At 35.4% G+C, this 120,962-nt stretch overlaps 8 protein-coding genes and 1 long non-coding RNA gene across 16 annotated transcripts; 3 read left to right on the top strand and 6 right to left on the bottom strand.

Annotated features, from left to right (window-relative positions):
* Positions 1-2,154: 2,154 nt before the first annotated feature.
* LOC131801475 (uncharacterized) lies at positions 2,155-2,499 on the bottom strand. The gene is made up of 2 exons (XR_009341846.1): positions 2,330-2,499; positions 2,155-2,262 (listed from the first exon to the last, which is right to left on the bottom strand). It is a non-coding gene; the product is annotated as an uncharacterized LOC131801475 (long non-coding RNA).
* Positions 2,500-12,254: 9,755 nt separating this feature from the next.
* Positions 12,255-13,937, bottom strand: LOC131801471 (MAU2 chromatid cohesion factor homolog). Of its 3 annotated transcripts, none has more exons than XM_059120220.1 (2): positions 12,996-13,937; positions 12,255-12,920 (listed from the first exon to the last, which is right to left on the bottom strand). In XM_059120220.1, exons 1-2 carry the CDS (start codon positions 13,801-13,803, stop codon positions 12,736-12,738), a joined length of 993 nt encoding a protein of 330 aa, XP_058976203.1. In that variant the 5' UTR covers positions 13,804-13,937; the 3' UTR covers positions 12,255-12,735. The 3 variants fall into 3 exon arrangements, with proteins under 3 accessions (XP_058976203.1, XP_058976204.1, XP_058976206.1); XM_059120221.1 differs by having other exon boundaries at positions 12,593-12,908; XM_059120223.1 differs by having other exon boundaries at positions 12,883-12,934; positions 12,996-13,935.
* Positions 13,938-17,749: 3,812 nt separating this feature from the next.
* LOC131801470 (zinc finger protein 510-like) lies at positions 17,750-19,407 on the bottom strand. Its single transcript, XM_059120219.1, has 3 exons — positions 18,483-19,407; positions 17,976-18,423; positions 17,750-17,909 (listed from the first exon to the last, which is right to left on the bottom strand). The coding sequence occupies exons 1-3, from the start codon at positions 19,405-19,407 to the stop codon at positions 17,804-17,806; spliced, it is 1,479 nt and encodes a 492-aa protein (XP_058976202.1). The 3' UTR covers positions 17,750-17,803.
* A 135-nt stretch (positions 19,408-19,542) lies between these two features.
* On the bottom strand, positions 19,543-20,944 carry LOC131801472 (MAU2 chromatid cohesion factor homolog). Of its 4 annotated transcripts, none has more exons than XM_059120226.1 (2): positions 20,022-20,943; positions 19,543-19,685 (listed from the first exon to the last, which is right to left on the bottom strand). In XM_059120226.1, the coding sequence occupies exons 1-2, from the start codon at positions 20,818-20,820 to the stop codon at positions 19,549-19,551; spliced, it is 936 nt and encodes a 311-aa protein (XP_058976209.1). In that variant the 5' UTR covers positions 20,821-20,943; the 3' UTR covers positions 19,543-19,548. The 4 variants fall into 4 exon arrangements, with proteins under 4 accessions (XP_058976209.1, XP_058976207.1, XP_058976208.1 ...); XM_059120224.1 differs by having other exon boundaries at positions 19,636-19,947; positions 20,022-20,944; XM_059120225.1 differs by having other exon boundaries at positions 19,636-19,935.
* A 1,247-nt stretch (positions 20,945-22,191) lies between these two features.
* LOC131801469 (zinc finger protein 28 homolog) lies at positions 22,192-24,161 on the top strand. The gene is made up of 3 exons (XM_059120218.1): positions 22,192-23,434; positions 23,494-23,941; positions 24,009-24,161. The coding sequence occupies exons 1-3, from the start codon at positions 22,510-22,512 to the stop codon at positions 24,103-24,105; spliced, it is 1,470 nt and encodes a 489-aa protein (XP_058976201.1). The 5' UTR covers positions 22,192-22,509; the 3' UTR covers positions 24,106-24,161.
* Positions 24,162-27,985: 3,824 nt separating this feature from the next.
* LOC101888334 (MAU2 chromatid cohesion factor homolog) lies at positions 27,986-30,534 on the top strand. Its single transcript, XM_005192209.4, is given in 4 exon segments — positions 27,986-28,909; positions 28,975-29,605; positions 29,668-29,816; positions 29,819-30,534. Coding segments are annotated over 4 exon segments (2,175 nt in total). The 5' UTR covers positions 27,986-28,110; the 3' UTR covers positions 30,415-30,534.
* A 685-nt stretch (positions 30,535-31,219) lies between these two features.
* On the bottom strand, positions 31,220-43,798 carry LOC101888684 (putative ATP-dependent RNA helicase TDRD12). Of its 2 annotated transcripts, none has more exons than XM_059120216.1 (10): positions 43,646-43,798; positions 41,123-42,798; positions 39,407-39,520; positions 39,211-39,339; positions 39,054-39,152; positions 38,501-38,991; positions 35,864-37,343; positions 34,156-34,677; positions 33,061-34,080; positions 31,220-32,998 (listed from the first exon to the last, which is right to left on the bottom strand). In XM_059120216.1, exons 2-10 carry the CDS (start codon positions 42,752-42,754, stop codon positions 31,295-31,297), a joined length of 7,191 nt encoding a protein of 2,396 aa, XP_058976199.1. In that variant the 5' UTR covers positions 42,755-42,798; positions 43,646-43,798; the 3' UTR covers positions 31,220-31,294. The 2 variants fall into 2 exon arrangements, with proteins under 2 accessions (XP_058976199.1, XP_058976200.1); XM_059120217.1 differs by lacking the exon at positions 43,646-43,798 and adding an exon at positions 43,477-43,606.
* Positions 43,799-46,140: 2,342 nt separating this feature from the next.
* Positions 46,141-103,624, top strand: LOC101888859 (E3 ubiquitin-protein ligase HECW2-like). 2 transcript variants are annotated; one of them, XM_059120214.1, is made up of 6 exons: positions 46,141-47,733; positions 49,640-52,446; positions 52,516-52,682; positions 92,264-92,452; positions 94,372-94,509; positions 94,580-103,624. In XM_059120214.1, the coding sequence occupies exons 1-6, from the start codon at positions 46,905-46,907 to the stop codon at positions 95,514-95,516; spliced, it is 5,067 nt and encodes a 1,688-aa protein (XP_058976197.1). In that variant the 5' UTR covers positions 46,141-46,904; the 3' UTR covers positions 95,517-103,624. The 2 variants fall into 2 exon arrangements, with proteins under 2 accessions (XP_058976197.1, XP_058976198.1); XM_059120215.1 differs by lacking the exons at positions 46,141-47,733; positions 49,640-52,446; positions 52,516-52,682 and adding exons at positions 78,110-78,269; positions 82,170-82,596.
* Positions 103,625-113,053: 9,429 nt separating this feature from the next.
* LOC131801468 (death-associated protein kinase related-like) lies at positions 113,054-120,442 on the bottom strand (the record flags this gene model as incomplete). The annotated part of the gene is given in 6 exon segments (XM_059120213.1): positions 113,054-119,176; positions 119,178-119,496; positions 119,575-119,816; positions 119,818-119,894; positions 119,970-120,145; positions 120,230-120,442. Coding segments are annotated over 6 exon segments (2,860 nt in total), but the record flags the coding sequence as incomplete, so codon positions are not given.
* Positions 120,443-120,962: the final 520 nt, after the last annotated feature.

Below are 120,962 nucleotides of genomic sequence, written 5' to 3'. Positions count from 1 at the left end.
TTCTCAACATGTTTTACAAATTTAAAGAATTTTCATGCAAAAATTTCAATAACAAAATTGTTTTGACAGTTCATTGTCTCAGCAGCTGTGTCAATGTGTCATCTGTGTTCTTCTACCATGCTGTGTTTCCATACATTTTTAAATGGAAAATGCTTTGCTCGGAAAGTTGGAGGGTAAACACTAATGCTCTGTTCCAGAACCTGCAAGAATCAACCAGTTTTTTTAATATCACAAAGATAACAGAGATAAATCGATGTGAAAACTTCAAAATTCTTGTTGTTCTGGACAGTGCATAAGGTGCAGATGTAATTATGCGCTGTTCCAGAATTACAAGAATGTAAATAATTTTACTGCGATAACCGATTTTCCCATTTGTAATATTGAAACAAAATGGCAAAAACTAGTAGATTCCTGCAGGTTCTGGAACAGAGCATTACGTTTCAAAACTGAACTTTCCGGGCAATGTCTTTTCCATTTAAAAATATATGGGTACACAGCATATTTCGATGACTTAAGCCAAAAAAGACTGGCTAAAATTGAATTTGCACCCAACTGGCGCGTATTGTCACAACCGACTGGAACAGACCAAATATTTTGTTCCAGTGACCCTGTTCGCCGGTCAATGGCTTACTTTTCATGTTCCCAAATTTCGGAATCAACATCAATGCAAATGTTAAATATTCAAAAAAGCAGAAAAATTCACAAATGAATATTGCATCCTTTGAAGATTATTCTACATTCCGATGATGATGTTAAAAAGGACCCGCGTGCATATTCCCGATTTTAGAAACCAACAGCAAAGCATATTGTAAAATCTTCTCTGAATTTAATTTAATAACCAAACCAAAAAAAAAAAATAAAATTTGTCGCCGTTGAAAAAAATTGAAAATTGACATCGACGTTTATAAAATTAAAAAAAAATGCCGGCTTTGTTGTTTATTTGAAATTCAAACATTTTTCAATTTCTTTAGATTTGAATCAGACCTATAATTTTCGATTATTTATTGTGGTTTAAATAGAATCGTTATCCGGGGATAAAAATGCTATAGTATAACAAGCATTGGATAGAAAATAATGAAAATTATGGAAAACATTTGAAACTGTCACTAACATCGCTGTTTGAAGAATGTCGAATGTCATATCGAAAGAAAAGAAAGAATTTTTTCAAAAAGGGGAACAATGTGAAATTGAATTATAATATAATCCCATCATGTTTTTACGAGGCGGAAACAGGTTAGAGCCTATTTAACGGTTCAGAGCAAATCCATGTAATGCATTTAATTTAACATGGGTATAAATAAATGTCCAATTTGAGAAAAAAAAAATGAAAAAATCTATTTAGGACCAAAGAAAGTTTTTCAAACAATATGTTGAATTGAAAGAGGCTTTTTGAGTTGTGAAACGTATTGTCCAGAATATGAGAAAGTTATGTTGAATAACGGCTGACATTGGTGAAAAAATTGGTTTGCTATTACGGCAACGTGCATGGAAGGACACCGATGCTGTTAAACCAAGCTAGGATTGCAACTCAACTTTACTAAAAGATGTTGATTTTAAGCGAATTTCGTGAGGAATTGGAATTCTCAAAATATCTTCTCCAAGCTTGACGAAAAAATACAGAATGTTGGTATGAAAGACTCTCCTATTATGCGTTCAAAATATTTAAAATTTGACACCGATAATCAATATAATTGGAGAAACACGATTTAGTTATAGTTTCTGTATGTTTTCCTCTATTTGTTCTCCTGGGTGTCCTACAATATCAAGATAGCAAGGATGCCCAGCTAATTTGCATCTACTGTAATGCTACTGTCAATTTCAATTTGACCTGTTGTGTTTTATTTCCCATTTTTAATGTAATTTGGGACTTTTGTCCTCACAATTGAAAACTTACGTTGTCCTACTTCAGAGAATGCCGTTGGTGCGAAAAGAAGCGGCTGCAAACTCAAAACGGCCAAAATTAATTACTTCACTTGTCTCATTTACTGGACCTTTGGGTTATCGAAAAAAATTTTGTAATTACATCTAATTTGTACAAAGTACAACCAACTCTTGCGTTATCCTACATACCTAATGATATAAATTATTGAAGACATTCGCATGATAGTATTTATTGATATGCCGTATTTATCTTAGGTAAATACGCAATGAACGTTTAAAAACATTTATTTTTCTATCGCTTTATTTTGATCTATTTTCATTTTTAAATGTGAGACATCATCATAGGCCACTTTGTGTGCAGAAAAGAGATGAATTTTTAGTCTGAAATTAACAAGGCAAATATTTATAATTTATGGCAGGTACAAGACAAAAATTTTAAATAACTTACAGGTGTGGTTTCAGGAATGTCTTTTCACACATGTAACAACTATACCGATGACCAGAATGTACCTTGTACAAATGATCCTGTAAACGTTTACGTGTCTGGAATGCTTTCGAACAGGTGGAACATTCGAATTGTTTCTCGCCAGTGTGAATAAATGTATGATCGACTAGATGCTGTCGTGTCGGAAGGCAGCTTACAGTCTTCATACTCGCATACAAATGGTTTTCTCATCGCGATGCATACGAGAATGTAGAATAAGCTGCGATCGTCGAGCAAATTTTTTATCACATTGCGGGCATTCGACTTCTTGCCGAAATGCAATGTCTGGTGGGTGGTAAGAATATTTTTCTGTCGAAAACATTTTCCGCAAACCTCACACTTAAAGGGTTTTACATCACAGTGGATATTGTAGTGTGATTCAATATCATAGATGCGATCAAAGGCTCGATCTAAAAAGTAAAATAGACAACATCAGTTCAGATTTAAATGTAATTCTCCCATACATACCACAGTGATGACATTGATATGACTTTTTCACTTTTCCATTTTCATCTAGCACGGTTGTAACAACATAAGTATTAGTGGATGGGCCAGAATTTTGGGTATTGGAACGCATTTTTGGCTCAGAAGTTGTAGCATGCAACTCTTGTTTAAGGTTTGTTGTATAAGTTGTAAATATCTTCATCCTCATTCCCATTGTCGTCTCCATTGTCTTCCTGATAGACGTATGTATTATTTTCGTTCTCTACTTCTTTTGCCGTGCTTGATTCTGATTGCGAATCATCTTGCTCACCATCGTTTCCTTCATATTCAAAATTTATTATTTCTTGTTCATCGTTATATTTATCCTTGTTGTTGTTGTTGTAGCAGTAGTACATGTGTGTGTTTGTGTTCTGCTAATCTGGTTCCAGCTCCAGGTTTAGAAATTCGGCTACTTTAACGGGCTGTAGCCAGAGATCCTCTGGAGTGAGTTGGGTAGGTTTGGCTGAGCAATTAAAAAGGTGTAGCGTATTGTGCGGGCCTGTATCACACGCCGGGCAGGCGTCACGCACATCTTCATCAATTCGTGCCCAATACGAATTGAGGCGACTACACCATCCTGAACGTAATTGCGCCAAAACTACCCTGGTTTGTCTAGGCAGCTGACGTTCTTCGGCTGCAATGGATGGGGGGTGGACTCCGAGGACGGCATTCACTTTATAACTGCTAATAGCATCCGCGACTGCATCGGTGTGAATGCCACTCAGACCTGCCTGATAGGCTTCTTGATCTAGAGGCTCTCTTTTGTAGCGCTGGACCTCCCTCTCTAGATCATGTATGTCCTTCCTGACACGCCTGGGTGGGGGAAAGTTATCCACCATATGATGGTTGGGATGGCTCTCACGGTAACACCCAAGCAGGTACTGCAACGAAAGCATATGATTATGCTGACGTAAGGGAAGGACTTTCGCCTCCTCATGTAGATGGTCCACTGGTGTCATGAGGAGGCACCCTGTCGCAGTTCTCAGGGCAGCGTTCTGGCAGGTCTGGATATTCTTCCACTGCGTAGCACTAGTATTCGCAGACCACACTGGAGCCGCATAGTTGACCACAGACCGACCTATCGCGTTATAAGAGGTCAACAAGGTTTCTTTGTCCGCACCCCAAGAGCTGCCGGCTAGCGCCTTGAGGACCTTGTTCCTACTTTTCATCTTATCGCAGATAGCTGTGGCTTGCGCGGACGACTTGAACATGCTGTCGAACGTTACCCCAAGAATCTTGGGGTAGTTCGTGGTCGGTATTAAATTCCCCTCGACCTGAACATTCAGCTGTGTTCTCATCTCCGCAGACCATGTGGTAAAGAGTGTGGCCGTTGATTTCGTGGCGGATATTTTCATATTCCTCGCGTGGAAGTATGCGGCAAGCTCCGCGAGATAGGGGTTCAACCTTTCGCATATGTCATCGACCACTGGACCCGACGCCATGATCGTACAATCATCCGCATACGTTACGATCTCAATGCCGTCTGGAGGGCGAGGAATTCCGGAAAGGTAGAGGTTAAACAGTTCCGGAGATATCACCCAGCCTTGGGGAACTCCCTGTTTCACTCTACGGGCTTTGGACTTCTTGTTCCGGAATTCCACGTACGACTGGCGTCCACACATATAGTTGATTATCCAACGTTTCAAACTTGGCCGGAGGGTAGTTCTCTGTACGTCCTCAAAGAGTGTGGCATGATTGACCGTATCAAATGCCTTTGATAGGTCAAGGGCTACCAACACTGTTCTGTCACACGGCCTGTTCTGGTTTAGTCCTCTACTAATGTCAAGTTAAAAGTAGTAGTAGATACCTTTTGTTGCATACATGTGAAAATATACGATTACATGCAACCCGGATACAACCCTGAATTTTTAAAAATGTAACGAAGTTGAAGATACGAAGCCAACCTGACAAGGCGTACTAGTTTAAGCTCGTATAATTGATTTTAATAAACGTTTGTGAATTCTTAATTTAATATAAAAACGGTCGTTGTATTTCATTTGAGTATACGGAAACCAACAGACTTCAATCGATCACTTGACATTTTTCTCAGAAGTGGGATACGACAAGTCTTATTGGAAGAAGCGTCTACCAACAAGAAATATGGAGAATTTGCACAAATGCACGGTTAAGCAGTTGCAAGCGAAATGCAGAGAAATTGGTGTTTCTCAAAGTGGTAACAAAAAGCAATTGATCGAACGACTTGAAGTCAACAACGAAAGCGAGCTGCACGGATTCGCATCTCCTCATGATATGCAGGAGCGAATTTCGCATTTGGAAGATATGGTAACTGAATTACGTTCATCTATGGAGCAACGTGGACAATCAGAATTTGAGCCGAACAACGCATCATCCCCTTTGAACACGTTTTCGACACCGGATGGTAATATGTCCCTGCAAGGCACACGGCCTAGCTTGCCAAACGTGGCAAACGTTGTGACAATATTACCGGAATCACGTTCGATTCCATCGTATGTTCAAACGAATACTTCTTTTGGTGCATTTCAGACTACGTCAACAATTCCAACGGTCCACACGTGTGCTTCTGCTGGTTTACCAACGTTTACACCTTCATTGCACGGACATGCTCAACTTCCACGAAATACAACGCAAAATGTAGCGACGTCATGCTACAACGTACCAACACATATAACGACACATTCGAATTTTACAACAGCAACACCGACAGGAGTGTTCACGCAGCCGAACAATGGATATGTTCAATCAACGCAGCCCTACAACGCATATCTACAACCGCCGATATTTGCAACAAGTGTCTATTCAGCGCCGCCGCAGTCAGAAATAGTTATGCAGCCTTCACAACGTTATGTTCAGCACAACCCCTTTGGGAACGTTAAGGAAATAATTCAACTTTTGCCAGAGTTTAATCCGTCATCTGAAGAATCGATTAATCCTTCACAATTCGTGCGACGTGTGGAATTATTGAAGACAGCTTATAACTGGGACGACGCATCAGTTATATTTGCAGTGCAACAGAAAATGGCTGGCCCAGCCAAGTATTGGGTTGACTCACTGCAAGAGGTATTTCTGTCTTGGCCTCAGTTTGTTAACAAATTTCTTTTAGATTTCCCTCAAAATGTAAATGCAGCCGATGTACACATTAGAATGGCACAGACAAAACGGCAGTTCGACGAAACGCCGCAGGAATATTATTACAGAATGTATGCTATTGGAAAACGGGGCAATATAAATGAATCATCCATAGCACGGCATATAGTCAACGGAATTAATGATCAAGGATTGAAGCAGAAAATATCTAACGAGTATATTACCTGTAATCAACTTTTGAGTGACATCAACGCATACTGTAGTTATAACGAGGTAAGAAGAGTGCTGAACCCGATATCGAATAAGACGAAACGTAGCAATGAAAATAGAACTGCCCCAGAAAGGAAAAGCGATGAAAGAGTGAATAAATTCAAATGTTTTAATTGTGGTATACTGGTCACAAAGCCGTAGACTGCCCAGATCCACAGAAGAAGAATAGATGTACGATATGCAAACGGACTTCACACGGTGCAAGTGAATGTCCAACAAAAACCCTGAACACAAATGTCAACAATATAAGGGACAGCGTAAAGTCCAACGAAATACTATGTAAACGTGTCAAAGTAAAGGACAAGGAGTTTGAGGCATTTATTGATTCGGGAAGTGATCGGAGTCTGATCAGACGAAGTTTTGCAATGATAATTGGCGAAACGGAAAATTGCAGTATGGTTTTAAATGGCTTTGCTGGTGGCAAATACGAGTGCACAAAGGTGGTTAAAGTGCCAATTGACATTGATGAGACGAGTTACGACGTGAACCTTTATGTTGTGGAAAATTCTATGATCCCGAATGATGTTCTTTTAGGTCGAGATGTTTTATGCCAAAAAGGTCGACGCACCATTATTGAAGGAGATGAGTGTTGGATGCAAAACGTAAATGCGATTAGTATCAACGAAGGCTTAACATCTGAAGAGCATAAGAAGTTGCAGTTGAACATTCAAGAAAACCGACAATGTTTTTCAGAAAAGTCAAGCGAATTGGGTAAGTGTAACTTAGTGAAGATGGAAATCGAAGTTACTACTCCAGAACCAATACGATGCAAGCCATATCGACTAGCATTTGCCAAACGTCCTATTGTGGCAAATATTGTGAAAGACTTACTGGATAACGAAATCATAAGGAAATCGAATTCTCCGTATGCATCGGGAATTGTTTTGGTCGAGAAGAGAAATGGTGAACACCGTTTATGTATAGATTATAGACAGTTGAATCGAATAACCGTACGTATAGCGCATCCTATGCCTGTACTGGATGAACAGATTGCACAACTCGCCGGAAATCGTTATTTCACCACACTCGACTTACGTATGGGTTACCACCAAATTGAAGTAGAGGAAGAATCGAAAAAGTTCACAGCTTTCGTGACTTCAGATGGTCATTATGAATTCAACCGGATGCCATTTGGTTTGGTAAACGCACCTGCAGTTTTTCAGGCAACGATGAACCGAGTTATAAGCTTTATGAAACCAGGAGAAGTTTTAGCGTATCTGGATGACGTCATAATTCCCAGTAAAACAGTCGATGAAGGTCTGGACCGAATAAAAAGATTTTTGGATATCCTTAAGAAATGTGGTCTCACGTTACGATTGGCGAAATGTTCGTTCCTAGCCGAAAAGATTTCTTATTTGGGACACATAGTTACACGTGACGGAATTTTACCTGGAGAAGAAAAAGTAAAAGCGATTAGAAATTTTAAGGTACCAACGAATGTAACAGAAGTACGACGATTCCTTGGCCTAACTAACTTCTTCCGAAAATTTGTAAAGGATTATGCAGCCATTACGAAACCTCTTGCGATGTTGACACGAAAGAGCGAAGAGAATAAATTTCGTTGGGACGTACACCATGAAAACGCATTCAGAAGTTTAATCCAAATTTTGTGTAGTGAACCAGTTTTAGCAATCTACGATATGAAAGCAGATCACGAGGTGCACACGGACGCTAGCAGTCTCGGATTAGCAGGAGTGTTATTACAGTCCGATGGTAATGGTAATTGGCAACCAGTGTTTTATTTTAGCCGCCACTGTTCTGAAACGGAATCGAAATATCACAGTTACGAGCTGGAAGTTTTAGCTGTGGTTGAAACGGTGCAGCGTTTCCGTATATATTTACTTGGAAAGCCATTCCGAATCGTCACTGATTGTGCCGCAATTACTAATGTGAAGACAACGAAGGAATTACAACCTCGAGTAGCACGATGGCTGATGAAATTACTTGAATTTGATTGTGAGTATGTACACCGACAAGGGTCACGTATGGCTCACGTTGATGCTCTCAGCCGTTCACCGGATCAGCCACAGACGGAGATTGAACCAGCAGGGTTCATAATGAATATTGATAGCGATGATTGGATTCTCACGATGCAGCTAAACGACGACCACATAAAGAATATTATGAGAGTACTGCGAAATGAATTGAAATCTGAGCAAGAGAAACAGATAAAATCTGAATACTTATTGGAAAAACATCGACTATACCGGAAAACGAAAAATGGACTACGATTGGTCATACCGAAGGCTATACGATGGCGCATAGCTAAATACTGTCATGATGATATTGGCCATTACGGGTTGGAGAAAAGCCTCTCACGAGTCGAACAAACGTTTTGGTTCCCCCGCATGAGGAAATATATGAAGGAGTACATTGCAGCGTGTGTAGAGTGTTGCTACAACAAGGCAAAAGGTGGTAAACACGAAGGAGCTCTACATTTTAGTAATGTCGAACCGCTACCATTTAGGCAAGTACATATTGATCACTTGGGACCGATTATAAGAAGCAAGCATGGTCATACACATATAGTGGCAATCGCCGATTCCTTTACGAAATTTGTGGTTATTAAAGCTGTAAGGAATACGAAGACATTGCCCGTCATCAACGTTTTAAATGAGGTTAGTGGATACTTTGGTTTACCTCGAAGAATAATTTCGGACCGTGGGACAGCTTTTACGTCAAAAATGTTTGAGGAATATTGCGATCGAAACAATATTCAACACATTAAGAATGCCGTTCGTACACCAAGAGCCAATGGACAAGTTGAGAGGGTCAATCAACTTATCCTGTCTTATTTACGAACTACCACTGAAGAACCGAAGGATTGGGACTCGGCACTTCACGTTTTACAATGGTCAATCAATTCAACAAAAAATTCGACAACAGGTTACAGTCCGAATGAGTTGATTTTCGATTACAAGCCCACCGACTTAATACAAAACCGATTGTTAGCAGCTGTACAAGATGATGTACAAAACGAAGAAATTTCCATCAACGAAAAACGTATCATGGCCGCAGAAAACATCAAAAGCGAACGAGAACGATGGAAGAAAAGATTTGACAGCAAGCATTCGAATCCGAAATTGTATGTGGAAGGTGACTTGATCCTTATACAGAATGAACCACCAGCGACAGGTGAATCCCGGAAGTTAGAACCTAAATACAAAGGTCCATACATAATAGCACGAGTATTGGGCAACGACAGGTACCTGATAGAGGACATTCCTGGAATAAACATCACGAATAGGAAATTCTGTTCCGTATTCAGTTCCGACAAGTTGAAGAAATGGTGTGAATGTTCCCCCGAATTGGATGTTTCAAGCGAAGATGAAGCCGAGGACGACTTCAGGTCAGGAAAGGCCGAGTTGTCAAGTTAAAAGTAGTAGTAGATACCTTTTGTTGCATACATGTGAAATATACGATTACATGCAACCCGGATACAACCCTGAATTTTTAAAAATGTAACGAAGTTGAAGATACGAAGCCAACCTGACAAGGCGTACTAGTTTAAGCTCGTATAATTGATTTTAATAAACGTTTGTGAATTCTTAATTTAATATAAAAACGGTCGTTGTATTTCATTTGAGTATACGGAAACCAACAGACTTCAATCGATCACTTGACACTAATATGTGTGGAAATGGCGTGTAATGCTGTTGTGGTACTATGTTGTGGACGGAATCCATGCTGGTGGTTGGCAACTGCATAGCTTCCTCTAATGCTGGGGAGGAGTAAAGCCTCAAGAGTCTTTGCTACTGGCGACAAAAGCGAAATCGGCCTGTACGATTCGCCTTTACTGGCATCCTTGCCTGGCTTCAGTAGCGGGACCACCCGGCCCATTTTCCAGGTTTCGGGCACTATGTGGGTGGCTAGCGACAAATTGAGAACTTTCGTTAAGTACTCGACTCCCGGCGTATCCAGCTGCTTCAACATTACCATTGAGATTCCGTCCGGGCCCAACGCTTTGGATGACTTAGCGTTACGGATGACATTTGCAACATCACCCATCGTAAACTGTGGTGGTTCCTCCTCGGCGGGAAGAGATCTGATACGACGTAGTACTCTTCGCTTCGCCCTATCACTCTCGGGTGCTCGACAAATTGTCGGTTAAAATATTCCGCGCACCTCTTCGGATCAGTCACCGTTACGTCGTTAAAAGTGACTGAGGTCCTATCATCCTTTTTTCCAGGGTTCGAGAGTGACTTAACCGTTACCCACAGCTTACTCATATCGGTTCCAATGTTGCAGCACTTCAGATGGTCTAGCCACTTTTTCCTCTTATGCTCCTGTACCAACCGGTTGACTTCCACTGTCAAATCACTGATTCTAGGATCAGTAGGGTTGGTACGACGGAGATCATCACGCTCGTTTGCTAATCCCGCTGCCTCTGCTGGGAAGTTTGGTCTTATCTCGGGTATTCGACCAGCAGGTATATAGCGAGCGGCTGCAGCTCTGATGATGTTTCGGAAAATCCTTTCTGCTACCCGAACATCAGAAGGGTTGGGCAGTTCTCTGAAGCGGCGGTTGGTGAATTCTCTGAACTCTGGCCAGTGAGCTTTCCCATGGTTAAGGAAAGTGCGGCGTTCAGAGGTTATGAAATCGGGCGATCTGCTGATGGAGACGATTATCGGGAGATGGTCTGAGCCAAGAGAAATGACGGGTTGCCAAGTCACGTCATTTATCAGACCGGGTGACACGATGGTTAAGTCTGGCGAACTGTGACACTCTCCTCTTATTCGGGTGGGGGCATCCTCGTTTACCGTGCAAAATGTGGAGCAGTCAATCTGCTCTGCCAACGCTGATCCCCTCTGGTCATTACCTAGGACGGAATGCCACAACTCATGGTGGGCATTGAAGTCCCCTAGTACCAGGCGGTTATTGCCTTCCAAAAGTGGGCTTATATTAGGCAAGTAACGCGGTTCACAGCTATTAACCGGCGGGATATACACATTAAGCACCTCTACCTCGGCAGTACCACACTTGACTGCTACCCCCATACACTCCATGTACGGGTCACTAGAGACTAGCTCAAGCGAGATAGGTCTGTATTGAACAGAATGGTGTATCAGGAACGCTAATCCCCCACCTCCACTTCTGGTGCGATCTTTCCTCAATACGTTGTAACCATTGCAACGTTGTAAGCTACAATTTTCATTGAGCTTGGTTTCCTGCACCGCTGCGATCTTGATATTCCTCCGATTCATAAAATCCACTATCTCATCAATTTTACCTCGGAGTCCGTTGCAATTGAACTGCAAGAACGATGCATTGTCCGGAATTGGAACAGCAACATGTGGCGTTAAGTGCTGCGGTAAAGGTTGCTGTTCTGGAGACTGCGGGGGAGTTCCATACTCCGACGACGACTCGGAAGTTGACGACGAGGTCGTGGACTCACTGGGGACTACGTTGGTGCAGCACGAAGCAACATAGTCCCTATCGCTATAGTCTCGCAACCGGGTTAAACCGGAACAATTTCTAAAATGCACCCATCCTCTGCATCCATTACATCGCACCGAGACTGATCTATGGTGGATGGTGTTTTGGCAAACCGTACAGAACCATGGTCCGGGGTTTTCCTCAAGCCCGGCACGGACCAATAAAATCCGGATATTTATCCTTGTTTTCCATCGGTAACGATTTATCATCATCCTCCTGTGACCACGTTTCTGTAACGTCCATATGTGCGTTGTATTCATCTTCTTCTATAACATTATCCACTGAATTGTTTTCATGGTGATCGGTGCCTTCATTGGATTCCGTTGCATAACCATTTTCATTTATTGGTAATGTCAGTAGCAGCTCATCTTCTTCTTCCTGTTTGGGTTCCTGATTCAATTGCATATCTGCAGATTCCTTAGTTGACGATACTACTGCAACGTATATGTTGTTTCTGGCATCTTTAGTCACACTCGGTAGGTTATTGCTCTCGAGAACTGGCTTTGGGTTATCACATTCTGTGGGAAATTGGGTCCTCCAATACTCATCGGCTTCCTTGCACTGTTCATGGAAATCCTGAAATTCGGCTAATTTATTAAAGCATGCCGCACAGAGATTGTTGGATCTGTGGACTTTTGTTTGCGAATAAGATTCTTCAATTGTAATTCTTGTTCCACATATTTCAGGATTGCCCGTGTCATTTTTATTGGTTCGTGACCAATACTTTGCAAGCAAATTCGGCAATTATTAAAAAGATCCATGCTGCTCTGGATTTATTTAAACAACCGCTATAAAATGTTTTGTTATTTGTTTCCTGATGTAATTTCGCCCACTTGTGCTTTGCAGGTTTACACGGCATCTACATTAGGGTTATGTAGGTCGAGTTCAGTTCTAGTCGACGGCTAGTGAATAATCGATGTATGTGCAGTCGGCACCGTAAGCGGTATGCTATGTTCCCACGACATCTGCTGATCAGATTTTTTTCGATGATAAGCGGTGAGCGCTTTCCTTCGTCTATATGTTCGTTAGTCTGTGCCACTGTAACGGGAAATTGCATATGTAGTTTCTCATATTGATGCAGTCCACAAATATCGGTACCGTCCCCTTTAAGGTATTTAAGGCACGAATCCCCATACATTTATTTTTAAGGGTTTTTTAAAGGTTTTCGTTACCTCGAGTTGGAGGCTTTTTAAAGTTTGGCCTGACATTTTTCTTTTTTTTAATATTGTAGGACATTTGAATACGGTCACCCAGGAGGCAAATTTATAGCTGATCGTTCTATATTTAGCTAAAGGTTTTTCTAGCAAAAAAAATCTAATTTAATATAAAAAACGAAGTATACCTTTTAAGCACTAAAAAGAAAGGTATAAATTACCTTCATCTGCAGGCCAATTTGGCGCCATTATTGTTTGTATAGACATTTGTAATTGCTCTAAACTGGGCTTTACCGTCTTCACCTGACCCAGGGCCAAATAATAGCACACCTGTAGCACCAAAAAGAACACCTTCAAATACTCTTTCTGATGTGGATTCGCAATACTATTGTCAATTATGGCCCCAGCCGAATTGAGCAGTGCCAGTACATCGTTGGTTTTACGTTCTATCATTAGGATCATTGCCTGTGACAGCAGAAAGAGCACCTTTAAATATGTGGCACTTGACTCATCGGCTGATTCTGCACCAACCGCAAGCAGCTCTGAAGCTAGAGTGTATTCCTTGTCATTTGCATGTAGTTGGGACAATTGCAGCAGCAGTTTACAATGCCAATAGACATTGTTTTGTGACAATTCGATTGCCTTTCGCAGCATAGCCTTGGCCAGGGGAACCTGATCGATTTGTTTGTACAGTTCGGCCAGCATTGATGCGGTATCAAATTTAACATCGTCAAAATTTAAAAAATTTAATAATGACTCGGACAATTTCCACGCCTTTTCCAAGTGTTCCCGGGCCTTGTCGATGTTATGGGTGTACGTCATAAGTATCTGGCCCATTTGCAGATGGGTGCGTGCCTCTACTTTCGATGGTGGATTGAACGTAAACAAAGCTTGTAGACATTGTATACACCTCTTGATGTTCGGTGGCTGTGACGTGCGAAAATATTCCGCCAGGCCCAGTAATGAAATATAACAAGCGTCCTGTGATGTCGTTGCTGTCTGTGAAGTGCTAGCCGGTTGCAAGCTCATCTTATTTAACAAATATCCTTAAATTTACGATTTGTGATCTCCTGATGTAAACAAGTTTTCTTTTGGCCTAGAGTAGAGTTGTGTCGTTCCGGAACAAACTAGTTCAAGGGAACTATTCGGCTAGAGGAACTATCGGGACTAGGTACGGCTGTTTTTCTTTCATTCAATTCTGTTGGGGTTTCTTGTGTTTTAGTTCCATTGCCTTATTTTTAAATTCTTATTCTGTTTCAGAACTGCAAAAGTGTACAACTTTTACTAAGATACCCGTCGACGAAATGTTTTTTACATATGTGGTGTCAAATTTTCTACATGTTGAAGTTACACATATCGTGTGATATATGGTCGTCATTTCAGTTGTGAAATTCATGAGTGAAACTCATGACTTTTTTCGATCACTGTGTGCCCTATTTTCATCGGAAAATAGATGATCTGTTCCAGAAACTGCAAGAATCTATTAAATTTGCAATTTTTCGATATCATAAAGGAAGAATCGGTTAGCGTAGTAAAAATGTTTGCATTGGAGCAGTTCTGGAACAAAAAAAAAAAAAAAAAAAAAAAAAATATATATATATATATATATATATATATATATATATATATATATATATATATATATATATATATATCTGTTTCAGAACTACAAAGAATGTTTACTACGATAACCGAGGTTCCGGATCTGGATACCAGTACCTTGGTTATCGTAGTAAACATGTAGTTCTGGAACAGATCTATTGTAATCAATGGGAATAAAAACAAGTATGAGTGATAACAAAACACACGGATAATATGTGCTCGGTTTCAAAGAAAACCGAATTTTTTTTCGATATCAAGGAGGTAAAATTGTTTATTATAACAGTCTTGCAGTTGTCAAACGGACCAACAATTGACTGCAAAGATGTAAAAACATTCCGTCTGATATTGCCTTAATAAACGGGAATTGAACGAGATTTTCCAACACTGTCAACTGAGTATAGGTTTATATAAATCGAGTTTTAAAATGCATAAAAACGAAGTAATCGATTATATGCAGTCATTATACCGCCAAAAAGGGCTGCTAAAGTAATACCAATTTATACCTTTCTTTTTAGTGCTTAAAAGGTATACTTCGTTTTTTATATTAAATTAGATTTTTTTTGCTAGAAAAACCTTTAGCTAAATATAGAACGATCAGCTATAAATTTGCCTCCTGGGTGACCGTATTCAAATGTCCTACAATATTAAAAAAAGAAAAAGGTCAGGCCAAACTTTAAAAAGCCTCCAACTCGAGGTAACGAAAACCTTTAAAAAACCCTTAAAAATAAATGTATGGGGATTCGTGCCTTAAATACCTTAAAGGGGACGGTACCGATATTTGTGGACTGCATCAATATGAGAAACTACATATGCAATTTCCCGTTACAGTGGCACAGACTAACGAATATATGGACGAAGGAAAGCGCTCACCGCTTATCATCGAAAAAATGTGATCAGCAGATGTCCATTTCGTTTCAGAGTTATGAGTAAAAATATTGAAGTCACTCAATTCTAAAATGTTAAAAATATCAACATGTCGAGGATATGTGACACTTCAAAACTATTGCATAATAAGATTTAGGTGTACATGACCTGATGACAACGAAAAATACGGAAATTAACAAATGGAGTTTTTGAAAAACGGTGAAATGTGTTTTCGAAGTCGAAGAGTAGATCCACTGCTAAAAATCAGAATATCCATAGGAAAGAAAGGAGCTAGAATTTGAAACAATAGCCTTCTATCTCAATTTGTTCGAAAGATAGCAATTTGTTCGAAATATAGCGTGATTACAACAAACAGGAGGACGGACAAATACACCTACAGACAGACAGATGAACGTATCTAAATCGACTTATAATTTTACACTTATTAATACTTATTTGGAGGGTATAAAAACTAAAAGAACCACACTTATCCATCAATCAGTAGTGAAACGACAAAAGTGGCGCGGCACAGAATATATGATGATCAGATAAAAAAGGAATTTTGTATCTGTACTTGGACTGGCCTTAACCTGCAAATTCCAAAAATATATCTATAATCCCTCGAAGATATGTGTTAACCAACATTGACAGCTACTCCAAATAGAAGACCAATATTTAAAAGACAAGTTACAGGATGATCAAATATCTAAAATGGGATGTTTACGGATGTTCGCCCAGGAAGTTTTGCTTCGAATCCACTGCAATCAAAAACCATAATTTCAAAGCGAAAATGTATTTTTGTTCCGGTCCCTTGGCAATAATAATGGAGAAAATAAAAAAATTAAAATTTTTCTCGTCGAAAAAGTTTTTGACATAGACGATGATAAACACGGACCCTTTTTTCCAGTGTACCCGTTCGAGGTCAACTTTTGGCCAATGGCTTATTTTCCACGTTTCCAAATTTCGGAATCAACATCAATGCAAATGTTAAATATTCAAAAATGCACAAATAAATATTGTATCCGTTGAATCGCCGATGATGATGTTAGAAAAGGTCTCACTGGTTTTACATATTCCCGATTTCCGATTTTAGAAACCAACAGCAAAGCAAATTGTAAAATCTTCTCTCAATTTAATTTTACAACCAAACAGAAAAAAAATCAAAAATAAAAATTAGTCGCCGTTAAAAAAAATTGAAAATTGACATCGACGTTGATAAAAATTAAAAAAAATGCCGGCTTTGTTGTTTATTTGAAATTTAAACATTTTTCAATTTCTTTAGATTTGAATCAGACCTATAATTTTCGATCTTTTATTGTGGTTTAAAAAATCGTTTTTTCGGGGATAAAAATACTATAGTACGACAAGCATTGGAAAGAAAACAATGAGAATTATGGAAAACATTTAAAACTGTCACTAACATCGCTGTTTGAAGAATGTCATATCGAAAGAGAAGAATGACAGAAATAAATTTGAAAATTTTCAAAAAGGGGAACAATTGTGAAATCGTCTTAAAATATAATCCCATCATTTTTTACAAGCGGAAACAGGTTAGAGCCTATTTAACGGTTCAGAGCAAATCCATGTAATGCATTTAATTTAACATGGGTATAAATAAATGTCCAATTTTAGAAAAAAATGAAAAAATATATTTGGGACCAAAGAAAGTTTTTCAAACAATATGTTGAATTGAAAGAGGCTTTTTGAGTTGTGAAACGTATTGTCCAGAAATATGAGAAAGTTTATGTTGATTAACGGCTGACATTGGTGAAAAAATTGGTTTGCTATTACGGCAACGTGCATGGAAGGACACCGATGCTGTTAAACCAAGCTAGGGATTGCAACTCAACTTTACTAAAAGATGTTGATTTTAAGCGAATTTCGTGAGGAATTGGAATTCTCAAAATATCTTCTCCAAGCTTGACGAAAAAATACAGAATGTTTGTATGAAAGACTCTCTTATTATGCGTTCAAAATGTTTAAAATTTGACACCGATAATCAATATAATTGGAGAAACACGATTTAGTTATAGTTTCTGTATGTTTTCCTCTATTTGTTCTCCTGGGTGTCCTACAATATCAAGATAGCAAGGATGCCCAGCTAATTTGCATATACTGTAATGGTACTGTCAATTTCAATTTGACGTGTTGTGTTTTATTTCCCATTTTTAATGTAATTTGGGAATTTTGTCCTCACAATTGAAAAACTTAAGTTGTCCTACTTCAGAGAACGCCGTTGGTTTTATTTCCCATTTTTAATGTAATTTGGGAATTTTGTCCTCACAATTGAAAAACTTAAGTTGTCCTACTTCAGAGAACGCCGTTGGTGCGAAAAGAAGCGGCTGCAAAACTCAAAACGGCCAAAATTAATTACTTCACTCGTCCTCATTTACTGGACATTTGGGTTATCGAACAAAATTTTGTAATCACATCTAATTTGTACAAAGTACAACCAACTCTTGCGTTATCCTACATACCTAATGATATAAATTATTGAAGAACATTCGCATGATAGTATTTATGGATATGCCGTATTTATCTTAGGTAAATACGCAATGAACGTTTAAAAACATTTATTTTCTATCGCTTTATTTTGATCTATTTTCATTTTTAAATGTGAGACATCATCATAGGCCACTTTGTGTGCAGAAAAGAGATGATTTTTTAGTCTGAAATTAACAAGGCAAATATTTATAATTTATGGCAGGTACAAGACAAAATTTTAAATAACTTACAGGTGTGGTTTCAGGAATGTCTTTTCACACATGTAACAACTATACCGATGACCAGAATGTACCTTGTACAAATGATCCTGTAAACGTTTACGTGTCTGGAATGCTTTCGAACAGGTGGAACATTCGAATTGTTTCTCGCCAGTGTGAATAAATGTATGATCGACTAGATGCTGTCGTTGTCGGAAGGCAGCTTTACAGTCTTCATACTCGCATACAAATGGTTTTTCATCGCGATGCATACGAGAATGTAGAATAAGCTGCGATCGTCGAGCAAATTTTTTATCACATTGCGGGCATTCGACTTTCTTGCCGAAATGCAATGTCTGGTGGGTGGTAAGAATATTTTTCTGTCGAAAACATTTTCCGCAAACCTCACACTTAAAGGGTTTTACATCACAGTGGATATTGTAGTGTGATTCAATATCATAGATGCGATCAAAGGCTCGATCTAAAAAGTAAAATAAGACAACATCAGTTCAGATTTAAATGTAATTCTCCCATACATACCACAGTGCTGACATTGATATGACTTTTTCACTTTTCCATTTTCATCTAGCACGGTTGTAACAACATAAGTATTAGTGGATGGGCCAGAATTTTGGGTATTGGAACGCATTTTTGGCTCAGAAGTTGTAGCATGCAACTCTTTGTTTAAGGTTTGTTGTATAAGTTTGTAAATATCTTCATCCTCATTCCCATTGTCGTCTCCATTGTCTTCCTGATAGACGTATGTATTATTTTCGTTCTCTACTTCTTTTGCCGTGCTTGATTCTGATTGCGAATCATCTTGCTCACCATCGTCTCCTTCATATTCAAAATTTATTATTTCTTGTTCATCGTTATATTTATCCTTGTTTTCCATCGGTAACGATGTATCATCATCCTCCTGTGACCACGTTTCTGTAACGTCCATATGTGCGTTGTATTCATCTTCTTCTATAACATTATCCACTGAATTGTTTTCATGGTGATCGGTGCCTTCATTGGATTCCGTTGCATAACCATTTTCATTTATTGGTAATGTCAGTAGCAGCTCATCTTCTTCTTCCTGTTTGGGTTCCTGATTCAATTGCATATCTGCAGATTCCTTAGTTGACGATACTACTGCAACGTATACGTTGTTTCTGACATCTTTAGTCACACTCGGTAGGTTATTGCTCTCGAGAACTGGCTTTGGGTTATCACATTCTGTGGGGAATTGGGTCTTCCAATACTCATCGGCATCCTTGCACTGTTCATGGAAATCTTGAAATTCGGCTAATTTATTAAAGCATGCCGCACAGAGATTTGTTGGATCTGTGGACTTTTGTTTGCGAATAAGATTCTTCAATTGTAATTCTTGTTCCACATATTTCAGGATTGCCCGTGTCATTTTTATTGGTTCGTGACCAATACTTTGCAAGCAAATTCGGCAATTATTAAAAAGATCCATGCTGCTCTGGATTTATTTAAACAACCGCTATAAAATGTTTTGTTATTTGTTTCCTGATGTAATTTCGCCCACTTGTGCTTTGCAGGTTTACACGGCATCTACATTAGGGTTATGTAGGTCGAGTTCAGTTCTAGTCGACGGCTAGTGAATAATCGATGTATGTGCAGTCGGCACCGTAAGCGGTATGCTATGTTCCCACGACATCTGCTGATCAGATTTTTTTTCGATGATAAGCGGTGAGCGCTTTCCTTCGTCTATATATTCGTTAGTCTGTGCCACTGTAACGGGAAATTGCATATGTAGTTTCTCATATTGATGCAGTCCACAAATATCGGTACCGTCCCCTTTAAGGTATTTAAGGCACGAATCCCCATACATTTATTTTTAAGGGTTTTTTAAAGGTTTTCGTTACCTCGAGTTGGAGGCTTTTTAAAGTTTGGCCTGATCTTTTTCTTTTTTTTAATATTGTAGGACATTTGAATACGGTCACCCAGGAGTCAAATTTATAGCTGATCGTTCTATATTTAGCTAAAGGTTTTTCTTGCAAAAAAAATTTAATTTAAATAAAAAACGAAGTATACCTTTTAAGCACTAAAAAGAAAGGTATAAATTACCTTCATCTGCAGGCCAATTTGGCGCCATTATTGTTTGTATAGACATTTGTAATTGCTTTAAACTGGGCTTTACCGTCTTCACCTGACCCAGGGCCAAATAATAGCACACCTGTAGCACCAAAAAGAACACCTTCAAATACTCTTTCTGATGTGGATTCGCAATACTATTGTCAATTATGGCCCCAGCCGAATTGAGCAGTGCCAGTACATCGTTGGTTTTACGTTCTATCATTAGGATCATTGCCCGTGACAGCAGAAAGAGCACCTTTAAATATGTGGCACTTGACTCATCGGCTGATTCTGCACCAACCGCAAGCAGCTCTGAAGCTAGAGTGTATTCCTTGTCATTTGCATGTAGTTGGGACAATTGCAGCAGCAGTTTACAATGCCAATAGACATTGTTTTGTGACAATTCGATTGCCTTTCGCAGCATAGCCTTGGCCAGGGGAACCTGATCGATTTGTTTGTACAGTTCGGCCAGCATTGATGCGGTATCAAATTTAACATCGTCAAAATTTAATAATGACTCGGACAATTTCCACGCCTTTTCCAAGTGTTCCCGGGCCTTGTCGATGTTATGGGTGTACGTCATAAGTATCTGGCCCATTTGCAGATGGGTGCGTGCCTCTACTTTCGATGGTGGATTGAACGTAAACAAAGCTTGTAGACATTGTATACACCTCTTGATGTTCGGTGGCTGTGACGTGCGAAAATATTCCGCCAGGCCCAGTAATGAAATATAACAAGCGTCCTGTGATGTCGTTGCTGTCTGTGAAGTGCTAGCCGGTTGCAAGCTCATCTTATTTAACAAATATCCTTAAATTTACGATTTGTGATCTCCTGATGTAAACAAGTTTTCTTTTGGCCTAGAGTAGAGTTGTGTCGTTCCGGAACAAACTAGTTCAAGGGAACTATTCGGCTAGAGGAACTATCGGGACTAGGTACGGCTGTTTTTCTTTCATTCAATTCTGTTGGGGTTTCTTGTGTTTTAGTTCCATTGCCTTATTTTTAAATTCTTATTCTGTTTCAGAACTGCAAAAGTGTACAACTTTTACTAAGATACCCGTCGACGAAATGTTTTTTACATATGTGGTGTCAAATTTTCTACATGTTGAAGTTACACATATCGTGTGATATATGGTCGTCATTTCAGTTGTGAAATTCATGAGTGAAACTCATGACTTTTTCGATCACTGTGTGCCCTATTTTCATCGGAAAATAGATGATCTGTTCCAGAAACTGCAAGAATCTATTAAATTTGCAATTTTTCGATATCATAAAGGAAGAATCGGTTAGCGTAGTAAAATGTTTGCATTGGAGCAGTTCTGGAACAAAAAAAAAAAAAAAAAATATATATATATATATATATATATATATATATATATATATATATATATATATATATATATATATATATATATATATATATATCTGTTTCAGAACTACAAAGAATGTTTACTACGATAACCGAGGTTCCGGATCTGGATACCAGTACCTTGGTTATCGTAGTAAACATGTAGTTCTGGAACAGATCTATTGTAATCAATGGGAATAAAAACAAGTATGAGTGATAACAAAACACACGGATAATATGTGCTCGGTTTCAAAGAAAACCGAATTTTTTTTCGATATCAAGGAGGTAAAATTGTTTATTATAACAGTCTTGCAGTTGTCAAACGGACCAACAATTGACTGCAAAGATGTAAAAACATTCCGTCTGATATTGCCTTAATAAACGGGAATTGAACGAGATTTTCCAACACTGTCAACTGAGTATAGGTTTATATAAATCGAGTTTTAAAATGCATAAAAACGAAGTAATCGATTATATGCAGTCATTATACCGCCAAAAAGGGCTGCTAAAGTAATACCAATTTATACCTTTCTTTTTAGTGCTTAAAAGGTATACTTCGTTTTTTATATTAAATTAGATTTTTTTTGCTAGAAAAACCTTTAGCTAAATATAGAACGATCAGCTATAAATTTGCCTCCTGGGTGACCGTATTCAAATGTCCTACAATATTAAAAAAAAGAAAAATGTCAGGCCAAACTTTAAAAAGCCTCCAACTCGAGGTAACGAAAACCTTTAAAAAACCCTTAAAAATAAATGTATGGGATTCGTGCCTTAAATACCTTAAAGGGGACGGTACCGATATTTGTGGACTGCATCAATATGAGAAACTACATATGCAATTTCCCGTTACAGTGGCACAGACTAACGAACATATAGACGAAGGAAAGCGCTCACCGCTTATCATCGAAAAAAATCTGATCAGCAGATGTCGTGGGAACATAGCATACCGCTTACGGTGCCGACTGCACATACATCGATTATTCACTAGCCGTCGACTAGAACTGAACTCGACCTACATAACCCTAATGTAGATGCCGTGTAAACCTGCAAAGCACAAGTGGGCGAAATTACATTACATCAGGAAACAAATAACAAAACATTTTATAGCGGTTGTTTAAATAAATCCAGAGCAGCATGGATCTTTTTAATAATTGCCGAATTTGCTTGCAAAGTATTGGTCACGAACCAATAAAAATGACACGGGCAATCCTGAAATATGTGGAACAAGAATTACAATTGAAGAATCTTATTCGCAAACAAAAGTCCACAGATCCAACAAATCTCTGTGCGGCATGCTTTAATAAATTAGCCGAATTTCAGGATTTCCATGAACAGTGCAAGGAAGCCGATGAGTATTGGAAGACCCAATTTCCCACAGAATGTGATAACCCAAAGCCAGTTCTCGAGAGCAATAACCTACCGAGTGTGACTAAAGATGCCAGAAACAACATATACGTTGCAGTAGTATCGTCAACTAAGGAATCTGCAGATATGCAATTGAATCAGGAACCCAAACAGGAAGAAGAAGATGAGCTGCTACTGACATTACCAATAAATGAAAATGGTTATGCAACGGAATCCAATGAAGGCACCGATCACCATGAAAACAATTCAGTGGATAATGTTATAGAAGAAGATGAATACAACGCACATATGGACGTTACAGAAACGTGGTCACAGGAGGATGATGATACATCGTTACCGATGGAAAACAAGGATAAATATAACGATGAACAAGAAATAATAAATTTTGAATATGAAGGAAACGATGGTGAGCAAGATGATTCGCAATCAGAATCAAGCACGGCAAAAGAAGTAGAGAACGAAAATAATACATACGTCTATCAGGAAGACAATGGAGACGACAATGGGAATGAGGATGAAGATATTTACAAACTTATACAACAAACCTTAAACAAAGAGTTGCATGCTACAACTTCTGAGCCAAAAATGCGTTCCAATACCCAAAATTCTGGCCCATCCACTAATACTTATGTTGTTACAACCGTGCTAGATGAAAATGGAAAAGTGAAAAAGTCATATCAATGTCAGCACTGTGGTATGTATGGGAGAATTACATTTAAATCTGAACTGATGTTGTCTTATTTTACTTTTTAGATCGAGCCTTTGATCGCATCTATGATATTGAATCACACTACAATATCCACAGTGATGTAAAACCCTTTAAGTGTGAGGTTTGCGGAAAATGTTTTCGACAGAAAAATATTCTTACCACCCACCAGACATTGCATTTCGGCAAGAAAGTCGAATGCCCGCAATGTGATAAAAAATTTGCTCGACGATCGCAGCTTATTCTACATTCTCGTATGCATCGCGATGAAAAACCATTTGTATGCGAGTATGAAGACTGTAAAGCTGCCTTCCGACAACGACAGCATCTAGTCGATCATACATTTATTCACACTGGCGAGAAACAATTCGAATGTTCCACCTGTTCGAAAGCATTCCAGACACGTAAACGTTTACAGGATCATTTGTACAAGGTACATTCTGGTCATCGGTATAGTTGTTACATGTGTGAAAAGACATTCCTGAAACCACACCTGTAAGTTATTTAAAATTTTTGTCTTGTACCTGCCATAAATTATAAATATTTGCCTTGTTAATTTCAGACTAAAAATTCATCTCTTTTCTGCACACAAAGTGGCCTATGATGATGTCTCACATTTAAAAATGAAAATAGATCAAAATAAAGCGATAGAAAAATAAATGTTTTTAAACGTTCATTGCGTATTTACCTAAGATAAATACGGCATATCCATAAATACTATCATGCGAATGTTCTTCAATAATTTATATCATTAGGTATGTAGGATAACGCAAGAGTTGGTTGTACTTTGTACAAATTAGATGTGATTACAAAATTTTGTTCGATAACCCAAATGTCCAGTAAATGAGGACGAGTGAAGTAATTAATTTTGGCCGTTTTGAGTTTTGCAGCCGCTTCTTTTCGCACCAACGGCGTTCTCTGAAGTAGGACAACTTAAGTTTTTCAATTGTGAGGACAAAATTCCCAAATTACATTAAAAATGGGAAATAAAACCAACGGCGTTCTCTGAAGTAGGACAACTTAAGTTTTTCAATTGTGAGGACAAAATTCCCAAATTACATTAAAAATGGGAAATAAAACACAACACGTCAAATTGAAATTGACAGTACCATTACAGTATATGCAAATTAGCTGGGCATCCTTGCTATCTTGATATTGTAGGACACCCAGGAGAACAAATAGAGGAAAACATACAGAAACTATAACTAAATCGTGTTTCTCCAATTATATTGATTATCGGTGTCAAATTTTAAACATTTTGAACGCATAATAAGAGAGTCTTTCATACAAACATTCTGTATTTTTTCGTCAAGCTTGGAGAAGATATTTTGAGAATTCCAATTCCTCACGAAATTCGCTTAAAATCAACATCTTTTAGTAAAGTTGAGTTGCAATCCCTAGCTTGGTTTAACAGCATCGGTGTCCTTCCATGCACGTTGCCGTAATAGCAAACCAATTTTTTCACCAATGTCAGCCGTTAATCAACATAAACTTTCTCATATTTCTGGACAATACGTTTCACAACTCAAAAAGCCTCTTTCAATTCAACATATTGTTTGAAAAACTTTCTTTGGTCCCAAATATATTTTTTCATTTTTTTCTAAAATTGGACATTTATTTATACCCATGTTAAATTAAATGCATTACATGGATTTGCTCTGAACCGTTAAATAGGCTCTAACCTGTTTCCGCTTGTAAAAAATGATGGGATTATATTTTAAGACGATTTCACAATTGTTCCCCTTTTTGAAAATTTTCAAATTTATTTCTGTCATTCTTCTCTTTCGATATGACATTCTTCAAACAGCGATGTTAGTGACAGTTTTAAATGTTTTCCATAATTCTCATTGTTTTCTTTCCAATGCTTGTCGTACTATAGTATTTTTATCCCCGAAAAACGATTTTTTAAACCACAATAAAAGATCGAAAATTATAGGTCTGATTCAAATCTAAAGAAATTGAAAAATGTTTAAATTTCAAATAAACAACAAAGCCGGCATTTTTTTTAATTTTTATCAACGTCGATGTCAATTTTCAATTTTTTTTAACGGCGACTAATTTTTATTTTTGATTTTTTTTCTGTTTGGTTGTAAAATTAAATTGAGAGAAGATTTTACAATTTGCTTTGCTGTTGGTTTCTAAAATCGGAAATCGGGAATATGTAAAACCAGTGAGACCTTTTCTAACATCATCATCGGCGATTCAACGGATACAATATTTATTTGTGCATTTTTGAATATTTAACATTTGCATTGATGTTGATTCCGAAATTTGGAAACGTGGAAAATAAGCCATTGGCCAAAAGTTGACCTCGAACGGGTACACTGGAAAAAAGGGTCCGTGTTTATCATCGTCTATGTCAAAAACTTTTTTCGACGAGAAAAATTTTAATTTTTTTATTTTCTCCATTATTATTGCCAAGGGACCGGAACAAAAATACATTTTCGCTTTGAAATTATGGTTTTTGATTGCAGTGGATTCGAAGCAAAACTTCCTGGGCGAACATCCGTAAACATCCCATTTTAGATATTTGATCATCCTGTAACTTGTCTTTTAAATATTGGTCTTCTATTTGGAGTAGCTGTCAATGTTGGTTAACACATATCTTCGAGGGATTATAGATATATTTTTGGAATTTGCAGGTTAAGGCCAGTCCAAGTACAGATACAAAATTCCTTTTTTATCTGATCATCATATATTCTGTGCCGCGCCACTTTTGTCGTTTCACTACTGATTGATGGATAAGTGTGGTTCTTTTTAGTTTTTATACCCTCCAAATAAGTATTAATAAGTGTAAAATTATAAGTCGATTTAGATACGTTCATCTGTCTGTCTGTAGGTGTATTTGTCCGTCCTCCTGTTTGTTGTAATCACGCTATATTTCGAACAAATTGCTATCTTTCGAACAAATTGAGATAGAAGGCTATTGTTTCAAATTCTAGCTCCTTTCTTTCCTATGGATATTCTGATTTTTAGCAGTGGATCTACTCTTCGACTTCGAAAACACATTTCACCGTTTTTCAAAAACTCCATTTGTTAATTTCCGTATTTTTCGTTGTCATCAGGTCATGTACACCTAAATCTTATTATGCAATAGTTTTGAAGTGTCACATATCCTCGACATGTTGATATTTTTAACATTTTAGAATTGAGTGACTTCAATATTTTTACTCATAACTCTGAAACGAAATGGACATCTGCTGATCACATTTTTTCGATGATAAGCGGTGAGCGCTTTCCTTCGTCCATATATTCGTTAGTCTGTGCCACTGTAACGGGAAATTGCATATGTAGTTTCTCATATTGATGCAGTCCACAAATATCGGTACCGTCCCCTTTAAGGTATTTAAGGCACGAATCCCCATACATTTATTTTTAAGGGTTTTTTAAAGGTTTTCGTTACCTCGAGTTGGAGGCTTTTTAAAGTTTGGCCTGACCTTTTTCTTTTTTTTAATATTGTAGGACATTTGAATACGGTCACCCAGGAGGCAAATTTATAGCTGATCGTTCTATATTTAGCTAAAGGTTTTTCTAGCAAAAAAAATCTAATTTAATATAAAAAACGAAGTATACCTTTTAAGCACTAAAAAGAAAGGTATAAATTGGTATTACTTTAGCAGCCCTTTTTGGCGGTATAATGACTGCATATAATCGATTACTTCGTTTTTATGCATTTTAAAACTCGATTTATATAAACCTATACTCAGTTGACAGTGTTGGAAAATCTCGTTCAATTCCCGTTTATTAAGGCAATATCAGACGGAATGTTTTTACATCTTTGCAGTCAATTGTTGGTCCGTTTGACAACTGCAAGACTGTTATAATAAACAATTTTACCTCCTTGATATCGAAAAAAAATTCGGTTTTCTTTGAAACCGAGCACATATTATCCGTGTGTTTTGTTATCACTCATACTTGTTTTTATTCCCATTGATTACAATAGATCTGTTCCAGAACTACATGTTTACTACGATAACCAAGGTACTGGTATCCAGATCCGGAACCTCGGTTATCGTAGTAAACATTCTTTGTAGTTCTGAAACAGATATATATATATATATATATATATATATATATATATATATATATATATATATATATTTTTTTTTTTTTTTTTTTTTTTTTTTTTGTTCCAGAACTGCTCCAATGCAAACATTTTTACTACGCTAACCGATTCTTCCTTTATGATATCGAAAAATTGCAAATTTAATAGATTCTTGCAGTTTCTGGAACAGATCATCTATTTTCCGATGAAAATAGGGCACACAGTGATCGAAAAAGTCATGAGTTTCACTCATGAATTTCACAACTGAAATGACGACCATATATCACACGATATGTGTAACTTCAACATGTAGAAAATTTGACACCACATATGTAAAAAACATTTCGTCGACGGGTATCTTAGTAAAAAGTTGTACACTTTTGCAGTTCTGAAACAGAATAAGAATTTAAAAATAAGGCAATGGAACTAAAACACAAGAAACCCCAACAGAATTGAATGAAAGAAAAACAGCCGTACCTAGTCCCGATAGTTCCTCTAGCCGAATAGTTCCCTTGAACTAGTTTGTTCCGGAACGACACAACTCTACTCTAGGCCAAAAGAAAACTTGTTTACATCAGGAGATCACAAATCGTAAATTTAAGGATATTTGTTAAATAAGATGAGCTTGCAACCGGCTAGCACTTCACAGACAGCAACGACATCACAGGACGCTTGTTATATTTCATTACTGGGCCTGGCGGAATATTTTCGCACGTCACAGCCACCGAACATCAAGAGGTGTATACAATGTCTACAAGCTTTGTTTACGTTCAATCCACCATCGAAAGTAGAGGCACGCACCCATCTGCAAATGGGCCAGATACTTATGACGTACACCCATAACATCGACAAGGCCCGGGAACACTTGGAAAAAGCGTGGAAATTGTCCGAGTCATTATTAAATTTTGACGATGTTAAATTTGATACCGCATCAATGCTGGCCGAACTGTACAAACAAATCGATCAGGTTCCCCTGGCCAAGGCTATGCTGCGAAAGGCAATCGAATTGTCACAAAACAATGTCTATTGGCATTGTAAACTGCTGCTGCAATTGTCCCAACTACATGCAAATGACAAGGAATACACTCTAGCTTCAGAGCTGCTTGCGGTTGGTGCAGAATCAGCCGATGAGTCAAGTGCCACATATTTAAAGGTGCTCTTTCTGCTGTCACGGGCAATGATCCTAATGATAGAACGTAAAACCAACGATGTACTGGCACTGCTCAATTCGGCTGGGGCCATAATTGACAATAGTATTGCGAATCCACATCAGAAAGAGTATTTGAAGGTGTTCTTTTTGGTGCTACAGGTGTGCTATTATTTGGCCCTGGGTCAGGTGAAGACGGTAAAGCCCAGTTTAAAGCAATTACAAATGTCTATACAAACAATAATGGCGCCAAATTGGCCTGCAGATGAAGGTAATACAAATGGCACCTCTTTTTAATTTTCAAAGCAAATAATGCATTTTCACATAATTTTTTAGTTATTTTCGGACAAAATCCCTTGGACATGTTCGTATGGCTGCCCAAGGAACAGCTTTACGTTCTGGTTTATTTGGTAACCGTGTCACACTCAATGATGGCTGGCTACATGGATAAAGCCCAAAAGTACACCGAAAAAGCACTAACACAAATCGAAAAGCTAAAAAGCCAAGACGACAAACCAATATTATCGGTCTTCAAAGTCATCTTACTGGAACACATTGTAATGTGCCGACTAGTTATGGGAAATCGTGAGTTGGCCATACGTGAAATAGCCATATGCCGAGACGTGTGTATGTCTTCCGGTCCCAAAGGTCAATTAATGCGTAGACATTCGGCCCAGCTGCACTGTCTGGTGGGTCTCTATGCCATGTCCACAAGTTTCTTTGAACATGCCGAGCGACAATTTCTTACCTGTGTAACAGAAACGAGTGAGAGAGATTTGAAATTATTTGCAAATCTAAATTTGGCTATTATATATTTACGAACGAAGCGCGACAAAGATTTGAAACAGATATTAGATGCCGTCTCAACGGAAAATACTCATACGTATAGCTCGCAGGCGTTAATGGGAGGATTTTATTATGTACAGGGTCTACATGCTTTTCACAAAGCCAGTTTTCATGAGGCCAAGTAAGTGGAGTGCTTTCTCTAATCGAGTTTAAATGAGGCATTTGATTTTTTTCTATTTACAGGCGATTTCTACGTGAAACATTAAAAATGGCAAATGCTGAAGACTTAAATCGTCTGACGTCCTGCTCTTTGGTATTGTTGTCCCATGTTTTTCTCAGTATTGGCAATTCGAAAGAAAGTATGAACATGGTTACGCCGGCCATGCAGTTGGCTTCAAAATTCCCGACATCCACGTCCAGCTATGGGGATCGGCCATACTCAAAGATTTGCATCGAATGTCAAAGGATGCCATACACGAAAAGGAGGCATATGCCAATCATGTCAAATATTCAGAAAATCTTATTGCCGATCAATTGCGATGTGTTCAAAGTCCACATCATGCATTGATCGATTGGTTGGATGGTCCGCCCAATACAATGTTGGCCATTACCGCACCTGAAAAGGATCAACAAATGCCTACCAATGCATTGCCATTGCCACCTGCGGATGCAAAAACAACAATGCCAGTGCAACAACCGCCTATGAATATACAAAAACAACAGCAAGCACCAGCGCAAAATATGCAATTACCCATTGCATCGACATCAACAGCTATACAATACGCAGCTACGCCTAGTGTACCACAACCAGCATCAGCGCCACCACTACATCAACCGCATATGCAATCAGTAATTGTTCCAAGCATTGCTGCAGCCCATCCCATTCCGTCGACATCGAACCAAATTCCACAAAACTTCCATAACATACAACAGGCAGTGGGGCCACAAGTCCATCAGCTACAACCGCAACAATATGGCCAATACTATTAGGATATGTAGTCATCATAGGATTAAACTGTTTTATTTTCTTTTTAAATACAGGTTATTTTTTCGTTTAGATTCTAATAAAACAAAAAATCACTCCTCTTTTTTTAAAATTACACAAATAAAGTGGAGTTATTTCTTTTGGGGAGTTATGAAAAGCGGGTAAATTTTGATCCAAACCGGAAGCCTATTTGCCTTTTATCAGCGTTTGGTTATTCAAAATGTTGTCCACCTGTGGTTGAGGTACCAGAAGGAGTGGGCCGATGAATCCCATCTTCACACCAGATCTTGTTTTGGCAGAAATATTGAGATGTGTAGAATTTGAAAGGAATCGGGGACTTTTTCACCTTTTATGAGCGTTTTTATACCTTCCACCATACATAGTATGGAGGGTATATTAAGTTCGTCATTCCATTTGTAACACCTTGAAATATAAATTCTAGACCCCAAAAATTATATATATTTTTGATCAGCGTAAAATTCTATGTCAATTTAGCGATGTCCTTCCCATATAACGGTACCTCCCGATATTCGGTATTTTGATGATTTTAGCGACATTATTCACCGGAATTGTTTTAAATTTGGTATTTGAAGTTCGTAATGAGTGCTCGCATTTATGTTTTGGCCTTTGGTTTTTCCATATTTTGATCAGATGCTTATTTCGCATTCAATTTCCATCACTGGGGTACATCTTAAAAACCTTACAAAAACTGAATTTTTTTTGTTACAAAATTCAAATGAATATTTTTATTCTAAAAAAAATATCAATCAATAAAAAACAAAAACAAATAATCCATATTCTTTGTTAAAATATCATAAAAGTAAGATAATATTCTTTACATTTACAAGGAACTTAAAACAATGGTTCTTCAATAAAATTAGTATTCTATATTGAAAAGGGATCGTAATCGTCAGCGTTAGTTTCGATGGGATTAAACGTTTGAAATCGATCCTTTTCGCTGTCGTCCGAATCCAGTTCATCGTAAATACGCGATTCATCAATGTTGGGTGTATTCTCTAGAATTGCTTGCAAACGCTGCTGCGGCATAATGTATTCCAATTCCGAGGAAGCTATTGCATTGTAATTGAATTTCAACCAGGAATATTTTGTCGATTCCTGTAGAAGGCGGGGCCATGGTACAAATACGTTTTTTACCAAACGTATTATGACATTTAAACCTTTGATTTCATGTGAAACCTGTTGCGGATCAATGGATCCTAGTAAATGGAGGAAGACTACATATTCTTCGCCTTGAATTGACGTATGCAAATAGACGGTTTTTTGTGTAACTTCTAGATTATAATCTACAATATCAGGTGCATATATTGATATGAAAATTAAACAATCTGTTTCGTACCATGTGGTCATGGGACGTTTATATAAGGCTTTTAATATTGGTGGTGGGGTTTTTATGTAAGAATCATCATTTGAGGAGGTAATGGAAGCTGATGATTTCTTGTTATCCGAGTCATCTTCTGTGGTGCAATGATCCTCCTCATCATCGTCCAATTCGCTGTGGATTTGAGGGGGTTTCTTAGTCGTCAATGGGCTGTCCTGTTTGGATGATATTTTGTTTTTGTCTGCTTCTTCTTTCACTTCTTCTATTGTGCATTCTTTTATTTCTTCCAATACTTGAGAGGTGGTGGCCTCATCCAACAGATTATTATCCAATTTGTCGAGTTCATGGGATTTTTCAATACATTCTATTAATTGTTCAAATGTATAGACCTCACTAATGTCACTGCTACTTGAAGTATTTGCCTGGGATGTGTTAACTTGTTGAGCTTTAATCTCTTCCCCATTGGCATCATTATCATCATCATCGTCTAAACATAATTTGTATTTCAAATAATGTTTGTCATTCTCGTCCACCGAAGTTATGCCCTTGTCGACAAGAGTGCGATTAAACATTTCAGCATTGGAAAAATCACTTGATTTCTCACATTCGTAAAGGAGTATTTTATAGGAATAAATGTTCAGGTTGTTTAAACTCAATGACATTTTTTCCTCCGCTGTTCTCTGCTCCACTGCACAGGCATATAGATATTCTTTCGTCACCTTATACCTCTTGGCAAAACGATCCAGTTGTATGCCAGCCAATGTGCAATGTACCGCTTGATATGGTATAAAGCTGACAATTTCGTCCGTGGTTTCATAGAGAAAATCATTGTACAACTCATTTGATTTGGCATTGGTAAAACATGCATAGTCACAGAGGAAGAATCGGTATAGACGTTTCTTAACACTGGTGCCAAATACACCATGCACCTTGGCTCTTAGATACATATTATCGTATTTGACAATACAATTATGAAGCGGCTCAAAATCATAAATTCGTTTAGGTGGCTCTTTCTCAGCTTGGGCTTTTAAGTTTGACACATGTCGGTTGATTAGCTCGACAAGATCATCAAACATGGCCATGTGTTTCTTATCGATGATTTGAAGAAAAATATTTTCCCAATTGCCATTTTCACCCTCATCTCCAATTTCGACTTTGGTTAAATCATTTAATGGCAACTGTGACCATGATTCTTGTTTGGTTTCAGGTTTTCCACTAGTTGGTGATGCCGTTGTTAGGGGCAAATAAATCTGAACAAAAACAATAAACTTAAATTACATTTGAAAATAAATAAAAGAACAATCAAATTTACCTCTCCTCTTTCTTTACCCTCAACTGGATCATCACATTGTAATTCATCCCAATTTTCCTCATTGCCATTAGATTTGGTTGCATCCGATGGGTTTATTTCCTTTTCAGAGGCACTTTTGTCTTGTTTCTGTTTTTCCTCAGGTACTGATTGCTCCCCCTTCTCCGACACCTCTAACGAATTATTTTTAAAAGACTCCATACTGGTATTTGTTAAAGCATCACCATTCGATGAGGAAAACTTTATCAAATCACTTTGACACGATTCATAGTCCTCCAAAGATGTGTCAATAATATTGGATGTTTCACAACTCACACCATTGCTGCTGGGCTTCAGTAGGCCATACTCCAGGGCAATATCACGCACATGTTTCCTTTCACCCTTGCTGGGAGGGGCAAAGTTTCTCTTTATCAGCGACAATTTCAAATTAACGTAAGGCCTATAAGTGCCCAGGGTAGATAGTTTTTCCATTACCACCAAATTGTTAACCCATATTGTTTGGGCCAGGGCAAATGTAATGCCCACCTGGACAACATGATCTGCTTTGATTTCATCCATTATCCAATTTTGTACTTGTTTTGTTGTCTTCGAATCCCAGGAACGTTCATTGTCGAATGGCACAATATTCATTAGGCGTATATCGATGGCTTGGTGGGGAAACTCCTTGAATTTATCGTCGCAGATAAAAAGTTCACTGCACTTGACAGAATTGATGACTATGCCAACATCGACTAGCTTTAGGGTAACTTTTAGATTAGCTTGTACTATGTTCACATTCCTCCCGACCAAGTCTGGGGCTTCCAGAATGAGAGCCCTACGGAAGTTGTCACCATATTTGTACATACACAAATCATTGATACGCGGTGGCCAATGTAGAGCAAGATTTTCCTCGTTGCGATAATGCTGATCCATTTGTACGGAAAATGTTAAATTTTCACCAGAACGGCGAATTTCTCGCCATTTTGTGGAGTTTGGAGGCTTGTGCAGCAATAGGCGGGCGGCGTAGTGGGTTGGGGAAAATACCTTGGTGTGAAAAAAATAAATTTTATATTATTCAAATGACCAATTGAGACCCTCGGTTTTGTTTGAAATACCTACCTTTAAAATATGTATCCTCATTTCTCCCTCAGTTGGTATATTTTCACTCTCATCAACCACATCGAATCGTGTCAATTCATGACGTTTATCACAGCGTGTGTCATCACATTCGCCAAATTCCAGCAGTTGGGGACACAGCAAAATTCCCTTGCAAAGTCGTGATTCTTCCCGTTCGATGAGGACTCGTTTTGATACAGCCAAAATGTCTGAATGCACCGCCTGATTGTGTTTACGCAAAAAGTCTACCAAGCGCGGCAATTGTAAGCTATTGTCTTCGTCAAGTAAGATCATTGAATGTGCTGACACATCCAATGATCTGGTGGTGTTGCTGGCAGTTGCCACCAGTGGGGCTTCTTCGAATTTTTTCGATACAAAGTTATCATAGGTCTGAGCCAAAGCCGAAAATCTGGTTGTAAATTGTGTCCAAGATGTGGGCATTGAATAATGTATGAGATGGTAGACGTTTTGAATTTTCAGCTCGGGAAAACGGGCATCGGTGCAGACAAGGATTTGTGAAGAAACCTGTGAAAGAAGGATTATAAAGCGAAGAATATAATTAAATTTGTTTCTGAAAATAATAGTAGATTTTGTGATCTGCAAATCTTGTTAGGGAAGATGTATAGATTTTCTTGGAAAAACTGTGAATTTTCTTTTAGATGTCCTGGAGAATTATATTTCATTTATTTATTCAAAATGTTGACCTGTTGGGGAAGATATCAGTAGGAGAGGACCGATATAACCCATTTCCCTTCTAGATCTTGTGTTGGTACAAATATTAGAATCATTTCGCCTTTTATGAGCGTCATGACTATTCAAACCCTTTTTGGAGGAGATATCAGAAGTTTCTTCACACCAGATCTTGTGTTGGAAAAAATATTGGAATGTGTTAAATTTGAATATAATCGGATGCTTATTTCGCCTTCTATGAGTTTTTTGGTTATTCCAAATTTTTGCCCTTTCTGGGGAATGTACCAGAAGGAGAAGGCTGATATATCTCATCGTCACACCAGATTTTGTTTTGGTAGAAAGAAATGGATGTGCAAAACTTTAATGGAATAGAATGCTTATGAGCGTTTTATGAGCGCTTTGGTTATTCAAATTGTTGAACCTTTGTGGGGGAGGTACCAGGAGGAGCGAGCCGGTATATCCAATCTTCACATCAGATCTTGCCTTCTATGAGTTTTTGGTTATTCAAAATGTTGACCCTTTGTGGGGCAGATACGAGAAGGAGTGAGCCGGTATATTCCATTTTCACACCAGATCTTGTTTTGGTAAAAATATTGGAATAGGCGAGATTTTTGAAAAAAAAATTGGAATTCGATTTTTTTCTAGAATTTTATAAGCATTTTGGTTTTTCAAAGATTTGACCCGTTGTGGGACTGGACTGATGTATCCCATCTCCTCACTAGATCTTGTGTTAGTAAAAATATTAGAATGTACCAAGTTTGAAAAGAATCGGATGCTCATTTCGCCTTTTATGGACGTCATGGTTACTCAAAATTTTGACCCGTTGTGGGGAAGGTACAAGAGGGAATATATTATCTTCAACCCAGATCAGTGGACAGAGAGACAAACAAAGAAAAACCTTTATATCGACTTCGAATTTAAAAGAAATTGAGTTTATTGTAATCTGCTATGGAAGATCGGAACTTTTTGGGAGAATTTCTGTTAGATCAGACTTTTTAAAAAATAAAATTTTATAGATTACCTTATTTTTCCATTCATCGACGGTGGCTTGTTCACTATCCGTCGAACGATTGTAGTACGGCAGGCATGGGTAACCACATTCGGTTATGAATTGCACAACTGTTTGCACATCTTCATCGCTATTGCACATGATCAGCATGCGGCCATGTTCCAAATCTCCCTCCAGACTTTCGGTGGTCTTTTTAATAAAGCGGAAAATTGTGTCATTCTTTTCCTGACTAGATTTCAATTTAACCGATAGTCCGGCACGACCATAGACAGCAGCCTCGAGGAAATCGCCGATCAGCAATAAAGGTTGATTTGATTTTCTTATTAAACGTATCATTACACCATCCCAATCGCGTGAGGTAACTATCAGTTGTGGTCTCAGGGTTTTATATTTGGATTTTCTACATAATTTAAAGACAATGCGAACGGCCGATTCAAAATCTTCATGGGAACGTGATAACATTATGTCCATGTCGTCGATTACAATGTGCTCTAAACGTTCGCTGTCGAACAGTGGTTCATTGCTGTTGTCCCGCAGTAGACGCAAAAGTGACGAAGGTGTGGCAATTAAAATGCCACAGCCATTGAGCAGTTGTACTTTAGTGTCGATAAAATTACGCATTCCATAGGATGGTACACAGCTGGGAGCTTCGGATTTTAGACCACTCATCAAACGTCGACAATATCCATTAACAGACTCCACATGTTTGGAGGAGGCCACCAAAATAATGGCCACAGGACCGTATGAATCCTTGATTCTTTGATAACGACCACTTACCACACTGCACAATGCCGGCAGATATGACCATGTTTTGCCACTTCGGGCTGGATTTACCACAAACAAAGAATTACCTCTCAGCACATGGGACCAGGAGTACACTTGAATGCGATAGACCTTGTTGACACGCATATTTCTCATTTCCTCATAGATTTCAGATAAAAACGGAGCTTCGGCCACATTTTCTATTGGCTCCAACGGTACACTGGAATGGGCCAATACCAAATGATCAATAAATTTGGTTTGCATTGCAACTTCTCCCTCAATTATGGGTAAATGTTCGGTACGTTTCACTTCCAGTAGAGTATTATAATTATATATGTTTTTCATGTGTTTATTTTCCGGGGATTTTCCCATCGGCAAGAGATTTTTTTCGCTATTCTTCAGAGAGGAATTGGAGAGGTTCAATTTATCCATGAACGATTCGCTTGACGAGGATGACGTGTGGGTGTTTGAGTGTTTTTCATTTATGTTATCTCTATGTGACATAGACGCCGCAGAGGAGGATATTTGTGATCGTTGTGGACTTGTGATGCTATTCTTTAAATCTAGAATATTCGTATTGCCACGTTCCTTCTCCAAGAAATGCTGTTGCAAAATTTCATCGATTTTGGAAATTTGCGTTTCGGGTGATTTCAATTGGCGATGATGATGAGGTTGCAGTTTACGTTTAAGATGCTTTTCACTGCTGACCGTGGAGTTGATGGTGGAAGAGCTGTTTTTGTAAGTAAAATGGGAAAATCAAAAGAATTAAATTTATCACAAAATTTAACAAAAACAAAAAAAAAACATAAATAAATAAATTAATAAATAAAAGGAAAATGTTGGCTTAGTAAAGCAATCATATTCAAAAAAATGAGAACAAGAAATAAAAGGATTTAAAAAAATTAATTTAAATATTTTTTCACTATTCTTCTAAATGTAACTTTCGTATCTGAAACCCGAAAATAGTTCCAAATACGGGGTAAGATGAAAAACCTGCAACCAACTTCAGACTGCTGTCATTTCTAAGCATCTCGTCCGACAGCTGTTAAAATTATTCCAGTGATAGCTTATTATATTGTTTACAAGCGTACAAAATCATTCTGATGAGAATTTTCCAGAAAAAAATTTATTTGTGATGGAATTCAAGTGTGATAGTGTGATTTCTTTATATTTGGCTGGAAAACCACAAGTGGCTATCGTTAGAGCACTCCAGAATTTAAATGTGAATAAATCTTTTGTGTCTCGTACCATCGCTCGTTACCATGATACTGGTAGCGTAGCCCGACGTCAACGAAGTGGACGGAAGACTACTGTAACATCAGCAGAAATGGTTTGAAAAGTAAAGAAGCGACTTGATCGAAACCCGCGTCGCAGTGGCCGAAAAATGGCTCGTAAGCTGGACATAACGCAATATTCCATTCGGCAAATATTGAAAAATGAACTCGGGGTAAACCCATTGAAATTCCTAAAATTGTTTGGCAAGTACCTTTTATTTTAAAGATGTAAAGTGTTAATAAAAAATTCCCCCAGGCCAAAACAAACTTTTGTAAAAGCAAAAAAGTAAAAAAAAAAAAGAAAATTAATAAAAATACAAAGAACGAAAAATTGTTCGTTCGCTTTGATTTTCACAGCGACAGGCTGCCACTTCATCAACATATTTAAAATAAAAGGCACATTCAACAGATAGCGTTATGAAATTAATTATTTATTCATAAAAAGCAATAAAGAAAAGGAACTTTGGTATTCAATACCATACAAACGAAAATATAAATGCTTTAATTAAAAACCAAAAAAAATCTCAACACAAGAAATCCACTTATCTTTTAAATAAACAAAAATGCAATACTTTGAAATTGAGATGGAGATTTGAAGTAAGATTTGACTTACGTCGATATTTCACTGGCATGAAGGGAATCATAGGCATTATATGTGCCATTAAAGCTGTTCTTTCTTTTCGGTTTTGATTCCAGTTGCTGGGAACATTTCACAGGTTTTATGAGATTCTCGGTGTCGACAATGCTGGGTATAGATTGATCCAGAATATTTGGCTTTTCTTGCTCTTCGTTTGGCTTCTCTCTACGCTGTATACCAGCTACAGGACGTGTTAAACGTTTCGAGTTGTGCGTAGAGTTTTGCTTTACAGCTGGTGGTTTTATTTGAAAGAAATCCGATGAAGAGCCACTTTGATCGAGTCTAGAGTCATTATGGATTAAAAACTCTTCAGAGGATGATACCGTTTGATCGTCATGTGGTATAGTTTCATGGCGTGTGCTCTTCTTGCGATGCCAGTGGTTTTCCTCATCACGATATTTCTGTAAACGGGTTATATCAAAACCGGCTGGGACCAAGGTCAAACCATCATAGGCACTTTGAGATTCCTAAGGGGAAAATTAAAAACATTTAGAAAATCATAAAAAAATGAATTCATGATTAGACTTACCTTATCACTACTAATCCTGGAAGTCTTTGGTTTTGTTTTAGAATCAATTGCTTTGAATATATCAAAAGTGGCTTTATCTTTGGGAACATGTTCTTCAAGCTAAAATATTTAAAGATTGCCTAAATAATTATCAACAATTGAAAATGGGAAAACATACCTTGCAACTGGTCATTGCCTCTATCAAGGAATTGTCGGTGGTGGTATTTACTGATGATGGTAGCAATTTAGCTTCCATTTCACCAAATAGCTTACTGTAAATATTTCCCGCCGAAGAGTCCTGGGTGTCCTTGCAAAGATATAGATATTCATTTATTAGGTTTATATATTAAATTAAAGTCTGTAAGTTAACTTACTTGTGTTTTGTCCAAATTCGAGTCCTCCATGCCGGTTGTAGACTGTTCAAGTAGTTCATACTTGTTTATGGTTGATGGACTTTCAATGGAATGTGCTGAATCATGTAGCTGGTACTGAAAAGTAAAGAAAATTAATATACTTTACAAATGTTACAAACTAAACTAAGAGGAATAAGAGTTAACGAGAACTTCATTTTTAAAAACCTATAGACAAGCAAAACAATTTAAAACCAGTAAAAAAAGGTCACATAACAATTAAACGTTTTTATGGGAGAATTCAATTATACACGCTATAATTATAATCTAAAGTTCAAAGGACAAATTTGCCCAGACTCTTGTATCTTTTAAATTCGGACTTGTATTGCCCATTTGGTGCACAATTAACTTGAAATCGGATAAAGATATATATGGGAGCTAAACCAAATCCGAGATGATCTCGATAAAATTTGGCAAAGACATTTCTAAACTGTACTTGATATATTTCCCTAAATATTGTTGTTGCGGAGTGCATATTACGGCTGTGGGTAACAAAATATAACGTATCTATATCTGAACCGATCTTCACCAAATTTGACATACAAGATTCTAGACTCAATTCGGTCGTAAGTGCCAAATTCCATCCCATTTGGGCAAATATTAGACGTTTGGTAAATCGGACGAAGTTATATATGGGAGCTATATCCAAATCTTACGCGATCCCTATAAAATGTAGCAAATGTATTTCTGAGCTGTATTTGATATATTTCCCAAAATATTGTCGTTACCGAGTGCATATTACAGCTGCGGAGGACAAAAATTTCATATCGGATGAACAATATATGTGGGAGCTATAGCTATATCTGAACCGATTTTCATCAAATTTGACATACTTGTTTCTAGGATCAATTTGGTCGCAAGTGTCAAATTCCATCTCATTTGGGCTAATATTACCCGTTTGGTGGCCAATAAAAGGCAAACCGGACGAAGATATATGTGGGAGCTATATCCAAATCTGAACCGATCTCGATAAATTTTGGGAAAGGTATTTCTGTGCTGGATTTCATATATTTCCCCAAATATCGTTGTTACAGAGTGCATATTACAGCTGCGGAGGACAAAAATAATGAATCGGATAAACAATATATATGGGAGCTATAGCTATATCTGAACCGATTTTGATAAAATTTGGCATACTTTTTTTCAGGCCTAATTTGGTTGTATGTGCAAAATTCCATACTATTCGGGCTGATATTACAATAAAAGGCAAATGGGACGAAGATATATATGGGAGCTGTATCTAAATTTTTACCGATTATCTCCAATTTCAATAGGGTTCGTTCTTGGGCGAAGCAAATGATTTGTGCAAAATTTCATCTGGATGTGCAAATAAATGCGACCTGTACTTTGTTTACAAAAATACATGGATAGACGTACGGACGGACAGACAGACAGACAAATCTTGAAGTAGTGATTGAAATGACTGTAAGGCTCCCATGCTGTCTAAATTGTACTAAATGTATCATTTTTGGGCAAAATATGTCGGCCACGGGTCAAAACATATGAACAGATTTGTTATATTTTCCATTTTTTTGATAAACTTTTGGCAGCAAGAAATGCCTGAATTCGCCTCCTGGGCGATCTTATTAAATAGACATTATTAAGCGACCTTATTAAGTTTCATCGAATTTCCATGAATATGTACATTAGAATATCTCATTAAAATCATTTAAACCTTACCTTCTGGCGCATGCCAAGTAAACGCTGTGTCCGAGAACTGATTGTGCGAACACCAGATGCTGAACTTGACGCTGGAGGTGCAGGTGCAGTTGGCGATGTAATATTTTTCTCACATAAAGACATCGGTTTGGTTTCTTCTTCCCGCTGAGAATATTTTTTACGTAAATCAACAAGTCTTTGTTGACGTATTGAGACCACACTATCACCACCATCATCAGTGCTAACGCCACCTGATGCTACAGAATTGGGAGGATTCTGATTTACAAAATCGGAGGCAGCTGGCTTATGTCTCTGTTGTTGTCTTTTGGCTTCACGTGCTTGTTCCATGCGGACATCAGCCAATCGACGCATACGAGTAGAGGCATTTGTGGAACCTGATGCCGAGGAGATTATTGTTGGAGCCGAAACGGCGGGTTTAGGAGCTTTCAAATTAAATGTTTCATTAAATTCGATTTCATCACGATCTCGTATATTCATAGCAAATGCCTGGGATTCGGCTTGCGGTGGTAAATTATGTTTGGAGTATTTTTGCTGCTTCAGCTTGGTAAGTTTGCCCGCTTTGCCTAAAAAGTTAATGGCTTGCTCGTCGCCAGTATTGTTTCGTTTGTGTTCATGATGATGATTGGCAATTTTGGCCGCATATTTTGCATCTTTTCTGTTCTTTTCATGTATCACCGATACGGAATCATCAAATGTTATATCATCAATGTTATGATCATGCCCACTTTCAGCTCCCGATGACTCCAAGTGTTCCGTGGAGGAACTCACATCACTTGCCACTTGAACCAGGGCATTTCTGGCACACCAATCCTCGACTTTACGTTTGGCACATTCATCAATAATGGCCGAATTCATTTTATTACTATGTTCGGCCATGTTATGTTTTATGGAATTGATTTTAAATTTAGAGTTACGATTGTTTGAAAGCCAGGGTGCAATACTGGTCGTTTTGAGCTTAACACACATTTTAGGAAACAATTGTGGATCCACATCAATGGCAAATTTGGCCGCTTGTAAATAGGTGTGAGCATTAAATTTGTTTCCCTTATGATTCGAGATAATTAATTCGCCCCAATGATGATCATTGGCCGTCTGAAATTTTTCGACAAAAACAATACATGAGGCATCGGACAACAGTTTTTCAAACATATCACAGGATCTTTGCAACCATTCATCCTGCTTTGCCATAACCAGATTACTTTCGATGTGATCATAATCTAGAACTGCTGGCTGAATGTTGGCCACGCCACCACGATATATGTGACCGATTCGATTGGCCAGTGCTTCTGGCAGATAACGTAAATGCTCCCTTTTGCTTAGTAATGGAAAGCCATAATCTATGGCCCAAACAATGTACTCTTCCTGTTGCAGTTCTCCTTTTTGCAATATTTCAGCTCTAATATATTTATTCCAAACTACAAAATTAACAGCAACTATGTCACCCACATCAAGGCGACACCGATCAATGGCCGGTTTACATCTGTACAGAGTTTGTAAACGCTCTTCCAGTAATGTGAGTATGTGAAAATTGTCATCTGGACCACCAATTTTACGATACCAGAAAAGATGGGGATTTATAAAGTGTGTCACTGCAACCGTATGTTCACTATTTTCCATGTTCATTGTGTCCATTGTCAATTGGGATGTGTTAGAATTGGTTCACTTCCAAGAGAAGGCTGTTTGGAAAAAATGAAATAAGTTTTTAACAGGTTTGGATAGTTTGAAGACTAGTCTAGGGAAATTTGGTAATGTTTTCCTGAGCTTATTTTTTGTCAAGGTTTCCGAAATAAGGTTCTTTCCCTACCTTATTAAAAAATAGTATGTTTTTATAATGAGGCTCGGCTTGGACGTACTATCTGAAATAGCATGCCCATGCAAACGAAGCGTGGAAATGTACATTTGGAAAAATTAAAGCAAAATTTTTTGATATGGTCATGTTTGGTTGGGCTTCTCCCAGGCAAGGTGTGTTGCTTTTTTGTTAATATAAGTATGATTGACAGCATTCATGGAACATTGGGAACGCTTTCTTATATACTAAGAAACCAAACATGTAAGAGACATGAATATATCCACCAAGAGAAGAGATTATACCCACCTTGCCGCTCTGGAGTATTTTGTTCAATATACCTTATGCTATTTGTTTATAGCCTGTGATTTTTCTTGAGTGGGCCACAACTGACATTATAACTGTACACTTCACACGTGATATTTATATTTCCAGCATCCTGACAAAATAACCTATTTGGAAGCAATAGGTGTTTTTCTTAACAAAAAAAAGCCGGTAGAAGAAAATGACCGTGGTCATGGAATGTAACCTAACACCATAAATCTCTACAATTTCACTTTAGGGGTACCTTATGATGATGTCTCCAAGAAAATTTGGCCAAGGATACCATCTAAACAGATCACTCGAATCACAACCGCCAAAAACCTTTGGTTTGTAAAAGAGTGCCTGTAGAGGTATATGTTCATTTTATAATGTTTTCTAGATGGATTTTCTAATAAAATATATCTTTTGTTTACCTTTCTTCTTATTGGAGAATATTCAAAGGCATTTTCATCATAAAACCACTCTTTAGGCAGGTCCTCCTTGAGTTGCTGCGCCACTTGCTATGATGCTTATTCTCTTTTTGGTAATGATGAAATGAAAAACGTCCCAAGAGAAAGCAGAGACTCCGGGACGCGTTAGGGATAGGTAAGTCGATTTCAGATTAATCAAATAATCGACCTTTAGTACTCAAAGTTCTGAAACTCGAAGTCGACTATGGACTTATAGCATGTTTCCATTGGAAACCGAACAACGTTGTTCGCTCTCAGAATTAGGTACACGAATTAACCCGTTCATACGGCACGATTCGTAATTCATAGTAAAACAATTCCCTTGTTTCTTGATTTTAATGGGAATTTATACGAAAATACATGAAATTCTCACTAATAAGAATAGAAGAAATTATTGCTTTCCTCCCAAAAAATTTTTATATCAATAATTTTACAATTTTCATTCACGTTTTCAACTTTTTATGTAAATGTTGACATTTTGAACATATTTTTGTGTTTTTCCATTTTTTTTAAATTCTGCTGGAGAGACATTTGTCAAACATTTTTTCTGCCGATGGAAATATTTTGAAAATATTGCCTCTTTTGTTTGCAGTTTTCGGTGGGAATTTCAACTCGTGGACCAAATGCGTACCTCGAATGTGAGAGAAAACAAAATTTACTTTTGTTTGAATGTACATACGCCATTCAACATTGTAGTTTTCATTCATAATTTTCAGTCTTCTCAAAAATTTTTAAAATTTCATTAAATTTTTCTATTTTTAATTTTTAAATGTCATAATTTATTTTTTCGATAAATGCTCTCATTTGTTAGGGATGGGACATATTTTTTTCGTTGTTCTGAGAGTGATTTGATTTGAACAACGTAAAAATATGAGTGTTCGCTCAGGAAATTTTGTGTGAAGAATTAAGTAGTTTTTTTATAGTTAAGGATCAAACAACGAATAGAGAGCGAATCAAGTGCAGTGCAGGAAACGCCACATTAGGTGAAAACCGAGTACTCAAATTGCTGTTCAACTAATGTGCCCAGTTCAAGTTATGGTCTCTTCCAGAACTGCAAGAATTTAAAAGTTTTAGTATGATAACCGATTTTCCTCTTTATGATGTCAGATTCTGGAACAGCCCTTTGATGAGGGATGAGTTGGTTGTTATTTTTCTTGAGTTGTTTTGTTGCAGAATAGAACGAAAGCGCGCGTGGGAAACCAAAATGAAAGTCGTTCCCAACGAAACGGATATAAATGCGTAAAAGGAGTATAAATGACAAATAGGAAGGAATTAAAATATTGTGATGTTTGCAATTTGAAAACAATCGCACTCTTACATTACATTTTATAAGAGTTATAATTATTCCAAATTTTGACCCTCTATGGGGGAGGTACTTGATGAAGTGAACTGATATTATTTGCACGTGACCTAGCACTGATGGAAATAGTAGGACATGCAAAGTTGGAGCAAAATTGGATTATCCTTTCCCTTTCTGTGCAGTAAATTATTTTCTTTGAAAATGTTGTCATTTTGTGGGGGAGGTACCAGAAGGAGTCGACCGATATTGCCCATCTCCGAACTCGATTTAAGTTTGACAATAATATTACGATGTACCAAGTTTTGATCAAATCGGATACTCCCTTCAACAGTTATCGTGCGCACTAGCCAGACGGACAGACATCGCTAGATCGACTCCAAATGTCCTGAAAAGGATTTGACCCAAAGAGACTTAGGTCTAAAACCGTTATTTCTACTAGGCACGCTTTGACCGTATCAGCTATATGGCTGAGGGTATAAAAATATTGCGGCAGAAATTAACCCTATATCAGAGAACTGAACTTATTTAAATTAGATTTATGTATTCTATAGAAATAACTGACAGAATCAGCCCGGTGGAAACATTTATACAGAAAAACAATTTTATTTAGACGGTTCCTTTGTTCTTTCTCCCGTAATTGTGCCATGTACATTAAGGTGGAATTACATAAAGCGATTGTTTGTCTGCCTTAAGTCATCGGCTGTCTTCTTCGTAGATGAACAAAGGTGTTTTAGGTTGACTTAGTTCGATTTTGCACCTAGGCTCCTTTGCCAGCCAAATAAGCCGTTTATGTATTCCCACCTTTAGTACAACACTATGATCACTTTTCCTTAGAATTTTTTTAAAGTGATATGGAATAAGATGTCCTATATATCTTATACATTTGTTCTTTTTAAGCTAGAAAATTAAAAGCGGAAATATAATAAAAAATCGTATCGTGGCATGGTTTCTATGACTTAAGTTTGTTTTAGATCTAGCTTACGCATTTTACCAAGCTACGTTATTTATCTGACCTATAATCAAAGAAATTGGCATCTTAAATAATACGTTTTCTGATAATATTTTGGTGTTTCGACCACAAACAATTTTTAGTGCGACGGCAACTCTGTTCAATGACACATAACTGTACGACACGTTCTCTAGTAATTCCACCGAATGAGACTTTTTTTGCAATATCTCGCTAATTGAAAGGGCAAAAGCTGAGTGCGTTCGTGAAAATTGTGAAAAAATGCAAAAATCTAGCTTAAATTACAAGCAATTCCTATAAATTCTGTATAAAAATGTGGATAACATAGCATACAACGGGATTGTGAAGAAAAATTGTCGGAAATTTATGGGTTTCTTTGTAAAATTGTGCTTTAAGTTTTCAACTCTTATGACGGCAACTAAATATTTGTCGACGTATTCGAATGAATGTTAATTGAAATAATAACCACTGAGAATTATGCAAATATCAATGGAAATAATGTGAATTTCATTGTTAAATAATATATTTTTCGAAGATTGCCCATTCCGTCGTTTGAAGTTTGATTTGAAAAAGAAGTATGAGGTTTTGTGGGACCAATAAAAGTGTCAGCGAAAAAATCTATAAATTAAAATTGGAGCAGAGCAGAGACAAGCAAGTGAAAAATTGAGACCCCCACACACACGCAAGTGAGAGTGATACACACAGGAATTATGGTAGCAAAACAAAAACGGAAATTTAGAATATAAACAAAAAACAAAATATAAAGTAAAGGAAAAATAATGACCGGCAAAAAAATGTGTGATTTGTGTACAACTGTCTACACAATTTTTAAATAATGATTTAGTTTTTTTTTCTGTTATTGATGTGTGGAGATTTTAATAAAGAATGGAAATAAATGGATAAAGAACCCCTGGGTAATTGTGTGTATGGACTGTTGCTGAGAAATCTTCGTAAAAATGGCTGAGGGTGGTGGTGGCGGTTGTGCTGCTGTTGGCGGCGACCAACAACATTCGCTACCGGCAACAAGTGTCGATGACGAATCTCAAGACAACAACACAGAAGCCAATGAAAACACACAAAAAGAACAACAAAGCAATGTAAACAAAGAAATGACAACACATTCAAAAAGCTCTTCACCACCCCCCGTGAAAACAGATAACGTGGATAGTTTGTTTTATGCGGCAACCGGAACACATAAAGAAAAGGATGTAATTCAAAATAAAAATGAAGAACGGATTTATTTGGATGCCGATGCCAATAATGATGTTGTAGCTCATGACGATGACGATGATGAAGATGGAGAAGATGAAAGTAATCAAACATTTTACGAAGCTACTGGCGGTGAAACGGAACTTGTTTTGACATTTGGCAATACACTGAAAATAGTTAATGATGTCATCAAAGAATCAGAAGCCAGCATGGCTTTGCTACCACCAGCATCACAACAAGAAACCCATTATGTTGATGCTGCCACCGCTACAATTGATAATGCCGAGAATAAGGAAACCAAGCAATTGCCTTATAATAATGAAATGAATAACCTGAACATCACCAATAGTTTGTCGTCCACACGAGCTAATAACATTCTTCTGGATGAGGATGAGTGTGAAGGTGCTGTCGGCCTAGCAACTGATATTTTGAATGATGTGAATGTCTATGCTCCATCTTTGTTGGACAATGATCTCATTAGGGCTCAACAGCAACAACCACAACACGATGAGCGGGATTTACACATTGAGGGTGAAGCGGAGCTGATTGTGGTGTTGCGCAAAAAGAGAGGAAGAAGTAAGTATTTTTGAATCGAAATATAGGCTTTTAGTAAGCTAGTTATGCAGGCTTTTTGTTATGTGCCAAATCAAAAATAGTTTTTAAGGGCAGGTAATCTCGCCACAGGTTCTAGCAGATACCCTCTTAGGCCTGAATATCAAGGCGGGTTGTGCGCATTGGACACATGGATTTTTAACTTTACATGGAGGTTTATCCCCTATTTATAAAAAAAAACCTTTGAGACATGAATTTTCACACCCTACCATAAGAAGGTCATTTACGGACAACGTCTTATTATACCTTCCAACATATTATGGAGAGTATATTAAGCTTGTCATTCCGTTTGTAACAACTCGAAATATACATTTTAGACCCCACAAAGTATTTATTATATTCTTGATCAGCACAAAATTCTGTGTCGATTTGGCGATATCACTGTAGCTTCCTCTACAAAATGAAGTAGCTCCATTAAATTTTACTCAAATGTATATTCTGTCTGCAGGACATTTGGTATTGAAAATAGACCATGTAGTTCCGCGTTTTGATATATCCCCCATATAATGGTATCTCCCTTTTTCGGTATTTTGGTGATTTAAGCGACATTATTCACCGGAATTTTTTCAAATTTGGCATTTGAAGTTCGTAATGGATACTGCAGCATATGGCAGAAAATTGTCTGTGCAGGTCCATGTTTTGGTGTAGCCCCCATATAATGCTACCTCCCTATATTCGGTATTTTGATATCTACATTGTTCATCAATTTTCTTCAAGTTAAGCATTTTAATATTGTAATGGCTTATGGCTAAGATGCCTATTCAGGTTCACGTCATCGTATATACCCTAATATAACGGCTAGATTTGGTATTTTTAAGATTTTAACAGAATTTTAACGGATTTTATTTTTTTCATTTGGCAAATTAGTTCCAAATGGTGAAGGGTATTCAAAGTTCGGCCCGCCCGAACTTATAGCTTTTAAACTATTTTCAAAGCCAAGGAATCTAAGCATGTGTTACCTTACGAAATTCTTACTCATCATTTGAAATACCTGCGACGTCGCATGGTTTGCAATCTGCAATCTCCATAAGAACCTCCACATTTAACTTCAAGACGATTTTTTTTACAGCACACAGCCTTTTTGTTCGCTATTCACAATTTGGTGATCCAAACGAAACTGTGAGTAGAAATCTGCTTGCATTTTTGCAAAACCATTACTCTTATCTATCTCTGCATAGCCAAGTTCGATTCCTTAATATTTCTTAGCTACTTTGGTTTCAAATAGGACTCCTTTTCAGCTTTCTTCCTTGTTCACTTTCTTCTCTGCAAAGACCGGAATGTATTTTCAAATAAAGCAGATTCTGTTATCGGGCTGATGTTTCATGCTCGAGGTCATTTTACAGACATCTACCCACGGATTATTGGGACAGCCTCTTTGGCATGTACTTTGATTATCTTCGTTCGGAATATTTAGGAAGCTTTTCCCACTTTTATCTTTCTTACCGCTTCGACGGATCTTTCTTACCGCTTCGACTGGTCTTTGCTTTCAGAGTTAAAATCGCTTCTTATCATTATTTTCAGTCCCCTTATAAGGCGTGTGCTCCTAGCCTTATCTTTGGCTAAAGATATCAAGAGACCAACTTCCTTTGGAGATTGCTCATGATCGATGGTGTGCTTTTATTTTTAAGCATTTCATAGTAATTTACTTACGTGGTTAGAAAAAGTAAGGCATTTTTGATAACTTCCAATTCCTAATCGACAGGGGTTCATATTGCTAAAAATCGTACTAATAACCTCCCCTAACATTATTTTCAATAGTTGATCCTCTTCCAGCGAATACTGACCTTATCCCATTATGTTTATGTCAATCTTGATGAATCACTCACCCTTCATCGTTTATAGTTATGCATTCTAATTTTTCTTCTTCCAGACTTAAAGGATTACAATCACATCAATCAACATACAACTAGCGCCGCTCCGGAAGATGAACAGGCTTTGAAGCAACGTCAACAGACACTGCTGACAACCAAATCGTGTGAAACTCCAGCTTCGGCCACAACATTGTCGCCCACGAATTCCTACAATGGCAGTATTGGCAGTGATGGTGGTGGTAGTGTTGGCGGTGGAGCGCGCCGCAAATCATGGACCCTCTCACCGCAAAGTGGTACCTCCACGCCGTTAAGCGGTGCCCGAAAGAAAGAAAAACGGGCCAGTGTAAAGTCGCCAGCGTCATCGACCCCAACAACCTCCACCGCAACGGATTCATTTAATCTTTGGATAGCTCGAGAATGTTATGAAACAGTACCAGCTGAAACTGTATTTGAGGTGGACGATGGCGGTCAAGGTTTGGTGGGACCAGTCAATTTCACAATCGATGAAGAGGCAGATGAGGAGGCAGCTGCAGTAGAAAGTTTACTGGGCGCTGCAGCAGCTCTACATGCCTCGGCCAGTGCTAACAAGGAAGCCCAGATCCAGAGACGGCAAAAACATTTACGTCAACCACAACATCGGCCATTGGAACGATCTTGGCCACCACGAGCCATTGGCAGGGATTTTCGTCTGCAAGGTGATGTCTTTAAATTTGATATTTTGGATACGGACGATACACTTGATGTCTATGGTGGTGGGGGAATTATCGGTTCCAACGGATATGGCAGCAATTCGAATAGCACCAACAACTCACCGCTCTATTTGCTGAACAGTGCCAATTCTAGTAATTCATCCAACTCGAGCCCGCAATATGAGCTAAGTGCCACACCCTCGCCACCTGCAATGAAATTTAAGCCTTTGATAAAAAAGAAAATCGGTCCTGATAGTTATATAAATACGATTACAACCAAAAAAGTGCCCGCAAGTGAAACATATGAGTTTCCGGCTTTTCCCACAAAAGAGAATTCCTCGAATACCCAATTTCCACAGACGCCATCGACCTCATCTCTGCGACAGCATAGACCTCTGACACGGACCCTGTCCAATGGGAAGTCGGCTTATGAGGAACGTCAATCTCAGTCGCCAAGTCGCCTAATGCTATCGCCAAAAAGGCATCGTAGCCCACCATCGGGATGCTCGACACGTAGTGCTTCCCCACTTGATTTTCAATTAAGTCCCGAGGCCCAGGTGTTGAACAGCAGCAACAGTGGACAACAGCAACAGGTGTCAGCAGTGTCCAGCAATTCGGGCACTCCCATTTTACACAATCGTCCGCAACAACGTCTGTTAAAACGGGTTGGCGGCGTTGGTGCTGGGGTGGGTTCCCCGAATCTTATATGTCCCCCAACACCTACACATCATGCCAGACGTCATGCTCGCATGCAGCAGCAACAGGCGGCAGCAGCTGCGGTCGCTGCAATTTCCCTCAACAATAATCTCGATGATACGTATATTGGCACCGGGCCACCAAGTGGTGGTGGTGGTGGTGGCGGCGGCGCTGTGGCGGGAGCCCATGCTAGTCATTTAGATTACAATTATTTATCGTCCCGTACTCCACCCTCTTCGCCAGCATTCCTTGGTTCTTCCAGCAATCGCAGTGCCGATGATCGACCACGTGATCATTTAGGTGCTACCGCCATGGCCGCCGCATCATCCTCGGCCACTTCATCAACAATAGAGGTCATCGATAATGACGAAGATGACGGTAATGCCTCGGATGATTTGGGTGTGGTCCACATCACCAGCACACGTTTGCCTTCTATACCGGAGAGGGGTGCAACAGGTGGCCTTTTACGCACTAGTGCCATATTTTCGGCCGAAGCTGACGGCCAGACCATAAATGCCGCCACTGCTGAACCCTTACCTCCGGCATGGGAGGCTAGAATGGATAGTCATGGTCGTATTTTCTATATCGATCACACGACCCGTACAACTTCCTGGCAAAGACCCGGGTCAAATGGTTCGGCCACTCTTAATGGCCATGGTGGCCGTGAACAACATCACCGCCAACAACTAGACAGACGTTACCAATCCATACGTCGCACCATCACCAATGAAAATCGTCCGGCTATCGTGGGCCATAATGATAATACTCAAGCCTCGCAATCTCCACACCATCACCTAGCTCACAACAACAATCACAATGCACCACCACCATCGAATTTCCAGCACGTCTCTTTGTCGGTACACCCAGCTGTTCTTATGCTCTGCCGTCCTGATTTTTACTCAATGCTTCATACCAATGAAGATGCTTTAGCCATTTACAATCGCAATACTGCCCTCAAGCATATGGTAATACGTATACGAAGAGATCCCTCGTGTTTTCAACGCTATCAATACAACAAAGATTTGGTAGCTTTGGTCAATTCATTTGCCCAGCTCAATCGAGATTTGCCCTCGAGTTGGGAGACAAAGCTGGATCAGTCGGGCAAACAGTTCTTCATAGATCACAATAATCGACAAACGTCATTTATGGATCCACGTTTGCCCATTGACTGTCCAAGGATAATACGCCATAGGCAGCAACAACCCCAACCACATCATCCTCAATTCGATGCCATCGATGGCAATTGTATTTCTGCCGCTGGAGGCGTAGGAAATCATCCTCCCCTGCCACCACCCAGACCAACATCAACCTCATCGTCGTCGGGGACGACAAGCAATTCACGCCACAGTCAATTTATGCAAAACGATAATATGCCTCATTATGCACCGTCAACATCGTCCTACAACAATGGTCCCAGCTCCTCCAGTGCAATGTCGTCGAATAATAGTTATCATGAGATTCCCGTGGCCTATAATGAAAAGGTGAGTCTTGGATTTCCTGCCATTGAAGAAGTTATTTTAAAAATTATTTTCCATGTTGTTGTTTTTCAGGTTATTGCCTTTTTGAGACAACCCAATATTATAGAAATTTTACGTGAACGTCAAGGCCAAAACAATGTGTCACGTTCCTTGAGGGAAAAAATTAATATTCTTCGAGTCGAAGGGGTGCCAGCCTTGGAAAGAATGGCTCATGATCTACAATTGACCATTATGTTAAGGTAAGTAAAGTACTCTTTACACAATAAAGGCGAAACTCGCTTTTTATCCAGATTTATGTATCAACTTATCTTTAGCATAAGGGGAATATAATTGAACTCGTTTTTTATCTAAAATTACATTTTTTCTGTCACAATGCCTAGAATTTTTCCTCGAGTCATGTCAGATATAAGATATGTTGAGTTTTATATCTATATATAGTTAGATATCGACATTGGAATATTTACATTGGTTGCTCAATAAAGAGTGGTTTTTTTATTGCGGCCTAGACCTTACATCACATATTTATCCTATTCTTTATCACACACTTAAATATCCGTGCCTTCTGCAAAATACCTTCTCGTATACAATTTGTTACATATGCACTGAAGTTATTGGCACCGCAATTAACAGGACTTTAATTGACTGGTACTGAAGATCCAGTTGGGTTCGACTTTTGTTAAAATTCGTGAAAAATGTTTTTTGGTTCCTCAATAATTCAGAATTATATGCTACTATGACCCATTAAAAAATAAATTTAACCTTAAGAAAAAACTTAAAAAAATCCAGGAGTATAGACCCGAAGACAGCCCTTAAGAACTTTTAAAAATCTACGAATGTCATCATATGATAAACTGTGAAAAAATGCGTGAAATTCTTCACTATTGACCTGAAAATATATTCAAGAAAATCTTCTAAATTCCATGATAACTGTCTGAAGATGGTTTTTAAAAAATCCACGATTATGGATTTGATGGTGGTCTTACAAATTTCCTGAAAACCCACGACTATACATGTTATGTTAGCCTTAAAACAATTCCTTGAAAGTCATCAAAGGTGGCTATTGTGTTTTAAACCTCTTTAAAAGCCTTACCAAAAAAAATATCATCCTGAAAATGGCCCTTAAACATTTTTTTTAAATAAGCCCTACTGAAATGCACGCCTGTAGACCTGTCGGTGGTTTTTGAAAAGATCTTTAAAAATCATTGCCCAGCGATCTGATGATGGTCTTCTTAAATCCACGTTTAGGGACCTAATAATGGTGTTTGAAAAAATCTTTAAAAATACACGCCTAGAGATCTGAAGTTGGTTTTTGAAAACTTCTTTAAAATTCCACGCCCAGAGACCTGAGGATGGTCTTTGAAAAATTCTTTAAAAATCCACGACTAAAGACCTGAAGATGGTATTTGATTTTTTTTTTTTAAATCCAAGCCTAGAGCTTATAGATGGTCTTTGAAAAATGCTTTAAAAATCCAAGCCTAGAGACATGAAGATGGTGTTTGAAAAATTCTTTAAAAATCCATGCCTAAAGATTTGGAGATGGCCTTTGAAAAATTCTTTAAAAGTCCCCGCCTAAAGATTTGGAGATGGTCTTTGATTTTTTTTTTTAAAATCCACGCCTAGAGACCTGAAGATGTTCTTTGAAAAATTCTTTAAAAAAATCGATGCCTAGAGGTTCCTTGGTTAAAAATTCTTTAAAAATCGACGCCTAGAGACCTGAAGATGGTTTTTGAAAAGTGCTTTAAAAATTCCAGCCTAGAGACCTGAAGATGGTGTTTTGAAAATGCTTTAAAAATCTACGCCTAGAGACATGAAGACGCTCTTTGAAAAATTCATTAAAAATCCACGCCTAGAGAATTGGAGATGGTTTTTAAAAAAATCTTTAAAAATCCACGCCTAGAGAATTGGAGATGGACTTTGATTTTTTTTTTAATCCAAGTCTAGAGGTCTGAAGATATCATCCTGAAAATGACCCTTAAACATTTTTTTTAAATAAGCCCTACTGAAATGCACGCCTGTAGACCTGTCGGTGGTCTTTAAAAATACATGCCCAGCGATCTGATGATGGTCTTCGACAAATTCTTTAAAATTCAAGGCCTATAGACCTGAAGATGGTCTTTTAAACTTCTTAAAAATCCTCGTTTAGGGACCTAATGATGGTGTTTGAAAAAATCTTTAAAAATATAAGCCTAGAGATCTGAAGTTGGTTTTTGAAAAATTCTTTAAAATTCCACGCCCAGAAACCTGAAGATGGTCTTTGAAAAATTCTTTAAAAATCCACGACTAAAGACCTGAAGATGGTATTTGATTTTTTTTTAAATCCAAGCTTAGAGCTTATGGATGGTCTTTGAAAAATGCTTTAAAAATCCAAGCCTAGTGACATGAAGATGGTGTTTGAAAAATCCTTTAAAAATCCATGTCTAAAGATTTGGAGATGGCCTTTGAAAAATTCTTTAAAAGTCCCCGCCTAAAGATTTGGAGATGGTCTTTGAATTTTTTTTTTAAAATCCACGCCTAGAGACCTGAAGATGTTCTTTGAAAAATTCTTTAAAAAAATCGATGCCTAGAGGTTCCTTGGTTAAAAATTCTTTAAAAATCGACGCCTAGAGACCTGAAGATGGTTTTTGAAAAGTGCTTTAAAAATTCCAGCCTAGAGACCTGAAGATGGTGTTTTGAAAATGCTTTAAAAATCTACGCCTAGAGACATGAAGACGCTCTTTGAAAAATTCATTAAAAATCCACGCCTAGAGAATTGGAGATGGTTTTTAAAAAAATCTTTAAAAATCCACGCCTAGAGAATTGGAGATGGACTTTGATTTTTTTTTTAATCCAAGTCTAGAGGTCTGAAGATATCATCCTGAAAATGACCCTTAAACATTTTTTTTAAATAAGCCCTACTGAAATGCACGCCTGTAGACCTGTCGGTGGTCTTTAAAAATACATGCCCAGCGATCTGATGATGGTCTTCGACAAATTCTTTAAAATTCAAGGCCTATAGACCTGAAGATGGTCTTTTAAACTTCTTAAAAATCCTCGTTTAGGGACCTAATGATGGTGTTTGAAAAAATCTTTAAAAATATAAGCCTAGAGATCTGAAGTTGGTTTTTGAAAAATTCTTTAAAATTCCACGCCCAGAAACCTGAAGATGGTCTTTGAAAAATTCTTTAAAAATCCACGACTAAAGACCTGAAGATGGTATTTGATTTTTTTTTAAATCCAAGCTTAGAGCTTATGGATGGTCTTTGAAAAATGCTTTAAAAATCCAAGCCTAGTGACATGAAGATGGTGTTTGAAAAATCCTTTAAAAATCCATGTCTAAAGATTTGGAGATGGCCTTTGAAAAATTCTTTAAAAGTCCCCGCCTAAAGATTTGGAGATGGTCTTTGAATTTTTTTTTAAAAATCCACGCCTAGAGACCGGAAGATGTTCTTTGAAAATTCTTTAAAAATCAACGTCTAGTGATTTGGAGATCGTCTTTTAAAAATTTTAAAAATCCGTGACTAGAGACCGTCTTATTAAAAACTCCTTAAAAATCGATGCCTAGAGGTTCCTTGGTTAAAAATTCTTTAAAAATCGACGCCTAGAGACCTGAAGATGGTTTTTGAAAAGTGCTTTAAAAATTCCAGCCTAGAGGCCTGAAGATTGTGTTTTGAAAATGCTTTAAAAATCTACGCCTAGAGACATGAAGACGGTCTTTGAAAAATTCATTAAAAATCCACGCCTAGAGAATTGGAGATGGTTTTTAAAAAAATCTTTAAAAATCCACGCCTAGAGAATTGGAGATGGACTTTGATTTTTTTTTTTAATCCAAGTCTAGAGGTCTGAAGATATCATCCTGAAAATGACCCTTAAACATTTTTTTTAAATAAGCCCTTCTGAAATGCACGCCTGTAGACCTGTCGGTGGTCTTTAAAAAAATCTTTAAAAATACATGCCCAGCGATCTGATGATGGTCTTCGACAAATTCTTTAAAATTCAAGGCCTATAGACCTGAAGATGGTCTTTTAAACTTCTTAAAAATCCTCGTTTAGGGACCTAATGATGGTGTTTGAAAAAATCTTTAAAAATATAAGCCTAGAGATCTGAAGTTGGTTTTTGAAAAATTCTTTAAAATTCCACGCCCAGAAACCTGAAGATGGTCTTTGAAAAATTCTTTAAAAATCCACGACTAAAGACCTGAAGATGGTATTTGATTTTTTTTTAAATCCAAGCTTAGAGCTTATGGATGGTCTTTGAAAAATGCTTTAAAAATCCAAGCCTAGTGACATGAAGATGGTGTTTGAAAAATCCTTTAAAAATCCATGTCTAAAGATTTGGAGATGGCCTTTGAAAAATTCTTTAAAAGTCCCCGCCTAAAGATTTGGAGATGGTCTTTGAATTTTTTTTTAAAAATCCACGCCTAGAGACCGGAAGATGTTCTTTGAAAATTCTTTAAAAATCAACGTCTAGTGATTTGGAGATCGTCTTTTAAAAATTTTAAAAATCCGTGACTAGAGACCGTCTTATTAAAAACTCCTTAAAAATCGATGCCTAGAGGTTCCTTGGTTAAAAATTCTTTAAAAATCGACGCCTAGAGACCTGAAGATGGTTTTTGAAAAGTGCTTTAAAAATTCCAGCCTAGAGGCCTGAAGATTGTGTTTTGAAAATGCTTTAAAAATCTACGCCTAGAGACATGAAGACGGTCTTTGAAAAATTCATTAAAAATCCACGCCTAGAGAATTGGAGATGGTTTTTAAAAAAATCTTTAAAAATCCACGCCTAGAGAATTGGAGATGGACTTTGATTTTTTTTTTTAATCCAAGTCTAGAGGTCTGAAGATATCATCCTGAAAATGACCCTTAAACATTTTTTTTAAATAAGCCCTTCTGAAATGCACGCCTGTAGACCTGTCGGTGGTCTTTAAAAAAATCTTTAAAAATACATGCCCAGCGATCTGATGATGGTCTTCGACAAATTCTTTAAAATTCCAGGCCTATAGACCTGAAGATGGTCTTTTAAACTTCTTAAAAATCCGCGTTTAGGGACCTAATGATGGTGTTTGAAAAATCTTTAAAAATCCACGCCTAGAGATCTGAAGTTGGTTTTTGAAAAATTCTTTAACATTCCACGCGCAGAGACCTGAGGATGGTCTTTGAAAAATTCTTTAAAAATCCACGACTAAAGACCTGAACATGGTTTTTGATTTTTTTAAATCCAAGCCTAGAGCTTATGGATGGTCTTTGAAAAATGCTTTAAAAATCCAAGCCTAGAGACATGAAGATGGTGTTTGAAAAATTCTTTAAAAATCCATGCCTAACGATTTGGAGATGGCCTTTGAAAAATTCTTTAAAGTTCCCGCCTTAAGATTTGAAGATGGTCTTTGATTTTTTTTAAAAATCAACGCCTAGAGACCTGAAGATGATCTTTGAAAAATTCTTTAAAAAAATCGATGCCTAGAGGTTCCTTGGTTAAAAATTCTTTAAAAATCGACGCCTAAAGACCTGAAGATGGTTTTTGAAAAGTGCTTTAAAAATTCGAGCCTAGAGACCTGAAGATAGAGTTTTAAAAATGCTTTAAAAATCTACGCCTAGAGACATGAAGACGGTCTTTGAAAAAATCTTTAAAAATCCACGCCTAGAGAATTGGAGATGGTCTTTGAATTTTTTTTTTAAATCCAAATCTAGAGGTCTGATGATGGTCTTTGAAAATTTTTTTAAAAATCCACGCCTAGAGAATTGGAGATGGTCTTTGATTTTTTTTTTTTTTAATCCAAATCTAGAGGTCTGAAGATGGTCTTTGAAAAATTCTTTAAAAATCCACGCCTAGATATTTGGATATGCTCTTTGAAAAAATCTTTAAAAATCCACGCCAAGATATTTGGATATGCTCTTTGAAAAAATCTTTAAAAATCCACGCCTATAGACCTGAAGAAGCTTTTTGAAAAATTCTTTAAAAATCCACGTCAAAGGGAACTGATGATCTCTTTGAAAAATTATTTAAAAATCCACGTCTAGAGATCTGAAGTTGGTTTTTGAAAAAATCTTTAAAAATCCACGCCAAGATATTTGGATATGCTCTTTGAAAAAATCTTTAAAAATCCACGCCTATAGACCTGAAGAAGCTTTTTGAAAAATTCTTTAAAAATCCACGTCAAAGGGAACTGATGATCTCTTTGAAAAATTATTTAAAAATCCACGTCTAGAGATCTGAAGTTGGTTTTTGAAAAAATCTTTAAAAATCCACGCCTATAGACCTGAAGAAGCTTTTTGAAAAATTCTTTAAAAATCCACGTCAAAGGGAACTGATGATCTCTTTGAAAAATTATTTAAAACTCCACGTCTAGAGATCTGAAGTTGGTTTTGAAAAATTCTTTAAAAATCCACGTCTAGAGATCTGAAGTTGGTTTTGAAAAATTCTTTAAATATCCACGCCTAGAGACCTGATGAAGGTCTTCGGAAAAATTCTTTAAAAATCCACGCCTAGGGAACTGATGACGGTCTTTGAAAAATTCTTTAAAAAACCAAGCCTAGAGACCTGAAGATGGTTTTTGAAAAATTCTTTAAAAAACCACGCCTAGAGACCTGATGAAGGTCTTTGAAAAATTCTTTAAAAATCCACGCCTAGAGACCTGAAGATGGTCTTTGAAAAAATCTTTAAAAATCAACGCCTAGAGATCTGAAGTTGGTTTTTGAAAAATTCTTTAAAATTCCACGCCCAGAATCCTGAAGATGGTCTTTGAAAAATTCTTTAAAAATCCACGACTAAAGACCTGAAGATGGTATTTGATTTTTTTAAATCCAAGCCTAGAGAAAAGATCAAGGTCTTTGAAAAATTATTTAAAAATCGATGCCTAGAGACCTAATGATGGTATTTGAAAAATGCTTTAAAAATCCAAGCCTAGAGACATGAAGATTGTGTTTGAAAAATTCTTTAAAAATCGATGCCTAGAGACCTAATGATGGTATTTGAAAAATGCTTTAAAAATCCAAGCCTAGAGACATGAAGATTGTGTTTGAAAAATTCTTTAAAAATCCACGCCTAGAGGTTTGGAGAAGGCCTTTGAAAAATTCTTTGAAAATCCACACCTAGAGATTTGGAGATGGTTTTTGAAAAATTATTTAAAAATCCAAGCCTAGAGACATGAAGATTGTTTTTGAAAAATTCTTTAAAAATCCACGCTTAGAGACCTGAAGAAGATCCTTGAAAACTTCTTTAAAAAACCAGGCCTATAGACCTGAAGATTGTCTTTGAACAATTTTTTATAAATCCAAGCTCAGAGACCTGAAGAAGGTCTTTGAAAAAAAGTAGTTAAAAATCTACACCTGCCGATCTGAAATTCGTTAAAAAAATCCATATTTATTTTAATTGTAATTATATTCTTCTTTTCACACTATTTATTTTGGAATGTATTTTTTAAATTTTTAAATTCTAATTATCACTTTTTCGATGTTTTCTTTTGCATAGTAAATAATTCATAGAAAAATAAAAATTAATAAAGAAAAGACAATTATCAAATTTATTAAACAATTAGCACAAAAACATGTTGGCAATAAAAATAAACATGCTTCTAATTTATCAAATATTAACACCTTTCCAAATAACAATAATCGAAACTAGCTTGAGCATGATGCGTGTGGGAGTGAATGGATACCTTAGTGTGTGTATTTGTTGGATTCCATACCTTTCGGTTTTAATTATTGGCGCTAATTTGGCGACGTGAATTGCAGTGAGTAGTGCGTACATATGTATGAACATATGTGCAAATTGAATTTAAATGAAACTACCTGGGGTCGCTTCGATATATGACCCAACATGTTTCGCGTCTAATTAGATTGTCAATATTTAGACAAGTTAATTACGAAAGTTGAACGTCGTGCGTTTAATAAAAGGAAACCATATCACTTAGCATTGTTTAAAAAATTCTAAAAACATATTTCATTATCAAGTATCGAATGATATTCAGATCAATATTTATAAGAAATTCTTGAGTTATATCAGTTTTTAGCGGATGTTTTGTAAACTTTGAGATTTAATGTAATCAAAGACATTTATTCAAACATTTGCAAAAATCAGCTTTACTTCTCTTATCTCTTAGATAAGTAACTGCAAATTATTCCCAAGCAACGCCTACATTATTTCATTTTTTTCATTCATTCATATATTTACATTCGATATGACAACAGCTATTATAATCTAATTAAATAGAAATCAATAAGACGTTGACTTCCCAACCCACTAGCCTGGGAATAATAAATATTTGCCGTTCTTTACAATTCAACAACGATTAATACATAGTAATCAAGAATTAAGCAATGTCTCACTTATCGTAAAGAAGGAATTCTTGCTTCGTGGAATTTATGACAGTCAGCCAGCCAGGCAGCCCCCTTTAGTTTAGATTCTAAGTCATCTGGAAAATATTTGTAAACATTGGAATAAAACCAATACAGTCATATGAAATTCATTGAAACGAAGCAATTTCCTATGCATTTGTTTATTCGAATTTAAACGGAAATATTTGCTAGGGAAATCTCTGAATCGGAATGATTTTGTATATTTGAAGAAGGCGTGGATTTTTAAATCTATCTACCTCTATCCGTGGATTTTTAAAGAATTTTTAAAAGACCCTTATCAGGTCTCTAGGCGTGGATTTTTAAATCTATATACCTCTATCCGTGGATTTTTAAAGAATTTTTAAAAGACCTTCATCAGGTCTCTATGCGTGGATTTTTAAAGAATATTTCAAAGACCTTCATCAGGGGTCTTGGCGTGGATTTTTTAAGAAATTTTAAAGACCTTCATCAGGTCTCTTGGTGTGGATTTTTTAAAATTTTTTCAAAGACCATCAGGTCTCTTGGTGTGGATTTTTTTAAGAAATTTTCAAAGACCTTCATCAGGTCTCTTGGCGTGGATTTTTAAAGAATTTTTCAAAGATCTTCATCACGGGTGTAGGTGTGGATTTTTAAAGAATTTTTCAAAAGCAATCTTTGGAGTCTCCAGGCGTAGATTTTTAAAGAATTTTTCAAAGACCTTCATCAGGTCTCCTGGCGTGGATTTTTTAAGAATTTTTCAAAGACCTTCATCAGGTCGCTAGACGGGTCTAGGTGTGGATTTTTAAAGAATTTTTCAAAGGCCTTCATCAGATCTCTAGGAGTGGATTTTTAAAGAATTTTTCAAAGACCATCATCAGGTCTCTTGTCGTGGATTTTTAAAGAATTTTTCAAAGACCTTCATCAGGTCTCCAGGCGTGGATTTTTTAAGAAATTTTCAAAGACCTTCATCAGGTCTCCTGGCGTGGATTTTTTAAGAATTTTTCAAAGACCTTCATCAGGTCGCTAGACGGGTCTAGGTGTGGATTTTTAAAGAATTTTTCAAAGGCCTTCATCAGATCTCTAGGAGTGGATTTTTAAAGAATTTTTCAAAGACCATCATCAGGTCTCTAAGTGTGAACTTTTAGAGATTTTTTCAAAGACCTTTATCAGGTTTCTAGGCGTGGATTTTTAGAGAATTTTTCATAGACCTTCATTAGGTCACTAAGAATTTTTCAAAGACCTTTATGAGGTTTCTAGGCGTGGATTTTTAAAGAATTTTTCATAGACCTTTATTAGGTCTCTAAGAATTTTTCAAAGACCTTTATCAAGTTTCTAGGCGTGGATTTTTAAAGAATTTTTCAAAGACCATCATTAGGTCTCTAAGTGAGAACTTTTAGAAAATTTTTCAAAGACCATCATTAGGTCTCGAGGCGTAGACTTAAAAAAAATTAAGACATTTTTCAGGTCTCTAAGTGAAAACTTTTAGAAAATTTTTCAAAGACCATCATCAGGGGTCTAAGCTTGGATTTTTAAATGATTTTTGAAAGACCATCATCAGTTCTCTGACCGTGGATTTTTATAGAACTTTCAAAGACCATCATCAGATCACCAGGCGTGAATTTAAAAGAAATTTTCAAAGACCATTATCAGGTCTCTAAGTGTGAACTATTAGAGAATTTTTCGAAGACCCCCCCAGGTCTCTAAGTGTGAACAATTAGAGAATATTTCGAGACCATCATCAGGTCTCAAAGCGTTTATCACTAGGTCTTTAGGCGTGGATTTTTATAGAATTTTTCAAAGACTATCATCAGGTCTCAAAGCGAGGATCAACAGGTCTCTAGACGTGGATTTTTAAAGAATTTTTCAAAGACCATCATCAGGTCTCAAAGCGTTTATCACCAGGTCTTTAGGCGTGTATTTTTAAAGAATTTTTCAAAGACCATCATCAGGTCTAAAAGCGAGGATCACCAGGTCTCTAGACGTGGATTTTTAAAAAATTTTTCAAAGACCATTATCAGGTCTCGAAGCGTTTATCACCAGGTCTTCAGGCGTGGATTTTTAAAGAATTTTTCAAAAAACTTCATCAGGTTCCAAAGCGTGGATCACCAGGTATTTTTAAAGAATTTTTTAAAAAACTTCTTCAGGTCTCAAAGCGCGAATCACCAGGCCTTTTTAAATATTTTTCAAAAAAACTTCATCAGGTCTCAAAGCGTGGATCATTAAGACTTTTTAAATAATTTTTCAAAAAACTTCATCAAGTCTCAAAGCGTGGATCACCAGGTTTCTAGGCGTATATTTATAAGGATTTTTTTTCAAAGACCTTCATCAGGTCTCTAGGCGTGGATTTATAAAGAATTTTTTTTCAAAGGTTTCTTGGATTGGACTTTTAAAATTTTTCCAAGTAGTTTTTTATAAGAATTATTTTTGTTATATAGCCGTTTGTTTCTATTTGAGAGACTTTCCTCATAATTTAATTACATTTTAGACTTATTATAAAGTAATTACAAAATTGATTAACCAACAAAAAAATTAATTTTAATTTCAAATGTTTAGTTCAATGGCCTGTAATCGAACATTATAAAAGGTCATTATTATTTTAAATAAATATTTCCTGTAATTTATTGTAAGCAAAAAACAACAACAAGAAACACCTAACAATCGAAATCTAAGCTTTACCGCAATAAGTTTACACAAATTAATAACATTTACAAATTAGGCAGAACTCCACAAGCCTCATAGCTTATTTTTTCCTTATCGCCGTCATCAATCGCAAATTAACCCTAAGCATGAAAATATTCGAACTTAATAACTTATTAGGTAGGTAGGTGAGCAATTAGTCAGTCACTTAGACGGTTTGTTTAAGTGCACATACTCTCCTACCCGCCCACCCCCATTTGCCTAGCCTAGGTGTTGTGTGGCGGCTACGTGGTTTTGTTAATGGCTGTTGTCCTGCTTCGCTGCATTTTCAATTTTTTTGTTGATTTGATAAGAACTTTTGATTTGATTTAACTACGACAACAACGACGACGGCGACGATAAAACAAGGTCAGATTTAATGCTTTAACAAATGTTTTAAATAAAAATCTATTTTGTACGGTTTTTTGTATTTTCTTGAAGGTTAAGTATTACCTTTTGAGGGTAATTAAGTGAAAAGGATAGCGATTCGTATATCAATAAAAAACAGTAAAATATTACACTCCAAATAAAATAGTAGGGTGGAAAAATTTTGTTGGAGATGTTAGGTCTTGTTGAGTATATTACGATCCCCGAAGGCCACATTTGCTGAAGCACAAACTTACGAATTATAGTGTGATGCATTTTCTTCGGGCTCTATAATTTCGGTATTCCTTATTTCTTGAACCGTAACATAAGTACACAATATGACATTTTTAGCATTAATCCGGCGGATTCTTCGGGGTTCCTAATATGCTTCATACCCACAATTTAGTAGCATTTAGTTCTTTTCGCAGAGTTTAAAACAATTGAAAACAATCTCTATATCTCAACGTCAGATACCAACAGTGACCTTAATATAAAATTCAGGGTTCCAGCTCTTTAACCCATTTCCAAATTAAGTACAATTATATTACGCATATCTCTTTTTCTCTCATCCACAGACACCATAAGTGACATATACAGGGTGTGATCAAAAAATTGCAACAAAGTCAAACGCCATAATTTTTACATTTTTTTAAATTTTATTGAATGAAAACAAAAAAGGTCGGAAATAGCATCAAATTTTAGAAAAAGTTTAGATTTGTTCGAATTTGTCATCTTTGGCACGAATAATGGTCTGCCAATGAAACCGTCACACGCTGCCCGAATGTTGCTCTGCGGTATTTTGACCCATTCCCGGCGAAGCGCTTGCTTGAGGTGATCGACACTTTGGTATTTTTAGTGCCAAGCTTGCTTTCCAAAATACTCCAGACACAATAGTCCTACGGATTGGTATCCGGAGATTTTGATGGCCATTGTGCGCTGGAAATGAAGCGAGGAACCTCATTTTGGAATCATTCTTGTGTGACGCGTGCTGAATGCGATGGTGCTGAGTTATGTTGGAATGTCCAAGATCTGCAGACAAAATGTTTGCGTGCCCTAGGCTTTAATTCACTCTCCAGAATATTTTCGCGATAATATTCCGCATTTATTCTGATGCCATGGTCGATTAATACGAGCGGAGAGAGACCATCTGCTGTTATGGCGGCCCACACCATCACCATGGCCGACGCTTGAGTTCTGGTGGCCAACCCGAAAGTGCTCATTTTCAGCTGACCTCTTTGGCAATAAACACGATCATTTTGTTCGTTTACAAACTGCTGGATAACGAATGTTTTCTCATTTGAAAAAACCATATTCGGCAGTTCTCCACTTTCGGCCAAGCGAAGCTAGTCTTTAGCTCTTTTAAGTCTATTTTCTTTCGGTTGCGGTGTAAGTTCCTGCACTTTTTGGCATTTCAATGGCTTTACCTCGAGCTCAATTTTCAATATCTGCAGAATGGAATATTGCGATATGTTCAGCTCACGAGCCATTTTTCGCCTACTGCGACGCGGGTTTCGATCAAGTCGCTTCTTTACTTTTCGAAGCATTTCTGCTGATATTGTTGTTTTCTTCCGTCCAATTCTTTGACGTCGGGCTACGCTACCAGTATCACGGTAACTAGCGATGGTACGAGACACAAAAGATTTATTCACATTTAAATGCTGGAGTGCTCTAACGATGGCCACTTGTGGTTTTCCAGCCAAATATAAAGAAATCACACTATCACGCTTGAATTCCATCATGAATAACTTTTTTTCTGGAAAATTCTCATCAAAATGCTTTTGTACGCTTGTAAGCAATATAATGAGCTGTTACTGGAATAATTTTAACAGCTATCGGACAAGTGGCTTAGAAATGACAACAGTCTAATGTTGGTTGCAGTTTTTTCAACTCACCCTGTAAATGTTATTGGTAAATGGAGATCCGCCTTTGTTAGCCTCTCTTTTCAACAAAATGTCTGTATTGCCCAATAACAAGTTAAAGAGCAGTAAGTTCGGCCGGGCCGAACTTTGAATAGCCTCCACCATTTGGAACGAATTTGGAAATTTAAAAAAAATAAGACCCTTAAAACATTCTGTTAAAATTTTAAAAATACCAAATATAGCCGTTATATTGGGGTCTATACGACGTGGGCCTACATAGTCATTGTTTGCCATAAGCCATTACCATATTCAAATTCGAAACATTAAATAAACGGTGAATAATGTAGCTAGAATCATCAAAATATCGTATATAGGGAGGTACCGTTATATCGGAGCTGAGCGAAGTCCTGGACCTGCATAGACAATTTTCTGTCACAGGCTGTAGCATCCATTAAGAACTTCAAATACCACATCTGAAACAATTTCGGTGGGTATTGTACCTAAAATCGTCAAAATACCTAATATAGGGAGGTACTGATATATGGGGCCTATACGAAGACCTGGACCTGCATAGACAATTTCCTGTCTCAGATTGAGGTTCCCATAACGAACTATAAATACGTAATTTGAAATAATTCTGGTGAATAATGACGCTAAAATCATCAAAATACCGAATATTTGGAGGTACCGTTATATGGGGGCTATACCAAAACGTGGACCTGCACAGACAATTTTCTGTCATAGGCTGAGGTATCCATAACGAACTTCGAATACCAAATTTGAAACAATTCCGGTGAATAATGTCGCTAAAATCATCAAAATACCGAATATTTGGAGGTACCGTTATATGGGGGCTATACCAAGACGTGGACCTGCACAAAAAAATTTCTGTCTTAGAGTGTAGTATCCATTTTGAACTTCAAATACCAAATTTGAAACAATTCCGGTGAATAATGTCGCTAAAATCATCAAAATACCGAATATCGGGAGGTACCCTTATATAGGGGCTATACAAAGACGTGGACTTGCACAGACAATTTTCTGTCTTAGGATGTAGTATCCATTTCGAACTTCAAATACCAAATTTGAAACAATTCCGGTTAATAATGTCGCTAAAATCATCAAAATACCGAATATTGGGAGCTACCATTATACGGGGGCTATATGAAAACGTGGAGCTACATGGCCCATTCACGAACTTAACCTGCCTACTAGAAAAATAAACATGTGTGCAAAATATTAGCCATCTATCTCAATTAATTCCAAAGATAGCGTGATTACAACAGACAGACAGACGGACATCGCTAAATCGACTTAGAATTTTACGCTGATCAAGAATATATATACTTTGTTGGGTCTGACATGAGTATTTCGAGGAGTTACAAACGGAATGACAAGGTTAATATACCCTCCATAGTTTGGTGGAGACTATAAAAACATTCGAAATAGTATAACTCTATTATTCCATTATCTGGGAATATTCATTTTAAAAATACATATTGGAGATCTAATAATAAAAAAATATTATCTCAAAAAATCTTTGTTGCCAATGAAATATAGGTCAAAGTCCCCTTCGAAACACCCAATAACTTCCTCACTTACATATGTATGTATCATCTATGTAAGTTTATATATTGATATTACAAAAACTTCCTTATCTTTGCTAAAATCAGCAATGAAAAGAGGGGAGCAGATGACGTCCAGCAGCATCATCGCCGCCGTCATCATCTAACACTTTGATACTTCAAAGACTCATCTCGATACTCGCATCTACTTAAAATACAAAAACATCTCGTATAGAAAGAAAATAAACAACAAACATGCCATGCAAATATGTTTTGTTATGACAAATGCAATCTAAGCAGCAGCAACAACAACAGCACCAACAGTAATATTAATTGAAAAGATGAATAAAAGCCAAGCAAAAACACAACTTCTAAGTTCGAATATATAATTGATGATAGCTACAATTAAGCCATCATTAAATGTTTGAAAAAATTCGAATAATAAAAAAAAAAATAAAATTCAAATTTTTGTTCAACTGCAATAAATAAAAAAAAAAAACACCCCAAAAACATACAAATGAAATTTCGTATTGAAGGAAGAGGTATTCGTTGATGTTTTAGGAGGGTAGATTGGGAAGTAACAATAACAAAATTGACCTACTTTTAAGTACCTAAATAAATGAAAACAAAGCAGATATATCTAATATCACTTACGTGCCTCTATATAAGGTATATAGAGTTCATTTTTTTACAAGATAGGTTTCTTCTAGCACTTCAAACCTTTACGGAATGATATTTTCCATATCATTATGAATAAGTATAATACAATAAGTACCGAGTCGTCGGGAGTCAGATTCTTGATCAGCATAAAATTCTATGTCGATTTAACGATGGCCGTCCTACTGTTTGTCTGTCCGTCTGTGAAAATCATTCTAGCTTCCAAAAGAAATGAAGTAGGTTGATAAAAAATTTTACTCAAATGTGTATTATGTCTGCAGGACTTTTGGTATTGAAAATGGTACCCCCCCCCCCCCCTATAATGGTACCTCCCTATTTTCGGTATTTTGATGATATAAGCGACATTATTCACCGGGAATGTTTAAAATTTAGTATTTAAAGTTCGTAGTAGATACTACAGCCTATGACAGAAAATTGTTTGTGCAGGTCCACGCCTTCGTATAGGCCCCATATAACGGTACTTCCCGATATTCGGTATTTTGATGACTTTAGAGGCATTATTTACCGGAATTATTTCAAATTTGGTATTTTAAGTTCCTAACGGATCCTACAGCCTATGACAGAAAATTGTCTGTCCAAGTCCATGTCTACATATAGCCCCCATATAATGGTGCCTTCCTATTTTCGGTGTTTTCGTGATTTAAGCGACATGATTCACCGGAAATGTTTCAAATTTGGCATTTGAAATTCGGAATGGATACTACAGCCTAAGACAGAAAAATGTCTGTGCAGGTCCACGACTTCGTATAGCCACCATATAACGGTACCTCCAAATATTCGGTATTTTGATGGTTATAGCTACATTATTCACTGGAAATATTTCAAATTTGGTATTTGAAGTTCGCAATGGATACTACAGCCTATATCTGAAAATTGTATGTGCAGGGCCACGTCTTCATATAGCCTCCATATAATGCTACCTCCCTATTTTCGGTGTTTTCGTGATTTAAGAGACATTATTCACCGGAAATGTTTCAAATTTGGCATTTGAAGTTCGCAATGGGTACTACAGCCTAAGACAGAAAATTGTCTGTACAGGTCCACGTCTTCGTTTAGCCCCATATAACGGTACCTCCCAATATTCGGTATTTTGATGGTTATAGCTACATTATTCATCGGAATTATTTCAAATTTGGTATTTGAAGTTCGTAATGGATACTACAGCCTAAGACAGAAAATTGTCTGTGAAAGTCCACGTCTTCATATAGCCCCCATATAATGGTACCTCCCTATTTTCGGTGTTTTCGTGATTTAAGAGACATTATTCACCGGAAATGTTTCAAATTTGGCATTTGAAGTTCGCAATGGATACTACAGCCTAAGACAGAAAATTGTCTGTACAGGTCCACGTCTTCGTATAGCCCCCCATATAACGGTACCTCCCAATATTTAGTATTTTGATGGTTATAGCTACATTATTCATCGGAATTATTTCAAAATTGGTATTTGAAGTTCGTAATGGATACTACAGCCTAAGACAGAAAATTGTCTGTTTCGGTCCACGTCTTCGTTTAACCCCATATAACGGTACCTCCGAAAATTCGGTACTTTGATTATTTTAGCGATATTATTCACCGGAATTGTTTCAAATTTGGTATTTGAGGTTCGTAATGGATACTTTAGCCTACGACAGAAAATTTTCATTGCCGGTCCACGTCTTCGTATAGCCCCCATATAATGATACCTCACAATATTCGGTATTTTGATGATTTTTAGCTACATCATTACCGATTTTATTTAAGTTTCGCATTTAAATATTGTAATGGTTTATGACAAAAGTTACCTATGCAGGTCCATGTCGTCATATAGACCCTAATATAACAGCTAAATACGGCATTTTTAAGATTTTAACAGAATTTTTAAAGGATTTTATTGTTTTTGAGAATTGCCAAATTCGTTACAAATGGTGGAGGGTATTCAAAGTTCGGCCCGGCCGAACTTACAGCTTTTTTACTTGTTTTTTTTTTTTTAAGTTTCGCATTTGAATATTCTAATGGTTTATGACAAAAGTCGTCGCATAGACCATAATATAAAGGCTACGTTCGGTATTTTTAATATTTTAACAGAATTTTTAACAGATTTTTTTTTTTTGAAAAGTGAAAAATTCGTTCCAAATGGTGGAGGATATTGAAAAGTTCGGTCCGGCCGAAGTTACAGCTTTTTTACTTGTTTACTTTAAAATATCAGTTACCCTACTAGACTTTTTTCAACATACCTCGCATGTTCTCAGAGAGCGAGATAATTATATTGAAAATATTCAAATCATGTGTGACTGCATGTTGTCTTTTAGACAAACGGCGAACTGAATTGAGAATATGACGCTATAATGAATAAAATCAACAATAGTTTGTCATAGCCATGCGGTCTCGAACAATATCATGTTTTATTCTGCTTCAATCATCCATCGTGTGTTATTGACTCACGATGAGGTATTCCAATGTAGATGTACGTATATATGTAGATACTGCATTGTTAGCAGAAGTGGTCAAATGTTGATCTTAAAAATTGTACCTTTTTCGTTTATTTTTCACACAAATGGCTTTGTCCAAAATACGTTACTTTTTGAATGAAATTTGAATGTTGAGATTTTGTTGTAATAAGGAATATTGGTGGGCATTTTTACGGCATATGTATTTGGAAGTTATTTTGCATATGGTGTAAACTTGCATATTCTAAAAGTACAAACTTCTGGCAAGGAAGAAGGCAAAACTCGAAGTATTTTACTTTGCATCCCAAAATATAATTTTATAGCGACTTTACTATAAGTCAATACCAGTTTATGGGGTATTTTCCCAAATCAAGTAATAAATTTTACAATTTGGGATGTGTCAAAGTCACAGCTCAGATTGGCTTGATTTTACTCGCTCGTTTTTGTGCTCGAATTTTACAAGAAATGTATTCTCCAATCCTATGAGGGATGTAGATAGAAACTCTTAGACTCGAGCGTTTTATGGCATGATTGAAATATCAATAACCAGACGGATTATTTTTTTAATTTAAAACAATTTTTTCTATAACTAAATTTTTTAGCTAATTATGATTTTGTTTGAAAATTATTAAAAAAGTAAAAATTCGACCACTCGAGAGCAAGCAATGCAAACTCGCTCATATTCCTGTGGCATAGAAAAATTTAGTACATTCCATTTTTTTCGGTGAAGTACTGCCGACCAAATTCGAGCACAAATTGAAACTCGCTCGAATTTGAGTAGACTCTAGTTATACCTTCCACCATAGTACGGAGGGTATATTAAGTTTGTTATTTCGTTTGTAATACCTCGAAATATACATAAATAAAATTCACTGGCAATTTAACGATGACCGTCCGTCTGTCTGTCTGCGAACGAATTGAAGCTAGGTTGATAAAATTTTACTCAAATGTGTCTTTCGTCTTCAGGACTATTGGTATTGGGCTACATAGGTCGACATTTAGTTCCCACATAACAGTACCTCCCTATATTCGGTATTTTGATAATGTTAACTACATTGTTCACCGGAATCGATTCAAATTTCATGATGATAGTTCGTAATCGGTACTACAATCTGTGACGGAAAATTTGCTATGCAGGTCCACGCCTTTGTATAGCACCCTCATAACGGTACTTCCCTATATCCAGTATTTTTATGATTATAGTTATAGTTATGATTATTATTTACCAGAATTGTTTCAAATTACGTTTCTTCGTAAAGCTCCATATAACAGTACCTCCCTATATTCGGTATTTTGCTGATTTCAGCGACATTGTTTCAAATTTCATATTTGAAGTTCTTATTAGGTACTACAGCCTATGACAGAAATTTGTGTATGCAGGTCCAGGTCTTCGTATAGCCCCCATATAACGATATAGCCCCCATATTCGGTATTTTGCTGATTTCAGCGACATTATTCACCGGAATTGTTTTTAATTTCGTAATGGGTACTACAGTCTCCGAAAGAAAATTGCCTATGTAGGTCCCTGACTTTACATAGTCACCATATAATGGTACCTCCCTATATCCGGTATTTTTATAATTTTAGTGACATTATTAACCGGAATTCTTTTAAATTTCCTTTAGGTACTACAGAAAATTGTCCATGTGGGTTCAGGTCTTCGTGTAGCCCCTAAATATTAGTACCTCCATATATTCGGTATTTTGATGATTTTAGTGACATTATTCACCGGAATTGTTTCGAATTTCGTATTTGAAATTCGTAATGGGTACTACAGCCGATGACAGAACATTGGCTATGCAGGTCCCGGTATTCGTATAGCCTCGAAATATCAGTACCTCCCTATATTCGGTATTTTCCTGATTTAAGCTACACTATACACCGGAATTGGTTCAAATTTCGTGTTTGAAATTCGTAATGAGTACTACAGCTTATGCCTATGCTGGTCCAGGTCTTCGTATAGCCCCTAAACCTCCCTATATTCGGTATTTTGTTGATTCACCGGAATTGTTTCAAATTTCGTATTTGAAATTCGTAATAGGTACTACAGCCTATGACTATGTTGGTTTAAGCCTTCGTATAGCCCCTAAACCTCCCTATATTCGGCATTTTGCTGATTCACTGGAATTGTTTTAAATTTCGTATTTGCACTTCGAAATGGCTACTGCACCCTGTGACAGAAAATTGTCTATGCAGGTCCAGCTCTTCGTATAGCCCCTAAATATCTGTACCTCCCTATATTCGGTATTTTGCTGATTTAAGCTACATTACTCACCGGAATTGTTTCAAATTTCGTATTTGAAATTCGTAATGGGTACTACAGCCTCTGACAGAAAATTGTCTATACCGGTCCAGCTCTTTTTATAGCCTCTAAATATCTGTACCTCCCCATATTCGGTATTTTGCCGATTTCAACGATATTATTCGCCGGAATTGGTTAAAATTTCGTATTTGAAATTCGTAATGAGTACTACAGCCTATGACTATGCTGGTCCAGGTCTTCGTATAGCCCCTAAACCTCCCTATATTCGGTATTTTGTTGATTCACCGGAATTGTTTCAAATTTCGTATTTGAAATTCGTAATAGGTACTACAGCCTATGACTATGTTGGTTTAGGCCTTCGTATAGCCCCTAAACCTCCCTATATTCGGCATTTTGCTGATTCACTGGAATTGCTTTAAATTTCGTATTTGTACTTCGAAATGGCTATTACACCCTGTGACAGAAAATTGTCTATGCAGGTCCAGCTCTTCGTATAGCCCCTAAATATCTGTATCTCCCTATATTCGGTATTATGATAATTTTAGCCATTATTCACCGGAGTTGTTTCAAATTTCGTATTTGAAATTCGTAATGGGTACTGCAGCCTGTGACAGAAAATTGCCTATGCGAGTCCACGATTTCGTATGGACCCTAAAATAACGGTAAATCCCTATATTCGGTGTTTTTTTTTAAGATTTTAACAGAATTTTTAACGTATTTTATTTTTTATTTATTTATTCTTTTTTTTTTGAAAATGTCCAAATTCGTTCTAAATGGTGTAGGGTATTCAAAATTTGGGCTTTTTAGCTTTTGTTCTATGCCATTTGTATAAGAGCGAATTTGTTTTACACATTTTGTGAGATGGAACAAACTTTGCTCGAAATCGAGCAGAAGCATCAATAGTGTGCGAACGCTCGCGAATACCTCTGTTTTAAAAACGAGAGTGCTACCACCGTTCTACCCTATAAAGAAGTCACAAATACTGAAGCTACTAATATTGTTCTGACCTATTTCTATTATTTTTTCAATAGTTGTTAAATGATTACCTCAATTACCTCATTATACAAATTTTGAGGGCTAATGGCTTCTTTGAAAGAATACCATTGTATTTTAGTTTAGGACTCATACCCCTTCACCCTCACCTTCCCTTTATATGGTAATCAACTTTTTGCAAAAACAAATTTAGTTTTCTTCAAGAAAATAATTAAAATTCTCTTCACAACGTCTTCATTTGCTTTCCATTTATATTAGTGGGCGCCAACACAAACAAACAACAACAGCGGCAAACAATTGTTTTTCTTTTTTTCATTGTTAATTATACAAGTGATGTTGTTATTATTGGCAATAAAATACTAACGGAATAAATAAATGTCACCAAACAAACAATTAATTAACATTTAATTTTTAATAAAGCCAAATATGTTTCGACTAAGAAATGGAAGGAAAAAAACAAAATTTCCTAAAATGGTGAGGCGTTTTGACTTACTGTTCCACTTTTGAGGAAACTGATGTCGGCATTATTACCAATACGATATAGTACATATAAATGCCTTAATCACTAGCTTGGTAACCAAAAGAAATGATAAGTGAAGGAGTATGACCTACCCACTAACATTCCTTTAAAAGACGAACATTTCAGATATCAATGTTGAAAGTGAAAAAGTTCGACCAATGTATTTAAAATGAAATAAGAAGGTTAGGTTAGGTTAAAGGATGCACAGTTGTAAGAAAAAACAACCACTCCACTCGGAGACCTTTTGGTCCATTGTGTTCATCCTAATTAGGAAAATACGAGAATAGAAAAGAGAGAAGAAAATGAATGAATAGCTAAGAGTGAAGAAATAAGAAATTGTATAGAGAATAGAGAAATTAGTAGGTTTGTGTCCACGGTGTGTTAACGTATCGTCTTTTAGCCATTTTAGTCGCCCGGCTAACTGAAGAATGACTGCTGACTCGGTGTCGGAGGGGGAGGACAAGTCCGGCAGAATATGCTTACCCAGTAGCCTCTGTATCGCTCCAATAAAAGTTGGGCAGTGGCAGAGTAAGTGCTCCACCGTCTCAGTTTCTTCCTCGTCCTGACGAAGCCTACAGCATTCAGTATCGTCACCCCCCATTTGGATGTCATGGCCTTAATGTTGCAGTGTCCTGTAATTAGGCCCACCACAAGAGTCAAGACCAGCTTCGTCATGGATATCAGTGACCTTGACCTCCTCTCGGAGATCACCGGCCAGATCTTCTTAGAGACCCCTTCCAATCCCCTTCTAGTTAACCAGTTTTGCTGAAATTTCTCAGGATAATGCTTACGAAGAATTTGGACAAAGTGACATAGGGGTGCCTTCACTGAGCGCCCCATCTCCAGATCTATCGACTCAGATCCGCGCCTGGCCAATTCATCAGCAGATTCATTACCAGATATGTTGCAATGTCCAGGGACCCAGCAGAGTTTGACAAACGATTTAACCTTTACCAGAGCATTCCTGCATTACAGAACCGCCATAGCCTCAGAACCGCCCTTCAGGGCCGCTTGACTATCGACATATATAGTCACCGGTCCGTCCAGTTCATTGATTCTATTTGCCAGCAGCTCTATGACCTTCCTGACAGCGAAGATTTCTGCCTGAAAAACACTACAGTCATCGTTTAGTTTGAAGTATCGTCGAATATTTAGACTTTCACAGTAGACCTCGGCTCCCGTTTCACTTTCCATCTTTGATCCATCAGTATAGACGGCTATACCGTTAAAAGGTGGAGAGTCACGAATCCAAATGTATCTGTTAGGTATATGGATATCAAGTAGTTCAAAGCTGTGCCTAGGTGATATATAATCGCTAGCTATAGCCTGATTTACTATGCTTCCCACAAACTTGATAATGTCAGAGTGTCGGAAAGGCTGACTGAATGAAATATAAAAGAAATAAAATAATTAATATCAGTCGGTTTGGCCGACAGATTTATACCCCCAGCCTTAAATTATGATTATTCAAACTGTTGACCCATTATGGGGGAGGTTCCGAAGCAGTTGACCAATTCGTATCTGCCCTAAGACTGACAAAATTCCATATTCATATCAGATTTCTGGTTAAGAGAAATATTTAGATATAGGAAGTTGTAAACAATCGCCGACTTGTTTCGAAAGTTATGACAGATAAAAGTACTGAAAATTGTGACCCTTTGTTGGTTAGGTACCAGAAAGGCTTCGCAGATATATATCATCTTCACAACAGATCTTACGTTAGCAAAAATATTTGGATGTGTGAAATTTGAAGAGAGTTGGATATCTCGCTTTGATGTACTAAGTCTGAATGGAATCAGATGTTAATGTCGTTTTTTATGAGCTTCATGGATGTTCAAAATTTTGACCTATTGTGGGGAGGTACCGGAAAGAGTGGAACCTAATTTCGGATTTTATGAACGTTTTGGTTATTCAAAACATTGACGCTTTGTGGGGAGAAACCAGAAGGAATGGTCCGATATCTACCATATTTATAACAGATCTTGTGTTGATAAAAATATCGAGATGTGCGACTTCTGAATGGAATCGGGCGTTAATTTCGTATTTGTGAGCTTTATAAAATATCCAAATTGTGACCCTTTGTGGGAGAGGTACCAGAAGGAGTGGACCGATATATTCCATCTTCATACCAGACCTTGGTTTAATAAAAGTATTGTGATCTGTTTAATTTGGAGGCATTCGGACTCTTACATCAAATTTTATAAGAGTTATAATTATTCAAAATTTTGACCCTTTGTGGCGAAAGTACCAGAAGGAATGTTCCGATCTCCAACTTCTTTGTAACAGATTTTATATTGATAGAAATATTGAGATGAGCAAATTCTGAACGAAATCGGATTTTAATTTCTTGTCTTATGAGCTTTCGGGATATTTAAAATGATGACCCTTTGTGGGGTAGGTACCAGAAAGTGTGGACCGTTAGATTTCATTTTCACACCAAATCTTGGATTAATAAAAATATTGTGATCTGTGTAATTTAGAGACAATTTGACTCATACATCACATTTTATAAGAGTTCTAATTTTTCAAAATTTTGACCCTTTGTGAGGTAGGTACTTGATGGACCGACATTGTCCATTTTCACACCAGATCTAACACTGATGGAAATATTAGAATTTGCTAAGTTGGAGCAAAATCGGATTATTCTTTCTCTTTCTGTGTATTTAAATATTTTATTGAAGATTTCGACCTTTTGTGGGGGAGAAAAAGTGGACCTATATTGCCAATCTTCGAACTCGATCTAAGTTTTGGCCGTATTAAATGATATATACCCTCTTTAGCTATATGGCTGAGGGTATAAAAATTTGTCCTTGAAATAATTGCAACAAATATTAAATATGTAAACTATGGGACCCAAACGTGATTCGAATCCAATTATTATTAAAACGATCTGTTGGCGAACCAAAAGATTTGATATTGACACACAAAAATTCCAGCTGTCCATTTTATTTAAATTGTTGTTGTTGTTGATGATGAAGATATCTCGATCCTCCAAGTGTTAGTTGTTAATTCCATTATAACAAACATACATATCTTCTAAAGAGACAACAACACCCAATGTCGACAAAGCTGTTCATATTTCGTGCATTTAATTATCGCAAAGCGGGAAAAAAAAAAACAGAAGCCAAAAGTGCCTTAGAAAAATAACTTCTTTTCACACGCCTTCTGCTGCTGCTGTCGACTGACACTCGGCATTCGGTATTCTCATGCAATGCATGTGTCATTTTTGCTTAATCGACAACGTCGCCGCCAGCTCCACCGCCACTCTCTAGTCAGTAAGTCATTCGGTCTGTCCTTTATTTCTCCGAGTCAAATGTATCATAAAGCGTCATAAAGCAGACGACCGCAATCATCCGGGCAGACCATGCCATGCCAATCGATCGCGGCGACCCCAACAGTAGAGCAGTTCGTGAAAGACCACGAGTCTGGTCACAGCTCTGCTTAGAACTTTAAACGCTTTGTAGCTGGCTAGCTTTCTTCGCTGCAGAAATAAAAAACAAACGTTTGCGATTTGTTTACAATTTGGTTTGAGTGATTGACTGAATGACGAATGGATGGACTAAGCGATTGACTATCAAAGTTTTTCTGCGTCGGCTTTGTGGTGGTTACTGCTGATTAGGGGGCTCCCTGGCTCTTTATCGCTCGGTTGGCGGTTGGGGGAAGGGAGTGGAGTGCAGTGTTTGTTTGTATTGTCGTTTTTCTGCGTTTATTGTTTAACTATACCAACTGCTAATAACAATTAAGTAATAATAATAGTAACCACCACATTGGAGCAGGTCGGCCATCCGATCTCTGCCGCTCGGGCGTCTAGTCTATTTTTCTGCTAATTTGCCTCTCGCAGTTCTTGGGCGCGCTGCAAATGAAAAGTGAATTTATTTAGCGTCATTGTTTACAACAAAAAAGTTCATTCACAAGTCACAACTCCAGTGGAACGAACGTGCTACGTACGCGAGCACGCCTGGTCTGCTCTGTTCTGCTCAGCTATATCGATCGGCCCGGCCGCATGCCATCTTTTTTTTTTTTTGAATCGGAAGTTCGAGTTGTGTGTACGATTTAATATTGTTTTGATTATCGTTTGAGTTGCTACTCATCATCGCCCAGTGCTACTGTTCGGCAGCATTCTTCAGCATTCGGAAGAAGATTTTCCCAAAGCCCAGTGGCAAACAAGCAATAAGTGGCCACTACTTTATATGGTTGGTCGGAATAGAAATAATCGTTTGTGCATAAATTAAATAGCCACCATTTGTAATTGTTATAATGAACTGGACAACCACCCTCAACCGCGCTCGCTCTCTCTCGGTATTATTCGCAATAAACGGTATAAGAAATCCAATGAATAATTAAAAGAATATAAACAAAAAAAATGAAAACATTGTTTATGGCAAAGTGCAAAGCGATCACTATTTCAAGTGCTATAAGGAAAACATTTTGAAATCCCCGCCAAAGTGACGTAAAATTTATTTATGCTCTCAGCGGATTGGACTTTGAAGGAAAGTGTGGTGTGTTGCGTTAACAATACAAAAAGTGCATTCTGTTTCAGTTCGTGACACAGTGTTCAGAAAGACAAAAAAAAAAAAAAAAAATAAATAATTTATTATTGAGTAAAAAAAAACTTAATTATCGAAAGCTCCACCTCAACAACCTGTGCTGAAATGAAAGAAATTTCTCACTACTCACTCGAGTGAACAAAAAACGTAGAATTTTTTTCCCCTTCACCTTGTTAGAAATTAATTTAACGGACTTCTCTAAAATCCATAAAACTTTAAAAAACCGTACGTGTTCTTTAATCTTGCAACAGTTACGAACCCAAAATACCAAATAGGACCCTTATAATATCAATAAATTGTGGGATACCATTATATAAAGGCTACTCCAAAACAGAGATGGTCCATCATCTTTTTCTTCAAAAATCCACCAATATAGTTCCAAGGGTTCCATCTGTAATATTCGGAAAAATCCTCGTTTATAATTACAAATTTCCCCCAAAAGTATTCCTTCCACTACTACATCTGCCAATGGTAAAGTACTCCTTAAATGAAATCCTCGATTTAAATTGTCAAAAGTCACTCAGAAGTATTCTGTAAAAAATCACGACGCAAATGGTCCCCAAGAAGTGCTCTTGGAAAATCCACGATGCGAATGGTTCCAAAGATGTGTTCTTGAAAAATCTACGGTTATTTCTCCAAAAGTATATTTTGAAAATCTTTGATTATAATTATCAACGAATTCTCAGAAGCATTATTTAAAATATTCCTTAAAAATTCACGATTAAATTAGAAAATGGTCCCTCAGAAGTATTCTTTCAAAAATTTATATGATTGTCATTGGTACTTCAAAAGTAATCTCTAAAAATCCCCTATTATTCAGGGTGAGATAAAAAAAATTGCAACAAAATCAAACGCCATAATTTTGACATTTTTTAAAATTTTTTTTGAATGAAAGCCAAAAATTTCGGAAATAGCATCAGATTTTAGAATAAATTTAGATTTATTCGAATTTGTCACCTTTGGTACAAATTATGGCCTTCAAACGGCCAATAAAACCGTCACACGCTGCCCGAATGTTGCTCTGCGGTTTTTTGGCCCATTGCCAGCGAAGCACTTGCTTGAGGTGATCGACTCTTTGGTATTTTTTTTGTGCCAACCTTGCTTTCCAAAATACTCCACACACGATAGTCCAACGGATTGGTATCCGGAGATTTTGGTTGCCATTGTGCGCAGGAAATGAAGCGATAACCCTCATTTTGTAACCATTCTTGGATGGCACGTTCTGTGTGCGATGGTGCTGAGTCCTGTTGTCCTGTTTGCGTGCCGAAGGCTTTAATACAACCTCCAGAATATTTTCCCTATAATATTCGGCATTTATTCTGATGCCACGGTCGATAAATACGAGCGGAGAGCGACCATCGGCTGTTATGGCGGCCTACACCATCACCATGGCCGACGCTTGAGTTCTGATGGCCAACCGTAAGGTGCACATTTTCAGCTGACCTCTTTGGCAAGTAAACACAATCATTTTGTTTGTTTACAAACAGCTGGACAACGAATTTTTTCTCATCGGAGCGGAGAAAACCAAATTCGGCAGTTCACCACTTTCTTGGCCAAGCGAAGCAACTCTTTAGCTCTTTTGAGTCTATTTTCTTTCTGTTGCGGTGCAAGTTTTTGCACTTTTTGGAAAGTCAATGGCTTTACCCCGAGCTCATTTTTCAATATTTGCCGAATGGAATATTGCGATTTGTTCAGCTCAGGAGCCATTTTTCGGCCAGGCAATATCGCGGGTTTCCATCAAGTCGCTTTTTTACTTTCCGAACCATTTCTGTTGTTTTCTTACGTTCACTTCCTTGACGTCTGGTTACGCTACCAGTATCTCGGTAACGAGCGATGTTTCGAGACACGAAAGATTTATTAACATTTAAATGCTGGAGTGCTCCAACGATAGCCACTTGTGGCTTTCCAGCCAAATATATAGAAATCACACTATCACGCATGAATTCCATCACGAATAACTTTTTTTCTGGAAAATTCTCGCCAAAATGCTTTTGTACACTTGTAAACAACATAATGAGCTGTCACTGGAAACATTTTAACACTTGTCGGACGAGTGGCTAAGAAATGACAGCAGTCTGAAGTTGGCTGCAGTTTTTTTCATCAAGTTTCATCAGTTTTTTCATCAAAGAATAATTTTTTAAGTTTGGTGCCGAACAACCTATAAACGTAGATTTTTAAAATACTTATTTGTAGAACTTTCAAATTTATTCACACGGATTTTTTTAAATATTATTTGAGGATTTTTTTTTCAATTTTTTTTATATATTATGTAATACCTTCCTCCTCAAAAAACCCTTCATCGACCATTACCTTTTTTTCTATTTTCTCATGTTACTACCAACTTTCATTTTCATGCAAAAGAAACTTAACTTTTTTTGGAAGCCATTAAAGCAGGCAACACGGCTTATCTCGAAAAAATATATCAATATTCCAAAAAAAAGCAATGGCCTTAGTATTTCAAATAATCCACGGAAACCTCCCAGAAATATGCTTTAAAATCAACAATTTTAATTGCAAATGTTCCCCCAAAAGTATGCTCTAAAAATCCATGATTATAATTGTCATTAATTCCCTAAATTCTTTAAAATTCTGCCCCGACAGATGCAATTGGCCCCTCAGGTTATTCTTTAAAAAAAACTTGATGGTACTTTAAAAGTGTGTCTATAACTCGAAAACCTACAGAACTTCATCCAAGCATTGGACACACTTTTTTATCTGAGTATATTTACAAAATAGTTTTTTTTACAGACGAAATAATGGTTATCTTGGTTAGATTTGTAATGCAATAAACCCTTCGAAGTAATCAATTAACACTCACACACATCATGACATACATAGATGGAGGCAAAAGCAGATAACTCAGTGATATGGTCCGGTAATGCAATTAACTGTTTTTCGTATAGTTTTGTAATACTTTTGGTGTGGGTGTGTGTGTGTGTGGTATTGAAAAGTGTTGAAAAGTTCTATCAGCAAGGTTGGGTCTTCTTGGAGCGTATCTAGCGATTGCAATATTTTAACGGATTACACCAAAGCTACGGGAGAGATAGCGAGAGAGAGAGTGAGAGTGGGGGGGGGCTTTACCAACCATCAAAACGATTTAATATTATTGTGAAATCATAGAACCCATCCCCACCCATTAAATGCCCCCCTCCGGTCGTTGTCAACAATCAAATCGTAACAAAACACAAACTGAAAAGTAAATTAATAAAATTTAACACAATACCATCAACGAACAGCAAGTTTCTAAACTAATTTCTAAACGCAAAGTTCAATCGGTTAAATGCAACAGTTGGGACGCACCCACAATGAACGAGGATATGTTGGAATGGATCCCATTCATACTCCTCTCATAATCAAGTTTTATGGCATTGTTTGAATTGAAAGATAAACAGATATATAAAAATACAAAAACCGCATTTCAAATGACATACATACACCCGGGCATACTTATGCATGTTTATCTTCTGGATTTTAATGTTCCAAAGATATGATTTGATTTGAAACCGAGAATAATTTTTATGGTGAAATATTTTTTTATTTTTACAGTGTGTGTCATTTTAAAATAAAAAAAATATTGTGAACAAACATATTTTATTTGTTTAATCATTTAAATAAAAACCCTAATAAATTAAACAAAATATGATTTAGAAAAAAACTTGAAAAAGAGAGAATATTATCTCCTCTTCGAATTCACCCGCTTGTATTGTTTTTGTTGTTGTGCTCCTGTGAAAATCTTAGAATGCATGTTATGAACCAAACCTCGTCACTGCTGATTTGTGTTGATTCCACGAGTCCAATTACAAATCTAACCAACTCCAATTCCAACGTCATCTTATCCGCCACCACCAAAAACAACAGCAGCAGAAACGACCGCCCAGCTGTCATTACCAAAGAAAAAATTGTTTGGAATTCAAAGAATTTCTTCATTCGAAATGGGATTTTTCTCCAAAGCCGCCTACATTGTCTGGGCTGTGTAAGTATTTTGGAATTTAGTTTTATTGTAATTGAATATCTGGACCGGAAATGGGGATATTAATTTTCAACTAATGTTTGAAGTCTCATTTCGGCGGAAATTAAATGAGAAAATGTTAGAAGTGCAAAAATGCGAAAACAGCAAAAATAATTTTCTTATTTTTGTCTCATATCCTCCGCAAAAGCATTAATGGAATATTATTTGGAATAATTATTTTAGATTCTACTTTTTATATAGCTTAGATGAATTAGGATTATTTATAACGGAAGTTGTATTTTTATACCCACCGCTAAAGTAAATATCGTGAAGATCAGTCTCGAAGTCGATTTAGTTATGACCGTCTGTTGAAATACAAATTTCGGATTTTATGATCGTTTTGGCTATTTAAAATGTTGTCCTTTGTGATGGAGGTACCAGAAAAAACGGTCTCTCTTTGTGATGGAGGTACCAGAAAAAACGATCTTGTGCTGATAAAAAATATTATGATGTGACAAGTCTGAATGGAATCGGATGTTAATTTCGCGTTTTATGAGCTTAATAGATATTCAAGATTTTGATACTTTACGGGGAGGTGCCAGAAGGAGTTGACCGATATATCCGACCGATATATTTTCAAACCAGACCTCGGGTTAATGAAAATATTGTGATCTGTGTAATTTGAAGACAATCGGACTCTTACATCACATTTTATAAGTGCTATAATTTTTCAAAATTTTGAGGTATGGACGAGACTGATGGAGTGGACCGATATTGTCCATTTTCGCACCTGACCTAGCACTGATGCCAATACTAGGATTTGTTTCCTGTGCAGCAAAATATATATATTTTTTTGTTATTTAAACATTTCAGCCTTTTTTGGAGGAGGTACCAGAAGGAGTGGACCGATATTGCCCATCTCCGAACTCGATCTAAATTTAATAATAATATTGCGATGTACCAAAGAGACCTAGGAAAAACCCCTCCGTTATCCTTTAATTTAAAGAAATTAGTAGATTTTAGGTACATTTTTTTATAAAAATGGACTATAAATTGATATTTGGTGTCCTTAATGGGTGCCATAACTTGATACAACTCCCATATAACTCTGTCCCGATTTTAATTCTTTGAAGGGTTCTTTCTAAAAATTGTCATTATTGGACATGTTTTTGATATAGCCCCTATATATCCGTACTCATCGATTCAAGGTATTATCAAAATTTAAAAAAAAAAATATTTTTTTTAATCACAGATATACGGCTAGTTATACCTTCGACCATATGGCTAGAGAGGGTATATATCATTTGTTACGGTCAAAAGTGCCTAGTCGAAATAACGATTTTAGACCCTAAATCTCTTTGGACCAAGTTCGTTTCAGGACATTTGGAGTCGATTTAGCGATGTCAGTCTGTCTAGCTGCTGTGCAGGTACCTCCCACACAAAATTTCAAAATTTGCAAAAAAAACAAATTTACTGCACAGAAAGAGAAAGGATAATCCGATTTTGCTCCAATCTTTCGAATTCTAATATTTGCATCAGTGCTAGGTCAGGTGCGAAAATGGACAATATCAGTCCACCCCATCAAGTACCTCCCCCACAAAGGGTCAAAATTTTGGATACTTACAACTCTTATAAAATGTGATGTAAGTGCCCGATTGTCTTTAAATTACACACATCACAATTTTTTTTATTAACCCAATGTCCGATGTGAAGATGGGATATATCGGTCCACTGCTTCTGGTACCTCCCACATAACGGGTCAATATTTTGAATATTCATGAGGCTCATAAAACACGAAATTAACATCCGATTCCATTGTTGGAAATAGCATCAAATTTTGGAATAAGTGTAGATTTACTCGAATTGGTCACCTTTGACACGAATTATGGCCTTCAAGCGGCGAATGAAACCGTCACACGCTGCCCGAGTGTTGCTCTGCTATATTTTGGCCCATTCCCGGCGAAGCGCTTGCTTGAGTTGATCTACACTTTGATATTTTTTAATGCCAACCTTACTTTCCAAAATACTCCAGACACAATAATCCAACGGATTGATATCCGGAGATTTTGGTGGCCATTATGCGCCCATAAATGAAGCGAGAAACCTCATTCTCGGCTGGCGCGTGCTGAATGCGATGGTGCTGAGTCCTGCTGGAATGTCCAAGGTCTGCGGTCAAAATGTTTGCGTGCCCAAGGCTTTAATACATCCTCCAGTATATTTTGGCGGTAATATTCGGCATTTATCCTGATGCCACGGTCGATTAATACGAGCGGAGAGCGACCATCGATTGTTATGGCGGTCCACACCATCACCATGGCCGGCGCTTGAGTTCTGGTGGCCAAACGAAGGTGCACATTTTCAGCTGACCTCTTTGGCAATTAAACACGATCATTTTGTTTGTTTACAAACTGCTAGACAACGAATGTTTTTACATCGGAGCGGAGAAAACCAAAGTCGGCAGTTCACCACTTTCGTCCAAGGGAATCAGCTCTTAGCTCTTTTTCGTCTATTTTCTTTCTGTTGCACTTTTTGGAATTTCAATTGCTTCACGCCGAGCTCGCTTCGCTTCTTTACTTTTCGAACCATTTCTGCTTCCTTAACGTCGGGCTACGCTACCAGTATCACGGCAACGAGCGATGGAACGAGACACAAAAGATTTATTTACATTTAAATGCTGGAGTGCTCTAACGATAGCCACTTGTGGTTTTCCAGCCAAATATAAAGAAATCACACTATCACGCTTGAATTCCATCACAAATATTTTTTTTCTGGAAAATTCTCACCAAAATTAAAAACAATATAATGAGCTGTCGCTGGAATAATTTTAACAGCTGTCGAACGAGTGGCTTAGAACTGACAGCAGTCTGAAGTTGGTTGCAGTTTTTTCATCTCACCCTGTACATCCTTTATTTTATTTAAGCAGTTTTGAATATTTTCTACAAGATCTTTAACTAATTCGAATGCACATATGTTTTAATTCTCTCATATTCTCAATAAACATTCCTGTCTCTCGAATTTTTATTGAACGTGAGAATTTCCGTTAATATTTTTTTCTAATTCAATAAAATAACTACATATTATTTAGCATTGCATTAATGGCACATCACAATAAAACTCCCCTCAATATTTGGAATAATTTCTCCCCCAAATATATTTAACCTTGGACTTCAATAAAACCAAATTGTCAACTTAACAATTAATAATCGTTTTGCAAAAAAAGCGGTCAGTGGTGTCGAAAAACATTTGGTTCTGTTATCGCCCGCATAAACCGTAATTTTTCATTAAAAAGTGGTTAAGTGGGTTTTGTTATCTGAACGAGAGAGTGTGTGCGTGTGTGCATGTGTTTTTTGGGGTCCTTTCATGCAATATTCGAATCAAATCACTGAACCGTATCATGAATAATTTAGAGGCTTTTTTTCTGGGATGTCTCGCTCAATTGGTCATTGGGTGGGCGAGTGTTACCAATGGCATTTAACATCACATGGAAGTGAAATTAATAACTTTTTCATTTAAATTTTGGAAATGATAACGACATCGTCGGATGATTTCATTATTTCTCGGTAGCTCATCTAATGGAAGATGTGAAGAAATGTAGGTCTTTGAGAGTGTCAATAGGAGATCTGTAGAAACTGCGAAAAGGTTTCTACCCCCAAAGAAAGAAAATTCAACATTTTCAGCCAAATCGATTGAAAAAATTGAATTTAAGTATTGCGAAGGGTATATTTTTATACAAGGGGCGTACCAAATTTTGTACCTATATGGTCAATTTTTTCCTAGTAGTGTTTCTACATAATAACATCTTAAAATATCCAAATTAAGCGAAATTTAATGGAAAATATGACTACTAAATTTCACATAATTTGGATATTTTAAGAAACAACTTGAAGTCGGGGTTTATCCTTACGCTGAGACTATACTATAGTGTGGACCGACATGATCCATTTTTAGAACAATAATTCTTGGGTAATTCAAAGCTTCACTTTAAATTTTATATTAAATGTGGATAGATATGTCTCAAAAATTGGAGTCCCTTGAATATGATATAGACTTTAAAGAAGCTTGGCCTGATCTAGCAAACTCATTTTTATACCCTTCACCATTCTATGGATGGTATATTAGCTTTGTCATTCCGTTTGTAACTCCTCGAAATATTCTTGATAGACCCTACAAAGTACATACATTCTGCATCAGCGTAAAATTATATGACGATTTACCGATGTCCGTCTGTCTGTTTCGAACGAATTGAGATAGAAGATTTTAGCGACATCACTCACCCGAATCGTTACAAATTTCAAATTCAAAGTCTGTAAGGGGTACTACAAATTTCGTATTTGAAGTTCGTAATAGGTACTTCAGCCTATGACAGAAAATTACTTATGCAGGTTTACGTTTTCGTATAGCCCCATATAACGATACTCGGAATTTGACGATTTTAGGAGCATTCTTCAAATTTCGGAATTTTTTTTTAAATTTCGTATTTGAAGTTCGCATTTGGTACTACAGCCTATGTCGAAAAATTAACTATGAAGGAACATGTCTTCGTATAGTTCCGTTTGAAAGGTATTTTCTACAGAATTTGAAATTTTTCGTGTTCCTTTAAAATAATGTACCATTCAGTATTTTTCGTTCAATTATGGTACACATTTCCGAAATCACCTCCACATGTCCAGGCCACACATGAACGGCCTAATCCCTAATACCAATTTTTAGACTTCAAGCAACAATTTTATACCCTCCGCCATATGGCTACAGAGGATAATAATCATTTGATACGATCAAAACTTGCCTCATTGAAGTAACGGTTTAGACCCTAAGTTTCTTTGGAAAAAATCCCTTTCAGGACACTTGGAGTCGATCTAGCTATCTCAGTCCGTCCGTATGTCTGTCTGGCTGGTCCGCAAGATAACTTTCGAAGGAAGTATACGATTTGGTCCAAACTTGGTATATCGTAATATTAATATTACTTAGATTGAGTTCGGAGATAATTAATATCGGTCCACCCCTTCTGCTAACTAGCCCACAAAAGGTCGAAATTTTCAAAGAAAATTATTTACTGCAAATCCTAATATTTGCATAAGTTCTAGGCCAGGTTCAAAAATGCACAATATCGGTCACTTCCATCAAGTATCTCCCCCACAAAGGGTCAAAATTTTGAATTATTATAACTCATATAAAACGCACATCATGATATGTTTATTAACCCAAGGTCCGGACCACTCCTTGTGGTACCTTCCCCACATTAGGGTCAAAATTTTGAACATCCATGAAGCTAATAAAACGCGAAATTAACGTCCGATTCCATTCGGACTTGGTACATCTCAATATTTCCATCAACGATCGGACTATTCCTTCTGGTACCTTTCCCACGTAGGGTTCAAGATTTTGAAAAACAAAAGCTCATAGAAAGCGAAATAAACATCCAACTCTCTTCAAATTTCACACATACAAACATTTTTGCTAACACAAGTTCTGTTGTGAAGATGATATAAAACTGTGAACGCCTTCTGGTACCTCACCCACAAAAGGTAAAATGTGGGCTCTATAGTAGAATTTTATGAATTTCCAAGGAATAGTTGCAAGTAAGTGGCTGTGACACCAAACGAACATTCAAGAATCTGCCAGCTTTATGAAAAAAAATCTGTTAATCGTCCCATAGGAAATCTGCAAACCGCTAAATCTACCAATAAAAAGGTTTACTGATTTCCTCGTCACATATCTGTTTTCTATTATCAAATATTTATAAACTCAAATATTACGTTTAGTTGTTATAGAAAGTTTGACTTCTAAATTGTTTTAAATACATTTAGAACATTTAAAATATAATCAATCAATCTATCAGTTTTTGAAATAAGGGAAACAAAAACCGCAGAACATACTGGGTGCAAATCTATAATTATTTTAATAAAGAGCCGTTAAAAATCAATTAAATGTATATCGTATTTGTTTTTAGCAATAGCAGTCAATGTCAATACAATTGCAATTGATAGTTTTATGGCAACAATTTGGCAAACACCTAAATTCCCTATTTACTTTTTCACAGTAATAAATATTAATTACCAAAAAAATTAAATATATTATTTAGTTGTTATACATACAAAAACACACATGTTAATACATTTTGGATTATTTGTACCATTTAAATGTATTTAATGATTTTTATGAGTCAGAACAAACCATACTGCACGTGAACTAATACGTTCCATTTTAGAACAGTTAACATTGAAAAATCAACCAACAACAACCATAGCAACAACAAAAAACACAACCAATTAACCAAACGTAATATAATTTTTGAAGTTGCTGTTCTTTGAAAACAAAAAAGAATATTTGAAATTTTATACAAACTGCAATTAGCTGGCCATGGTAAAAAAGTGAAAAATTTGGCTAGACCGGTCGACATGTTGCCATACTATGAATATACACTCCTCCATAGGTCTTCTTTACATATAAACTTCTTTAAGAGGTATTTTCCAATATGTAAAGATATTCTATATAGACTTCAAGAGATCTGTTTTATATTGGAGACCTAAAATTTCCATATTACTTTTTATAATTGATGTGAAGTGTTCTTACAAAATAGCATATCTATGAAAATATAAGTGTCATATAGCTACAGAGGGTATATATAATATTCCTCTTAGAAACAGTTTTAAGATTCCATGTTTCTGACTGGCTTGTGTGCACAACAATGCTTGACGATACCAATAATGGGAGGATCAGAATTTTGTAAAATATGTAAACTTTTTGAAAACTCACGAATATTATGTGAGATTCATGATTTCCGAACGAGATTTCCTATTTGGTCCAATTTTTTAACATACTAATATGGCTGTCAAATCAAGGCCTCTCGGGCCAAGGATCGGAAATTTATTTCAAAAAGGACTCTTGATTTTGTAGAAGCAATTTTCGTTCGTGCAAAGCCCAAAACGGTTTAAAGTACTTCTTGGCCGAGAATCGAGGATTTTTTATTTTTAGGGGCTTTCTCCTGGCCAGTGCCCAAAGGACTTCCTGACCTGGCCCAGGATCAGAGGATTTTTCAAATGAATTCTTGACCAAAAATCGTGTATTTTTAAAAATAAATTTCAAAGACCAAAAATCCTAATTTTTTAAAGGAATTTATTTTTTTAAATTAATTTTCAAAAAAAGAAAAACCGTGAATTTTTAAGAAATTTTGAATTAAAATGTGAATTTTTTATAAGCTTTTCCAGCTACGAATCGTGGACTTTTTTAAGAAACTTCCTCCTGGGCTGGGGTTTTTTAAAGGAATTTCTTAGACAAGAATCGATGATTTTTTAAATTAATTTCCAGAAGAAAATAATTTCCTTTCTACGATACGTACATTTTTTGAGGACTTCTGGCCAAGAACTTTGGTTTTTTAAAAATTATTTTGAATGACCAAAATCAAAAAGTTATGGATTTTTAAATAATTTTCAAGGGCAAAATTGTCTTTCTTAAATTCCTAGGTGTATTTAAATGACTTCCTGACCAAGAATCGTAGATTTTTTAAATAATTTTTAAAGACCAAAAATCTTGATTTTCAAATAGTGAATTTATAAGGGACTTTTTTGCCAAGGATTTTTATGGAATCGTGGATTTTTCAATATAAATGTCTTAGGACCAAAAATTTAGGTTTTTAAAGGACTTGCTGTTACGAATCGCAGACTTTTTAAGCGATTTCCTCCTGTTCAAGAATGCGGAGGTTTTTTAAAAGGACTTACTGGCCAAGAAACGTCGCTTTTTACAATTAATTTCCAAGGAGAAAAGAATTTCCTTTTTACGATCCGTGATTTTTTTTAAGAAATTATGGTTAGAAATTATTTTTAGTAACCAGCATCAAAAAATGCGGATTTTTAAACAATTTTCATTTTTTTTGTTAAAAATTCCTTTAAAAATCTCTCAGAGCAGTTCCTTTTGATCTTTAAAAATTCCACATCAAAATCCACGAGTACATTTTTTTATATTCCTTCCCAAAGTTTCATAAAAAAACATGACTATATCTCTTGATACTCTTTAGAAAAATCTCCCTGATAATCCTTCAAACATTCCTCAAGAAAATCCATAAGAACAGCTCCTGATAGTTCTTAAAACATTTCTTGTGAAAAGTTACGAGTTCCACTTATGAAGGTTCCTAATGAAAACCGATGAATATAGCCTCCAACGGTCCTTTACAAATAGCTTAAAAACCCAATGAATACAGCCTCTATTGGTCCGTCAAAAATTGACAATCAAAACAAAGAGTACAGCTTCTGATGGTCCTTAAACAATTCCGTAAAAACCCGATGAGAATAGTAAAACCCGATGAATGTAGCTTCCAACGGTACTTTACAAATAGCTTGAAAAAATCCATGAATACAGCTTCCATTGTTCCTGCAAAAATTGACAATAAAAACCAAGAGTTCAGTTCCTTATGGTCCTTCAACAATTCTGTAAAAACCCGATGGAGACAGCATCTGATGGTCTTTTGAAATCCAGTTTCTGAACGTCCCTCCAATATTCTAATACCATATAATGTTTGTAGCTGCTGATAGTCTGTCAAAAATACTCTTAAAGATCCAAAACTGTCGGTCCCACTTGTCATTAAATTCAAAAATTACTTCATGATTATTAATATCAAGAGTAATTCAAAAAGACCTTATAGAATTACAGGAGGATAGCTTCTGATGGCCTTTCGAAAAGGCTGTATAAAATTCATGAGTGCAGGTCCTTTTGGTGGAATTTGATTTTTTTAAATAAATCAAGGACCAAAATCGAGAATTTAAAAATTTTCAAGTTCCACATGGATTTTTATAATAATTTCAAGTTCCAAACTCATGGATTTTTTAACAATAATTTTAATAAAAATAGCAAATAATTTTCAAAGCCAAAAATCGTGGATTAAAAATATCCAAGAACCGAAATCGTGTTTTCAAATTGAACTCAGGGACTACAATCGTGGATTTTTTATTCATTTTTCTTCAAGGATTTAATTGAAAAAATTTACATTATTTTTGACTGATGCATTAACTGATGTTAGGGTCCCTAAACCGTGGATTTTTTAATATTTGAAATATAAAATTCTACGCCAATAGGTTTTGGCTGGCACTCTTCAAAAATATTTTCTTTATGATTCTGAGATTCTTTACACTTACAAAATAAATTGTCTCCAACATAAAATACACGAAGAAGATCTCATCAAAACAGAATATCTATAGACCATTTTCAATACATAGAAATATCTCACATTTATTGAGTATAGATGTAGATTGCTCTATCAATCAGATTTAAAATGCTGTGTGGTTAAAAAAATCCACTTTTATTTATAAAACTATAATTAATTAGAACACTTATCATGACAATATAAAAGTAATTTACATGCCGGCCATGCCAACGTGGTAATCTCTCGAAATGTATGTGATATCATAAAAGTTATTAATATTTTGCCACAAAATGATAGGATTGTAAATCTGAATCATTTCGATAGCATCATCGTTGTGGTGGCTTTTATAAATAAACAACTTGGATAATTGCCGCTCGCACGTTTTTTTGCTGTTGTTTTATTTTTATTATTGGGCAAATGATGTAGAGGAAAAATGTGCTATGACTTCAATTTTGGGATGCTAACAAATGGGGCTTGGTTAATTTAGAGAATATTAAAGGTCATAAAAATACTTCTTAATATTAATAATATATTTCTCGTTTTTTATCTTTTCAGCCTTTTCGAACAGGAGATTATGAGCTATGTGCCCATCGAAGAACGCAGTCCCCAAGGCTCACCAGTGCTCAATTCTCGCATGCTGCAACGAGCTCCGCCACCATTCCGGCGTGACTTCGAGGCCAAACTGAGAAGTTTCTATAGGAAATTAGAATCGAAAGGATATGGTCAAGGACCACATAAATTAAAGTGAGTATATGATTATAGCTTGGGCAAATATTTCACGATTTAAAATTTTAAGAGTATTTTCAGAATTTCAGCCTATTAGCTTCTAATTAGTCCTAAAAATAATTATTCTAAAAAATTAAGATTTTAAGAACATATAAGAATCCATTTCTATAACTTTGGTTCTCTTAAACTTTTCAAATTTTTATTATTATCGCATCTTCTTAAAAATCTATGATTATGGTTTCTGTTATTCTCTCAAAAAAAATTTTTAAATTATTGATTATAGCTCATAATTATACCTTTCAATAGTTCCTCAAAACTGGGCCACGATCGGAAATAAATTAAGAACCCTCAAAAGAACTTTTAAAATATCTACTGTGCCCTTATGTAGATCTGGATTTTTCAAAAATAATCTTTATAATTATAACTTCTGAGTCTCAAGCAGCTAGGACTTTCAAAAATCCTTTGATGAACCTGCGACTATAGCTGATAATGGCTCATTAAACCCTTAACCCTTCTTTGCATAATGATCAGTCGACTTCTGTTATGATTATTCAAATTGTTTCCCTCCTTCCCTTCCTTCAGTTCGAGTACAGCTCCTGATAGATCCCTTATATACACTCGGGACAGCATATCCGTGACAAAATTTTCTTATTGATTTCCAAAATTTCTTATAAAAATCTAGAAGAATTGCTTTTGATGTTTATTCCGAAATTTCTTATAAAAATCCGCGTAAATTGCTCCTATTGCTCTTTTAAAAATTCCAAATAAAAAACTACAAATGTAGATCCTTTTGGTCCCCGGAACATTTCTCCTTTTAAAAATCGTTACCGGGCTATTACACAGGTCCTTTATAAAATCCACGAGTAATGTCCCGATGATCCTTAAAAATTCTAATAAAACAATCCTTATTCAAATTCTTGTAAAATTGTTTTATAAAATTTCAGGAATAAGGTTTCTTATTGTCCTTCAGAATCCTTTATAAAAATCCACGAATTCAAATTGTTTAATAAAATTTCAGGAATAAGGCTTCTTATTGTCCTTCAGAATCCCTTATAAAAATCCACAAGTTCAACCCCTGATGGTGCTTCATAAATTCCTTAAAAGGTCCACCGTTGTTTGTCCCACTATTCTTTCATGGGTCCTTCTGAAATTGTTCATAAAAATTTACGAAAATAGTATCATTGATGCTTCAAAAAATCCTTACAAAAAGCTTAGATTATGCTTCTTCAAAAATCCTTTATAAATATCCAAGGGACAGCGCCCGAATGTCCTTAAAAAATTTAAAAAATCGCTTCCATAAGTCCCACTGGTCCAAAAATTCCCTAAAAATCCACGATTATTGAAAATGTCCTCCTTCACAAATTACTCAAAATAATTTACGATAATTTATCTCACGAGGACTTTAAATATTCATTATAAAAATTAACGAGTATATCACCTGATGGTCCTCCAAAAAATTTTTAAAATAGCTTTCCAAATACAAGGGTATAGCTCTATTACAAACTCCTTAAAAATTCACCAGTGCATTTCTTGGTCGTCAGTCTTCTTTAAAATTTCGATATATAAATTCTCAAGTTCTGCTTTTTAGTCAGGTCCCATCAAAAATTCGTTTCTAATGGTCCCTTATAAAAATTCCTGGATTACTGCCCGTGATTGCCATTAACAAATTTCTTGAATATTTTGACAGGAAAGCTTTTGATGGTCCTTTCAGAATTATTTTTGAATTATTCCAGCTTTTCCCTAATAAAAATCCACCAACCAATAATCCTATACATACAGAATTTCCTAACCGCTCTTTTGAAATTACCAAGGTCGCAAGTTCTGACCGTCTTTCAAATATTCTTTTAAAAATCCTTTTTCTTCCTTAACAATTATTTTCAAAATAAACAATTTTAATTTTTATTATTTACATTTTTTTAATATTATTTTGTTTTCAGATTACAAATACGACGTACCCACTTATTAGAAGATGCCTTCCGTCGTATTATGTCTGCCAACAAAAAAGACTTACAAAGAGGACGTTTAGCTGTGCTCTGGGATACGGAAGAGGGTCTGGACTATGGTGGTCCCTCAAGGTAACTTTTTATTTCAAAACCATTTTGTGTGCATCTTATTAATCACCTCTCTCTCTTGGTTTACTTACAGAGAATTCTTCTTTCTGCTATCCCGTGAACTGTTCAATCCCTACTACGGCCTCTTTGAATATTCAGCCAATGACACCTATACGGTACAAGTGTCACCACTTTCAGCCTTTGTCGATAATTGTCACGATTGGTTCCGTTTTAGCGGTCGTGTCCTGGGCTTAGCTTTAGTTCATCAATATTTATTGGATGCCTTCTTTACGAGGCCATTTTACAAGGCTTTACTAAGACTTCCGGTAGCTTTAAGTGATTTAGAATCATTGGATAATGAGTTCCATCAATCCCTGCAATGGATACGTGATAATGACATTGGTACGGGTATTGATTTGGGTCTAACATTCTGTGTGACCGAAGAGTTGTTGGGACGAGTTGTGGAACGGGAATTGAAACCGGGCGGCAAGAATATTATCGTGAATGAGAAAAACAAAAAGGAGTACTTGGAGCGTATGATCAAATGGCGTTTGGAACGTGGTGTCCAGGAGCAGACAGAGTCGCTGGTACGTGGCTTCTATGAAGTCGTTGATTCTCGTCTGGTGTCGGTATTCGATGCGCGTGAATTGGAATTGGTAATAGCCGGTACGGCAGAAATTGACATCAATGATTGGCGCCTTAATACCGAATATCGTTCCGGTTATCATGATAATCATCAGGTTATCATATGGTTCTGGCAGGTCATTGAGAAGTTTACAAACGAGCAACGTTTGCGTTTATTACAATTTGTCACTGGTACCTCTAGCATACCGTATGAAGGTTTTTCGGCCCTGCGCGGTTCAACGGGTCCCCGACGTTTTTGTATCGAGAAATGGGGTAAACCAAATGCCTTGCCACGAGCTCACACATGTTTCAATCGTCTAGACTTACCACCATATCCAACACCAGAATTACTGTATGAAAAACTGTTATTGGCTGTTGAGGAGACAAATACCTTTGGTATTGAGTAGAGAGCAATGTGATGATGGAAAGGAACGAAAGGAAAAACGGATGTCAGTAGCAAAAGAAAATCGTGATATTTTTCAAATATCTGTTATAATAATTATTACAAATGTTTTAAGTGTGCCGGTTTTTTTGTCTGTGTGCGTGTATGTGTGCGTCATGTAGTTAAGCAATTTCTTTAGTTTAGTTATTTATTTTGTAACGATATTTTTTATAAGATATTTAATTTATTTTCATATTCGAATTATAGTTGGCCATTATTTATTTAAAAAAAATAGAATGTTAATAATTATGACGCCGTATGACGGACAACCGACCTCCCTTGTCCCCTGTCTATGTAGCATTAGATAAATGTTAGTATGTAGTTAATTGATTCAAGTCAATGAATTGATATTTTTTGCCAGTTAATTGATATTGCATTGCTAGTATTGCATCTATCCACCCATCTACTATGTACTCAAATGATCTATATTGCCGTTTTGATTTGTTTTATTTTTTTATGTTTTAATATTTATTTGTTGCCTTAACATAATCTTGTCTTTTTAGTCATTAGATTTGTAAGTGATATTAACAAGTAATATTTAATATAATAATAATTATAACAACAACAAATGTTATTTACATATACATTCCCTATTATCGAAACAAAAATCACAAAATGGTCCATAGTTACTCTTGACATAAATGCCTGCAATATTTCCATGGTATAATGGGATCATGTGTTAGTATATCATTTATAATTATGTCCTTAATATATCCAATGTCGTGTTGTACAGAGGTCTAAAGGCTTTTATTAGGCTTTATATATAAGACCCAGGTCTCTACGTTTTCAATTACAAATAACGATACAGGAGTTTTTTTTTACAACAAGCTACGAGTATGTCTTGTATTGTCTTCTTTCACATTTTTGAAATTTTCAGATTGGAATCCTTTGATTTTTTATGTATAGTGTCATCGGCAATATTACAGACAAAAACACGAGTATTATTTTGATGAAGAATGTTAAACCTCAAGCGAGTCGAAAAAGGGTTCTTCTTTGCCCTTTCTTTGAAAATTTGGTAAAAAAACACCCTTTTAACGGAATAGTTGCAATTCAAAAGATCCTACACAGCTATTTGTCATAAAATTCTGATTTAGGTCCTTGAGGACCTTAGAAGTCTAAATCTTATTTAAATGCCAGAAATTCATATGCATTAAAACACATTTTAAGGTTAAACCCGTACATTATGTGAGTTTATGCAAAAATCTCCTGCAAAACATCATTTTTGAAGGCTTACGTCAAAGACTAAATTATATTTCATCAAATTTTACTATAAGTCTCCAAAGAAAAGAAATCTCTATTTCCACTACACATCAAATATATCAATGTTCCAAAAAAAATCGAAAATATTCCCTACTCCCTTGATTTGACGCCTAAAAGAAGCATACAATTTCGTTTTAGACGTAAGGTGTCAAAAGAAGAAATATTCTACACAAAATTTCACTATGAGTCTCAGAACAAACCATATACCTAAATACAATACAATAAAATTACATTCAACATTTATGTATTAAAAGTGAAAAGTATATGTTTGGTTTTTACTGTTATTTTAACAGGTTCCTAATTTCAGTCAAAATCTCCCTTTATGCATCATTTTTTGGCAAAAGTGTCAAAGGAAGAATAATTTTTGATCAAATTTCATTGTGAGTCTCTGAACAAAAGAAATTCGTATATTCAATGTGTACCATGAAAAAATATATCATCAATTTTTATTTAAAAAAAAACTTGTTGATTTTTTTGAAAAATTTAGCAATTTTTCTAATTCGTTGAAAATTTTCTTATAATTTGTAAAATTTACAGACGGAGTTGTAGAAAATTCCAAGTGCAGTAGCCAGTTGGAATTTTCTACAACTTTCAAATTCCAATTGGACTTTATAATGTTTCTTTGTATATCAAAGTCCAAAGGAGTCATGGGTTCTTAGGTCAAATGTTGTTAAGGCTTTAATATAGTTTTGACTATATGTAAAGGGTCACCTAAAGTCTGAGATATTTGAAATTTTATTGAGATCTTTTGGATTGAACACTGAACATTGTACACTGGAGAAAAAAGATTTAACGATGAAATGGTAACTGATTTGAAGGTGTTTCCCGAAAGAGGAAAATTAGAGGAATGATTACTAGATCGTATCAACTTCCTTGCGACAGTTTACAATGTGCCGTGAGTCTACGTTTCTGCACTTCTCATTCAGTCGATAGAAACATCTATTCAAAGACCAAAAATACCCTTTTTGGGAATATCGTATTTTTAAACCCTACTCCATAGAAGAGTACATATTATCGTCCGATTGTGCACCAAATGTGTACCGAATAGTATAAAATTTTGCACATACGACCGAATTGGGCCTGAAAATAAATATACAAAATTTGATCGTAATCGGTTCAGATATACCTATAGCTCCCATATATATAGTTCATCCGATTTGTTATTTTTGTCGCCCGCAGCCGTAATATGCACTCTGCAACAACGATATTTGGGGAAATATATCAAATACGGCTAAGAAATACCTTTGCTAAATTTTTGTCGAGATCGGTCCAGATTTGGATATAGCTCCCATATATAACTTCATCCGATTTGCTTTTATTGTGTACCAAACGTGTAATATTAGCCCAAATGGGATGGAATTTGGCACTAACGACCATATTGAGTCTAGAAACAAGTATGTACATTTTGGTGATAATCGGTTCAGATATAGCTATAGGTCCCATATATATATATTGTTCATCCTATTTGGTATATTTGTTCTCCACAGCCGTAATATACACTCCGTAACAACGATATTCGGGGAAATATATCAAATACAGCTCAGAAATACCTTTGCCAAATTTTATCGACATCGGTTCAGATTTGGACATATTTCCCATATATATCTTTATCCGATTTCAAGTTAATTGTGCACCAAAGGGGTTATACAAGCCCGAATTAAAAAGGGACACATGTTGGTATGATTTAATTCTCACAAATTCCCCATAAAAACAATTTTTTGTTATGTGAACCTCTACTAAATATTCAAAGTGGTGGGCCACGCCCTACTCTAAGATTTCCTTCACTGTTTTTTTATTATTACTTCACAAAATTAACTATCATGGAAATATTGCTGGCATTTTGTTAAAATTCAGCGTTTGGAAGTAGACTACAGTTAAATAATAGATAAATTAATAGAATTTATTAATAACAAATCCACAAAAAACATACTAATTGAACCAAATCAAAACTAGTATAGAAAAAAAAATACAAAACAATAATACATTCCAACAAAACTGTGAACCGAAACATAAGAATCCTTTATAGCAATACACCATTCCAATGGCATAACGTTCAATAAAACCGAAATGATTTTCCAAAATGCATTTAGAATTATTAATTAATACCTACCAGAACAAATGTGTGTTAAAAACATTGGTTTTCGATTTGAATCCATCCAAGAATTTGTGTTTTTTTTTTTCAAACATAATTTATTTTAATGTAAAAAAACCCTTAGAAAAGAAGAGTTTAAATCAATAGGATTTCCAAAAAATCAAACTAAGCAATTGTCCTTTGGAAGACTCATCGGCTATCTTTCATAAAAATACACAAATATTGTTTTAAATCAAATTAAAATTAAATGAAAATAAAAATAAAATCTTGGCAATTTGTGTCTATAAATTTTTTTATAAAATTTTATTTTAAATATTTTATTTGATTTTTTTTTTATTTTTAATTAAGATTTACACAATTTGTCATATTATTTTGAAAATAAGCTTTGTTATCATGACAACTTTTTTATTTATTTTAATTAATATTTACGTACTTTTTATAAATATTTTAGAATCTGTTTCTGTGTGACGAAATGCGACAATGGATTCGAAAGTAAAATACCCTTCCAAATGTGTTGTTAAATGTTAAATTTAACGCAAAAAAAAAAATGAAATCATGAAAAACTTATGGTGCAGATACATAAGAAGCTTGGCATCAAAGTGGTAACAATCAAATGGGATGTCAGTGCCACACTTCAATCTTGTCGTTATTTTTATACCCTACACCACACATAGTAAGGAGGGTATATTAAAGTCGTCATTCCGTTTGTAACTCATCGAACTAATAATTTTAGACCTAACAAAGCATGTACAGGGTAAGATAAAAAAGTGCAACAAAGTCAAACGCCATAATTTTTACATTTTTTTTTAATTTTATTGAATGAAAGCAAAAAATGTCGGAAATAGCATCAAATTTTAGAATAAGTTTAGATTTGTTCAAATTGGTCAAATTGAAGTGATCGACACTGTGGTATTTTTTTTGCTTTCCAAAATACTCCAGACACAATAGTCCAACGGATTGGTATCCGGAGATTTTGGTGGCCATTGCGCGCTGGTGGCGCGTGCTGAGTCCTGTTGGAATGTCCAAGGTCTGCGACCAAAATGTTTGCGTGTCCAAGGCTTTAATACACCCTCCAGAATATTTTCGTGATAATATTCGGCATTTATTCTTATGCCACGGTCGATTAATACGAGCGAAGAGCGACCATCGGCTGTTATGGCGGCCCACACCATCATTTTTTGGCCACTGAGAGTTGTTTAAAATTTCGTATTTAGAGTTCGTAATAGGAAGTACAATCTATAACAGAAAATTGTCTATACAGGTCCAGGTCTTTGTATAGGTCCAATATATCAGTACCTCTCTTTATTCGGTATTTTGACAAGTTTAGCTACTATATTCACCGAAATTGTTTGAAATTTCGTACTACATTCTGTGACAGAAAATTGTCTATGTAGATCCAGGTCTTCGTTTAGCCCAGATATAACGGTAGCTTCCTATATTCGTTATTTTGATGATTTTATCTATATATTTTACCGGATTTTTTTCCAAGTTTCGTATTTGAATATTGTAATGGCTTATGACAAAAGTTGCTATGCAGGTCCATGTCTTCGTATACACCCCAGTATAAGGGCTATATTCGGTATTTTTAAGATTTTAACAGAATTTTTAACGGATTTTATTTATTTATTTTTTTGGAAATTTCCAAATTAGTTCCAATTTGTAAAGAGTTCGGCCCGGTCTTACAGCTTTTTTACTTGTTTCTTATAATCTGACGTTAATATGCCATGTCATGTTTTATCACCTCAAGAGGCTTTTTACTGGCTTAGGTCATCGGCTGGCCTCTTCGTAAAAGAAGGAAGGCGTAGGGGCGAACAAATATAAATTATCGGCCGGAATTGAGCTAAGTCTACCTAAAACCCAGTTAAAACAAAAACCTTTTATATATCTGAATCTTTATTTGTATTGTTTTATTTTTTTGCCTTTACTTTTAGTATCGACACACAGAAACAGATACTTAATTGCCAAAAAGATTTCTATATTTTAACTCATCTATTCATTTATTTTGATTAAAGTCTGATCAAATACTTATAAAACACGAAAGAAGAAGCTGTCTTAAAATTCAACTGTTTAATTTTACATTAAATAAAAATAGAATTTATGTTATTTACTCAGTCTAAATAGTATACAAATATAAACAAATATATGTATTTATTTTAACAGAAACCCAACTATTCACTCAATATTTATATTAAAAAAAAAAAAAAACACAACTCAGATACCACTCAATACCATTCCCAGGAAGCTATAAAGCTTTTTTTGATCTTAAATCAATTTTTAACCCTTTAAGAAATATTTATTTATGTTTTTAAAATAATGAATGATTTTTAAATATTTTTATCAACAATTAAATACCAGGTTGGCAAAAAAGTTAAAATAAATGAAAGTAAAGTTATGGACAAAACTAAACAATAAATTAATTAATATGTGATTTTAAGCTTGCGCAATAACAAAATAATTTATTTTATCTATCTGATGATTACCTTAAACTTAGAAACAAAAAAATTATATATATTTACATTTAATATATTTTATATCATTATGGAAACAATACTAAACTAAAAACCTGATTTATTCACCTTAATATTTGTTACCTGATAATTATTATTACCTTATTTTATTTTTGTACATTTATTTTTTTTAATTTTATTTATTATTTTAAATCTAATATTACTATTTTCTTTATTATAAAAAAAATCTAAATTGTAAAAAATTGGCCAACAAACGCTGTTCAATAACATGAAAACTCACTGTATATTGTATATCCTCAGCCGTGTATCTACAGATGCTGTGCATCATGCCACGCCTTGTGGTACCTCCCCCAATAAGGGTCAATATTTTCAGCGATTATCGAGAAAATGGATAATTATGTCCTCAGCCATATGGCTAGAGAGGTATACATATATCATTTGATACGGCCAAAACGTGCCTCATCGAAATAACGATTTTAGACCCTAGGTTTCTTTGGACCAAATCCGTTTTAAGACATTTGGAGTCGATTTAGTGACGTCCGTCCGTCTGTCTGGCTGGTGAGCACGAAAACTCACGAACTACATCGTAATACTATTATCAAACCTAGATCGAGTTCGGAGATGGGCAATATCGGTTCACTCCTTCTGGTACCTCACCCACAAAAGATCGATATTTTCATAGAAAATAATATACTGCACAGAAAGAGATAGGATCATCCGATTTTGCTCCAACTTTGCAAATCTCAATGTCTGCATTAGTACTTTGTCATGTAAGAAAATGGACAATTTCGGTCCACTCCATCAAGTACCTCCTCCACAAAGCTTTAAAATTTTGAACAATTATATTTCTTATGAAATACGGTGTAAGAGTCCGATTGTTTTCAAATTACACACATCACAATATTTTTATTGAATAAAGGTCTGGTGTGAAGATGGAATATATCGGCCTACTTCTTCTGGTACCTCCCCCACAAAGGGTCAGAATTTGGAATAGCCATGAAGCTTCGTGGAAATATTGGCACATCTCAATATTTCCATCAACACAAGATCTGTTATAAAGATGGTAGAGATCGGACCATTCCATCTGGTACCTCTTCAAATTACACACATTACAATATTTTTATTAACCCAATGTAGGTGTGAAATTGGGATATATTGGTCCACCCCACAAAGCGTCAAAAGGGTTCCAAATTTTGTAAAACAAAACGCTCAAAGTTAGCGAAATAAACATCCAATTCACTTCAAGGTCTGTTGTGAAGATAATAAATATCAAATAGTGTTGGCATGTTTGTTCGGGATACCATAGTATTTTGTTGTTGCAAAATGGTCTGGCTTAATCCCATTATTGTTGTTTTTATATTAGTGGAAAACGATGGTAATGTTTACCAGGGGGTAAGGCAGGGAATACCTATGTTTCGGAAAGAGCCACCAATCCTCATCAGTTCCCTTAATAAATATCTGTGATCCCCTTTTGGTACCTCACCCACAATGGGTCATAATTTTCAGTACTTTTATCTGTCATAACTTGCGTTTCTTTACAGCTTGCTATACCTAAATATTTCTCTCAACCAGAAATCTGATATGAATATGAAAATGATTGGAATTTAAGATTTCGCATAAAATTGGATACAAATGTTCGATTTTCTTGTAAAATATACTCATACCAATATTTCTATCTGTATTAGGATATGTATAAATATAGAATACGTTGGTCAACAATATTGGTATAAAGGTACTTCACAATATTTATATCATATTTATTTAGGTCCGACACGAAATGTCTAATATTGGCCCATTCCTTTGGAACACATTTGATAAGGGGTTAAACATTTGAATAATCATAACAGAAGTCAAAGTATTTAAAAAATTCGTACATTGGCTGAGGGTATACATCTGTCGGCAAAACCGTCTAATATTTTTTTAACTTGCGTTTTATAAAAAAAAATAAATAAAATTTCAATTCTTTAAATAAAATTTCAAATTTTTCCTAAAAAAAACTCAAAAAGAAAATCAAACATTTTTTTTTTATTAATTTTACACTTTGTTTACTTTTTTAAGTATATTTTTATTTCTCAACCATTTGTTATCCAAAAAAAAAAACAAAATTATTGTACACCTCATGATGATAATTTATGAATTTGTGAAAGAGGCGGCAGTGTCGATCAAAAAGTAAACAAATAAATATATTACTAATTAATAAATAAATCCTAGCTTGTGACCTAATAAAAAATAAATAAAAATACAAATGAAAAACATAAATCAATTAAATTATATTGATAATAAATAAATACCAAGCAAAAAACAAACACAATATTTAAAACAACATATACATACAAAAAAATGCAAAACAATTTTTCTGATGAAAAAACAAAACAATAAATAAATTCAATAAAACAAATTTCTGAGAAATTCATAATAACATTGTTTTTGTAAATTAATTCTATATACAGTAGGAAGGTAAGTATTAAAAACTATTTTATTGAACTTGACCAAATAGAAAAATTTAAAAAAGATATGATTCTGACCTCAAAAGAGATGAGCTTATTTTCAAAAAAAAAAATCCGTTTTAAGGCAACATAAATAAATAGCTTAATAACGAAGAAAGAACGAACAAACAATTTTTTTAATAAAAAATATTACCCTGTTCTAGAAAATGCAAAAATTCGCTATTTTTTACAATTTTTCCGATACCATTAAAAAAAGTTTGTGGGTTCGTTATTTATTATTTATTTGTCCCTCTTAAAATGACATATTATGTCTTTTAAAAATAACCTACATACGCAATACAATTTATATCCATGTATGTGTGCGTTTTTAAATTTCGCATACAAATTTTGTCAATTTCTTAAAATTTATCAAAATACCAGGGGAACATAATTATGTGTCAGACATAAAATAGTACTGTCCGAGCAGCGCCATCTGTTGTCAATAATAGTCAATAAATATTTCACTTTGCTGTACTTGTGTGTCTTTGCTACTATAATGTGGGTTTGTGTCTTCAATGATGCCTTTTTCTTGGCAGCATTGCCAGCATCATTTTTTCATTGGCTGGCGAAGACACACAAACATACAGTAAAGGAAAATATCCCTGCTACTCAATTCTGTTTGCCTGGTATTTTTGATAAATTTAAGAAATTGAGATTTTTCAGTGAAGTTGTTGTCACAACAACAACACCAGGGGGATTTTTGGGTGGCCCTCTGCTCACACATAGGGTATTTTAAATATAATTTTAGTGATTTTATATATAAAAAAAAACATAAAATGTCAGTTTTTTTAATAAAAACGATTAGGTGCTTTACGTTTTGAAATTATACGTATTTTATTGTTTTTATTATTTAATTTTTATACCATTAAATAAAAAACCTACTACTAAATAAATACGTGATCCATGTTTTTCTAGTAAGCAATTTTAGTTTTTAATTTGAAATCTTGGTTATTATAGGTTTTCTAGTTTCTTTTTTATTTAAACAAATTGTAGAAAATAAATAAATATACTTACTACAAAAATACTTACTTTCTTTAATTTTTACCTTTGTTTTTTGAAGCAATAAAAAGATCTAATTTTTTAACATTGATGAACACTTTTGTAAAGTTTTTATTTATTTATTAATTATTGTTTTATAATGATTTCCTGATTATAACTTAATTGCTAAAACAGTATTCGCTTTTATTATTAACTAACTAATATTACTACAGATAGAATAAATAATTATATATTTTTTTAATAACATAAATAATATTTACATAAATTACAAGTAATATTTAAAGAAAAACGGGATATTTTCGAAATAAGTTGTCTAAATGTAGATTTCTAGAAGAATTAGCAGAATTTTTAATATGTTTAGCTTGCACATTGCTGATTTATTTATTCTCTGTTTCAGAACCAGCAAGGATCTAAAAAATTGACTACGATAATCATTTTTTTTTTTTTGATATCGGAAAAATATACTATCCAGTACCAATTCGCAGGTTCTGGACCACACACCCATTTAGTTCATTTCCTTAGAGTTTTTAGAATTTTGATGTTTTTTTATTTTGCACAAGAAGTTCCTCGAATAAGACAACACGTGGACTGAAAACTTTTTATTTAACTACTTTATATACCCTCCACCTTGGTAACATCCCTAAATATTCGTTTTAGACCCCATAAAGTATATATATTCATAATCAGCATAAAGTTCTAAGTCGATTTAAGGATGTCCGTCTGTCTGTCTGTCTGTTGAAATCACGATACAGTCCACATTATTTGACGTAGAGCGTCAGAATGTAGGAGAACAAATTATATTGTGTCTAGGATGGTTGGTATTGAAAATGAGATACATCGGTCCACATTTTGGTATAGTCCCCATTAACGGTACCTCCCGATATTCGGTATTTTTATGATTTTTAACACATTTTCTTCACGGAATTCGTCTAGGAATTGGTATTTTTGGTCATTATGGGTTCTAGCTCCGGTGGCGAAAAATTGTATGTATAGGTCCACGTTTTTGTATAGCTTTCAAATAATGGTACTTCCCGATATTCGGTATTTTTATAATTTTTGCCACATTTTTTCACGGATTTGTCTAAAATTTGGTATTTGTAGGTCATAATGGGTTTTAGCTCCGGTGGCGAAACATTGTATGTATAGGTCTACGTTTTGGTATAGCCCCCATATAATGGTACCTCCCAATATTCGGTATTTTGATGATTTTCGCGGATTTGTCTAAAAATTGGGTCTTAATGGGTCCTAGCTCCGTGTTAGAAACATAGTATGTATAAGTCCACGTTTTTGTATAGTCCCATACAGCGGTACCTCCCGATATGCGGTATTTTGATTATTTTTGCGGCATTTTCTAAGGTGGAGGGTAAGTTCGGCCAGGCCAAATTTAATGTTTTTTGCTTGTTATTTTTAAGTCAATGTTTTTAAACACAAAAAAATGAAAGTCGTCTTCATTTTTTGCTAACTAAAAATGTATAGTATGTCGTGGGTCGAGGCTTTGTCTGAGGTCCAATATAAAAGGGATCATAATATTGGACTTTTGCTGCGAACCTAAAATGTTGGGGTTTTAAAAATAAACAAAAAATAGAAATTTGCATTAAAAAACAATAGAAAATATACCAATTTTTTCTGAAAATTTTTTGCGAAGAAGAGTTTTACCACTTCAGAAACCAATATGCTAAATTAAAATCGATTGAAAAATGTGGACAAGACCCTTGAAATAATTAAAACATTAATACCTTTCATTACTACCAACAACACAAAACGAGGACCTATTTTGTTAATTTTTTGCATGTTGGTAAATATCTCGTTTACACTAATTTATGTCGATTTATAGATTTATAGAGTTAAATTTTGTAAAATTTCCCATTGCAGCAGTAGTAGCTATCCTGATATTTTCAAACTCCTCGACAAATGGCATCGGATGTTTATTTCGATTTTTATGGACATCAGGAATATTCAAAATTTTGACCCTTTGTGGGGGAGGTACCATAATGAGTGGACTTTGATAATAATATTACTATGTACCAAATTTGGACCAAATCAAATACTCCCTTCAAGAGTTACCGTGCACACCATCCAGCCAGACAGACAGACGGACGGACATCGATAGATCGACTCCAAATGTCCTAAAACAGATTTGGTCCAAAGAGACCTAGAGTCTTAAACCGTTATTTCGATGAGGCACGTTTTGTCCGTATCAAATGATATAGACCCTCTCCAGCCATATGGCTGAGGTTATAAAAATATACAGGAGTAATATTAGTTTTTAAGATTTATTTTGCATTCGAAGCTAACTTTTCTAAAAACAAAAATGGAAAACATAAATATTCACTTCAATCGATGGATAAGGGTATGGAAAAAAGTTTGGGTTTCAGTCCACGTAGAATTGTCCTATTTATTTAAAGAGTAACTCATTTATTATTTTAAATTACCTAAATTATTACATGAAATTATAGCTACATACAAAAAACTTTAAATGTTAATAGAAAACAAGTAAAAAAACAGTTAAGTTCGGGCGGGTCAATTTTTAATACACTCCACCATTGAGAAGAAACTTGAAAATTAAAAAAAAATCAAAATAATACCATTAAAGTAATAAAATTTATAGGGGGCTATGCAAAGACGTGAACCTGCATAAGTAATTGATTTTTCATAGGTTGTAGGTACCCATTTAGATCTTCAACTGGCGCTAAAATCATCAAAACACCGAATTCTGGGAGGTACCGTTATATGGCTGCGGACATCGCTAAATCGTCTTAGAATTTACACTGATCCAGCCAGATCCTCCCTCCATAGAATGGTGGAGGGTATAAAAATGAAAATCCACTTCATTCGATGGATAATGGTATGAAAAAGAGTTCACTTTTCAGTCCACGCAGAATTGTCTTACAAACAATTTGAAGAAAATAACATATTCATAATTTCAAATATTCTTAAAATATTACATGAAATCATAGTTACAAATATTAAATATCTTTTTTTTCAAATATTAATTAAATTTTCCAATATTATACATTGACTCTTCATTTTAGTCTTCTATAGATCACATGAAATATATATTTTTAATTTTCCATTTTTTTTTTCAAACAATAACACTTCTTTTTTTTGTAACATTCAGTATATATAATAATAATTGTATTCATACATTATAGGTTGTTATGTATATAAATTTTGCAATAGCCATGGTTTTAAAAAAGAACATTGTAGAGCTGTCGTTAGCGAAATGTATTTTTTTAATTTATTTTTGCATTTGCTTTTCATTTAAAATACCAGTCGTAACAATTTTAAAAACACATCGAAAAATCATGTATGTATATGTAAATATTTCTTAAATTTCCTTATTTTTTTCATTCCATTTATATGGTACGGCGGCGTATCTTTTTTCATTTTGTAATATATAATTGTATATTTTAATTGGTTTAGGAAGAAACCTCCATAAATTTGTTTGCTTTTCAAAAAATGTATTGTGAATTATGTATGTGTTTATGTATAGCGTTATTGAATATTTTTTTGTTCGATTTAATTGATTTTATATAAAGTGTTTTGTTTTGCATAAATTTCATTTATCTAATTGTTTAATGAACACGCAGATTTTATGTTTGAATTGTTTTTGTTTCTATTCCGATGACTAATTAAATTGACACATTGAATAGCGTTGTTTACCATCTATGTAAATGCATAATGACTTTGCGTTTTGTTTGTATGTGTGATTGTTTTATATATATTTATGAAATTCGCATTTAATTTTAGTTTATAACATTAACAATGAATTTAATATATATTTTTTTTTTTTGTAATTCTTCGATTTGTGTTTGTTTGCTTTGTGATATGTCTTGAGCGATATTTGTATTTATTTACTAATGGTTTCAAATGCTCGGGTATATGTTACGATTTGAATGACCTTCAAATGGTATCTACTTCCATATTTACTATTTTCTAGCTTTCATTTTAGAGAAAAATAATCGCATTGATATATGTTTGTAATTTGATGATTTTAAGGATATGTGGTGGAAACTAATGCAAATCGATTTGTAGATTCACAATTGTGTATAGTTAAGTTTCACTGTTAATTATATCAACATCTTCTAGTTTAATTAAAATTTGTTTAAAATTAATTTACAATTTTCCAAAAATGTTTTGCAAAAAATAAATAATTTAATCGATTTGCAATGATTTCCAACACATACCCAAATACGTTTTAATCCTTTCACTGTAAGACTTGATCATTTCAAAACATTATAATTGCTATATATATTCATTTACTATGATCGTTACATTTGGTTTAAGCAAAATTTGTTTTACCTAATTTTTTTCTGATTAAATTTTGGTTCCAATAATTATTGTTTTCGTTTGGCTTTGCCGGCATTATCAATAATTTAATTCGAAAACATCAAATATGAAATTTGAGTTAAATTTTTAATTTGCCGAATGATTGAATATTAAGCTCTATTAACAATAATTTACGTATGTATATATGTACATATCAATATATATTTAATTATAAATTTATTTTAATTATTGTTTGTTACCAATTGTGCGTATTTGCATTAATTTAGATTTATTTTCCAAATATTTGAACATTTTGTTTATTAATATATTATTCAAAATCAAATGGAATTGAAAAATATGAGGCATAAAAATAATTTAAACGAGGTTTTTTGAATACTGTTATAATTGGTTACAAATTTTGTGCTTTGAGATTTACCAATTATCTCAATATTTTATATTTTTATTATAATTATATCATAAAGAATTAAAAGAAAGAATTACATTTAAACAAGATTTTTTTGAAAAGTTTTGAATTTGCTTAAAAATTGTTAAGTAGATTTATCAAATAATCTCTTAACTCAGATATAGTATAGACTTCCAAATATTTGAACGTTTATACATTTTAATATATTATTCAAAATCATATGGAATTTAAAAAATATGAGGCATAAACATAATTTAGACGAGGTTACGATTGGTTACAAATTTTCTAGATTGAGATTTACCCATTCTTTCATTTTTTTACATTTTGCAATATATTAATATCATACAGTATTAAAAAAATTATAATACAAGCCAAAGAATTAAAATTTTAACAAGATTCATTTTTAAAGTTTTGTAATTGCTCTTAATTTTTGAGTATATTTATCGAATATTCTCTTTATTCCGATATAGTATAGACTTAGAATCTATATTTTCCTGTTTTAATCTTATTTCTAAATAAAAATATATTTCAGTAGTCCCAATGGTGTTGTATGTGTTGATCGTGATTTAAATGATGACTGATCTGAAAACAGGTAAATTAGCAAAAATTATAAATTAGAGTAAAATTGTCTTGCTATGGTTGTGTGTTGCATCCATGGAAATAATAATGAGATCTGAAAGTGTAGAAAAAGAAACGTAAATTAAAATAAATTGTATTAATTTTTGCTCTGTTCCTGAACCATTAAGCATCTACAAATATTGTGAGTTTCAAATGGTACCCAACATCATTTATATATTTTTTTTTCTCTTTTTGTAGCTTCCCACCAATAAAAACGAAAAATCAGAAAAATGCCAGATGTATTTTATTTCCATTGTAACATTGTAATGTATAAGACAATAAATTATTACAGGAGAATCCAGCAGACTATGAAAGTAGAACCAAAAATAAGAGAAACTTGTGTCGGTGTTTTGATATTTTACCCCCTCTTTAACGCCATTGGAAATTTTTGAATTAAGATTCCAAGGAATCTTTACATTGCAGATGAAACACACAAAATCTACCATAGGTCCTAGAAGACATCAATAGAAAATGCAAATTTTCTTATAATTTCACTGTTCAATATAATATTGGGTTATATCGGTCCACTTTTTTGGTGTCCGCCCATGTATTACTTTGATTTTAAGTATTTAAATTTAAATTCTGGCATTTGAGTTCTCATTATATGAAAACGCTATATACAAGCAATTATTAATAAAGGTCGTCCCTCATTAAAAGAAGCTCCTGAATTTAGTAATTGTGAGAGTCTTCCCAGTTGATTTCAAAACGCCGGGACACGTGACTTCTATTTTTAGCTCTACTTTCATAATCTACTGTTTTTTCCCTGTAATTATTGAAAAAAGTATACCCATTTTAATTCAGTTCTTACTTATTGTTATTAGTTGATATTAATTTTTATATGGTCAATAACGAACGCTACTAGGACTAGGGAAACCTAGTCTTCAGAATCGATGTGATAAATCATAAATCTTTATTTTTAGTAGTTTCGAACTATGCCCTTTGAGGGTTGGGTCGGTCTTTGATGGTAATTTTTACGATGGAAATTCTACTTTACAAAACAACAATCTGAAATTATTCTTTACAGAGTTGAAAATATACAAAAAAAGAGGACAGTAGACAAGACAAGTAGGGATAAGTCCTCTATGAAATAGGTGGGCATTCCTGGGGCGGATTGTATCAAAACTAGTATGGACTTTTTACCCTAAGTAATACATTATTTAAATTACAATGGGTTGTGCCCATTCCATTTCTAATCAAATCTATGAAGAGGTTGTCAGACAGACCATGAATATATAGTTCCCACCTCGCCGACGGGAATTTAGGTGATATCGTGATGGCAATAGGCAATACCGAAAGTTTAATTAAAAGTACATCGAATTTTCATATTTTAATATTTTTTAATTAATGGTAAACATTACAATCGTTCTCCACTAATAAACAAACGTTGTTTTATAAAAACAACAATAAAGGGATTAAGCCTGACCATTTTGCAACAGCAAAGTTTTTAATCATTTATACCTTGTCTATGCCAAAAGGAGGACCTAAAATTCTTATATATAATATATTTCTAATATTACATATGAATGTTGTTTTACTTTCAAAATCTTCTTGAATTCTCTCCAAATTGGAATTTTTATTCGGGTGGAATTGATTAAACAAAGCTGCGTTGGGATTGCTTGAAAGGTTAAGGATTACCCATAAGAGTCTTTTGTACAAATTCTAAAAGAAATACTAACAACGTTTTACTAGCTTTTATAGATATGGTTATATATGTATCGTAGAATACAAATTAAATGTCCATTGATAATCTTGAAATATTCGAAATTCTTGACAAAATAATTGCCTAAAAAATATTTAACATCCATAGCTATACAGGACAAAGTCAATGGAACTCGGAACCAATTTTATAATTTGTTTTGCAATAATCTGTTAAATAATAAGAAAAACATAAATGGTGATTTTCGAAAAAATACGTTACAACTTTACAAAAATGTATATACACTTGTTGAGTTTTTTTTCTTGTAGAAAACGAATGTTGTTATATTGATTTTAAAGAGCTTGTTTTTACTACAATTGACAAAAATAACACAACATATTTTGTTATCTAAAAAAATGCATACAAAATTAATTTTTAAAAATTCAAATAAGAGTGCTGTAGAGAAATAACACCTGGTTTTTGTAAAAATATTCAGATTTAACTGAACTGCAAAACTTTTTTTGGTTTCAAACGTTGATTTGTTGAAGCAAATATTGAGTATGTATTCGCTAGACGAACTGGCAATTATTTTTACAAAAACATTGGTTAAGAGTACATGATAGTTTACATAACAGAGATCTTTATTTTATTGGAAAAAATGAAAAAAATCAATTTGTATGTTTTTTTTTTGTTTAATAAATTTTTATTAAGTTCTCTTCAGTTTAAATTTTTGTATAACCTTTTCTTTAAAAACTTCAGCATTCAGCAAAATAATAATAATTATAATTATATTAATTAATTAATAATTAGTGTATGTTGGGATATTACTTAAATGAAAAAAAAATAATTGGGATTACTAAAAACTATAATTTCTTTTCATTTCTCTTTTTGTTGTTGTGGTTTTAATTATTTTAATATTTATAAATTAATTAATGTATATATAGTAGGCATATATAATATAGTTTTTTTTTCATGACAATTTTTTTTAACATTTTAAACAACTTTTCATTTTTTTTAATTTGAATTACTTTAACATTAGCTAAAAATTAAAAACAAAAAATACATTAATTAAATAAATCGTAGATTTTTTAATAAGATTTTTCACTTTTCACCCAGTCTCGCAATGAGACACTGAAACAGTTTCAAACTGTTGGATTTTTATTTTGTTCCTTTTAGGGTGGATTTTTGTTTTTATTTATTTTTTTCATTAATTTAATGTTTTTTTTTTTTTTTATTTTAGTAACAGCATAGTTTCCATTTTTTGTTTCTTCCGATATTTATTTTTTTATTAAGAATTCCCAAAATAATGTTAATAAAGTTTCCGTCGTTCTCCACTTGGAATACTTTGTAGACATATGTCGATTGAACAAATGCATGACAAAACATAAGCAGTACAACATATAAACTTATTTTTTTTTAAAAATAGCAATATTTAAAAAAATGGAGGGTATTTTTGTTTAAATGAAATAAAGAATTATCATACTCCAAAGCAAATAATAATATTTTTAATATTTAAAAAAAAAATAAAGACAAAAATATATAGTAAATCTTTTTGTTTGATAAGCTTAAAAAAAGACGAAAATTAATTATGCAGTAAACATTGAAAATATATAGAAGAGAATGAAACTAATTTTATAATTATAATAAAAAATATATAGATGAAATCACACAAATAAGAGACCTTTAGGAAATTTTGGATGGGGGATTAATTTGGGGAAATTGTGATCACAAGGAAAGTGGGAAAATAAAACATTAAAATTGTTGTTTTGTTTTTTAGATTGATATGTTATTCTAAATATGAAAGGAATTTGTGGGAGGATGTTGGTGGGATGCAATCAGGGGGAGGAGAGAGAAATAGAAAGTATTTTAAAGTACATACTGGTTTTCTTTCTTCTTTGCTTGTATTCCTTTGTTTTTTTTTCTTTCTTGTATTATCTCAATAACTAATTCATTTTAATTATTTTACACTTTAAACTAAAACTTGTTTAGAGGGGTTTTTGTTTTTCTTTTTCATTACCATTTGTTTTATGTATGAGCAGAAATTTGTTTAGAAATGACCTTTAAAATTTGGCCCTGGGGATATTTATTTTATTTATTTCAGAAGTGTAATTTGTATTGGAAGTAAGTGGGGATTTTTCTTATATATTTCTTTCGTATATACTTTAGTTAACCAGCTAAAGTTTGTTATGTAGCTAAACTTTGAATTTAATTTGATTTCAAAATGTCTTGAACAGAACATCCTTGGGGTACTAATGTCCCAATAACTAAATATTTTGGGAGAGTTGCTTTTGAATTACATTGGAATTTTTCGATGGAGCTCAAAATGCTTGTCTTTATTTTAAGTACATATTTTACCAATTGGAATCAAATTTGTACACACATTCAATCCAATTTAACGCCATATTTGACCATGCTATCAAATTTCATCCTTAGAAAATGTTTGCCTAAAAATAGGTTCTGCCCAAGCTCAAGTTATTTTGCCCTTTCTTTATATCAGCTAAATTCCGAATTTAATTTTAAAATGCCATGAACAGGACATATCTTGGGGCACTAATGCCACACCAACTAAAATTTTTTTGAAAGCTGCTTTTTTATTTCCAAATTCCTTTTTGTAAAATTATGTTTGGTATACCCAATATTATTTGAATTTTTATTGAAGATTATCCTTTGCCCTATACACATCTCAAATCGATGGAGTTCAATATGTATATCAATATTGTTTAAGTAAATAATTTTACGCAGTAATTGAAATCAAATTTAAACACACAATCAATTTAATTATACAACATGTTTGGCTATATCTCAAATCTCATCCTTTTGAAAATGTTTGCCTGAAAAGAAGTCCTGGCCAAGTTCAAGGTAATTTTTCCTTTCTTTAAATTAGCTAAATTCCAAATTTAATATAAATTCAAAATTCCATGAACAGAACATCATTGGGGTACAACTATCATAAAAACTAACCATTTTCGGAAATCTGCTTTTTTATTTCGAATTACATTTTACGCATTTTTTTGATATACCCTGTATTTTTTTGAATTTTTTTTTGAAGAGAATCATTTGCCCTATGCGAATCTAAAATTTTTGGAGTACAACTTGCACATTCTATTTTTAAAGTAAATAATTTGACTCAGCAAGGGAGATTTGTACAACATAAAAATATCTAACATATTTGACTTTGCCATCAAATCGCATCCCTTGGCACATGCTTAATTGAAAAGAAGTCCTGCCCAAGTTCAATGTCTGGAAATATATATTTTGAGTAAATATTAAAAAACCAACTTCTTTACATGAATGTATGCCTAAGATATATGTCTAAAAACTGACCATTTCGGAGGACTCCCACCTATTTTTGGATTATGTCTGGAATAAATATTCTGAGGAAATAAAAAAACATTTTACTGTCACGGACGTATAAATCGGATGTGTCTCAAACAATTTGAATAACTTCATTTTGAAGCACGAGGCTCCAATGGCTTATGGTAACAGATGTGATGAACAGTACGATATGAAATTTTAAGAGACTTTATTTAAAATAATAGTTTATATTTTCAAAATAGATTCAACTTTGATTTAGAAAGAAATAATAAGTTTTCAAAATAGCCTAAAATCGCTACACTTGACAGATTTAAAAATGGATTCAAATTAACATTTTAATTCAAAATAAAAGTTATGGAGGAAATGGGCCCTCGGATTCGGTTTTACAATATATGGCATATTTTGAGAAATTCGGAATGTTTACGTAATGGGCAGTATGAGAATCAAGAACATTAGATTTAGAATTAGAATTGATTTAAAATATATTGAAAAACCTATTTGAACCTAAATCCATTTTTGTAGTTTTTTCAATGTTGCCATGCAGACCTAATCGGTGACATTTGCCCTTTATTTATGTTCTCTGTTGTAGTGATAGGTATTCTTTGCACACAAAAGTTGAGGTCTACTTTACCCGCTAAATAGTATCTGATGGCCATCCAAAATGCAAGACTTCGTCCCTGTCCTAAACTCTAAACTAATGCTTGATTGGTCTTAAATTGTGAGCTGTACAGCGATTGAAAAATTTGAAAATTTTTAAGTTTTTGGTCCATCCGTTACATCCCCTAAATATGCAAAATGTTGTGAGGATAGAACGATAATTGTGCCTGTAGCGTGATTACAAATTTACATGGACCGACGGATGGACACACAGCTTAACTCAGCTAAGATCTTTATGTGATATCGTGGATCTAAGATCAATATATTTCACATGTAGTGTTGTAATTGCTACACAATTTTTCAATTAGTCACAAAAGGATTCTTTAAAGAATGGTCATCTTTAGCAAAACATTTTAAAAGTGAAAATATCAAATTAAATACCCTAACTTCGGCGAACGCATTATTGATTTTAAAATAATATTCTTATGCTGGGGGTCCAATTTAGATAAATAACTCAATTTACATTTTCGTAAAATATGCTAAAAACATAGATTTTAAATATAAAATATTTTTTCTAACTAAATGGGAAGGTTTTGAATTTCTACTAGGCATCCAATTACTTCCAATTTATAATTATGTGCTCTTCATTACATGTTGATATTGGTTCGATGTGTGTTCATTAATTTGTATCATGTCTAGAATTCAATTTACATTTGCATAAAATGAAGATTGGGTCTCTTGGAATATATATAAAAAACTGATTTCAAATATATATGATATTGTTTTAATTGAATGGGAAGAATTTGAATCTCTGCCGGAATTTAGTAGTACATATATTTTCAGTTTATAAATTATATGCTGCTCATAACATATTGATATCTTCGATGTGTATTCATTTCATTTGTATTGTTTTAGCTCATTTGAATCTTCCAATATTTTTCATTTTGTTTTTCATGGGTAACTATTTTGGATTTTATTTAACTTTTCCCTCCCTAATAAAGGATATTAAAGAATGAAATTTTCCCTCAATAAAATGTTTCCACATAATATGCTGGACAGGTTTAAAACTCCCCCCAATTTGCTGTCAACCGCAAGGTTTCTGATTTACCCAATTTTTAGGTAAAAAAACTAATTTGATTTCCCTCTACTTTAAAATACTGGCTAATAAATCCCCAAAATTTTGCACATCCATCACCACTTTAATTTCAGTATCAGCCGACGAAGAGGGGATGATTACAAAAATTGTAAATTAAGAAAAGGCTTAACCCAAACAAAGTGAATGACAAATGTCAAACTTTCTTCATTACGTTTCTTACTCCACAATACAAATACACATTCTTCTCATTATTTCTGCTAAATTAAATAGAAAACTCCCTATTTTTCTTTGCTGGCCAATCACTCTAAACAAATTCTTCATAGGCTACACCGCCACCATCTGTACAACATAAAAAGTAACTAAAATACTTTTTTCTTTTCGTTAAATAATTTCTATAGTAATGCGTATAACTACTAATATTACTATTTTTATGGTTTTTATTAATGCTCGTTTTGTTCTCCCTATACTACATGCAACACAAGAAACGATGAAAGAAACTTTTGGCATTCCTTCGCGCCCTAGAGGCCCTTAGCTAACAGATAATACCCTGATCTAGACTCAAACCATTTGTGGCAGCGCCAGCACTCTTCACCACACCGTGATGGTGCAGATGATGATGGGGCGGATGGTGATGCGAGTGATGGTGGTGGTGGCCCGGATGATGATGGGAGTGGTGAGAGGACGAGGTGTTGTTGTTGTTGCTGCTGTTGGAACCACCACCATTGAATAGTAAAGCATTTGATGATGTTGTTGAGGTGTTGGTGGCATTGCTACTGGAACTGGTAAGACTACCATTGCTGCTGCTGCTGCCGCCTCCATTGATCAATGATTTGGTACTGTGGCTAAAGGGCGAGGCAACACCGTTCTTGTGTACCGCATTTGTTGTCACTGTTGCAGCTACTGCTGCTCCTACTCCTGCATTGGACGAGGGATGCCTGCATCCATTGTTTGCCGTTATTGTTGTAATGCCAGCCGCATTTGTTATTGCATTACAGGAATTACAATAAACACACTGTGTTTTTAAATTATTACTGCTGGCCAATAGCGGTGGCGGTATAGAAACAGGGCCAGCCGATGTTGTTGTTGTTGTACTGCCCAACTTCTTAACGCTGTGTATGGCCGTTATGGGCTCGGAGGCTCGTCTCAAAGCATTGTTGATGGTAATGGCCGTTGAATGCTGTGTCGGAGGATTCTGCAACGATGGTCTGCCATTGATGAATTTCGTTTTCGTTTCGTTTGTTTTCATCGTTGTGGTGTGGTTCGTCGTAGCAATGGCCGTTGGCTTAAGGCCGCCGCTGCTACCGTTCGTGGCAAATTCTGGTGGGTTCATGGGCTGTTCGCCACCCTCCAATTGGAATTTCTTCACTAAAGCCTTAACCGAGGTGGGAGATGTGTCCGAATTTGGTGCCTTGCGTATAACTTTGGGTGTAGTAGGAGCATCTGGGAAAAAAGAATTATGATTGTTGGTGGTGCCATTAGTAGTTGCTGCTGTTGTGGTTGCAGCTGTATTTGGACTAACAACACTTAGGGAAGCGGATGTGGAGGAATTCTGACATGCTATGGAAGCATGGGAGGGTAAAGTTATGGTGGCCACAATATTAGAGGGTATCATAGAAGAGGAATTGCCCATTGCTGTGGGATTGATGAGAATTGTTGCTGTGGTTGTGGTATTGGACTGTTGTTTTACTGTTAAATGGGGTTTCTTAATGCCACCGACGCCGCCTACGCTGCTGCCGCTGCTAATGCCATTGGTAGAGGGTGAAATTTTCTTGGTGGTCAGAAAGGTGTTTTCTTTATTGGAATCGGACGATTGGCGTCTGGCTGGTATGTGAAGAAACTGTTGTTGGTCCGGCGGCGGTGTTGTTGACATTGTTGACGATGTAAAATGTTGGTGTTGTTGTACACTGCTTAGGGGTATGGTAATGGCTTTTGTTGCTGCTGGCACATTATGGACCGCCGTGGTCTTTGTTGTGGCTGTGGCTGTGCCCAACGATTTGGGAGACTTTAGAAAGGATGACATTGTGCCATTTGTGCCTAGCTGGGATGAGGTCTTGTCATCGGAAATTTTGCCAAAACCATTTGAAGAGGACGCATGGCCATTGGTTAGGCCATTTGCATGACCATTGATGTGATGACCATTTAAATGATTCCTGGCATGGCCATTGGTGTTGGAGGTGCTTGAGTTGATTGTGCTAGATGAAGTAGTGTAACCATTGCTATGGCCATTTGTGTTGTTGTATTTCTGATAAGTGGTGGTATTAGTGTTGGTGTTGGTGGTGGTGGTGGTGGTGTTGCTGTTGTTCAATAAATCATCATCATCATCAACTTCCTCTTCTTCTTCGGAATTGTCTACACTTATTGCCTGGGGGTTTATCTTTAACATTTCCAATTTCTTCATGTACTACCTCATGATGATCCTCAACAATGCTCTTGTGGGCTAAATCTACTTGCTGCTGCTGCTGCTCCTGCTCCTCTGCTGACACATTGTCAATGATGTCTTCTTCTTCGACAGCTACGGCATGATCATCGCTATCCAACTCCTCATCGTCAACTTCGTCATCTTCCTCATCGTCGTGTTCCAATTGCTGCTTATTGCTGAGTTTAGTATTGAAAATATGTCTATCGATGCTACATTCGTCTTTAAGCCAAATGTGTTCGAGACATCCTGCAGCAGTCATGCGATCTCTGTAACAAACAACAACAACAAATTAAATTTCAATTGCATAATTTTTTGGAAATACAAACAAAAAAACGAAAACATACCCTGGCTTTATTCGCAATGCTTTGCGCATAAAATCAATGGCTGCCGATGAGACGCCTCCAAATAATTTATCCGGAAATGTTAGTGCACATTGTGATATATTAAGGAAGGTTTCCTGTTTGGTTTCACCGCCAAACGGTGAAAAACCCGTCAACAGGACATAGGTTAGAACACCCACCGACCAAATGTCGGTGGCCAGGGATAAGGGTTCATACTGTAGGACTTCGGGGGCCACATAATCGGGGGGTGCCGACAATTTCACGTACATTGGTACCCTCGGTAACAACGCGTGAAATGCCAAAATCACACAATTTTAGACCATCTGTAATTTAGTAAAAAAAAAAATTGTGGTTAATGGAATTGTTCCACTGGATGCCCAGGTGAGTGGCATACTTACCTTCAATACGTTCTCCGCTTAAAAGTATATTTTGTGGTTTTAAATCTAAATGAACAATGGATCGTTTGTGCAAAAATTGTAATGCTTTAAGTACTTCACGCATGCAAATGCGTGCCTGGCCCTCGTTCAGACACTCTTCGTTGTCCAGAAATGTTTGTAGTTCACCGCCAGTCGCTCTGCAAGGGAGAAAGAACAAGAAGATGTTTTGGTTTATTTGGATTATTAATTACAGAAAATAAAATCTGGCGAAAAATACTCACAAATCTAATAAAAGCGCTGTATCCGAACGTGATTCATGCACAGCATTTAATTTGACAATATTATCGGCATCATTACACAGCATGAGCACGGCTATTTCATGTTTGATTTCTTTATCGGACGATTGGGCACGTCTTCGCCGTTTCAGAAATTTCGCTGCAAAATGAACTCCAGAGTTTTTGTGTATCGCCCGGCGAACAGCGGCAAATTTGCCTCTGAAGAAGAAAATAAAAAAATAGGAAATTAGTATAATTTTTTAAGTGTTAAATTTCTATTTTTTTAATATTTTGTAGTGATTTTCGGAGGATTCGGTAGGCAAAAAGAGAGTAAAAATTTCCCATGAACGCGTTCTTTTGCCTTAGGGTAACTAAAGCAATTGAGTCATGACAATTGATCTGAATCATCAGAGATAGCTTTAAATGAAATGGCTGTACAGGGAATTTCTTCATCTCATGATGGCTGGCTATGGCCCATGTGGATAAAAAATAACACAGTGCAAAACAAAATAATTTCAGAAAAAATCCAGCTGGTTTTGAAAGTAGGGCTAAAAATAGAAAACCGTGTATTGGCGTTTAGAGATGGCAAATTACTCCCTCTTCCACATTTTTAAAATTTTCCGATTAAGATTTCAGGGAATCTCTTGATTTTATGTATATAGTGTCTTCGGCAATATTATAGATACGAATATGAACATTATTTGATCAGACATTTTAAACGCTAGAGCGAGTCACGAAA

This window comes from Musca domestica, unplaced genomic scaffold (genome assembly GCF_030504385.1).
Source record: "Musca domestica strain aabys unplaced genomic scaffold, Musca_domestica.polishedcontigs.V.1.1 160, whole genome shotgun sequence".
Taxonomy (NCBI): Eukaryota; Metazoa; Arthropoda; class Insecta; order Diptera; family Muscidae; genus Musca; species Musca domestica.
This window is presented reverse-complemented; position numbering and strand designations above follow the sequence as displayed.

Coding starts and splice junctions, on each gene's coding strand:
- LOC131801470 (XM_059120219.1), bottom strand. CDS start 19,407: ATGGATCTTTTTAATAATTGCCGAATTTGCTTGCAAAGTATTGGTCAC. Junction 18,424..18,482: donor ATATCAATGTCAGCACTGTG/GTATGTATGGGA, acceptor TTTACTTTTTAG/ATCGAGCCTTTGATCGCATC. Junction 17,910..17,975: donor ACATTCCTGAAACCACACCT/GTAAGTTATTTA, acceptor TGTTAATTTCAG/ACTAAAAAATCATCTCTTTT.
- LOC101888684 (XM_059120216.1), bottom strand. CDS start 42,754: ATGGACACAATGAACATGGAAAATAGTGAACATACGGTTGCAGTGACA. Junction 39,153..39,210: donor AGGCAATGACCAGTTGCAAG/GTATGTTTTCCC, acceptor TAAATATTTTAG/CTTGAAGAACATGTTCCCAA. Junction 37,344..38,500: donor CATGCCAGTGAAATATCGAC/GTAAGTCAAATC, acceptor TTACAAAAACAG/CTCTTCCACCATCAACTCCA.
- LOC131801469 (XM_059120218.1), top strand. CDS start 22,510: ATGGATCTTTTTAATAATTGCCGAATTTGCTTGCAAAGTATTGGTCAC. Junction 23,435..23,493: donor ATATCAATGTCAGCACTGTG/GTATGTATGGGA, acceptor TTTACTTTTTAG/ATCGAGCCTTTGATCGCATC. Junction 23,942..24,008: donor ACATTCCTGAAACCACACCT/GTAAGTTATTTA, acceptor TGTTAATTTCAG/ACTAAAAATTCATCTCTTTT.
- LOC131801472 (XM_059120224.1), bottom strand. CDS start 20,820: ATGAGCTTGCAACCGGCTAGCACTTCACAGACAGCAACGACATCACAG. Junction 19,948..20,021: donor AAATTGGCCTGCAGATGAAG/GTAATTTATACC, acceptor TTTTTTTGCAAG/AAAAACCTTTAGCTAAATAT.
- LOC131801471 (XM_059120220.1), bottom strand. CDS start 13,803: ATGAGCTTGCAACCGGCTAGCACTTCACAGACAGCAACGACATCACAG. Junction 12,921..12,995: donor AAATTGGCCTGCAGATGAAG/GTAATTTATACC, acceptor TTTTTTTGCTAG/AAAAACCTTTAGCTAAATAT.
- LOC101888859 (XM_059120214.1), top strand. CDS start 46,905: ATGGCTGAGGGTGGTGGTGGCGGTTGTGCTGCTGTTGGCGGCGACCAA. Junction 92,453..94,371: donor CAAGGACCACATAAATTAAA/GTGAGTATATGA, acceptor TTTTGTTTTCAG/ATTACAAATACGACGTACCC. Junction 94,510..94,579: donor GACTATGGTGGTCCCTCAAG/GTAACTTTTTAT, acceptor GTTTACTTACAG/AGAATTCTTCTTTCTGCTAT.